The sequence below is a fragment of the Pipra filicauda genome, unplaced genomic scaffold, assembly GCF_003945595.2.
Source record: "Pipra filicauda isolate LSUMZ 115617 unplaced genomic scaffold, ASM394559v2 scaffold171_size1565689_pilon, whole genome shotgun sequence".
Taxonomy (NCBI): domain Eukaryota; kingdom Metazoa; phylum Chordata; class Aves; order Passeriformes; family Pipridae; genus Pipra; species Pipra filicauda.
The window spans coordinates 1,090,505-1,204,798 of NW_024104229.1; the positions used below are offsets into that span (position 1 = coordinate 1,090,505).

Below are 114,294 nucleotides of genomic sequence, written 5' to 3' on the forward strand. Positions count from 1 at the left end.
GGGGTATGACATAACTCACAAACCACCCATCAATAAAGCAGTAATTTTAATTACAGTATGTTTCCAATGTTTAGGCATTTGAATTCTACACTCTCAAAGAACAACAGTGTACTGGTAAATTAGACAGTAAAGGAACTCTAAACACTGTTTATCAAAATGCTACTACAACCATCAGATACATTTAGTCATTACAGATTTATTTGCTAGAGAATACTGGAACTTTTCCTTCCTTTTTTTTTTTTCTTTTTTTGTTTTTTTGGTCCTGTATCCTCTTGATAAGTTTGCCCAAATTGATACTGAGTACCCTCACCTAAATATCTCTTTCAGGGGAAAGATATCCATTCATTAGCTGCATGTTAATTATTACATTAATCAATTTAATTGCAACATGACACCAGAAAGAAGCTCTGACCTTAATAAACCTTATGGACACTAAGAGAGATGACTCAGCAATTGCAATGCAGAACAATGGGCCATAGAAATCATCCATTAAATCATTCCATTCAATCCTTTGTGCCTTGCAAAAGACTTGTGAGCATCATGTTATTTCCAGCCTTTCCAAGAGTTAGTAACCTAGTTCTCCATTAATGGAACTAATGGAACCATTGCCACCAAAAACAGTGTATGTACCGTGGGTAGTTTTACTAATGGTTAATACCCTTGCTGTTCCTTCAATCACTGAATTATTGTCACTAGGTAAAAGAGAGTTTGTATCCTCTTCAAAACCTGTTCAGGTGTTCTACCGTAGCTCATAACTTCCTCCAGTTTCATCCTGATGTATTTCTGCCTCTACTCTTGACATTTCCTGTGCAAGATCTCTCGAGTACACACACACACACACATACCCACAAAGCAATTCTCCCCAGATACACCTGTTTTTCCCTTGTAATTTGTTCCCTAAGCATCCCCTCACCCACACAGGGTGACATCTTCCATGGGGAGGCTGGTTTCAGCCCCCAGGGACATCAGACTTACCAAATCTGCAAAGCCTGACTTTTCTATAGGGGACTGTGGGGAACTGCCAGACATTACTGAGCAGCAACCAAAGGCAGAGGAAGAGGATGCTGGGGTTTAGAAGAAGGGCCCAGCATCCTGAATCAGGAGACTTTATGAGGTAGCTCTTGAAGACAGACTTCCACTCGCAGGAAATAATACTTTTAAAGACACTGATTTAATGGAATCATAGAGTATCCTGAGCTGGAAGGGATCCACAAGGATTATTGAGACCAACCCCTGGCCCTTCACAGGACAGGCCAAAGGATTCCACCATGTGCCTGAGAGCATTTGTACAAACACTTCTTGAACGCTGGCAGGCTTGGTGCCATGACCACTTCTGTGGTGGAGAAACTTTGCCTTACCAAACGTTTTAGGAAACATTTCCACTATGTAACAGTGCCCCACGCTCTATGAGAAGGCTAACAAAATAATTTTCTGAAATGAATATTCAGCAGAAATCGTAGCACCTCGTTTTTGCATAATACTTTCCCTAAGCAAAATTCAGCCCAGTTTAGCTTTTCTCATTTTTCTAAGTGTCTGGACAACACCAAATGCTTGTACTTAGGCTAATTCTGATTCATTTTGACACCATGATAAACTTGGCATTGGTTTTGGATACACACCAGTGGGGACAGGTGGAATTTCAATAATAATTCTTGTTTCCCTGGCTGTGTTACAAAACTAACCAGCAGAATCCAAGCAGATGAAGCAAAAGCGTGCTGAGGTAAATTGTATTTATAGAGCTTGAACTTTTTAATTATTGAATATATATCTTAAATCCTACAGACAACACGAGTTTTACCACTTTTCATTTCATTAGTCCAGCAGAATAGTGATCTGTTTTTACAACACTTATTTTCTTTATCTACTTCTAAAATCACGTTGCAAGAGCCTGGATATAACAAGAATTTTACAGAATATTTGTGATATAAAAAAATCTGAGGAATTCCTGCAGTTTGTTTATTTTTTTTTAAATTAACTGCAGTATAAAACCAGTCACACTTCACTTCAAATTTTTCCCCATATGCTCTTATTAAGAAATGCTGCTGCACTACAGTGGTATGAAATGGATAAGAGTGATCATTTGGGGCCATTTCCCACACTGAGGGAAATGGCTGAATAATTTCACTATTTAACATGACTGTCATAACTAGCCAAGATGTAACACAGTCATATAATTGCTTCAAATATAGACTTTCCGAGATTTCTAAGAGTTTGGCTGGGTGTTCTTAAAAATAGTTTCACTCCCTGCTCCCATGAGCAGCTTAGCAATACCAGCTAGTGACAGCTCTGCTCAGTCTATTTTTGCCCTCGTGTGTTTGGGCGTTCTGTGTTGACAACTGTAGCATGCTTGTACTACAAACCCTGCTTTGAACGAGGGCTTAAATCTGTTCAAGTTTTCTCATGTGAAAGGAATGTTGGCATGGCTAGAGAGAAAAAAAGAAACCCTTTAAAAAAATCTTCCTGCATGAAGAAAGGAACTTTTTCTGCCCAGTAAATGTGATGTGAATAGAACAGAAGGACTAATTGTTTTCCTCTTGTTCTGGCCCATATATTGTGAATTGGTGTGATTGTATTTAACTGTGATCTATTCAAATAGGCAGCAAATAATGAAGCACTAAATTATGGTTTTATTTGGGAAGGAATTTCTGTACAGTCTTTGCTGTAGATTTTAACATGTACTCCTCAAGTGGAATGTGTTTTTTTCGGAGATTATCCCTTAAGACATAATATACATACATGCACACACTCTGAGACAATTCAAAGGTAGGTGCCCTAAGTGACAGACATGATAACAATCTTTCACTACAGGATACACTACTCCCTCCACCTTCCATGGCTCCTGTGCACCCACATTTCCAGGCTGTGAACCAGAGGGAGTCCAAAGCTGTCCTTTCCTGTACAACAGCAGTGATGGACCCACTCTCCTACTATCAGGAAGGGAAGGCTGGGGTACTTGCCCTGGATGGAAGTTGCTCAGGCCTTTGACAGGTAATTTTGGGAGAGTGGCTGACCAGAAAATAAAATATTTTCTTTGATCCCTTATGTGAACTGAAAGACAGGGCAATAAAATGGGAATATTCTTACATATCTGCTGAGTTTTATGTTCTTGTCCAGGCATCTGCTCTTGTCCACATCTAGAGAGAGGGACTGAATTCGATCCAGGGAGTTAACAGTTCCTTCAAGCAAGGCCAGAGGCATCTTATTAGGTAGCAGTGCCATGCTACCTCCATCCAGATGGAGGTATGGTCTTATGTGTTACAGGGGTGGCAGTGAAGACCACAGGCTGCCTGCCCACATGCTGACATGCAGTGCCCACATGCCAATCCCACCACTGCAGTGGAGGAGGGAGAGTGGTCAGCATAGACCTCCAGGGGCAAAAATGACCCATCAGCCAAAGCAGCAACTCTCCCTGTCCCACTTGTTGGGAAGTTCCCCCTTGGTGGATCCTGTCTGTGGGGTGCCTGCTTAAAGTGGGAAAGGAAGCAATCCTGCAAAGCTCCTGTCCCTCAAAGCCAAGGGGCGAGCTCGGTGCCATGATGGTTCTCCATGGCAGAGGACATGGAGCAGCAGGCCCACACCCCAGCTGCATGTGGCATCAGAGGCAGGCTGGTGGGAATGATAAAGACGGGGAGAAGAAAGTTCCCACACTGGTTGCTCCTCCATTTACTTGAGTGCTTCAGCCCAAGCTTGTGACATGGAACAGGGATAGGATCTGCACCACACTCCTGCTGGCAGGGCACCTTTCCTGTGGCCATCACACACCATATTCAGCTGAGAAGATCTCCATGCAGCATCTGTGCAGAGATGTCTACGGGGGCTGCATGAGCTTAGTCCACCAGGAGGGAGCTGGGTGCCCACGCTGCATGGCATGTAGACTCACCAGATAGATCCCTTCCCTGGGGCTATGAGTTAAAGGTCCCAACTCCTCCATAATCCTCAAGCACTCCCTTCCCACTCCATCAGTTTTGCAGGTGAAGGGTACAAACACATAAAAAGCTGCACACTGGACAGGAGAGTGGTTGATGTGAGTGGCAGGGAGCAGAGATCTCCCAGAGGAATGCAACCCACGCCATGATCCACAGTATCCCCATCAAGACCTGGCACGCAGCTGATGAGGAGCTGCTGGTTTGGTTTCCTCTAAAGCAATGCCCATTCACACATACCACAACCACTCCATATGTTGGCTCAAGGCATGGTAAAACAGAGCCAAGCAGTTAATTTAAAAATCCCTCTACAGACCAAGGACAAATTGGTAGCATAGATGCAGCCCTAATGCACAAGATTCCTTTGAATTTTGTTTTCTATCATACTTTTGTTTTTCTTTCTGTGAATTCCTCAGAGCAAACACATAAAGCAAGATGTCAATAAGGATCATGCGAAACTTATCTGTTCTCTTTGGAGCAAACTGCCAGAAGCTGTTATATCATTAACAATGCAGAAAAATACTCACATCAAGAACTCCAGACAAACTGCTTTTATTGCAAAGATATCCATTAACTTTATGGCTGGTTTGGGGTTTTATTTAATTTTAGAGTACATTAATTTAGTCCTTCTTCTTCTTCCTTTACATGTACATTAGGCATTTTAACTAACACTAAAAATAAATTCTAGTCCTAGAGTGAGGAATTTAAAAGTTAAGGAATATAAAATTTAAATTCACCTAGGCAATTTTAATTCAATACCCTTGATAATCTATTAAAAAGACTGTTATTCTGTCTTCTGCATCTTCTTCCCTCAATGTGTTTTTTTTATGTAAACCATCAAATTTCTGCCATTAACAAATATTTATCCATAAAAATCCTTTAAGCAAGCATTTTCAGGTATTTCGGAAAATCTCAGCACTGAGATTTCTGTCAATACTGAATGCATGCACATCATATATATTAGTAACCTGAGCGCTTCATTAATATATTCCTTTTTTTGCCAGGAGGAAAAAGAGAAATCTCTGTTGAAATACCAAAAATGTATTTCATTGCCTGCTTGTCTAAATAGCTTTCCATTTCTAGAAGTCTTTTCAAGCCAGCTGTTGCTAATCAATAGCCAAATATTTGAGGATGTTTGTCTCAGGAATGAGAAGTAGAGACAGACCTGGAAAAGTGCTGAGTGATGAGCCATGCATAATTTTTTGCTTTTAGTTAAATCATTAATGTTTATTACCTGCATTACTGACATTTCCAAAAGTATCACTCATATTCCAACATCACTGTGACACTAGAACAAATATTTGAAAAAAGAACTTTTAGATTAATTCATTTTACTGAAATGTCAAAAGGTCAAAAGATATATGGAGAACCAAACATTTCAATTCATGTTGTGAATTGGCCAAAACAATCAAGTTCTGTTGTTTTCACATCTTCTTATTAAGTTCTTCCAATCTCTCTGAAAATAAGTAAAAATCTGCACTTTAGCTAGTAATCAAAGAGGTACATCAAGCTTCCTGGTATATTAAAATAGTGATGCAGGATATTTTGAGATGGAGAGTGCCTAATATTGCATTCAAAAGATGTGCAGATGTGCCACTTGGGGATATTGTTTAGTGGTGAACACAGTGGTGCTGTGATAACAGTTGTACTCAATGCTCTTAGGGGTCTTTTCCAACCTAAGTGATTCTATGACTCCATTCCTTCCTTGATTACTCATCCACTCTTCTTTTCTCAGCAGCCAGGCTGGCTGACCACTGGAAATCTTCAGCTTCTTGTCTCTTGTTATGGCTACCAACTGCCAGCCCCTGCCACTGTGACCAGAACAGAAGTCCTCAGCTGAATTCAGCTGTTTTGCTGAATACCTTGCTGAGAATTTCCATCTTTACCTCATCAAAACTTGGGGCTTCAAAAGATACACCCCCTGGTCATTTCTGAGCTGTTGCCTTCCTTCTTTGCCTGCACTGCACAATACTACGCTTGCACTAAAAACAGAGCTTTGACTAACTTCTGAACTTATAATTTTATCTCAGTGAAATCCTCTTAGAACTAGAGAAAAGTCAAATTGTTTGTACTTTTGTGTTGTGAAAATGTAGTAGGGAAACTGTCAATAAAATGTTCATTTTTTAAAGATTTCAGTGGATTTTTGGATGCAGTTTATGTTACATGGGAATAGTTTGAATGGAGGGTTTACAAATTATATAGTGTGTGAAGAAAGATGACTCTTCTTATTGTCATTAAAAAATGCTTTTGCCATCACAACAGTCCTTATAAAGTAACTGCATTTTGACGCTTTTTATTCTCTTGGGAAAACCACTCCCTCACTTGCTCCATCTGCATCTGCCCAGATCCAGAAATTGCACTGGAAATAAGACATTTAGTAGGTGTTTTATTTTTGTTGCTCAGGTATTTTGCTTCTCAGTCTGGCAGACCTGTGAATGCTGGGAAGACATTGTGATCAATTGTGTGTAGGGCAATAAATTCCTGACATCTTTCACTGGTTATCTGTGCAGTTGGTTAAAATGCTGCACTTCCACAGTTTCCATTCAGTGTCCCTTAGGCACAACACTGCTGGTAGGCAATGCAGTGCCTAGGTTGGTAAAAAACTGGAGCAAGAAAGTCACAAAAAATGGAAGGTCTGACAATGCCTTTAAAGCCAATAATTTGCAAGGAAAAGTGTCTTCGCTTAAATAAATTCTACGCACATTAACTGACACGTCTAAGGCATTCTAGGATGACCTTCTACTCAGATGCCTGGTTACTTGTTTGTTCATTTTTGGAGGGAAAAAGAAGTTTAGTTAGATCCAAATTTAACAGTAAGATCTTTGACACCGTGAAGTATTTATGTCTGATTTCAGCCATGTGTAGTTTCTTTTTTTTTTTTCCAGAAATACCAGTTCACACAGCTGTGGAAAGGAGTATCATATCATAGCACTTATTTTAATTCCTCTGTGTTTCTGTATCTGAAACTTCGATGAAGTTCTTAGTGATGGAAAGGTAACTGGTTTATACACCATAATCAGGTGTATAAAGATTGCATCCTTAGCACAGATAACGGAAAAGGGTCTTCAGATATGAACACTAACATTAATATTAACTAGAAAACTCACATCTTCTCATTGTAACTCCCTACATTGCTTTTTTCACGGTCTTAGGCAAATCCTGTCTCCTCTCATCATCTTTCTCCGTAAGCTGTCACTTAAGTGCAAGAGTTAACTATGTGCCTGGTGGGTAGTGAAAAAGAATTGATGAGCAAAACCTTCCCACTCATTTTCTAGCTTCATAAAAGGTTCTGATTTGCACCATTTCCAGTGAGAGGAGAGTGGATGGTACTTTAAAGAATTACATCGAGGCAAAATATTGTATTTGGCATTTAAATTCAAAGTTGATAGCAGTTTCAGAAATGCCTGAACTAGACAGTCGGTGCCAAGGGCTACATTTTTCGTATTCCGTAATGTTCTTCAGTAATTGCTCCAGGACTTATACAGAGAAAAGAGTGCACAGTGAAGGCTGTTACTAATTTTTTGATCAAAATCATCTGATTTGCCTTTCTGATTTTTTTAAGTTTCAAAGCTGTTCTTGCTTTGGTTTCTGTCTTAAGAGTTCTCGATGCGAAGCACCACTTACATGTTTGCCACAGCTTCTGAGGCTTGTACACATGCGAGCAATAACAATCACGGTGCAATAAATTTCCTGAGGATTAATGGCTGGCTGGGCGGAGACAAAGGTCAGCAACACAGCCAAGGATCATTAACCCAAGCTGGTCATTAATCTCAAGAATTTACTTCCTGCCAAGGTCAGTATTGTTATTTTAAGCCAGCAATGAAAAAAATCTGGCCATATGAATTTTTATTTGCTAGGTTTAATGGTAACATCTAGCATATTTTAGAAAAAAATTAATTTTACTTGGAAGAATTACATTAGCTAATCAGACCACCAGCCCATCTTCCAGTGACTGATTAGTTTTGCTTTCTTTAACATATGTACTGTCAGAAGGGATTTCTAGCATTTTTCTTCAATGTGCAATTGCTGTGGACCTATTAAATAGTGACCTTATTTGTGTATCTACTTACAAGTTTCTCTTTCCTTCCAAAATTTTAACTCCTAGAGCTTCTTACATCTCTTTCAAAATATTTGTATGACTGAACATCTGCTCAAGTTATTAGTTTTTAAAGTGATGTTTCAAAAGACTGCTGTTTGAAAGTGAGGATGTTATAGCTAGCTAGGGGGTGTCTACAATGTAGGGAGCATTTACTCTCTTTAGAAGCAGTACTCCCCTTTAGTACTCTCCCTTTCTCAAATGTCCCCCAACTCTTCTGGCTCTTCCAAAGTACACTTGATATAGGTGACAGTTGAAGAAAACAAAGACTCAGCCAACGTGTGTGTAGTAGATGATAGAAAGAAATGCAATTTATCTTACACAATACAAGAAATATTTAGATGTTTCTAAAGTAAACAGCATTTTTCATGTTTCAAAGTGGAGTTTGCCTCTTTTTCTATGTTTCTTCTTGCTAGGAAATTTGTCCCTGTGAGTTGCTCCTCATCCTTTGCAATTCAAATCCTCAGTTGACTATTTCCCTCTTTGCTCCCACGTGGGGAATTGCTGCTGAGACAAAATCTTTGAGTTTAGTCCTCCAAGTTTACATGAAACTGTGCAGTAGACACAGATCCACAGAGCTCTGACTACATTTGACTCAACTCACCACAGATCACAAAATATTTTTCATCATTTCTTACAAACTTTAGCTCCATGCTAAGAGACCAAAATGAGAGAGTCGTGTGCTACACAAAGACAGCAAGAATGACAAGAATCCATCACAGCAATTTTACTTGCTCAGCTGCATCCTGGTTCCAGCTGAGGTCAATCTGCAATGCTTTAGAGCATGGCTCACCAACCAGGCACCTTGAGGACTTTAATACCTTTCTAAATCACCCCCTCATTTATTCTTACTGACATATGTTATGTCTCTACTTGTAACATATTTTTATTATTTCCTTTAGAATATATTAACAGGTGTGTGTGTGAAAAGTGGACAACCTAAGGAGGTGGTTGTTGCTGGATAAAGACTCGATTTGAGTGTAGTCCAATGAAAACGTTACACTATGCACTCTTACAAGCCAAAAAAAAAAACCTTCCCAAATCTCACATTCTGATTGGAGATCAGGCTAACTCAGCCAGAAATATGTTATTATTCATGTTCCTTCCCACAATATATTCAGTTTCTTCTTTCAGTCATGCTTTTTTGTATCTTTTTATTTTACTTTTCCTTAAAAAAAAAACCAAGATAATTAAAGTCTTGATATAAAGTTATGGAAAGTCATAGCAAACGTGGCCTCCCATCCATAGTCCTTGGCATTTATGTTGGTGGCAGTCTGCTCCTCACCTCTTATACCGTCATAAGGTCCTTCATTATAGGCCAAATTTTGCTCTTCTATTTTTGGCTGAACAAAGTATGATTTCAGAACTTATTCTACAAAAATACCATTATGTGAATACTTGTGACTTGAACTTTTCAATGTACACTCATCAATCAGTACAATATACAAAGCTACAGACAATGTATGTTTTGTATAATATTAGTGCCTTTTTTCTAACACTGTCAAGAAGCTTTCTTTAGGCAACCCTCAAGAAAATTGTTCTTCTGAGGTGCTTAATGACATAAGTTTGCTACATCAACAGTTTGTGTTTTGGTAGACAATTGCCTATCCCCACACTCCTCCCCTTGGCTTTTGAAGCATGATGGTAACAGAACATCAAATGTCATTATGAAAGACATTAAGGTTGTTTTGAAGTGAAAACCATTTTTAATATCCCCTTATTAGATTTTCATACTAAAATTCATACAGGGAAATACATACAGAGAAAACCACCAGAATTTCATGCAGATTTTGTTTAGTTTCTTAATAGTCATGCTTTCCTTTATTATATGAACATATTAAAATGGTCCGGGAAATAACAGAAGGTGCTGAAAAAATGTGCCTAATTTATCCAAATAGAGAAAGAGAGAGAAAATTCACTAATGTGAAAAGCACAGCCTGCCTAATCTAGTATCAGTATCAGTATAATCAGTATGACCAGTGTCAGCCAGGAGAAGGTACAGGGAATCTTCCCCATGGCAGGTGTTTCCCCTCATATTTTTACAAGAAAACTATATTAGAATCATAGAACCATTAAGGCGAAAAAGACCTCCAACATCACCCAAATTCAACTTTTGTCCAAACACCATAGCACTGATTGCCATGTCCAATCATTCTTTTAATACTCCAAGGGATGGAGACACCACCATTTCCACGGGCAGCCAATTCCAATGATGAACCACCCTTTCACTGATGAAATTCCTCCTGATGCCCTACCTGAACCTCCCCTGATGCAGCTTGAGGGCATTTCCTCTTGTCCTGTTTCTAGTTAAATGGGAAAAGGGCCCAATCCCCACCTGGCTACAACCTCCTTTCAGGCAGCTGTAGAGGTCTGAGGTCCCCGCTGAGCCTCCTTTTCTCCAGGCTGAGCCACCCCCAGATCCCTCAGCCGCTCCTCACAGGACTTACACTCTAGACCCTCGCCCAGTCCATTATCCTACAATGGATGGACAAAGAATGGACTCCCAAGCAAGTTTTCAGACAGAAACCTAGGAGGAGCAGTTCTGTAGTGAAATGACAAGAAGCCACGAACACAAGTTGAAAAAAGCAAAGTTCAGGCTGGATGGGAAGGAAAACATTCTCACCCTGACTCTCACAGTCAAGGAGAGGAACAGTTGCTGGTTAGTTTGTGCAGGCTCCATCTTTGAAGGGTTTCAAAACCTGCCTGGAGAAAGCCCCAGGCAGCCTGGTCTAATCCCAGAGATGGCCCTGCTTTGGGCAGGAGGTTGGACCAGAGACCAGAACCCTTTTCCTGCCTGAGTGCCACTTTGATCTGACAATTATAGGCCTCTTACTAGAAATAGTAAAATTAAAAAAAATCTGCTCAAAGCTCCTCACTATGTTTGGTTGTTCTTAGGCCTCTTCCTTAGAGATGTTTCAGTTCAAACTGAATCACTTTTTGTAGTGAGTTTCTCTGGTATAACCTGCTTCAACAAGTCAACAGAAAATAACATTTTTTTTCTACTAAGAACTCGCAGAACTCACTTTTAATGTAGAGTAACCCCATCAGAATTAAAACTAAGTACATAATGTTTGAATAACCTGAGCATTTAATAAATCCTACTCTAAATGCTCATTCATGGACAGCTGTTTTTTATTTAAAGCAAAAGTGTTAGTGTATTTTATTGTCTATTCCTTAAACAAATTGCTTGAAACTTTTGGCTTCATTTACATATTTTGAAAATTAGTTCTATTACTTAATGATATACTGTGGAACAAAGTATATTTCTTGCCTTTAAGTTTCATGAGTTCCTGAAAACTCACTTATAGCTTCAATTTTTTCAGTTCATACAATGTAGTTGTCAACATTCACTGTTTTAAAAGCTTCAATCTCATTTTATTCTTACTCTTCCCTTGCCTCACATCCTAATATATTCTTCAGAAAGACAGTCTTTTCCTGGCTTCAGCAGCTTTCCATCACCCATTTATGAGCTTCTTTATAAAACAGCACACAAAAAATAGGATTATATAGATATATATATAAATGTATATATACATTGACACATAATATATATTATGTATATACAATACTATTTTTATAGAATGCCATTATAAATATATGTGTGCTTATATACCTTAACACCAATACATATAATAGGATAATAATATCGAGTTTTGTTTATCCTGTTCTAACCTAAGATATGCCTGTGGTATCTCTTGCCTTTGCTAAACAGATTTGCCCTGATTTTCCATGATAGTGATTTATTTTCTGATGAATGACAACAAATTTATTCTGAAATGTATAAGGACAATTATAATTGTTCTTTCTAGGTTTTCTGTCTTCTGTTTATGAACACTAGAGTAGCTACAGCTCTGATGAAGTCAATAAAGTTATAATTTAAAATAAGTAAAGAGTTGATCTGGTGCATTTATACCTACTCAGATGCTTATGATAAGACAAGACTGATGTTAATTATAGTTGTCTCTAACATTGACTAATTTAAATAACGAACTGACTGTGGTGTTCTTGCTTCTCTATAGAGTCCTGTATAGAACTTAATTTTTTGTAAGTTCTTGGGGAAATCAGACATCATTCCTGCCCCCTGAAGGAGGAAACATTGGTATCTCAATTATAAAAGAATTGAGACTATGACTCTGCTGCTTGAGGTGTTTTGGTTTAAGTTGTAAATGTAAACCAAAGAACTTGATCATTGGTGGCTGAAAAAAAACAATTCCATTTTTTTACATTAGCAGTAGGTTTTTCCTAGGTTTCTGGCCTCCATCCAGTTTAAAAAAGTATATATGACTACTCACTACACATTCTCTTTCTGCTCAGTTGATTATGGCATTATTCATTTTCTCTCCTGAAGTGTTGAAATACTTTTGTACACTATTAAAAAGTTCCTTGCCTTTTCCCTGAGGGAGCTGCATTTCAATGTTGAGTGATGTAATTCCTTCAATAGCTGGTAACTGGTTTTCAAAGTTTCACGTGCACTCTGAGATCTTTTCAGGAAGGGCTATAAACAAGTATTCATCATTCTTACTCTCTAATGTGTCGTCCCTGGACCACTCCTTAGCAGGTCTAAAAATTCCACAGTGTGACTAAACCTTACATGCCATGATGGATTGCTGCAATGTCATGAGGTAAGGGCAAGAATTTTCATCGGTCAGGAGGGAAGCAAGGGGGTAAAAAAAGATTTGAGCTATTCACCTTAGAAATACAAAAGAATAGTGTATAAAACCAAGCATTGACTCATCTGACAGGATCTACAGAAAATGGGGAATTTTATTGCAGTATAAGCTACAAGGTTTGGCTTTTGGTATGGTTTGGAAACTAAGGTATACAATTAGAATGGGTAAATGGAAAATGTGACACTTGGAAAAAGAAGTTAATTATCAAAAGACTAGAAATTAGTAACATCCAAGTGTTTTTCACATCAACAGCAGCAATAGTTCTTTGCTTAATAGTCAGGGAAACAGTAACAAGATTATAGTATTTTGGTCTTAGCTAATTAATGAGCAGGTTATTTGAGGATGTCAGGGTCAAAAGGGGATGACAATATTTGATTGTGGTTAAAGATGGAGGCAAGAGAATGAATGAGTGCAGGAATAGGCCTCAAACCTGACTGGTTAAATAACCATCTCAAGTACGATATTATGAACATGCAGTGTCAAAATGAAATAGAATAGAAGACTGATCAGTAAAAAAGCCATGTCTTGCAAGCTAGAATATACAATGTAACACAAAAAATGTTAAAATAAGTTTGAAATAGTCTTAATGAAGACTATTGCACCATCACTGGAAGTGTTCAAGGCCAGGTTGGATGGGGCTTGGACTAGTGAGAGGTGTCCCTGTCCACAGCAGAGGGGCTGGAACTAGATGAACTTTAACATCCCTTCTAACCCAAGCCATTTTATGATTCTAGAATTCTATCGAAGATATTAAATACTAGATCAAAATGGTTTGCACACGTGTTCAAAACGACAAGAAGGAAAGCAGCAGGACCTCTGTACTGTTGACCTGGAATAACAGTTAAAAACAACAGACAGATGATTTAGGTTGTGATGGCAGCGGCAGTATATTACTGCAGTGTCTGCCTCCATTTTTAAACACAAAAATAATCTACTTAGACTCCCATGCAGCTTTAGATGTGATGTTTTGTGGAAAAGTATGAACTAAGCTGGAAATGATGGAATTGGCAGCAGAAACATAAAACAAACAAGAAACTGAATAAAAGTTAGTCATATACCATACCGAAAATGAATAGTATGAGGTTCAAAGTCACTAATGGTTACTTCCTGAAATACCAGTCCTGGGGCTGATTTTACTAAAGTTTTTTTATCAGTATCCTTGGCATCACTATGACAACATGAAATCAGGAGACAACCTTTGGGGGGCTGAACAAAACGACCAGAATGTGAGCAATAGGCATGCAAAAAGGGAACTATTAAAAACAATAAAATGCTATGGAATTTTCACTTTATAGTCAGTTATTTGGAAACCAGTGAGGAAAAACCAAGGAAAACCAGCTGATCACAAAATGGAAAGAAACTATTTCTGCAAAGAAAGTGCAACCGTGATCCTGGGATGTACCAGGAAAATCCCACAAGAGATAATGAAGCTAGTAAATTCTTCAAAGCATCAATAAGGTATTACCTGCAGTCTTTGTACAAGTCACATTCAGTATGAAGTCTGACTTGAATCCATACATGGAAAGTCTAGAAGTGCAGTAAGAGAAATTAAAATAATGTCTTATGGCAGGAAATTTTAGGAGCATTTCTTATTTAATCAAGCAAAACAAAGGCTGATGAGAACCTTTCTTTGTCTACAAATTCATCAAGGAAAAACTATGAAAAGAATCACCTAAGCTTACATACTTGCCAGAAGAGTGAGTATAAAATCTATCACCTCTGCTTTTAGGCCAGGAATTACAAGGTTTCTAATGATTAGAGCACCAAAGTGTTATAACAGCTTTTCATTAGAAATATTGTTGGCAAGAAACCTATATACTTTCAAGAAGATACTTGCTCAGTTTGAGAAAGATATTATAAGATGAGGTTGCTTGTTGGACTACTTAGATAAAGAGATTTCTTCCAGACCTCAAATGCAGTGAAACAGGAGCATTCATAGGTCCAGCACAGGTCTACATTACTTCCAGGACACAGAGGGCCAGATGCAGCTGTGAAATGTTTGAGAATTTTATAATGGAGATCTCTGAGGGCTGACAGGCAGTTAGGAAATCATGGGTTAAGGATTCGCTGTGTGAGAAGTATGGCACTGAATTCCAAATGGGATGAAGCCATACATCTTAGCGTAAACAAATGGTTATGATTCCTGTCAAGAACAATTTTTCATCTCCATAAAGCCTACTTTAATAACATAGCACAGGCACCACTGAAAAACATATTCCCGTATTAGCCTTCCAACAACTTCCCAAAATTGAAATAGAATCTGTTTTGGCAAAACCAGTACAGTTACCTACCAAGAAAAACATTTTAGGTACGCAGTTATATAAGCAATAAAAATAAATGTTTTGTAAAATTCACCCAGAAGGACTTATAAGTATTAAAAAACCCCAATAATAATTAACTAGATTTCATGAAGTATGAAACAGCCAAAAATAATAGCCAGTACAGCTGAAGATGGTGAAGTAATTTCTTCTACAGCACTCCAAAGCTTGACCACCTGTAGAGACTAAAAAAATATATCCAAAGAATTAATTTTCCCAATATGGACACAATGCAAAATTCTGTCTCTTAACATGACTTCATTTTGCCAAAGTAATGGAATTTTATGCAAGCTTAATATGTTTTACAAGTATTTGTTTCTCTGGCACAGCAGCAAATCTTTGGGAAGACAGATGAAATGAAGGAGTATCTACTGGGTTTCCTTTTAAGCTAAAAAACCGGTTATTGTCTCCTGTCAAGCCCCTGGCCCACAGAAGCAGTCTGTTTTCCTCCACTGATGGTCCAGGTAAGAGCAGATTAACGTTAACCTCAGTCAGAACCCACCATTCTGACACAAATGTGATATTCCTGCTCTTTGTCAGCCAAGGCAGGCTGGAGAGGACAATTAGCAGCACAAAAGTTAAAGACCACAGGTTGAGATATGAACAATTTATTGGAAACAGCAATGAGACAAGAAAACAAACAGTAACAGCAACAATACTAATAACAGAATGTACAAGAAATGTTATTGTGGAAACCTTCAACCATAACTGACCGTGCCACACTACCCCGACCCGGAAGCAGGCGTTTTCCCTGTTCCCAGAAAACGAGGTGAAGTGGTATAGAATAACCTGCAGGTCCCAGCCATGTTCCCTCCTGGCTACTGCAAATATTAACCCTGTCCTGTCCGGAACCAGGCCACATGCATACTTGTATTTTAAGTACATTTATATACATAAGTCAACAAAGATTAATCCACTGGGTTAGTTGTTTAGGTGCATTTTTTTCCTTCTTTTGCCAAAACTCATGTTACTCAAAATTGCTATCAAAATAACATTTTAAGATTCTAACTTGTTTGTTAACATCACCTGTTTCCTTCATTGACCTAGACATTCATCTTACTGTCAGAATTTAAGTGTTCACTGCATTAATAATTGAACACAGACATTTAATGGGAATTAGAATTTGTCCACCTCTCTCTTCTGCTTTTGATCACAATTTGTTTGGGGTTTGTTGTGTAGAGAAAATTATTAGTCTGACCTGTGCCCTGAAATTTCCCCTCAATTCTTAGTTTTGCAGAGCCTCATTTTTGTTAGAGTACTGCATCCATCTCTGGGGTCCCCAGCACAGGAAGGACATCGACATGTGGGAGCAAGTCCAGAAGAGGACACCAGGATGACTGGAGTGAGCACCTCTCCTATGAAGAAAGGCTGAGAGAATCGGGATTGTTCAGCCTAGAAAAGAGAAGGTTTCAGGGTGACCTAATTGAGGTCTTCCAGTACCCGAAGAGCCTAGAAGAAAGATGGAGAGAGACTACTTACAGAAGCATGTAGTGAAAAGGGGTTAAGACTTCAAACTGAAAGAGAGTAGGTTTAGATTGGATATTAGGATGAAATTCTTTTAGTGTGAGTGTGGTGAGACAATGGAACAGGTTGCCCAGAGAGGCTGTGACTGTCCCATCCCTGGAAGTGTTTAAGGCCAGGTTGGATGGGGCTCTGAGCGACCCGGTCTAGTGGAAGGTGTCCCTGCCCATGGCAGGGGGGTTTGATCTAGACGATCTTTAAGGTGCCTTCCAACCCAAGCCATTCTGTGATTCTACGACTCTGAAGTTCACAGGGTTGGTACATAAGCATGCGGTGAGGTGTTGTTGACTAAAAATCACAGAAACATAGTGGTTTATAACTGGAAAATAGAGCTTCGTTTAAGTTGAGTATCAATGTAAGGGTTTCCCCTGTGTGCTTCGAGAACTTCCCTCAGCACCTCTTTCATTCGGTGTTCACGCTGACTCCCTGCGGCAGTTCTCACGGTGGAAACACAATCTGTGAAGCGGACACCAAAATTATGAGCAACACCAGCAGGGCTCTCTCACATCAGCACTCACGGACACCCACGGCGGGATGGCCGAGCACACTGAGGGTGTTTAACGCCGGCTCAGTGGGACCGCGGCGATGCCGCCCCGCCCGCCGCAGGCCCGGGCCGCGCAGTTCCCTCCCCCCGGCCCGCCCCTTCCCCCCCGCGCCGGAGGTGCCGCCATGGCGGGGCCGGCGCTGCCCACCCCGCGGTACGGACACCTGGGCCCGCGGGGGCCCTTCCGCGACGTGTACGAGCCGGCCGAGGACACCTTCCTGCTGCTGGATGCGCTGGAGCAGGACGCGGGCCGCCTACGGGAGGCTCGGTAGGGGCGGCGCGGAGGGGCGGGACCGGCACCGGCCGCCAGGCACCCGAGGAGGGGTTTATCTGCTGAGGGATTGCTGTCACAGAGGGACTGGGCGCCACAGTTTCAGGGGGGCCTTAAAGCTGTCAGTATCCAGAGGAGGGCTGCGAAGATGGTGAAGGGTTTAGAGGGGCCGTACGAGCAGTGGCTGAGGTCACTGGACTTGTTCAGCCTGGAGAAGAGCATACTGAGGGCAGACCCCATAGCTTCCCTCGTGAGGGGAAGTGGAGGGACAGACACTGATCTTTGCTCTCTGTTTACCAGTGACAAGACGCGAGGGAACGGCATGAAGCTGTGTCAGGGAAGATTGAAGTTGGATATCAGGAAAACATTGTTCACCCAGAGGGTGGTTGGGCACTGGAACAGGCTCCCCAGGGAAGTGGTCACAGCCCCAAGCCTGACAGAGTTCAGGGAGGGTTTGGATGATGCTCTCAGGCACATGGTGTTATTCTTGGGGTGTCCTGGACAGGGGCAGGAGTTGGACTTTGATGATCCTTGTGAGTCCCCTCCAGCTCAGAATATTCTGAGCCATGCATTTGAGCCCTGCTCTCTTCGAGCGGCTTCACAGTGAACTTTCATAATTTCTGTTGCAGTTCAGCCTTGCTGCAATAAATGTACAATAAATGCTGTAGAAATGTAGCTTGTACTATTGAGATTGCGTAGTTAACAGAAACTTTCATGTTAGGCATAGGAGAAACATATGTGTTTCCAGAAGTGGCTTGTGATCACCAGGAATCATCTGTATGGGCACCAGGAGGCCTGGAAGCCGCTATGGGAGAGGTGACATAATGTGAGCATTGAGGGCCATGTGACCAGCAAGTTCAGGAGCTGGAATTGGTGATCCTTGTGGGTCCCTTCCAACTCGGGATATTCTATGATATTCTATGACTTTAGCACGTTTGGGAGGAGAGCATGTTTCATAACACTGTCTTGACTAATTCTGTGTCTGTTGTGATGCTCTTATATGTTACAAATAAAAGTCATCCAGAGTTTTCTCTCTTTAGAGTTGAGATCTGCCTTGAAATAGGATCTGGATCTGGTGTGGTTTCAACATTTCTAGCTTCTTCCATTCTTGGATCCAGTGCACTGTACATGTAAGTATAACAGCATTTAAACTGTTGCATGCAATAATAAAGAATGCTTAGCCCTCAAATATATATTTTTCATTTTCCCATTTTAAAAACTGTTTACAAAGAAACATTAGCTCAGTTCTACAGCTAAGGAAATTAAAGCAAAAAGAAAGCCTGTTGAGCATTTCTGAGATGTGGACTGAGGGCAAAAGGGGATGCACCACAACAGGTGCTGAACTATTTACTTCAGGTTCTGTAATTAAATAGTGCTGTGACTACAATTCCATTTTTCCATGCCTACACTTGTGTTTGCTGGGTTGAATCTTAAATTTTACCCACTGACTAGTCTTCCTGTGGTCTCGTGAGGTTAGTTACCTGGGTGTTGGGAGTAACTGAATTTTATTAGAGACTTGTATGAATATATATATTTATGCAGAGCTAGCGTTGAAGTGGAAATCCTACACTTCAACTTTCAGACAGCCATTAAAACTTACAGTGTAGCATTGAGTGGTTTAGCTGCTAATACAATGTGTGTATTTTACTAGGTGTTTTTTGCTATTTACTTGCAAAGTAAAGGATGCTGAAATGGATATTGTCTTTGAGAGTACATAAATTAGCATGTGGTTCATAGGGTTAAACTTCCATGTACGGTAGCCTATAACTTACACTTAGTAATATTTTGCTTTTAGATGTACAGATATCAACCCCATGGCAGCTTACTGTACACAGGAGACAGCTCGGCTTAACAATGTTCACCTTCAGCCAGTCATTACTGACTTGGTAAGATAGATGTTTCAATAATATCTTCTTTATAGTTTTTGTAATTTTTTAATACTTATTAGAGATCACGGAGTCACACAATAGTTAAGAACATGTCCAGGTGGATTTTGAATGTCTCCAGAGAGGGAGAATCCATGACCTCCCTGGACAGCCTGTTCCAGTGCTCTGCCACCCTCAATGTAAAGTTCTTCCTCATGTTGAGGTGGAACTTGTTGTGTTTTAGTTTATGATCATTACTCCTTGTTTTGTTGTTGGGCACCACTGAAAAGAGTCTGGCACCATCCTCTTGGCACCCACCTTTGAGATATTTATATGCATTAATGAGATCCCCCCCCCTCAGTCTTTTCTGCAGACTAAGCAGGCCCAGCTCCTGCAGTCTCTTCTCGTAAGAGAGATGCTCCAGACCTGTAATCATCTTTGTGGCCCTGATTCTGAAAAGTAACTAAAAAGCCTAGAACAAAACTTCTTTTTAAAAGCATGGATGGGGAAAAACAAAACAAAAATGTTTCTGAAAGAAGAGAAAACCACACTACTCAAGCTCTAAAATTCATAATTAAGCTCTAAAAAGTCATTGAATTAATTTAAAAAATAAATTGTATAGATACAGTTTGGGAAAATGCTGGACAAGGAATTCTGTAGTCACTTGACATTATCATACCCCTTCCTCTAAAGCTGTACAGTTCTTAGTTCTCAGCCTTTTCTGATTTAATTAGGACCTGTGTATATTGTTACTTTTAGTTTCTTACAAAATTTGATATGGAGAAAACCTAATTTTCTCATCTTTTAACCCTGAATATATATGTTTACAGAAGACGATGTAGATAGGCAACAATAAATGGTATTTAAAATGGATGAACAACTGCTCATACCTGGGAACTGAACTGCAGTTGTCACAGATCGGTCATTTTGGCTAACAAATGTTAACCAATGAAAAATTCAACATTCTTTTATATCTAACTTAAATTCTGAACTGAGCAAGAATAAAGTACTACCCCTGTGCTTGCACATGTGTCTCTTGCTTTTCTACAACTTATGCATAACATAATCATAAGACTTATCAAAATTGTTCTGCTCTGCATGGGTACTTCTTCTTGATGCTTCTCTTGCACATAGAAAGTAAAGGTTAGTATTCCTAAGTCAGGATGAAATGCTTAGAATATCCAGCATTACGTAACTGTATTTTTACAAAATATTTGCATTCTTCATGTTTCAAAAAAAAACCCCACACAAAAGAATCATCAACTTCATCCACAGGTCAAAGGATTGTCTCCAAGACTAAATGGGAAGGTTGATTTGCTGCTGTTTAATCCACCATATGTGGTAACACCTTCTGAAGAGGTAAGAAAAATTTGAAATACACAATAAAAATAGTATTTCTACTGTCAGAGGAGAGACGGCAAATCAAAAAGACCCTGCTATGAAAACTGCAAGGGTTTTTTGAAATAGCAAAGGATGTTGTAGGACCAGCACTTATTTAGTGAAAATGCTGGAGTTCCCTATAAACTCTACATGGGAATAAGGATTGCTAGCTGCTGCTTCTCAATACCTGCTTCCTCCATCAAGTATAAACCATGTAGGACTTCTGTTAGGCATGCTAAGGAATTCTTATAGAAGACTTTCAACTGAAAATGCATTTGTTTCCTGCAGAATAAAAATCCTCTGCTTCTGCAGACTCCTACTCTCAGAATTTGACCCATAAACACTTCAGAAGTTTTCTGACCACCTTTGACTTGGTAAACAAGCTCATAAAACATTACAAGAAAATACATACAAAGTATGTGACAATCTAGCTCTTTTAATTCAGTTTAAGAATAGAACTTGAAACAAAATAGTATGTTCACCCTGTAGAAAGTAGTCTTGAAGTAATTTGCTGCATAAACTAACCTGCTGAATCAAAATTGTCAGACTTCTAATGGCAGACACCTAAAGCTAGAGATTATAGTGATGTTTCTCTTACAAGTACCAGTGACAATTCTATCATTCTATGTTATGACAGTCTTTGTTTTCATTCTTCCTAGGTGAAAAGCCATGGAATAGAGGTATCCTGGGCTGGTGGCAAACAGGGCAGAGAGGTAATGGATAGAGTTTTCCCGTTAGTACCAGACCTACTTTCACCAGGAGGATTATTCTACTTGGTCACAATTAAAGAAAATAATCCAGGTGATCACTGTCCTTGGACATTTAAATGTGCCAAACCAGTTTTAACACTATTAATCAAAATATTGATCACAGCTAGACCAAAAATACAAGCAAATTTATCAAAACTGAGACCTCCCCAAGCTAGTTTGGAAAATGGTAGTATGTAGGACCCCGGCAGCTCTGCAAGAGTTCAGTTCCAAGTCTGAGAGGTGACTGTAAATCTTCTGAACTAATTAACGAAGCCAGGCCAATCCTTCCTCATGGAAGAGAATGGTGGTGTTAACTTAAAAGGCAAAAGCCCTTAGCTGGAAATGTGATGTCTTTCATTTTAAAGGTGTAGGGAAAAGATTTGGGCTTGTTTCTTCTGGTCTAATGCTAATGGCTACAAGTTATCAAGTAATTTTAAGAAGAAAGATTATTCTTCACACCTGATTTATTAGGCAGCTTTTGGGAGATGATGCTGCAAAATCTCCTTTTTCCTTTCTCCTACAGTTTAGCTTCATACAGAATTTTTCTTTGTTATTAATAGCAAAATACTGAACTTTGGGTAGGAAATTGTAAGCTTTATTCTTGGTGGGAGATTATTTTGCATAAAATTACTGTCTGAAAGAATAAGAGGACATAGTTTATAATCTTTGCTTTACAATTTATGTTTGACAGATACTTTATAACCAGTTTGTAATTCAGTTGTAAACACTGAACTTTCAATTACAGATGAAATTCTGGAAACAATGAAGAAAAGTGGCTTAGAAGGCATACAAGTACTTTCCAGGCAAGCGGGACAAGAGAAGCTGACTATCCTCAAATTTAGGAAGTCTTGATAATTTCTCTTCACCTTCCAGGTAGTAGGCGTGCAGAAAGTTGAACATCTAATTGTCAGCTGAACACTGAAGTTGTCAAATAATTTTTAAACCAAGATTTTGACCTTCTTGAGGTGTACTCTCACTTCCTGATTACTGCAGTGAGACTGATCAAGACTCTATTTATATTTATTCTGGATGTGAACCAGCTGTTGTCTGCTGGCAGAGGTACAGTTATCCTCTGGCTATCTGCAGGGCAGTTGTGGAGGAACCATGAAGTAACCCACCCTGCTGTATTTGCACTTAAGCACCAAAGGCTTTTTCCTCTATAAATAAGTATTTGTATATTTGTCATTGTGTCTTGTTATAATAACCTACTTGATGTAATTCCTCCTGGTTTTATAGCCAGTTTGTAGCTATGCTGGGTTTAAAGGAATACTTTGAATCAGTGGTACTCCTTTTGATGTAGTATCAGGCACCTTTACAGGTCTAAGGCACAATGAGCAAGTTTGTTTCTGTCAGAAGGAAATGGTGTACTTCTGAACAGAAAGGAGAAGCAAGTGTCTTTCCTGTGCCAGGTCCTGCCCTTGGGTCACCACAACCCCCTGCAGCACTACAGGCTGGGGGCAGAGTGGCTGGAGAGCTGCCCAGCAGAAAAGAACCTGGGGGTGCAGGTTGACAGTGGCTGAACATGATCCAGTGTGTGCCCAGGTGGCCAAGAGGCCCAGTAGCATCCTGGCCTGTGTCAGCAATAGTGTGGCCAGCAGGACCAGGGCCCCTGTGCTGGGCACTGGTGAGGCCACACCTCAAATCCTGGATTCAGTTTTGGGCTCCTCAGTTCAGGAAGAATGTTGAGCTGAAGCATATCCAGAGAAGGGCAAGGGAGCTGGGGAAGGGTCTGGAGGGCAAGTCTGATGAGCAGCTGAGGGAGCTGGGGGTGTTTAGCCTGGAGAACAGGAGGCTCAGGGGACACTTTGTCACTCTGCAACTCGCTGAAAAGAGGTTGCACCCAGGTGTGGGTTGGCCTCTTCTCACAGGTAACAAGTGACAGGATGAGAGGAAAAAGCCTCAAGTTGTGCCAGCGGAGGTTTGGATTAGGTATTAAAAAAAAAATAAATTGACACAGAGAGTTGTCAAGCTTTGGAATAGGCTTCCAGGGAAATGTGGAGTCACCGTCCCTGGAAATGTTCAAAAAACATGTGGATATAGCACTTGAGGACATGGTTTAATAGTGAACATGGAAGTGGTGGTGGGTTGGTTGGACTTCATGATCTTAAAGGTCTTTTCAACCCTAACAATTCTAAGATTCAAGGCATGCTATTCCTTTCCTGAAGTCTTCTGGGCAGTAACATGGTGGTTGTGCTCCCTTTTATGCCATTTTACAAGGAGGATACTACTATGGAGTAATCTAGATGAAGAGTAGTCATCCATGAAAAGGTATTAAGGAGGAAAAAAGCATGCAGTTAAAAAAGCTAGTTCCTGGGTAACTGAAAACAATGACTGCAAGGAAGTAGAGAAGTGGAATAAAAGTCCTTTCTCAAAATCAGTATCCAAAATAGGAAGGTATTTCCTGATCAACAGACCCCAATGGAGAGCTTTCCTCTGCAGTGACCTAAAAAAACTTCTCCAGGAGACTGAAAAAGGAGGGTTTAGACAGGCAAAAGTGGAGGTGCTGTTAGCACAGACATGCCTTTCTATGCCACTTGAGGTATTTGACTGCAAAGAAGCTCATATAGGTCAAAAGTCAACTTAGGCCAGTCTGGCATAAAAATTATTCTTTAAACCATCCTGAAGAAGGTAGAAAAAAGGACTGACTGAATTGCAGGAAATGTGCAGTGGTGATTGTTTTACACTCTTGAGAGGTGCCGTTCCCCAGCTTAGCAGGCCACTGAAGAACAAGGCTGCAAGTCAATTCAACAATTCAAACACAGCTAACAGCTCCCTTCAGTAGCTTTTCTGTCCATTTGTTTTTATATGAATGAACATGAATGTGAACACAAACACACAACAAGAGGGTTTAGAAGGAGGATGCAGTCATGATAAAGGTGTTGCTTAACATTTATACAATATACTAGAAATTACAGTTCTTGAAACTACTGAGGCTAAAAAAAAAATTGCATTTCCTTGACCAAAGTGAGGCTTGACTCAGGACTTTGTTTTGCCTTCTGAATAACTTGTTAAGAGAAACTTTGTGCCGTACGTGATATGAAGTGTTTCCACACTGAAGATTTTAAGCAAAGTTTTGATTTCGTAGTGACCAGCTAGTCACTTCTGAGAAGCTATATTGCAATTTGCCTGCTTCCTACTTCTAGAACCTTTTTGACTTGATGACAGACCTTAGCAAAGCCACACTTTTTTTTTTGGCTTCAGTTTCCCCTTACAAAACTGTTAGAAGAGGTTTTATGCACAATTTTGTCTTTCTGTAGAATCATGGGATTTGATGTTATAGGCACAGGGCTGTTTGAATGAACCAAAATGCTGTCACAGCCATAGACCCCTCTAGAAGTTTTACGGTGTTGACCGCTTTGGCTAATCAGAAGATTTTAGTTATCACTAAAGAATTATTTTTAAAATAGGTAATCAAAGATAAAAAGAGAGCAGTCATCCGGCACATTAGATCACAACACTCAACAGTGTGTGCAGTTTTAAGTTATAAAGGACAGAATAATAAAAATCAGAACAGAAAGTGTAATAAAACAACATGCTTTGAACAAAAGAATGATTGCACTGAACTATCTAACAACTGGCTACCTGGAAAAGGAAATACATGCATCCACTTAAATAATTCATGAGGCAGTTCTCCTGGTGGAGAACCAACTCTCCAATTGGTCTGCTGCAGCTTTGGTGGAAGTACTTCTCGAAATGGTAGAATGAGTTCTGCCAGAGGTGATCCCTGTTATGCTCCCATCATCCTCGTGAGGACTGGGAACTAGTGACACAACAGGTAATTTTTTTTTAATTTTGAAATTTGCCATCTACAGATGTGTGTATGTACACTTAGCATTTGTTAAGGTCTGCTAGAAGAGTCTAACAAGGCTCTTTTCAAGCATTACCTGGTTAACCCCAACTGGCCTTCAAGTCAGTTACTGACCTTGTAAACAGAATAACCAAAGTGATGCAACTGAGACAATCCTGGAGTTTTAGCATCAGTAACTATGAAAGAATACAGCTCTACCTACTCTGTCTTTTCAGTTAGACCTTTTCAATACCAGTGTTAAATCTTTTCCATTCTCTCTTACTCAAAAAAATTGTCAAGGAATTTCTCCTCTGGAAGCCCAGTCTTACCTGTTAAAAATATAGACTTCAGTTATCAACAGCTAAAATCATTCCTAGAGCTGTCACTTCAAAAGTGACCAACTTTGAGAAAGCATACAGAACCTAAAATTTATACTATTAATGCCTGAAAGTTTATCACACAGAGGAAGAGACAGCAATCCAGAGACTACAGAGATTGACAAAATTTATTTATTCCCCCCTTTTATTGACTTTTCAAAGAAATCCACCACAAATATCATCCAGGTTGGAATATATTAGTATGCTACCACTGTTAAAAAAAAGAAGGCATGAAAAAATGTAGAGTTGAAAGCTATTAAATTCAGATACATCTGTATATTCACTTACGAGTCCTTATTATTATAGGACAGTGGAAGTACAGTGGACATTCAGCGATAGCTAATTTGCCAGCTAATGAAGATAAACAAAGACTGATAAGTGTGTATGCCTTTAGAAGCCAATCAGCAATAAATAGATGGTGTTATTCATTGTCATGCAGGAATGATTGTGCTCTCTGTACTTAGTTGGGCTTCTGAGTTTTCATGTTTTTAGGCTGCTGGATGGCTGAGGAGTTTTGGGAAAAAGAAACTGCTAAAGGGAAACTTCAGTTTATAAACGTGTTAATTTAGAACAGGCTATGTTTAAATTTTATGCTTTAACAGAAGATTATCACTGTAGTTTCATGCCTTAATGTCTAACAGCAACAACATTTTTTTTTCCTCCATGAGAGGGACTATTATGAATGCATCATAATCAAAAATCAAGTCCTTATACCACCTCTTTTATATTCACCTGTTATATTAAGAGGTATGATCTGGGTTAATTACATAACACCATGTTAGAATATGCCTAAAATAAGAGGTTTTAATCAACTATGCTGTGGCTTAAACACCACTTTTTCAGACATAACTCTGCATTATTTCTGAAATTTTTAACATATCTTAAAAATATACCAATTAAAATAAATTATTGTTATCTATTTCTTTATATCAAAGAAGAATCTTCAAACTTACAAAAACAACAGTCCAGAGGTAAATATGTGTCATATTCCACTGGTGAAGAATTTAAAGTAACTGACATTATTTCCAAGGAGTTAGCTTCTTTCAACATACAGTTTATCGCCTGCTCTTCATGTTATTCAGCTCGCAGAAAGAAGAAAGGCAGTTTTATTTCAGAAGAATGTCTCTCGACAGAGTGGACACGTGGATTTGTTGCTGGATGTGAACCATTTGTACTGAAAAAAGAAATACAGCTGTTTAATATACAAATGCAAGCTGAATATCAGGAACGCTGTACATCAATAATAATCATTATTTGCCAATGAATATAACTACCAAAACATTAACTATACTTTAAAAAAACCCCTTTCCATATATATATGCATGTGTATATATACATATGTATTTGTATATACACATATTACACACACACTCTGTAGGAGCCCCTCTCATTACATGTCCTTATGTCTTAGTACAAAATCCAGAGATAATTTATGAGTTCAGTTAATCCCAGATACTCCAATGACAAAGTGGAAAATTGGTGGTACTACACTAGAAGTTTAAACTAGATGGTTTAAATTATATGGATAGCCAGGTTGGATGGGGTTCTGGGCAACCTGGTCTAGTGGAAGTGTCCCTGCCTATGGCAGGGGGTTGGAACTAGATGAGCTATAAGGTCCCTTCCAACCCAAACTGCTTTATGATTCCAGGATATTTTGCCTATTTAAAAAGATTTAGTCAAGGTACTTACCAAGCAAGCTGAATGAAACTTTTTCTTGCATGTTCTGCAAGCTTTTTTGGGAAGAGAATAGTTGGAACCATGAATGACTGAAAAGCAGATCATGCAATCTTCAACGCCTTCAAAACGTTTATCAACGTTATTTTTCCACAAAGATAAGCCTTCCATAATACTTCCATTCTAACAGAGGAAAAAGAGCTGTTAATACTGTAGAATTCCTTCGGACTATTCCTACTATTATTCATCAACACATGAAGAAAACAAAGCCTGAAGGCTTTATAATCTGAAATTACGTGCAATACACGCAGTGAGTAATTTATGATAGTCTAATCTACAGAAATGCAAGTATTCATCACAGAGGTAGAATGCATTTAGGAGCACTTAAAAGGGGATTTTAAATTTCAATAACTGCTTTGTTAAACCACAGACGATGCAACTTCAGCAACCACCAGTCTTTTAGAGAATTTCATGGACTGGGTTTTCGGGTTTGATTTTTTTGGTTTGTTTTTTTTCAAATTATAGTTGAGATGGCATTGCCACATGGGGCAAACACTGGCCCGTGTCTTAAGAGTGAACTTTCAACTCAGGCTATGGATTTAACAGGACTTAGCAGGCTGATCATTTTACCTCTGTTTAAGCATCTGGAAGAAAGCAGATGGTAAGAGTGACCCGAATCTTATGAAGTCCTTTGCAATGTACTGATGAGATCCATTATCCAGATCTATACAATATTGCATTACCAGGAATATTTTTCTATTAGATGGACTTCTAAGTTTTCAAACCTAGGAGCTTTCTTTAAACCCACCTGATGTGTAAGGTATGTGCTTAACTGTAGCATCCAATTACGCCACTGCTGAACAGCCACACCAACCCTCTTTCCACTCTCAACTGTTATGGATCCCAGTGGGTAATTTGGTGGAAGCTGTATTATTAGTTCAATAAAGATATCATCAACTGAATAGGTAGCAATGACTTCTCGTGCTGCAGACCGAGCTTTTACCTATGAAAAAAATGCATATATTAAAAAAACTCCAGAGAGATACTCACCATCTCTAGTCTTTATACACAGATCATGTCAACTATAAATACATTACTGTACGTATTAAATAATTTTCTTAGACCGGGTAAACATTTTTCTCAAAGAAAACAAAAATCTACTTATATCTTGGCAAACTAAAAGGAAATTACCAGCCATTTTCCAATCTACTGATGGGTTACATTTTTTTTAAAAAGCAAAAAGTAGTATATTGATAACAGTATCTTCCACTTCCTCAACTTCTCCAACATCCTGAAACCCATTCTTTCATTTTTTTTCTAAACAGAATATTAATAAACATCAATTTAATATATTGATACCAAGCAAAACTGTGTTTCATCAGTCATTTAGAACAACAAAAATGCAATCATATAAAACACTCAGAACCACAGTCTGGTTATGAGAAGTCAGATTTCTTAAAATGTTTGCGAAAAACTGAATAAAAAGAAAGGACAAAAAGCCTTACTAACCGTCATGCCATTAAACAACTGTGTGCTGGTCTGAACAGAAGATATTTCCTGGGAAGAAAGGACGCTGCTGACGTATTTGCTTGTAAATTTATCTACAACATTGAAGACACGTTTTTCACAGCTATTCCACCAAAGCCTGACCATGGCCGGCAAGTCTTTCAGCGTTATGTGGTACACAGAGCACGCCAAGTGCGGAATCTGGGATGACAGCACTCCTGTCCCGGGGAGGGAAAGAAAGGATGCTGAAATACTCTTAACACATTAGTCATGGATGTTGGTGCCTCCACACCACACACAAAAATTGTGATCTCAAAAGAACTGTGGTAACCAGAATTTCAAATACATGTTCCTGTTATTGCTGCTCTGAGGGCTTGTTTGACTCAGCTGTTCCTCCCTAGGCTGGTTTCTTTGTTTCTTAGCTTAATACTTCACACCTCAAAATTCACATGTGGACTATCATAAGTCAAGAATAATTTTATATTATAGAAATTACAAAATGCTTCACTTTAGAGCAAACAAGCAATAAGATGTTTGGAGAACAGCTGAGGTTTGCAGTGTTCATGCATAGAAATGGCTTCAAGGTGCACCAACAGAGGTTCAGATTGATATTGGGAAAAAATTCTTCACTGAAAGAGTGTTTGAGCATTGGAACAGGCAGCCCAGGGAAGTGGTGGAGTCACCATCCCTGGACATGTTCAAAAAACAAGTAGACAGGGCACTTAGTGATACGGTTTAGTGGGCACGGTAGTGTTTGATCAAAGGTTGAACCTGGATGATCTTGGAGGTCTTTTCCACCTTACTGACTCTATAATGAGATATGGGAAATCTTTCCCTTGGGTTGTCATGGTAGTAATTCTTTCTTAACTGTCATCCAGATAAATTGTTCTGCAACATAGTGATGTTCAAGCAAAAAATTAAGAAATGAAACTCAGTTTCTTTGCTTATACCTACACAGGTACATAAAATAAAAACTTCAATGAAGTAACTTTAAAAACTAATACTCTTTTTCATGTTTCTCAGCTAAAAAAAAGCAGTGTATCTTCTTTCATCATCATCGATTAACTGGGTCTTCAGAACAGCATGAAAAAAACAACACAGCGTCTCAAACATTTAAAATATATATATTAAAATACTTTTTATATTTATATATTGAAACACAAGAAAAAATGGAAATTCTATTTAGCATTAAAAAGATATATCTAGAAGCAATGGTCCCAGAATAGATCACATATTTTTAGTGTTTTGGAATCTTTACATTCAGATTTCAATAGTAGCAACATATTATTCCTGTTTTTTGTTGTCCTTGATTTTTCTGATAAACATTTCAACTTTGATAAAGTTTCAAATGGGGAGTGTTAGCCAAAGATTTCTAAACATATGTATATATTTGTCTCTCTGTATCTGTTTTATAGGTAAGATTTTCTAAATAAGTATTTTTAAGCAAAAAAAAACATATTTAAACTTCTGCAATATAACAGCTCTCTCAAATACACAAATACAATGTTTACTAACCTTTAACATCTAAATGAAGCTCTTCAGTAAAGAAGGTTTTTGTGTCCTTATTTGAAACTTCTGAAGTTGGCCCAGAAAAGACAGGGTTTTCAGGCATAAGCCTGAACAAGTGATAAAGCAGTTTGTTCAAGCTTTTAGTTCTTCTAAGGTATTGTGAGTAGAGAACTCGCAGCTGGTACCATTAAAAAAAATACACAAAAAATACAAAACAGACTTTATAAATATAGCTTATTCTGTAAATGATACAAATATGTCCTTGCAGGGAGGAAAAGCAAGACTGTGATTCAGAACAAGTGTTCAGAAGAGCAATTTAGTTCTCTGCACCATTTTCAATGATTAGAAGATCGTAATATGTAGCAAGCTTGTTTGAAAATGCAAGAAAGAATCATCTATTAATGAATCTTAATTCTTCATTCCTCTTAATATTACCACCCTCAACTATAGCAGTGCAGAAATCTAAGTCCAGGGATGCTTTCAGAATTTCACTAATTCCACAAAAACAAGAGGTAGGATTACATAATTAATAACAAGGCTGGATGAAACTTCAAGATTCAAACTAAATAAGCAGTTTAAGAAATTCAGTTAAAATGAAAAGACTGAACACATACCTGAGAAGAAGCTGCTTTGAAGAAAGCTAATATTAACTTCCAAGTGAGAAGATATCCCAGAACAAGGCAGAACTCATCACTCAGGGGCTGAATAACTGCAAATTCTCCAACTGGAATGCATTCCAGGATGTTTTCTAGCAAGAGTTCTTGAGTGGCCAGGATAGACATAAGAGCTGCTGGAGGTGATCTACGGAAAAAATGTTATCTGGAATAGTAAACTCCAATCTTGAGCACAGCATTAACTCAGTTTATGTTCATAGCCTTCCTAGAAAGTCACGGTAGTAAAGCCACGCATGCAGAACATAAAAAGGGGCCTTTTATTACAGGAAAATTTACTTTCAAATTCACACACCAGTACTATATAGGGATTTTTTAACTGGTGTTTTTACCTTCTTACAAGACAAATTTAAACTGAATGCTGATTGCTTAATCTGGAAGGGGTCTATGGCTGAGATGGTTTAACCTACATCATGGATAGCTGCTTTGCTTGCTTTCTTATCACACCAACAAAGGAGCAACTGAACAATGGATCTCCTGATCACTGTTGGGTTTGGATTAAAAAGCCCTCTGCAGCTCCACAGTTAGGAAAGGTATTAATCATTGGGCTGAGGTTATAAAATGAATTTTAAGCAGTTACCCACTTCAAACCATAGATTTTATTGGATTCAAGCTGTATAAAACACTCAGGTTGATTTTGGAGTTTCAAATACCTGAAGTTACCTGTGCAGATGGACACATTCTGAATAAAACTAAAAATCTGTCAAGATTTTCCAATATAAAGCATATATATGGCACTTAGTCTAGTAACTTTACCTAAAAAAAATTGTAAATACTGTCTCCAGTTTTAGCAAAGGCGGATTTAACCAATTATATTGAATATTTTAAATATTTATGACCCTATTGTCATAGCCATGTAATTTTTTTCTTTTAACTTCTTCTGACAGATGACTACTCTACTGCATATTTCAATCTTAGAACTCATTTTAAAAATATGGAAAACAGTCTTAAAAAAATGAAGGAAAAAATACCCACAATGCCAGTTCCTCCTCTTCATCACCATAGGATTTGAGATTTTCGTCATCAAATTTAGGCAATTCAGGCATTAATCTATAGAAATATGGAAAGAAAGTCATATTTAATTTTTAAATAATTTTTAATAAATTATTTTAATATATGTGATGTGTAGTTCTTTGCTTATCAATGTCAATATTACTGACAGGCAATAAAATAATGGCAATTATTCCTTAACAACAACACAGAATCTTTAAGAGACATGTCACCATTGCAAAGAGGGTTCATGAGTGACATGAATGAGCACGTAGCCTTGCTCAGTTCTTTTCCAGATCTCTTACATTTCCTGAGACATACTAAAATAAAATAAAATTCTCTATCAGAATAAAGCTATTGCACATCCTATTTTTCAAATTCTGTATTCTCTCTTTAGGTATTAGAGATATCCAAGAAGTTCACAGGAATACTACCTATTTTTATTCACTTTCTTAATGCCTTATCTAAATTAGTGAAAATAAAAAGGTCATACTATTTAATGATCATGTCAGATGCCAATCAAACCTGGAACACTTCAGTTTACATTTTAGGATTCATTTTGGGGTAAAAATAGCTTTACAATTATGATACTGATATCTATCTAACTATGATACAGAAAATAAAATTGTATCTTCATGTACTGCAGTAAAATTTCTCAGTATATACTAAGTCTGCTTTTACAATTAAATTTAGCATTCATAGCTTTATATAATGTTCTCCAATATAGAACACAAATTGCCCAGTTAAGAATTTTCACCCATAATGGAACATGGTTTTCTAAACATGCAGCTATAAGTGCACGTTCTACAGCACATTTAAAAAATAAAGGGTGGGGGTGGGGTGAGAGGTGAAGGAAGTGCAAAATTTGTTGATTCTTACTTATACAGCATGTGGTAGACAGAAATCTGTACAGGTCGAGCCCGAAAAAGCAACAATGGAGACAATGTATTCAGTAGAGTCTGGAGTTTATCTGGAAGATTTGTTTTCTGGCCTGCAACAAACTTCGGTGGCAGTTTATGGTTTAACAACTGGTCCTTCGATATGTAAGTTAGAGCTTCACCCAAAGATATTAACACAGAGTTCTGAAAAGAACCTTCTGATGCATTTTTGGTTTCTCCTATATAAAACAAGACAAGCCGTGATGCAAAACGTGTGGATGATATCACAAACAAGCATTGCTAGAAATAACTCAAGACTGCACTTAGCAGCACCCATCTAATCTTAAGAATCAGTAGGTTAAGTGCAATTACTTTCCTAATTAGCATGTAAGTGTTACAAAATCTGAGTTTTTATAAACTATACTGACATAATATTCCTATAAATTCAAAAATACAGCCCATTCAGTTCTATTTCAGAACAGCCTGGCTATTGCCCTCTTTGCCATATACTTGCCTGTGATTTTCACCAACAAAGGTAACAGCAAATTGTGAATTCCCTCAGAAAAGAATTCTTTCCATTCACCGATCAAGTTCTTAGGGAGATTTTCAGTAGTTTCAGGAGCTGCAGCTTCAAAGTAAGCACTAAGGGCAGATGCCAAGTCACAACTAACACAAGCAAAAATCTGCACAAGCGGGACATGATAAAGGGAACGGTTTTCACTTGTTGTCTAGGAGGAAATAGACAAAGAGAAAGATTTCTTAACCATAAATTTGCTTCAAAGTATGTTTCACATTCCCTGTTTACACCAGAAAGCATAAGTTCAAAGAAGATTCAATTGCAAGGACCATTTGAAAATTATTTGGGGTGGCGGGCTGTGTTTAAAAATGTAAATTATACTCTAGTAAGACTTCCTGAAATTAATTTCAAAGTCTCACCAACATTTAGAATCCTGTATTGCTTCCATTATATAACTTTCTTTATAATGACAGAAAGAAAATTCAAACAGGAATGTACCACACCTGGAGCACTTGTGCAGTCCAATGAGACAAAACTGATCTGTGAAGTGCTTTCACTATTCTCTCTCAAACATAAAAGCTTTACCAATATCATATTTGCATTTCCAAATTGCAAAAGGGAATTGACAACATGCTATTAAAAACTAGAAATTATTGAAGTGGCTGTTAGAAGAATATTTCTTTTCCCCCAACATTTCTTCCTTTTTTTATTTTTCTTCTTACTAGTTCCCCCAAAAAGGAATATCATTATAAATTAAAAATATTCCCAAGCACTTAGTCTACACAAGATTTTCACACAAGTTTATTATTTGTTTTTTAAATTTAAAAAAAAAAAAAAAAAAAAAAGATAGTTTTGAGGTGCATGCAAGAATGGTCACATGGAAGTTTCCAGCCTGCCCTTCCAAGTGCATAATAACAGAGTGAGAGATTCTGTATCTTTATTTGCTTAATCAGGAAGTAGTCAGCTGACTACTGACCTGTTTCCTAGCAGCGCTAGAATATAATTTTGATATTTCATGTGATTAGTTAGACATTGAAATGCAGATACTGCTTTTTATTCAGTTAATTTTTAGGTATCATGTTAGACTTTGGTCTTAAAGGAATATTATTTTTCAACACAGAGATCTACAACATCTGTTGTAGCCAGGTGGGGGTTGGTCTCTTCTCCCAGGCAGCTATCAGTAAGACAAGAGGGCACGTTCTTAAGCTGTGCCAGGGGAGGTTTAGGTTGGATATTAGGAAAAAATTTTTTACAGAGAGAGTAATCAGACATTGGAATGGGCTGCCCAGGGAGGTGGTGGATTCACCAGTCCTGGAGGTTTTTAAGATGAGACTGGATGTGGTACTTAGTGCCATGGTCTAGTAACCACGGCGGTGTTGGATCAAGGGTTGGACTTGATGATCTCGGAGGTCGCTTCCAACAAGATCGATTCTATGATTCTATGAACAGACATATTTCAAAATTATTCTCCAATTACCAATGACATTATTAAATATCATATTACTTGAAGAGTGAGCTGATTTCATCTCAATATACAATAAGAAACAGGAGAGTATAGCTTTTAAACTACACGTGACCTTTGTCAAAGCCCAACACACACAGGACTTTATGCAATTCTTTTTAATGTTGTGTCAAATTTTTGTCAAACTGAGATTACAAGTGTCCCTGCCATATGCAGGGAATGATCAAAAAAGGTAACCACATCAAAAGTGAGGATGCTTTCACATTACCTCTAACCAAGCCAGCATGGAGCACATGATGAAGTCCCACTCACTATCGGCCAAAGGAGCTGTGGAATACTTCAGCAACAAGGGGAAGTAACGGATCATCTCAATGTTCAAACCAAGCAACTGAGCACTTGTTTCTTTCAGATTGCTGTAATAAAAATACAGCCAAAGCTTATGTACCTTCATGTTGCAGACATGAGTATCTATATCCTTGCCTTCACTCCTCTCATGACAAATTAGTCTGGCACCACCACACTCTGCCCTATGTGCTTTTGATACTCTGTCTATCAAAGGCCGAGTGCTACATTAGCTGCCAAGACTACATAAGATTCCTAAATTACAGATTCATAAATTTCTAAAATTTACACATTTGCTCGAGTAATATATTTACATACCCTATGAAATTTAGCAATTTCAATTAAATCAATGCAAGGAAAATAATAATTTTAAGTTAATAATTTAAGAAAAAAATATAAGCCCTCAAGTCTTCAAATACTGTACATTATAAGTGTCCAAATATTGTACATTATAAGTTTAGATTAGATATTGGTGAGGCCTTGGCACAGGTTGCCCAGAGAGGCTGTGGCTGCCCCATCCCTGGAAGTGTTCAAAGCCAGTTTGGATGGAGCTCTGAGCAACCTGGTGCAGTGGAAGGTGTCCCTGCCTCTGGCAGCGGCGTGGAATGAGATGAACCTTACAGTGCCCTCCAACCCAGGTCACTCTATGGTTCTATGATTATTCTGAGACTTCGTTGCCAGGATTTTTCTCACTATAATCAAGACAAATGACTGTTAGTATATCTTCACTCCTTGCTGGAAGCTTTTCAAGTTACATTTTTGGGTCCAGAATTTTAAAAGACAGACATCTAATTCTGGTATCCAGGTTTTCTTCCTGCTACTGAAATAAGCAATCAGAATTTGGAACTGATATCCAGCAACACTTACAAAAGTTGGTCAGTTCTAAATGCTTTTGAAAACAGTTGACACCTAGGTGCATTTAAATAACTCCTTAGTTTCCCAGTCTTCAACCATCCAGGTAATTTTCTGCGGTATGAGTTATTAAATACCTAAAGACAGGTATATGAAACCACGGAATACAGTTCTACAAAAGTTTAAATATGTAATAATAGAACAGTGGATGGCAGTTGTAATGTACAGATTGATTTTGTCTGAGTTAATAACCAGTCCGTATTTTTAAATGCTTGTCTTAGAAATGAAAAAAAGTGAAATTATCTCCAAGTTGCACCCACCAGCTAAAGAGAAAGCTGTCCTCATTATCATTTTTCCAAGATATTATTATTTTCAGTATTCCAGGTAGTAGATGATCACAATCAACACTTCTATCATTCAGGCAGGAGTTCAAAATGGAAAGACACCCAAATGCTCCTATAATACAGTAAAAATACATATTCAATAGTCTTAATTATCAAGACAAAACAAATGTTAAAATGTGTGTCAAATGACTGAATCATTTTATTTGAATGTAACATTAACATCATAAGACAGTTTGGATAATACCTAAGCTTTCTTCTTTGAACATGTAATCCACAGATGCCATTGTTAAATCAGAAATACTATATCCAACGCAAACTTTAAAAAAAAAAAAACACAAACCACCTTCTAGAAGATTAATTGATAGTTTATACAATTAAAGAAAAGGAAAAATGCCTGCTAAGATTGAAATCTCTTTGCGCTACTGAAAATGTAGTATGCTAAGCAATAATTTGGACAGATAGTGATGGAAATGCAACTGCGAGTTGTGAATTCTAGTATTAATGGCATGTTAATTAGAGTTCTCGTTGGAATGTTAATTTTTACTTTCAGAGTGAAGTACTACCGTTGCAATAGTACTGTTTTCCATTCTTGAGAAAAACTGCATTTATCTCGATTTCTTGGAGAAAATGAACATTTCCTACAAGCACGATGACAAAGAAATAAGGCAACGTACCACAAAGGCATAGCAAAACCAACCAAACAAACCCCTGCTTCACTTAAACAGCTGAGCAACAATTTACAACAACTTTACCAGCACTTTTCTGACCTGAAAAGAAAAAGACCATTGGAATGGTAAGCCAACAGCCTATGTCTCATTTAATGTGAATTTGGATATATGTAGTCTGCTCAAGAATCCCTAGAAAACTGTGAAGCAGCAGAAAGGAAATGCAGATTACAAATAGGAGCACTCCACAGCACATGAGGAGTGAGGATTCTTTTTCCCATTTTATTCTGTTTAGAGTTTCACAGACACAATTTTTGCCTCACTGGTTCACTTAGAAAGCCAAGAAGGCTTAACTAAGTTCAAAGAGTAAGAGTTAGGGAAACTACCATAGCAGAAGGATTTTTAAGATTCTTCTCAATTGCTGCATGACACTAACACTGCTAATTTTCACACTTTAAGGACATCCATTTGAAGAATTCATCTGAAATCCTGAGGACACTGCCAAGGGACAGATATCCACAGTTTAAAGTCACCAAAGATAGGGTGTTTTTTCAATTTAAGGAAGCACAGTCCTGTTAAAAAAGACAAAACCTATATTTCAGTTTTTATACAGACTGATCAATAACAGTATGTGCAAAAACATACAAAAGCAGTACTGGAAAAAAATAGAAGGTACTTTTAAATTACATCTAATTCATAAATGTGTGTGACCATTTCTAAATAATTTTCTTGAAAAGCAACAAGTTTGTGAAAATATAGACCCAAATTAAGTGGGTATATTCAAAGCAATAGTATAACACATCTCAATCACCTCTTAAGTAATTTTTCCACAGTTGCTGTAGGTGTATGTAGAGCAGTTCTGACTGAGCACACTGTATGCCATGCACTGGAGGAACTACTCAAAAATTGTATGTAAACCGTGAAAGAGTTCTTGCCAAAGCATCTGAAGACAATGATGACACTGCCAGTTGACAATAGTAATATTTTTGCATACTGTGTAAAGCCTAAATGGTTAACTGAAAACTTTGATATTTACAGATGTGTTTAAATAAGATAGACCACACAAGAAGTACAACAATATCAAAATGTTCTTAACAATTCAGCCTAAGTCCTTTAGTTCCAATTTTGTACCAGGCAGTATAGCTTATACTTTCTGAATAAGGCAGAAAACTGTCTGAAAGAAATATGCAATAGAGAAAACATTTCTTTCTAGAAAAAATAATATTATTATAGTTAAAACATTTTACCTAAAAGCAAACATTATTACAAAATAGCATTCTTAAATTCTAATGAACTAGACTGAGGGAGGTAAGAACATACTCACCATCAGTGCTGGAAAGATCTGTCTGTGTGCATGTCATAAGTTTAGCCACACAGTGGAAGACAAGTTCTCTCTTTTCCTCCTCAATTAAGAAAGGTGATAAACACTGAAGTGTATGCAATCTGCCCTCTGTTAATGGCAGAAACCTATTAATACAAGCAAAACATCAAGAATGAAATGAACCCAAAAATTTAACTAGGAAACAAAATGTAAATTGTTTCATAATGATCTAATATCCTCTGATGTAACTAATCCCACACACTAAAACGCAGTCTCACTTTCATACATATATCGCTTACATACACACACATATAGCACTTAATTTTCAGTCCTCAGTAGTCATTTGTCAGAATAAGGATTATTTAACATTATCAACATTCACAACAAACTGGAAGTTTAGAGGCAGCAGTATTAAGATACCCTTCTGTTGTCTTAAAAAGTTCTCTCCTCTCCCAGGATACAGTGTTTTCCGCACGGATCACTTTAGCCACGGTTAAGGACCACAGTCTTCCATGTTCCTCTGATCTTCAAAGAAGAGGAAAGACCCTGGTTAATATATACAGATGCTCAGAGCACCACAAAAGCATTTGGATGAAGTTTGAATCAACACAGAGAAGGAAATATAGTGGCACTTAATACTCTATACAACACAAAATGTGAAGACAGAGTTAAGAGTTGTTTTACTTGTACTCACCTATCAAATATAGTTTGCTGAAGACTAGCTGTATTACTTAGTGTACTGAACTTCTTGTATGTGATGTGCATCTCTTCTAACATATGAAGATATTCTAGAAGCAGGGAAGGAGGATTCTCTAGTTCTTCAATCCATTGTAAGGAGTACAACAGTTCTGCAACTAATTAAACAACAGAAACTGTTGTTTACAAATGACTGCTGAATATATTCAGTGCATAAGTAAGATGTTTCAAGTCAAGTTTTTGTTGGGTTTTTTTAATGTTTTTAATGCATTAAAAGTATTATATTTACACACAATCTCAGGTGCTTCAGAGCATGAACTGGATATTTACCATTGTACCATAAAATATAAGAAAACAAAAAGCTACAGTAATCTGTTCTAGATATTCAAGAAATTTTAAAGCAAATCAAGCAAGCATGACACAAATTACAACTCCTCTCTATTCTCCTCTTTTTTTTTGACATATACTTCTTGCAGACAAGACAATCAAGATCTAAGTCCAGAAGAAAACCAAACAAATTTGATGACAAGAGCTAGCATGTGGTTCCTTCATTAGCTTACAAAGACCCACACTAAGCAATTACACTTCTCATCATGGTGAGATTTTTGGAGATAGAATTATTAATTTCATTTGAGCACCCTAAAAATAAAAAGAAACTACATTCCACCTGGTGGAATTAAGAAAAATTGCTGCCTCAAGCTATATTTACATTATGGCTAAACCCTCAGGGCAGGGATACAGTTCCTATTGACCACTCATGCCAATGCACTGTGTGTTTTGGCAATGAACAAATCTGAAGCTCATTAAAAATTCAAACATCTCCCAGTTGAAAGTTCTGTTGAGGTAGGATTTATATAATCAAAAAAGGTCCCAAGGATATAAGCACTACACTTGTACATACTTACACTTTTAAAGGAGACTTGAAGAAAAGAAAAAAAACCAAAACGAAACAAAACAATAACAAAAGGTAAAAGAATAATTTCTCATACCTGTAAGCCAGTCTTTAACTATGCATTTCTAATTATCAATCCAGGTTACAACTACTATAAGATAAAATTCCTTTAAGTTTTACCATTGTAACTTACTTATATTGTCAATTTTCTTTCTTTCAGCATCATCATTTCCATGGACTGCAGCATTTTCCAGTACAAGAAGAACCATTTTACTTAATAAGGCTGAAGTACACAAATGGCCTGGAAGTTTAGTTGTGTCACACAGCTTGACACTTGATCCCAGAGGTTCACAATTCATACTAAGCCTTCCTTCCAAAAGAGGTTTGTGTATCCACTGTAATATGTGCACAAAAAGAGTGTGAACAAATAACTGGTATTTTAATAACGCACAGAAGAGCTATGATCTCTTTAATCTTGAAAATTCAGAATTACTAAAAAATAACCACGAAACATATAAATTGACAATAAAAGCACAATGACCCACTCCAGTGTATTAAAAAACCTAAATGCACAGCAGTAATTTGAAACTGCCTTGCTGCTTCAGAAACAAGTATGTTTCTTTAGAATTCTACATATTTTACAAGAAATACTAGGTTTACTGAAGCTGGGTGGTTGGATAGGAAATTTATGTCCTTCTCCACTCTCTACTATACGTATGTCAGCATTTTGTTGATAGTCAGCACACCATGTTCCTCTGCAGATATTGGCGTCTTTCACAAAATTAATCTTTTTGAAGAATTAAAGTACATCTTCACAATGTACATTTTGTCAGAAAAAATTCCAGAATTTTTAAGCAAGTTGCTGGTGTTTCATGCAGAAAAGGGTAATTCTGATTTTCTCCAGTCGTACTGGATGCATCCATAAACATAGAGATTTTGTCTTTTTCACGGATAGAGGCTGAAAAGAACCTCTGCACAGGCATATGGGTATTCATAACTGCAGTGCCATGTCAGAAGAAAGAATGCTTACCACCCTAAGGGAGAGAGGCTTGAGGAAAGATTGACTACCCCAGGCAAGCCCATTATCATTTCCATACCTCAGTAGATAGAGACTCATGCAACTTCCCCCACTCCGTTTTGTTCGGTGTGACATGCTCAACAAAAGCTCTCACAAGGTATCCAGATTGTCCATCAGCTTCCATGAGCTTCGACAACAAATCACTAACTGCAGAGATCAACATCTGAAGACTGAGAAAAGGAGAAAACACTGCAAACAAGTTTGGCACTCTCCAGTAGAAGCAAGCTGTGTATTCTACATTGATACAGTGCTCTATATGTCGTACCAATGCTCTATACCTGTTGTACCAGTGGTGGTTTTCTGCTCTGCCCACTGCCTTCAACAGGCTGAAAAGTCTCTCAGCAATACAAATGACCATTAAATAAAAAATAGTATAGCACTGATCTTTGTTTTAGAGAACAACATATTATGAAGCAGACATGTGCATCCCAATTACCTTTTCACGTCCAAAGAGGAAGACTGAATTTGATTCTTGACCCACAGTGCAGCTTTAATCAAAAAGGTACTCTGTTTGTGTGTGCTCTGAAGCTGATGCACAAGTGAATTTACACCAGACATCCAAGTGTGTTTTAATTTGCATACAAGTAAATCTATTGTAGGGAAAAGAAAAAACAAAACAAAACAATAACAAATGGACAAGAAGACCACCACAAACAGGTAAACTCTAATTACAATCTACATGGACAGCATGTCTAAAGGTCCTTGAGTAGGAAAACAATTCTCTTTTCTATGTGGTTACATGGAAAAACTATCAAGGGCAAATATACAGCTCTCTTGTTGCAGAGCAATTTTAAATTAACTATGACACACAGGTAAAATTTAATTTAATGGAGAATAAGTGATGTTCCTGTTGTCTACTACAATATATCCACATGGTCTTCAAAACCACAGATCTTTTTACTGAAATACTGAACATTCATGGCATCAATAGTCATTTGCAAAGCAGCAGTGGTTCTCAAGCTAGTATTGTCCTACTTCATTTCTATGGCAACTCTGAAACATTGTATTTATTTGTGTTGATGTCAGTAAATGCATGTACAAATTTATCACTCTCAAATTCTGCCTTCAAAGAATATAAACGAGGATCTCAGTCTGAACATGAGATGCTGCTAAAGAGGTATGGATCACAGTTTGTCTGGGCAACTTAACCAATACAAATGGTTTCAGAATAAATACATGTGTCTGAAGTGATTGCACACATTTTTTCATAGAATCCCTACACTACAAAATTAACCAAAAAAATGCTCGTTTCTTGTATTTCATAGACTTTAAATAACTTACATAACACTCCGAAAAGTGTGCAATATCACAGCCTCAAAGTTAACATCAAAGAAGTTTAAAAATCCTTGTAAAGAGATGTACAGGACTTGATGTTTAGTAATAACTATGGGCACTGTAAATTAAAGCATAAATTTTTGTATCAGTTACAGCTGCAAGTGCTCAATGTATGTGAATTCAGTATTCTATTACATACTTGAATCCATTTCATGAAAAAGAAGAATTCAGATGTAATCATCACCTGTGAGAAAGTTTGGTTGAAGTTCTTTTTCTAGATTACCTGTTAAGTGTGTTGCATCCTGCCTCTGAGCACACAGCTGGAAGATGGTAAGCAGCAGGTCTTCTGAGGATGGCATCAGTAAACACCCTTTAACGGAGCTGAAAAAGCTTGAGGCTACATCACAGATGAAAGATACTGATGGCTCAGTATTTCCAGCTTCAGAAAGATCCTTTGCTTTAGATAGAGCTGCTTGAAGTTTATCAATAATCCTTTCAATAAAAGTTTCATCAATCAATGATTCTATGGGGGAGAGGAAAACAACAGCATGCTTTGATTTCTTGATAAACATGGTCATTCAAAGACGTCATATTAATATGGACCAATTTGGTTAATATTTACTGATTCTGAAACCAAAATAAAGTGCAAAGCAGTTTCACTCTAATGTATACATAAACTCTATTATTTCACAGACATCAAGGATCACCCAGCCAAAGTTTCACACTGCCAATTATCTCCTCTCTAAACCAGCTGAAGCAACTTCAAAAAAGGTATATAAAATAGAGCAAGTGCAGACTGATCTCTCCCCCTTTTATGCCTTCCTAGCTTCTGACAATCCACTGTGAGCCCAAGATTACACTTGGACTGCATATAATTACCCCAAGCAGACCAGTCTTCTGTGAACATGCTTGGCTCCTTTTTTGTGGGATCCAAGCAGGCCAATCCCATTTATCCTCAAACTCCACAACACCCTGTGGCAATGAGTTCCATTATTTAAATCTAAACTGGATGAAGAAGTGTACTTTTCCCTCAAGACTGTTATCTAAACATCTGTTAGCAACTCAGGTTCTTCCACTGAAAAAAACAATGAAAAGTTTCTTCCTATTTGCATTTTCCATACAAATTATGATTTTATAGCTCTTTAGCACAACCTCATCCCTAATCACTTTCACTGCAATATGGACCAAAAAAAACGGCTCAGGTATAAAAAAAGAAAGCCCAAAAGAAATAAACAAAAACTTCAAACCAACAAATGAACCACAAGAAGAAAGCCTAAATGTTCCAAATTAAGTATTCTGGAAGATTTCAAATTCTTTTCAACCTTATGCAAAGCATAAGTGCACTTCACTTACGCTTTACACTTCACAAACTCCAAGGACTGGAGTATTTACAGTTCACAAACTCCAAGGATTATACATGCTTACCGCTTTTAATGTGCTGTGACAACACCAAGCTCAGGAGGGTCCACCTTTCTGAAGAGGCTGAGTCTGATGAGGCTGTGCTAGGTTTTAAACACAGGTGGCACAGATCATCTGCCAGCATCACCAGTCTTTCTCCAAGTGTATCTCCCTTCAGCCAGTCAGAGACTAAGGAAAGTTTTGTTGTGCTTGAGCATGCCTGAATCATGAGAAAATAATTCTAAGAATCTTTTAAGAGTATAGAATCATAGAATAGTTTGGATATGAACAGACCTTAAAGATCATCTTCCATGTTCCCATTCAAGCACCAACCCCCCCTGCCACAGACAGGGATACCTTCCTCTAGACCAAATTGCTCCATGCCCCATCCAACCAGGCCTTGAACACTTCCAGGGATGTGGCATCTACAGCTTTCTGGGCAACTTGTTTTTAACTATTATTACTAAGTAAGCATAAGATTACTATGTCAAACCCACACATAGAGTGGGAATCATATCATCTGTCACAAACAATAAGTCTTTAGGTGTTTACATCTGCAAGAATCCCCCCAGCTTTCTTTTTGGTCAGAGACAGCAGCTTATGGCTAGGTCAGACCTCTGCTGTAGAGCAAAAAAAGTCACCTTCTGAAAATGCTTCGTTTTCCTTTTCTTCAACTATAGAGCCCAGGGAATTCCTACATTGGAATTACAAAAATAACTTTCGGATGACCAAGTTGGCTGAAATAAAACCTACTTACAACATAAAATCCATTTACAGCACCTGAATTTCTTTAAAAAGAAATGGAGGGTCACAAATCAAAAACATTATTTTGGTGATGAGGCACTCTAAGTTACAAAATCATAAAAATTGAGTATTCCTAAAATACACAGCATGTGTGAGGGAAGATACTGTGGTCTACGCACTGGATTATAAACCCAGTGCAATGAGCTTTTGTCCAAACGTTTGTCATACACTTCCTATTGCATCCCATGCAATTACTTAAATGTCAGTCTCAATATTGGGTGGGAAAAAATGGAATACTACCTTTTCCTTGTAAGCATCATGTAAGGGTGATGATATAAATGATCATTTAAGTTATTGGTCTAATCCCCAGCTCCATTCTCTCTAGCTTAGCACGGATAACCAACAAATCAGGAATCCCTCTGGCTCAAAAAGCAAACTGACCAAAAATAGAAGGGACAAAGATTCTTTTGTTTTGGTATCATCATTTCATTTTTAAAACTGTCTCCAGATTTAAATGCATTTAAAACAAACACTACTCTGAAACTATTAATGTAAGATTTTCAAACTATGGAAATTATCACTACGTAGGTAAAAAAAAAAAAAGTCATTCAAACACATGTGAGTCTCAAAGCTAACACCAGAGAAATATTCAAAATTACGCATAACCAGAACAAAAAAATTTAAATATTAAGGGGTACCTTTTGAATTATCTGGAGGAAAATAATCCATTTCAGATCCATCTGAAAAGAAAATCAAAATTCCACAATATTTAACAAATTTTTTTGCTGAATAGGAAGCATTAATACCATTTTAACTGTTCTGCAGGGATTAAGAGGAAGTTGCTAAATTTCAGTAACAAAATCAATAAGGGACTTCATTTAAAAGAAGGGCCACCAATGACTAGTATAAAACCACACTGTATAGAGAAGTAAAAGCAGAGAAATTCTGATGTTCCTTTTTTTTAATGATTTTTACCATACAGAAAGGAACAGATGTCGTAACCTTTCACTGTCATGTCAAGCTTTCCTAAATCTACCTTCCTTAAATTGATCTTACTCAAGTTCATGTAGAATTTTTTCTATATGGCAGTGCCAATATAAGATTATTAATGAACAACAGCCCACAAAAACAGTCATGACTTTGATAAAAATTAATGACATAATGTACAAGTCATACCTTTGCTAAATCATCAAGAATGATTTTCCTTTCTTCATTACTGTTGCAACAACGAAGCACACTGTATAAAATATCAACTAGGAAATGGGTGTCTTTTCTCCAGTCTTCTTTCAGCCAAGTTATTAAATTCATATACAGAAATTGTACAGATGGACTTCTGTTATGAGCTTTCATTTCGTTTTGGGATTCAGCTTGAGCATGGCTTGCATCATTACCCTGCTCTAAAAGTACTTGGAAAACTCTGTTTGAGGAAAAAGAGTTGAGCAGGGCAGAGAGAAATTTCAAATGCTGTTCTGACTTCTGTTCATTGACATACACAATGCTCAGCTCAGCAAGGTTGCAGACTAAGTTCTCTAAAGGTTCTTTCCTTAGATGTGAACTATGCTGCAAGTCAGCCTGTATTTCAGAGTCACCTTTTCTCACTTCTGTGAGCTTTCCATTCTCTGTGTTTCTTTCAGATTCATCCTCGTCTGTAAATCTGATTTTCAGAAATTTTTTGTTGTTTGGTTTGGTAGCACTCTTTGGATTCTGAAGAATTTCTAGCATACCAGATATGGCAAACAATGATTTCTCATCAGCATCCAACCTATCAACATGAAGTACACACATTTTTAAAAGATGGTCCCAAAAATTTGACAACAGTTTCTGGAAAACTTCATCTGTGCCATCATCACTGGAGAGTTCTGCTTTAGCTTCCCAGGAGCTCAGCATTTCTGCTATTTGATAAAATAATGGTCCACTTTGTAACATGGGCTCCTTAAGAACAGCACTGGTGAAAGGAATTAGCTATAAAGAAAAAAAATTTATTAAAGAACAGTGATCCAGTTAAAAAATCATTTTATTCTTTGTCATGCCACAAAATTATATAATTTTGAAAAACATTGCAGAAGCAATTCTAAAAATACCGGAATTACTCAAGCTCGAACACTTGAACACTCATGCTTGAAAATATACAGGATGTTTTTTTTTTCCTTAAATATAATTTAAACTGCACAGTTAAAAGGATGATTTTATAGGAAGAAAAAAAATTACTAAATTCAGTAGCATTATTTTTGTTACTCATGGCTCTCTGCAACTGCCTAAAAGGAGGTTGTAGCAAGGTGAGGGTCAGTCTCTTCTGCCACGTCTCAAATAAAAGGATGAGAGGAAACAGTCTTTAATGGCACCGGAGGAGGGTCAGACCAGACATAAGAAAAAAAAATTCACTGAAAGAGTGGTCAGGCATTGGAATACATTGCCCAGGAAGGTGGTGAAGTCACCATCTCTAGAAGTGTTCAAGAGGTGTCTGGACGTGGCACTTGGGGATGTGGTTATGGGGTAGTTATGGTGGTACTGGGTTGAGGGTGGAACTAGATGATCTTGAAGGTCTCTTCCAACCTGGGTGATTTTGTGTGATTTTTATTTTTTTTTTAAATCTAGGGAAACTTTCAACAGAGAAGTAAATCCTCACCTAAATTTCACATTTTTCTTTAATGTTATTAAAATATTAATAACGCTAATTAATAATAATGGTAATTATTAAATGTGCACACAAAAATATTCCATATTTCTAATAAATACCTGGTCAGATATAAGCATTTGATGAATTTGGGTTTGGTCATCCTCTTCTATTTTCTGTAGTACAGCAAAGCACAGACACTCCATAAATGCAGTTATAATTGCTGAACTTTCTGAAGGGCTGGCTATTGCCCGCTCACTTGACAACCTGTGAGAGGCAACATCAGAGGGAGGGCACACTCAGGCAACTGTGCTTCCAAGAAACCCCATATGAATGCCATGAATATACCCTCTGTTATGTTGTTCTGATCCAGACAACACCAATATGAGAATATAGGATCATAGAATCATTTACAGGAGTCAGATGAAAATAAATTCAAAATAAAGAGTTAATAAACCGAGGCAATTAATATAACTTATATTAAAATAACTTCTTCATCCAGTCTTAGCATTCACAAAGAAATATCTATGTAAACAGAGGAACCAGATCCAGTCAAGCATACTTCACATGCTTCAGCTAGCTGTCAAAACTCCTTTGCAATTTTCTACGCACGCCACAAAGGTTCAGAAAGTGTCACTTTCTGTCATTACAGGTAAGAAAAAGAAAACAAAGCCACCTAAAGCCAGTTTCCCAGTAACCAGTTTGAGCTTGAAGAACTGGAATTCATTTGCTTTTTAACGAAAATTAGATCACAGAAATTACCAGAGAAATATTACAATCACAGAATATTCTGAGTTGGAAGGGACCCACGAGGATCACCAAGTCCAGCTCCTGAGTGAATGACCCATATGGGTATCAAACTCACAACCTTGGTGGCTCTAACCAACTCACAACCTGAGATTGGCTCTAACCAACTGAGCCAATCTCAGGGTCATCATTTTACTACCTGTAATAACATTTGATACACTTTTCAAAACCAACCCATACATAACTCTCTTCTCCAAGAGTTCTGATACAGGCCACACCAACATCAGTTGAGAACTGATTTTTGTTTAAATAAATGGCACTTTAGTCTTTCATAAAATAATTTCTCTATGCTTTTGAGTACACAATGCACATGTATCTATTTAAATGAGATTTGACAGAAGGTTGGTTTTGATGCATTTTAAAGGTAAAAAGTGATAGCAGTTTCAATCCTTTAAAAATCAGTATCATAAGAATTAAGGTTCCTGCATACAGGAAATTTCACTATCACAACGCTAATCCCCAATAACCTCTGTAAAAATTATACACTGGTGAGAAGAGCCTGATTCTTAAGAGTCACTCTTAATTTTAAATTAATTTCTCATTTTAAAATTTGTCACGGAATAAACATAAAGTTTTGACAAGGAAAGATAAGAATGCTTTATATAAGGAAGATGTAATAAAATCAAGAGGAAAGGTTTCTGATGACAGGAACAGGCACAAAGGACTGACTCTAGTTTTAGATATTTAAAAGAATTTTTAAAATATAATTTTAATTCATTTTTAAAAGCTTGAAGAAGATTAGTTCTCTTATTTCCAAATGTAAAAGAGATTGATTCCAAATAAATAAATTTGTGGTTCATACCCTTGAATTAAAGAGCCGAAAAAAGTTCTGAAATATTCCAGCTTCGGTTTCATAACAGCAGGAGGTACCTTGCTAATGAAGGGCAAGAGGTTGGGGTATATAACAGTAGCCAGCCCTCGTCCACCTTCTCGAAGCACTGTCCACAGCTTTGGCAGAACTCCCTTTTTGGCATTTACATGACTCCAACAGTCCTATAGAAAGAAATTCACTTTCTGTAAATCAAACAAGAATATGTTGCCTCAGAAGAACTCCCAAGCTAGACATTTAACCTACCTCCCCACATTGCAGCTGAAACAAGTTATCGTAAAATTTAAATTCTCTTAAGTTACTCTCTTTCCAGTATTTTTTAAAATCACTTTCTCCCTATTTCAGCTTGTGAATTTAAGAAGTTAACATGACAAAAAAATTTCTGCACTGTTTAAAATCAACTGACCTTCCTTATTAGCCAGCTGGAATCAAAGGCTTCTCTTTAATAATGCTTTCACGATGCTTCATAAAAGTCATCATTGTAATTAGCCCAGTATTTAATTTTAAGTTCTCATTATCAAGTGATACTGACTTTAGAAGCATCACTCACTTCGAAACTCTCTTCAAAAATTTCCTGATGGTTACAAAATACTTTGGCACTTTCTCCTCCCCAAAATTTTTTGCCATCAGATCTATCATATTTATTATAATACTCAGTATAGTTCCAGATACCTATATTTATAAAAGGTTGAGCAAATATTGTTTGGGGTTTTTTTTCCACACAAATTGTTACAGTTCATACTAGCAGTTACAAAAGAGATCTTCATTATTAAGGTCTCAAAACATCACAGTCTTTGGCAACACCTCATCCTGCTACTAAATTTAAATCTGGTATTTCAGTTAAAATTCAGTAAAAAAAAAAAAAAGAAAAGCTATAGAACCCTTAAACTTGAAGGGGAAACAAACAAACCAAAAATGCACTGCAGGTCATTTTTTTTAACTGTCTTTAACCAAGTAAAAGGTTTTAAACATTATTTGACTTACTAGTAACTACATTTAATGAAAGGGATTCAGGTTAATTCAATTAAACTCATAAAACAACTCTAATTTTCAAATACGCTGGACACAATAAAGTTACACTGAAACCCTAAGGGGAAGAAGGAGTATGTAGCCTTGAGGAGTCCATGTTATTAATCATAAAGAAAACCCAGTCAAGCCCTTCTTCCAAATTCTATACAGAGAACTTGGTGAAAAGTTAAGTTTGAGGAAAATATCTGCCTCTTAGTTTTCCCCATTACCTCAATAGTGGTGATAGTATAAAGTACAGCTTCCCAAAGAGCAGGACACACCACTGCATCGCTGTCATCAATGCTCAGAAGAACAGCAGGACAAACTCTTGGTGCTTCAGCTCTCACCAGCTCAGGCAAGTGCTGGCAAAAAGCAGAAATCAGCTCAAAGAAAGCTGAGCGAACCTGACAGAGACCACAGGGAAAAAACCAAAATTTGTCACTACATGTAGTTTATAACGTTCCTTTTAAAGTCAACATAACTTACAACGTCTGGTCCCCATATTTTATTATATCAGCAAAAGTTTAAATATTATTAAAGAAAAATAAAGCAATTATTAAACAGGCTTATCAAATGTTTTACAGCAATTCGTTCAGTTGTATTTTAATATACTTCTCAAAAGGCATTTTTTCCCAAAAGCAACTTGAAACTTGTTAAAAAATACTACCTCATCACTTCATCACTCTGTGCACTACTGGTCTTAGCAGATTAAAGACCAGTAAAATGGTTTAAAAACTGAAAATTCCAAAGCACTAAGAACACAATCAGTAAGCTGACAGAGTTTGTATCTTTTAGATGAATTTTAAATGATGGCAGATTGCCAAGAAGTAGATCATGATGATATAGAAATAACAGTTTGGTCTGCTGGGTAAATTTTAGAGCAATATTGTCTATTTAAGGCCTAGAAACCTGAAGGCTGTTTCAAACATAAGCAAAGTGCAAAGTTCATTCCTGTAGAATACAAGCAACTAATACTTCCTTAGGTTAAGTGTATCACCTTTAACTAAAACCAACCAAAATAAAGAAGAAATTAAAAAGTCACCTGTGGTATGTTGTGTTTGCTGTATTTCCAAAATTTGTTTTGGGATAGAAGCGACATTAACTTTTCCTCTAATGAATGCATCTCTTTTTTGGGCAACATGTTAAGCAACTTTTTTAAAGCTAACAAGGAACAGGTCAGAATCCGAAAAAATTTGGCTTCCCTTTCTTCTTCTGGAACAGTTCTCAGAAGGCAAAACAAACAAAAAAATTAAAGTGAACAACAAATAAATCAGTAGGCTTCCCAAGTTCTTCTAAACTAAACTGTCTTCAGTTTTTCTGTGTTCTTTTGATTTCAGGTGCTAGCAATATAAATACATAAACTTTCCATAGGTTCTAAATTACATTATGAAGTGTTCGAAAGAGTTTCAAGTCATCTCATATTCTGCCTAAGCACAAATGCTACTCCTAAAACAGCTGAAACAAGAATTAGATAACTGGTAACACTTTCAAAAGCATTTAAACTTAAGTCCCAAAGAAAGTCACTAGGAACTGGACTCAAATAAATACTCTGCCTCTTGAAACAAAACTAAATCCACTACCTCCAGGGACAGAGAACCCAATACAGACCAGTACTTAAACCATACACATTAAAGCAGGCAAACATACTGGGGGTCACTGAGTGTATCAGCTGTCTCTTTCAGAAGGTGATCCTGAAGTACCTAAGGGGAAAAAACCCAACAAACATAAACACAAAGAAATGCAATATTTATATGTGAACAATATAGTCCATACATTATTCAGAAACAGCTCTACAATAAAATTTCCCAACCTCTGAGCTGTCTATTTTAGACAAACTAGTGAAAAAGAAAATAACTTAATTGACTCATGATCAACATAGTAGCTGTTTGAATTAAAGCTCCGTAACACTTTGTAAGTTGCAGCCCTGTGCCAGTGTGCTTCTGCTACAAAGAAGCCAAACTGAGGAAAACAAAAATAGTTCTGTTTGCATACATGGGCCAGCAATGCAATCTTTTACTTTTTTAATCCAGTCAATTCAGTTTCATGTAAGACTGGCATAAGAGCATTAACCTTAGTCATTACTAAACTTGTAGAGGCTGAAACACTGCTCAGCATTCTTTATTCCTTTTTCACTGCAGCTGAAGTACTCCAGCATCTTTATTCCGTCTGCCAGTAACATTAAGTGTTGACTGAGCATCATTACATAGAAATGCACACAAGAAAATTCACTATTGATTCCTCTGTGTTCATCACAGTGTTCTTATTACCATATTCTTTTATATTTATTTATAGAAGTTCTTCCCTGCGAGGGTGGTGAGGCCCTGGCACAGGTTGCCCAGAGAAGCTGTGGCTGCCCCACCCCTGGAAGTGTTCAAGGCCAGGTTAGAGGGGGCTTGGAGCAGCCTGGGATAGTGAAAGGTAACCCTGCCCATGGCAGGGGAGTGAAACTGGATGATCATTAAGGTCCCTTCCAACCCACACTGTTCTATATTCTCAAAGTTTCAGGTGAGAAAGAAATTTAACAGTGAAGAATGGATGGGAGCACGATGAGTTTTAAATTTACAATAATAGTTGATATACACAAAGCCTTAAAGAAACATAAAAGTATAAACTCACATTAAGAATTTCATCTTTACAAAACACTAAGGCTTCCGGCTGTTTGCTTGAAGGAAAAGCTTTTTCAAAAGCTACTTTTGCAGCAGAAGCAGCAGGAGAGTAAGTGTCACACTGAGCAATCAGCCAGTATCCCATGATACTTTTTAAGTAAGGAGCTAAGTGTTTTTTTACTTTAAGAATCAGTTGCTCAAAAGATTGCTGAGTTGCTTCTCGAACACGGCGATCATGATCCTGTCAGAATAAAAAAGAAAGGAAAGTTAATGTTTGCTGGTTTAAAAAAGGCACCTTTGATGCCAGATACTTCAAAGCAGAGGTGATGATTAAAAAGCCATTTTTGTGATTAACTGGGCTACCTAGATTTGAAAATAGACACCAATGACAATAAAGTCTTGTTATCCCTAGATATGGGGAGAGCCACAACTTAGTAGCATCATATTCCCAAAAATGTTGGACACTCACAGTTGTAACCTTTTCCCAATATCCCTAAATACAGTATCTGTTTCCAATTTATAAAAACATTTAACAGAAAGACAAGAGGCAAGAGAAACAGGAAACCTCGAAGACATCTTTTGAATTAGAACTACCATAAGTCTACAGAAACACTGCATCATTATTGTTTATTTGCATATGAATTTACAACATCATGACTTGCTAGGCTCTTGGCTCTTGAAAGAAACACTAGGAATTGCTCTAATGGATAAGAATAGTGACCCATTCTGTCCCCTATCATGTTTTCAAGAGTAGCCAGTCCAGAGAGTTTAAAATGTATTAAATATATCAAAAAATTAGTTATTATCTGGCTACCCATGGTCCTCCATGTTTGGGTTTGGTTTTGGGCGTTTTTTTATTTTAAGTCTGGTCAGATATTAGTCCCAGGTCAAAAAGATTTATAATTATATTAACTAAACAGTCTCTTTAGCCATTCTAGAATGCACATAAAAGAACTTTTCCTGAGAAGAAATATCCTACCATCTTTTAAACATAAAGATCTAACAACAGATATCTCCATCTATGAAATAAAGGCCAGACACCCAAAAGTTCAAGACTCCATGCACTGCCAAAACTGAAATATCTCCACAATTAAGAACAATAATTTCCTTCAACTTCATGTTTTTCCTAGAACAAGTCAGTAATTCCAACAAAGGTAGATAACATCAATAAAGACCACCTTGGAGGTTGTTCCAGAGAGAGGAAGTATACAGAGAAGTTTCTTCAGTACTTACTAGTGAAATTTTACAATAAATTCTTGGCCAGTAAGGAAGAACACCTTTAACAACTTCTGCTTCTCTTTCCTTGCACATTGTCCCAAACTCTTGCATAGCCTAAAATCAAAATATCAAGAGAATGACTTAAGAAGTCAGACAGATATTTTCTGTAATTTACCAGCTTATATCTGAAACTGCAACTCTCTTTTTAAAAAAATCAATTCATCTCTTGCAATTGAGCATCTATAGAGATAACTGCACGATGGACCTTCCTATTATCCAAGATAACTTCTGGATTGCAATTCTAGCAAATCTACCAATATGAAATTAATATTAGTTATGTTCACATATTCCTCTCCCATCCTTAAGAAAAGTGTATTGTTTTCCAACAAAAAAAAGAATTATGGGAGACAAAGGACACACTTACTTTTAACTTTGTTGTGATGTCCCTTTTAGAAAGTTTTCGCAACACCATTCGGAAATCGGCATCCACAAGGCTGTCTATTTCCTCTGCTCCCTGAATTGCAGGAACATATCCTAGATCACTCTGAGATGTTCCAAAGCCAATAAACCCAGGCACTGTTCCACGTTCTTTGGCAAGGAGCTCTGCAGCTCGGCCGCTGCTAGAAGGCTGACAAAAAACAGGGACAGCGGTCAATTATGTATTTAATTTTATTTTGCATGCATCATGCATTTGACATGATGATCCTACTTATATTGTACGATTAACCTTCTAATTAAAATAAAGTCTCACAAACAAAAGGCCACCTATGCTTTAAACATAGAAGTTTGACCTAGAAAATTATTCTTCGCTTTAGAATCAAGCTGAGAAAGTTGAGGTTGTTCATCTGGGAAAAGAGAAGGCTCTGGGGAGAGTTTCAGTATCTGAAGGGAGCCTACAAGGAAGCCAGAGAGGGACTCTTCGTCAGGAACTACAGTGACAGGACAAGGGGGAATGGCTTCAAACCGAGAGTAGGTTTAAATGACATATGAGGAAGAAATTCTTCCCTGTGAGAGTGGTGAGGCCCTGGTACAGGTTGCCCAGAGAAACTGTGGATGCTCCATCCCTGGAAGTGTTCAAGGCCAGGCTGGATGGAGCTCGGAGCAACCTTGCTCATGGCAAACAGTTGGAACTAGATGGCCTTAAGGTCCCTTCCAACCCAAGCCATTCTGTGATTCTATTCTCTGATTCTATCAATCAGCATTTCCTTTTCTCATAATCCATGATAACTTATGGAAAGTTTTATTGGATTTATACACACACAAAAAAGCGTAACAGGAAAGTCCTTCTGTAAGCAAACAATTTATTAAGAAACTATTTATCCTCCTTCAATACTTTCGTTTTTCCTAGTTCTTCTCATGGGCTAATAAGGGCTCCCAGGAAATGCTATTTGTATCACTGGGAAAAATAAAAGCAGATACACAAAACATTCTCCCAGTAACAAAGTGGCCAAAAAGGATATAGAAGAATGGAGTAAAGGGTATTATCCTGTAAAACAGGATAATACCAGTTAGTATTACGGCGTGTGTTTTCGAATTTAGCATCTCTTCCAGTTTGCCCCAGTTGCTCACTGTACCACTGGCTCACGTTTATTTCCACCATACTCCTTTGGAAAGACTGCCCCACAACCGACTGATGCTTTAGTGTTCTCTGCGATACCTCATATTCCAAACACCTTTTACTTCCTACCAGCAGTTGCAGTTTTGTGAGCTTGTGGGGTTTAAGTAATCTTTTCTGAATGTGATCCCTCAACTATTAAGGACATGCTGTGCTGTGTTCCCTAGTCTTCTCTAAATCCACGGAGGAATTACAGAACCTGAACACAAGGTTTCGCACACATCCTGAGAGTACCACATAGGACAGATTTCACACCACCACTGGCCTGGTGGCAAGACAGAGACACCAAAACAGGTGAATTCTAAGACTCTCCACAGAAAACCACGCTGAACTTTGCTGAACTTAGCCCCGCGGTGATTTTGTAGTTACGTGCCCCTACCGCCGCCCCTCTCCGTACAAACACCACGGCGACAGCAGTCACACACCCCTAAGCACGCCCCAGGCCCAGACGTGGCCCCGGCCCCGGCCCCGGCTACCGCCACCGGACCCGCCGACCGCGCCGCCTCCCCGCCAGAGCTGGGCCTCGGCGGCCCACGGCAGCCGGGGGGGCGGGCCCCGCGAGCCCCCGAGGCCCGGCCCGCACCGCCCTTCCCGGCCCCGCTGAGCGAGGACCCGGGGGGCGGCCGTTCCCCGTCCCACGGCCCGCGCTCACCCGCAGGTTGCCCTTGGTTCGCTGCTTGTTCTTCCCCCCCATGGCGGCGGCGGCGGCACCGGGACGGGCCGGCCCCGACAGGGACCGAGCGGCACTTCCGGGGCGGGGCCGGGGCTGACGGGGACACCCTGGAGCTCAAAAAATCCACTGGAGAATAAAAATCCATCGATCTTAAACGCGCGGAGACTTCGAGCCTCCCGTGGCGCTTTTACGGAGCTGCGGCCTCCTCGTACGCTTAAAGGGACGCGGGATTTGGGAATTTCATCCAGAGGCAAAACCGCACTTGCCGAATGACGTCACTCCGAAGTATCGCTACAAATTTTACTGGATCTGTACAGAAATATTTAATCAATATTTATTAAAAATATTTAATCCAAAGCGACCAATTTGTGCTTTTTCAGACGTGGGATTTAGATACAGTATCGATAAAATTAGGATTAATTAGTACAACTTTGTTGAAACTGGACTCAAAAACACACGCAGCATAATGCACTTTATATTACAGGAATGAAAACTTGTGAACTCAGAAGGCTGAGGATCATTTCACAGTTTTGGAGTGCGCTGTAAGGGAGCCCATCCTTGATTCTTCATCTTTGTTGCTTCTACACAAATAAAAATAAACTCTTCAGCTACAGATGTAGTGAAACCACCGTGGTATTTCTCTTACCTGCATACACACTTGTACCTACAAAAAACTCTTACACCTTAGAGTAGGCATCCTAGCTCAGCTTCTTAGCATATGCAAGACTCTTGTAAATTTGCTCCCTCCTTTTGTTTGTTTTTAAATAAAATATTGATCTCATGGCTTAATAAATTTTCATGTAGGAAGTAGAAGATTGTTACAAAAAAGTCTTTGTGTAGTGTATGTAAACAGTAGCAATTAATGTAAACATAACATTTCCCCTCCTGAGACATCCACACTGCATTTTTGTAACTTCTTATTCATATATTCATTCCCTATATTCCATCTATTCATTCATCTGTAATTCCATAACTGCCCAGTTGGTTATCAAATGCATTTTTTTTAATTGTAATTAGGTATGTACCCTAAATCTCCTTAAAATCAGAAAGTAAATGAAGTAATAAAGTATTCGTGTAGTCATTTTCATTATTCGGGATTTCACTGGATATTTGTTTTCATTGAAAACTGTATTCATGACATAAACCATGAATTATTAATTCCCTCTCTGATCAACTGTTGCAGAACAGCTAAGGAATCTGTTATGAGGATTAAATTCCAATCATAAGTGCTGGGGCCTGTGCTGATCTTCAAACCCTTCAATGCCCTTCAACCCCAAAGTACATTTGAAAAATGTCAGCACATCCTTTTTCTTCTAAAAAATGATAGAGTTGCCCCAAATCCATATGATTTCCCCTGGCACCATGTGCATCAAAACATTTTTCTTCCAAAGTGGAAAACTTCCGTTGGTTCTGAATCTCAGCATGTCCTCCACCTTCCAAAGAAACATCTTCTCTGTGCCGAATGAGAATTCTTTTCCACGTTAGTCTTCTTACTCTGAAAGCAATTGGAGAAATACTAATCTGTCTATAAAATAAAGACTGTTTTAGGAAATACTATGGAATAACTATTATCACAAGAGTCAAAAAATTCTGTTTTTTCTGTATACATATATATATTATATATATATATATACATACATAGACAGAGATAATGGTTCATGAGCTGGTCATAGAAATACTGCTCACATGCAAACACTCTCATAAGGAGGAGCTTGTTTTTTTATATCTCCTCAGGATTCCAAAACCTTAATGTCATTCCTCACAAAATAATTAATGAAGATGTGTTTTTCATTTCGGTGCTCACTTCTGCCTTCCCCATGCTAAGAATTCTCATACTCTCTTAGCTGTTATAATCAAATTACAGTGTTCATTTAGTCTGCATCGCCCAGAAGTATAAATGATGGAAGCAGAATAAAACACGAACATAAAGTGATATAAGAGCATACATATCTAACATAACTGTTGCCCATCCTTAGAAAAGTGACACACAGAGGAAAATAAAACAGAAATAAATGTGCACCATGGTTGCTTTGATTGCTGCAACCAACAGTACAGTGGATATTCAGAGTTGTAAATACATTATTATAAATGCAATAGAATCATAGAATCGATTGGGTTGGAAAAGACCTCCGAGATCATCGAGTCCAACCCTTGGTCCAAATCCAGTCCATTTACTAGATCATGGCACTCAGTGCAACGTCCAATCTGCGTTTAAAAATCTCCAGGGATGGTGAATCCACCACCTCTCTGGGCAGCCCATTCCAATGCCTGATTACTCTCTCTGTAAAGAATTTTCTCCTGATATCCAACTTAAATTTCCCCTGGCGGAGCTTAAGCCCGTGCCCCCTTGTCCTATTGCTGAGTGCCTGAGAGAAGAGACCACCCCCCACCTGGCTAGAACTTCCCTTCAGGTAGTTATAGACGGTGATGAGGTCACCTCTGAGCCTCCTCTTCTCCAGGCTAAACAACCCCAGCTCCCTCAGCCTCTCCCCATAGGACTTATGCTCCAGTCCCTTCACCAGCCTCGTTGCTCTTCTCTGGACCCGCTCCAGCACCTCAATATCCTTTCTGAACTGAGGGTCCCAGAACTGAACACAATACTCAAGGTGTGGCCTCACCAACGCAGAGTACAGGGGAAGGATCACTTCCCTGCTCCCGCTGGCCACGCTATTTTTGATACAGGACAAGATCCCATTGGCCTTCTTGGCCACCTGGGCACACTGTTGGCTCATGTTGAGCTTCCTGTCAATTAGTACCCCCCGGTCCCTTTCTGCCTGGCTGCTTTCCAGCCCCTCTGTGCCCAGCCTGTAGCGCTGCAGGGGGTTGTTGTGGCCAAAGTGCAGGACCCGGCACTTGGCTTTATTGAACTTCATCCCATTGGAATCAGCCCATCTCTCAAGTCTATCCAGATCCCTCTGCAGAGCCCTCCTGCCTTCCAGCAGGTCGACACTCCCTCTCAATTTAGTGTCATCAGCAAATTTGCTGATGATGGACTCAATCCCCTCATCTAAATCATCAATACTTGGCAGATCTTTAATCTTGGAAGGTGATTGGATTTCCCACCTTCTGGCCACAGGTACAACATGAAAAAATGTAATATTCTAACTGCTAATGGCATTTAAGTACAAAGAAAAACTAACCTTGACCAGAACTCTTCACAATTACTTTGTAAACCTTCTACACAAACAACACCTGGTTTCCCTGGCATGCAAAACCCTGAAAGAGAGAGCTCCTTAGCCCAGTCAATAATATTCTTTCTTTTTTGCTTGTTGTAAATGTGATGACTATAGATCCACAATCGAGTGAATGTAGTGACTTCTGCCTGAATGGCACTTGCAGTTGTCACTGAGGAAGATGAAAGCTCTTTGTCAATGTAAGCAGCTGCGTAGTCTTTAACCCATTGCCTTGCACTCAACATGCAGGGCTCACCACGGCAGTTTTGCATCAAATATGTTTTTAGATCAGAGTTCAGGTGAATCTGCTGAGAGCGGCTTAATAACGACGACCTAAAGGAAAGTACAAATGCAGTTACTATGTGCTTACAATTTAGCATGTTTTTAGAATCACAGAATCATAGAATTGTTAAGGTTGGAAAAGACTTCCAAGATCATTGAGCCCAACCTTTGACCAATCACCACCTTGTCAATTAGACCAGAGCACTGAGTGCCACATCCAGTCATTTCTTGGAGCACCTCCAGGAACGGTGACTCCACCACCTCTCTGGGAAGCCTGTTCCAATGCTTGACAACCCTTTCCATCAAGAAATTCTTCCTTGTGTCCAACCTGAACCTTCCCTGGTGCAGCTTAAAGCCATTTCCTCTCATCCTGTCACTGGTTGCCTGGGAGTAGAGGCCAACCCCCACCTTGCTGCAATGTCCTTTCAGATAGCTGTAGGGAGAGGTCTACCCTGAGCCTCCTTTACTCCAGACTAAACAACCTCAGCTCCCTCAGCCACTCTTTATACAACTTACTCTCTAGACCCCTCCCAAGCTTCATAACTTTTCAAAAGTTTTACTTCAAGCTGCCAAGAAAATCAGGCATATTTACATGATATGCACTTGCTACTGATATTTAAGTCACATTAGCTGTGAAAATGTCTCAATTAGTATTTAATTGGTGTGCTAACTCTTAAATTCACACACAGTACTACCAATCTGTAAATCAAAATCAAGAAAAAGGCACTTCAAAAGTAAGTATGGTGGCTGGACTAATTTCCCATAATATGCAAGGCTACTTCTTTAAACAGAAGTAAAAAATATCAGAAGGCTGGGAGCAACAGCATTGTGACAGGGGAAAAATAAGACCACTGGCTACTCATTCCTTTAGTTAGTGTTAAGCTTTATCAAAACAGGCAACGGTCTCTCTTCTTGAGCATGAGACCTATGAACAGTATCTACAGTAACCTTTCTGTACAGACGACAGCACTCCTATACACTTTTTCCCTTTGCTTATTTGCTGAGAAATCATAACCTTTTAAGATTTGATTTTCTTCAACACTTGTCCACCCAGCCTAATCTGGCAGTAAACCATCAAAAAAGAGGACTGCTTTCTCTTATAATAACTGTATTTTTGTAACACACAATAACTTTTAAATGCTTTTATGAGCTGCCATACCTCACAGTGATTTCCGGTAGAACAGTTGGATATTTAAATGGCAAAGCACAGGCCATAGAGAATTCCACCTGAAAACAAAGGAGCAAATGCTTAGTTCAAGTAAGCCCTAAAATCCCACAAAAAAATAAAATAAAATAAAGCAAAAAAAATATATGTTCACAGTACCACAGAGGCATTAGGGACCTCAGCCTTTACATTCAGTACAAACTGAACTTTCGAAGACGGCACCTCTGCAGACTCATTTTCAGCATAGTGTTTCAGTTCAGCTAGAGCCAGCTGGTCTGTCACAGCAAACTCCTCCTCATAAGGAAACATGCTAGACAGTAAATCTAACTCTGAAATCTGCATCTCTGCTTCTTCTTGGTTAGTCATTTCTGTTGTTCCCTGAGCAAAGAAAAATTTAGGGAAGAAAAATACAGCTTGAATGTGGGACAGATTTCATTAACTATCCCTATATAAATCATATTATAGAATGACAGAATATTTTAAGTTGGAAGGGACCCACCAGCGGTATTGAGTCCGACTCTTAGCCCTGCACAGGACACTCACAAGAGTCACACCATGTGCCTGAAAGCATTGTCCAAACACTTCTTGAACTTCCTCAGGCTTGGTGCCACAACCACCGCCCCCGGGGAGAGTGTTCCAGTGCCCAACCACCTTCTGGGTGAAACACCTTTTCCTAATATACAACCTAAATCTCCCCTGACACAGCTTCATGCCGTTCCCTCAGGTCCTGTCACTGTCTCTGCCCTGTCCCTACCCTGACCCTGCCTTGTCCCTGTCCCTGTCCCTGTCCCTGTCCCTGTCCCTGTCCCTGTCCCGGTCCCTGTCCCTGTCCCTGTCCCTGTCCCTGTCCCGGTCCCTGTCCCGGTCCCGGTCCTTGCCCTTACCCCTGTCCCTGTCCCTGTCCTCGCCCGGCGCTCACCAACATCACAACGGAGCTCGGAGCGGTGGCGCCCGCGCATGCGCGGACACGTCCCGCTCCCAGCCTCGTCACGGCCCCACAATGCAGCGCGCCGGAAGCGCCCATGGCAGCCGGTGACCGCTGCCCCGCCGCTGGGGGATGAGGTGAGGTTGCCGTCTGCCCCGAGACGGAGCCATGTACCACCGAGTTGTTCGCCCCTCGGCACCGGCAGGTGAGGGACGGGAGCCCCGCGCGGCTAACGCCGCGCTCCTACCGCCGCGCTCCTACCGCCGCGGCCTCTCTTCTCCTCCCAGCGCGGAGCTCTCTCCGAAGCCACCGCTCCGGCCGGGACACGCGGCGCTCCCGATTGGCTGCGGTGCCTGTCAGTGATGGCGCGGGAGGCGGGCGCGGGCCAATGGGAAGCGGGCGGGGCGGGGCAGCGGCGCGCGGCGTGGGGGCGGCGTGCACGTGGGGTGGGGGCGCGGGGCGGCCCCGGGGCTGCGGAACGGGACGGGCGGAGCGGCCGCCTGAGCGCTCACCTGAGTACGGAGCGCCCATCTGGGCGCCCTCCTGAGAGCCCACCTGAGTGCCGAGTGCTCACCTCAGCGCCCTCCTGAGCGCCCACCTCAGTACCAAGTACCCATCTGAGCGCCCACCTAAATACCGGGTGCTCACCTGAGCACCCATTTGAGTACCAAGTGCCCACCTGAGTGCCGAGTGCCCACCTGAGCACCCACCGAGTGCCCAGGTGAATGCCCAGCCGGGCTGTGCCCGCCCACAAGGCACACCTGCTCCCCGTCGTGGCGGGCTGCCCCTGCTCCCCTCAGGACCGGGCTGTCGGCTGGCGACAGGAGCCCGGCAGAGCCATTGGAGCCCAGCCTGCTCCCCACCACACCCCGGTGGCTCCCAGGTGAGCCTCTGAGGGCGTTTTGCCAGGGTGTCAGGTGCAGGTGCGCATTTGCAGAGTGCTCTATCTTATCTCAAAAAATACTAAATAAAATGTATTAGTCGTTTAGGCGGTGCAGCGCGTTTCGTGGTGAGGGCTGTGCCCTGAAAAGGCTAGTGCAGAACCTGTCAGAGAAGTCTGCCCAGGCACAGCGTGGGTTAAATTAATAGCTACACGTGTTCCTGCTGTCCTACCTTCCTGGCAGGAGCAAGGACAATTTGGAAAAGATTTTAACAATTAAAAGTTGTTCGTATAAGGTACGTATTGTAGTTTTTGCATAAAAATGCGGTCTAGGGAAGGGTTGTTGGATGAACTGTCATTTCTTTTTGTGAACTAATCGAATGCTAAGTTGCAAAAGTTGATAATTCTGCCCTTAATGAAATGTCTGTCAAGCTTCCATCAGCAACTGGGTCATCTGCCCTAAGAGCATGCTCACGTACACATGCTCGTGCAAACGTGTTTGTAAAAGGCTTTTCATAAAAAAAGTCGTCTGTGAGTATCATGCCTAAGCTCTTCCCCGCTTAGTTTTTCTCTGATTCTCTTGGTGTGGCTTCATTTTTTGGCTGCGACCACTGCGAGCAGGCAGCTGTGCTCTGTGGCTGGTGTGCTGCCGAGTATGAGCTAAGAAAGGGGTTTGAAAGGATGGGCTGATACAGGTCAGATTTAGTGCTGACTGTGTTTAAGTGAAGGGTGGACTGCAGGGTTAGGCTAGCCTGCAAAGACTGCAGAGACTTCATTTGGAACCCTTTTAGCTTCCTTGTTTTCGTTGTATAGAATATGTCGAGTTTTAAGTTTACCTGAGCTTTTTGGATGATCTTTACTACAGGGGCTACAGACTAGAAACTAAAAATGCCCTACCATATGTGCAGTAGCCACCTTTTTGAAGCCAAGCATTTGGTTTAGGTTTCTGTAGTGGTAGATCACTCTTGTCGAGAAGAGTCTACAGGCATAGCAAATAACAGACCCATCTGAATTATTTGCTTGATGTGTGGGGAAGGTGATGATAAATCTTTCCCAGTGAAGAAATTAAAAAATTGGAACTCCCGTCGTCTGTGTATTTTCAATTATATTAGAGTTTTTGCATGTGTCAGACTTCATCAAAGACACAAGGAATTTGGAATAAACAAAACAGAAAGATTGTAATTGCAAATAACTTCAATTGGGACAAAACTAATTCTTTTTCATAAAATCCCTCTGTTGTTATTAGTTAGAGTACAAATCCTAACGAGTCATAGTATTTTTGATACTAAAGTTTCCAATCTTCTCGGTTTGTGCAATGCTTTTGACTTAAGATTTTCAGTCATTTGGGTTTTGTAATTCACACTGTGATCTTGTCTGTACAACAGCTACAATTGTTTCATGTTAAAATATAATTACTATTTTTTTTCTTTTCAAAATGTCAAATCAAGGCAAGTTAGTTCACCTCAAGGGACAGCTTAGCCATAGAAATAACTTGTGTAGCAATGAACAAGTAAAGCCAAAATTACTTTCTAATTTTACTATTTTTTCTTTCCTAGGTCACTCTTCCTTTTAAGAACAATTAAAAACTACAAAAATGGGAAAGAAACGCATCAAAGGCAAAACTGCACAGTTTGATGAGTCTCCGGATATACTGAGTATGTTTCCCCAGAGAAGTCTGTGAACCTAATGTTTTTTTACCCTCAAAGAAGGCTTGAAAGCTGGTTAATATTAGAAGGCCCTTACACTAGTCACTGTCCTTGGAGTCTCATTTACAAAATGTGGATTTTTTAAATTGAAACTGAGGTCTAACAAGAAACGTGTTGCTACTTTTCTAAGTATGCTAGAAAATAATAATCTCATCTTGAAAACTAATATTGTTTTCTGGCTTTTAGGAAACTCAGACACACAGTTCTTTACTGATACACAGGTTGTATAAAATTTCTCAAAATATAAAGGGTCAGCTGTTAAGCTTAAGGCTTAAGTAGCATTCTCCTAATGAAAATTTTGTTACAGAAGATTCTTGCTTTAGCAATAAGGGCTGTGATTGAAGTATTTTCTGTGAAATAATTTGTCTTTATTGTAGCTGCTAATTTAGTACTGACCCTGGACAGCTCAGCTCTCTAGTCATAGAGAATTTTGGTTAAAATATCTTCCTTTCCTTCCGTTCCTAATAGTTCCTAATCCCAAATAGTAAATTTTATTCTAGCTCTACTTGATCTCACCCCATCTTGAAATTTAATTTATCTTGTTTACCCTGGTTATTGTAGGTTTTGTTTTTCCTTGTGCTGTGTAGCGTTCTCTTCTACCACCTTGTCTACCAGGTCACAGATTGCATCTTGCTCATCTGTTTCAGTGATCCCGACTGGGGCAGTGAATTGAGCCATGCTGATTTATCTGTGAGAGAGTGCACTTACAAGTTCAGCCAGGAGGCTTGGTGTGATGGCCTGTTTAAATTCAAGTCTACTGTACTTCGTGTTCCTCGGTGTCCTGGTCTTCTTTGGGTGGCTTCTGTCTCCGATGGGAGAGGCTTTTTTAGCTGCTTTTGTCTGGTTTGGTTGTTTGGGTTTCTGGGGGGTGTTGGTTTGGGGTTTTGGGGTTTTTTATTTGTTTCCTGGAGTCTAGGTCCATGTGTGCTGTAACGGTTCCTCTTCTTCTCCAGCAGAGAGATCAGTTATGGTGTCATTGCTGATGGCATTTCACCTCTTTGGCTATAAATAGCTTATTTTACCATGACAGAGTTCTATAAAGCCACAAAAGAAACTAAGACTTATTATGAATAATTCAACTGTAATAGTAGTTGGCAAAATACAAAAGGTTTGGATTTCTTTTTAAAAAATTTGAAGTTGTAGATGAAGCTTGTGTTTTTTTAAAAGGCTTAAAGAACGCATCTAAATATCTGTATTTGTCTTTTGTTGGCTAGCATTTGCACTGTGCTAAAATCCTGTAATCTTGGACAGGAACAGAACTGTAGGTCCAAAATTTGCACCAGTTTGCTATTTTGAGGCTGTAATCTTGCATGGGATCCTCAACAAAGATGGATTCAGAGCTGTTACACTATCTGAGCAATAAAAATACCTCAAAGAACAGGACTTAAGACAGCTTAATTATGCAAACAGTGGTATAATTCTTGTCAATAGCTGTTTTGCAGAAATGTAACCAACAACTTGAAAAATTAAACAGGAAGAAATAAGATAGTTAAACTCCTGAAAAGTGGCTCTTAGCAACAGATGCCTGTTCTTGGTGTAATCATTCTTAGCAAAGTTTGGTTAAATAGATGGAGTTCACACCAGGCCCAGAAGGTGCAGTTAGGTTGTAGTATCGCAGTGCAAAGTGATAACAGCACGAGAACTATGACTGCCATTCTTTTTTTACCATAATCTGCTGCATAATTTCACTGAGGCAGCTCAGCTGGAAGCAGAGACTCCATAATCTCCACTTCTGTAAGACAGGCAGGTGCGGCCTTGGTGATGGGAAACTGTGGTGGTGGGCTGTGGCTGCTCCATGGGAGGTTTGGGAATCATAACACCACAATAATAAAAGCCTGACATACTAGGTAAGTGTGTATCCAAAAGTTCTGTCAACTCCTCTAACTAGATGTAACTCTGTGGGATACTTTTAGCAATACAATAGTTTGGGATGCAGCAACGGTATCCCTAGATTCTGAATGAGGATAATAAAGGGTTTCTTTCTGATACATCTGATAAATTGTCAATGTTTCTTTGACTCTAGAAAGACTATCCCAACTTCTGGATTGCTGCCTGTGTCCTTAACATTTGCATTTGTTATGATACCTACATCCTTCTTGTGCTTTTTATCTTATAGAACCTACATGCAAACATATTCGTAAAGGATTGGACCAAGGTCATCTGAAAAAGGCACTGCTGAACGTGGAATGGCATGTTTGTCAGGACTGCAAGGCAGACAATAAGACCCAAGAGAAGTCTGAGGAGGAGGAGACTGATGAAGGCCCTTCGATATGGTTATGCCTAAAATGTGGACATAGGGTATCTTTTGTTGTTAATGTGTCTTAATATCTTTCAGGGTCTCATAACATAGTAGAACAAGAGAGCTTCTAATTAAACTCTAATATTCTTTCTTTTTTTATTTTAAAGGTGTTGCTACCTAAATGATTTTGTATGCTGTAGTGTAGTTAAAAAATGTCTGCTCTAAATGTCAAATGAAGTACTTGAAAGCTTGGCACAAAGGCATTTAGCAAGCTTTAGGCTAAAACACCATCTTGAGGACTTGTTTTCCTAGAAAGTTCAAATTATTTTGCTGAGAAAGTAAAAATGCTCCTAATTTGTGATTTTTTTTTACAGTAAGATCTTAATGCTCACATTAATTCATTAAACTTAGAACTCTGCATGCTGAAGAGGGTTTTGTTCTGTTTCGTTCTTTCAGGTGTTCAAACTGAAATTTGTAAATTAAATGTTCAGTCCCAGAGCAGCTTTATAGTTATTCTGCACCCAGTAAATTGCCTTTCTAGCTGCAGAAATAACTCATAGAGACCCATCTGTTGATCCTAATTAGTTTAACATAATTAAACAGTATTAATTTTGAACTTTGTTTATACTGTGACTTTATGTATGTTTCATTGATTGTCAGCTGGATTTTGTGACACTTCTGGTTGTCAACATTGTAGGGTTGTGACAGAAATTCTCCTGACCAGCATGCTTTAAAGCATTATGAAAAGCCAAGATCAGATCCTCACTGTTTGGTTCTCAGTTTGGACAACTGGAGTGTGTGGTGAGTTTGTCAGGTGACACTTAAAAGACATAGCTGAAGGACAACAGAGGCTGGGTTATAATTTGTCTTTTTTTTTTGTGAATTCTAGGACTTACCTCTAGGTGTATATTAAAGTATTTCCATACGCATAAGTCCCAGCAGTCTTTGCTGAGATTTGCAGAATAAATGTTATTTTCTTGTAAAATTTATAATTAGAAAATTTTCATAATCAAGGCTGAAATAGACCAATTAGTAAATGTGGTTGACTTCATATTTTACTGCTTTTACTTGGTCAGAATCCTGACAAATGGAAACAAATGTTGATATGTAGCTCTAAATCATAACTTTAGACCTTGGGAGAAGGTTCTTTCTGATATGCACTTACTGAGAAACTTTTATTTTCTCAGTAAATATGATTTTTTGGTATCACATGTAGTCAGGAAGCACAGCTGTAGAATTAGAAAATGCTACTGAATCAAGCAATACAAAATCCATCTCCCTGGCAGTATTTCCTTCTCTTAAAAGGAATTATACGTTACTATATGGAAGGAGGAACCCTAATTTTCTAAACTATGCTACAGAAGTACTGTACCTGATGTAAAGAGTTTTCATTTTGCTTAGTAACTTTGTTTGATGATTTCATATCTGTCATTATGTTCATTTTATATAACATTACCTGTTTTACTTGATCATATTTAGCACTTACGTGTATTGAACTTTGGAATGAAAATGGACATTATTAATAACATGTATTACTAATGAACTACTGAATTCTTTTTGCGAATTTAAATTAGTGTTAAAATTGTGGGGCTTTAAGTGCTTTTTTTCCCCTGTTTTTAATCAAAGTATTTGTGAATGAGAGGAAGTTGTCAAAGGAGGATGTTTTTGCTTCCTCCTAGAATTTCTTGGTTGTACAAAGTTGCCCAAGAAATGATTCAGAGATTGATATATTGGCTATAAGTTATTGTTATAAATCAAAACAGTCAAAAACTATATTACACACAGTGGGCCTAGTAAATAAATTCTGATCAAAACTGCTTTTGCTTTTATTAATGATATGAATATGTGAATAAATCTCTCTATGGTGTGCATGCATACGTGGTTCAAATTGGATATGCATAATACCTGTAAACAGTTAAAAGAAATGTTTTAAGCTTGGAGAGGAAGAGGAGTGTTCTGCTCTTTTGCATTTATAAGTGCTGTTGTACACATTTTCAGTGCTAGTATGGCACAGCAGTCGGATCTACTTGTGGTTTTGCCCCGTTGGTCAAGCAGCCATTGCTAACAAAACTTTTTCCAATCCCTCGATTCTTTCAAGGTTGCCTACAAATTTTTTGACAGATCAAGGCTTATGATGTTAAAACTGCCCATGGAAGTAACTATCATTTGTTATTCCAGGAGTGAGAATGCCTATTTTTATGGTTAACCAGACAATAGAGATACAATCGGGGATCCACAAGTTGAGCCACTTTTTTTTAATGAGATATGAAGAAATATGACAATTGCAGCTAATGCCAGGGATGCTAGAGATTGCAGCTAATGCTAGGGAAGCACTTTGCTGCAGACTTCTCCTGCTTTTTATATCAGAAAATTGAATCTAACTTAAGGTGATCCTGAAATCTGCTGAATGATTTGTACCTAAGAACTGTGAGTGGTGTGTTCCAAAGTGCAGAAGTATTTGTAGTCTCTTCAGTACTTTTTTTTACCTCCTCAAAGAGCTGAACTACAAAATTGATATATGTAAAACTCCTTCAGCTGTGTGTGTTCTGGCAGAATTTTACCCTTCTTGAGTCTTTATCACTGCAGCTTGTCTCACAATTTTTAGTTTAAAGCAGATTACTGACCTAACCATGCACTTCTTTGCTCACAAAGAGACAAATAGGGTTTGTATCAGCAACAGAAGAGCAAATAAAAGTCCACAGGTCTAGTGGTGGACACTGATTTATTTCTGATCCAATTTAAATATAACTAAGTACTTGCTTGGCTAGAATACTCAGAATATTTTTCCATGCCGTAACATTCGTAAGTCATTTCCTTTAGGGACCGATATCTTAGTTTCTTGATTTGGGGCAAAATTTTTTATTTTCCTTCAAGTTTTCTGGCAGTGAGGTTTCTAAGCACGTCTCTTCAGAGTCTAGTTTATATTTGTAAATTGCAACCACCAGTCACCGAAATAATTTACTACAGATAATTTTTAAACATTTTATTTTCATGATCAGAAGTAGATTGAACTCTTCTCTAAAACTTCTAAATCTGAAACTAAATCTTCTAATTTTATAACTTTGTATAATGAATCACATCAAACAAGCAAATAGTTCAGGATTTTTAAATAACAGAAAAAAATAGCATTAATTGTTTTTCTTTTGGGGGCGGCGGAGGCAGGTGCTACATATGTGATAATGAAGTTCCGTATAAAACTTCAACCCAATTGGGCCAGACTGTGGATTTTGTTAGAAAACAAGTTTGTATTGACTCATCACGTCCAGGTAAGTAATTGTAGTATAGATACAGTAAATCAGAAAGTATGCTAAATGTAGGAGACAGTACTGTAAATCCAGAATTTACATTAAATTAGATTTAGCACCTTAGGGTAAAGGAAAAAGTTTTTTCTCCCTTTTTTCCCCCTTTTTCGTCACAATTCTGATAGCGTAAGTAGTGTCCTAGCTCATGGACCTGATTGGATCAGGATTTTGCTCAGTGTCCCCTAAACTTCTACAGATAAGACATAGAAGAACAGGAGGAAAAAAAGACAGTTTTACTGTGACTTTTTAAAGAATGACATTCACTTTTTCTGTGAATATGGAATTGACTTCCAGTACTTAACCATGCTGTGTTTATTCATCAGTGTCACTCAGTCTCTCTTGAGATCTAAAGGAAAATTGTCGTTGCTTAAGGATAATTTGATTTGATTTTTCTTAAGTATTTTTCTAGGTACTTGTGAATGTATCAGCTAGAATGACTAAGTCTCCACCTGTTGCAGCACATTTCCCAATGGAAGGAGTACACAAGAGGTTTTTTCACGGGGTCTGTACATTTAGAATAGGCAACTGCAGTGCTTTCAGAACTATTAAATACTGTGTTTAGCCTGCAGTCTTTCTGTAAAACATGGTTGTTTAAAAGCAAACAAACCCAGCAAAACCTCACAGTTTCCACAATGGCAAAAAAAATTGGTTTTGTACAACTTCCCACTAGAAAACTTGGAAGAATTTGCATATAAAAATAAATGCTGTAAAAAATGGCTTTTAAAAATTCCAACACCATCCTACACTTGGGTGAAATCACAGGCCCCTTGGGAAATGGATCACAAACATCCAGCAATGCCAACGTGGCTGTCTCCAAATTCAATTTGTTCAGAAAGCAGCTGAGATTTTCCCACAGGAAGCAGAATCTTTTGAGTGGTCTTTTCCACACGCGTAGTTTCTCTACATCTAATATTTGAACTTCATATCAGTTGCCAAAATTTTCTTCTCAGGTTTGAACTGGAAAATGGATGAATACCAACAGGCAGTTGTTGTCCATTTCACATGTTCCATCTGTTGTTATCCAGCCATCTCTTCATTGTCCAGAGATTGTATTGTCAGTTTTCCTTGCTTTCTCTGAGCTGGCATTACTTGATTTTAAAGTTAATATTAACTCATAGCCCTGTTTATCAGAAGTCTAATCAATCACTGACTGCCAAGCTGGCAGAACAAGTGTGGGTGTTACTGTGGAAATTGCCTGAAATCCCCTTGTGTTTTTATTAAACAGGTCATTGAAACTTTGAGCAATACACTAAAGTAATTTGGGGGGTAATATTTGTAACGTGTCTTAAAAATACAAACCTTCTGTGTATATAAAATGAACATGAGAATGCTTTGACGGCAGGAGCCGGTTGGATGTTGTAGAAAGCCCTAACGTAGGTGATTTTGACACAGGAATGAAAATTGAGACAACACTTGCAGAGCTTCAGAGGTTGGCATGAATGGCTCTTGGGCCAAGAGGCATTTTCAATTTGCATGCTAACCTGAAATGGCATTTCAGGTGGATCTTGATTTGTATTTGTTGTCGTTGTTTTGTTCTGTTTATTTTTTAACTTCTGTTACCTAGACAGTTTAAGAACCTAAACCAGTATTGTTACACTTATACAATTACAGAATTAATTATCATATGTGTAAGTTTTAAACATTGTAGATTGCTGCTGCCTATAATAACCTTTTCCTAGCCTATTCCCTGTTAGTGAGTTAATATGTGGTATGTTTTTTTTAATTATTTCAGTAGAAAAACAGCAAGAGAACAAAGAACTTGAAAATAAAAAAGTAGAAAAAGACAGCAAAAATGAGCAAGAAAAAGAAGTCTCGCTTAAAGAAGAGAATTCCCATTCAACTACTAACTTGGAAGTCACTGTGAAAGGACTTAGTAACTTGGGGAATACATGTTTCTTTAATGCAGTGATGCAGGTACAGAAGTTATTGGTATTTAAAAAAAAAAAACCAACTTTGAATAGAAAAAAAAGCTCTAAACAAAACGAAAAAGCCACAACAACCCCCCCACCTCAGCATTTTACAGCGACACAGTTAGACTGTGATTTTTTTCAGCTGCCAAGAATGATGGGTTCTTTCTAAAAATAGTGTGTTGGCCCAGAGAAATTCATAGAAATGGAGCTGCATGTTCAGACTTGCTCTAAGGGGAAGTAAAAAAAACTGCCTTGTCTGTGAGGGGACAGCATTTTTCACTGACGTAATTAAGCATGCCACCTTCCTAGTTTAATAAAATTATGAAATAGTCTGACACATCACCCTTGCTGACCTCTTAGAATATGAGATTAGTACTCCAAGAGCATGGGTGTTTACTGAAACAAAAATGTCTCTCTCAGCAACGGGAGATCAAAAGTAAATGTTAACAGGATGAGCATGTTGCATGCATTGCCATCTTGTGTCTTGTTCAGCTAAGATGTGTATTAAAACTCACATGTGATCTTGTGCTCTTAGGCTCTTGATACTGAAGCTTTACTAAAACAAAATCCCCACTGTACTTGCAGATTTTAGTAAACTGTTCGCTTTTGATTTATTTTTAAACACTTTTTAAACCACCCACACCGCATTTTATCTTTTGATTTTTAGAAACAGGCACTAGTAAATACACTTGTCAAAAGATCAATCTGTAGAAAAACAACAGATTTACGGTTTCTGCAATTTAAAGTAGTATTTATAGAAGGCACTTGGAAGTCTCATTAGCTGTATGGAAATTCCAGAGTAGTAGTTAACAATTCTAGTTCTGTGTTTGGGAAAAATAAATTGCTGCTAATCTAGTTGCTACAAATTCCATGACTAGTGGAATTCCTGTTGTCCCCAGTTAACAACCTCTTTCTGTCTTTTATGTTCTACAGAATTTATCACAAACTCCAGTCCTGAGGGAGCTGCTTAAAGAAGCTAAAATGCCTGGTACAACAGTTAAAATTGAGTCACCTGAGTTATCCATGGTAATATGCTTTGACCTCCATAGCGTTTGTCCCCACCTTCCAGTCTGTTAAGGGAAAAAGCAATACTTACCTCTGGATTTTAAAGCTGTTTCAGCTAAATACTAACAAGATTAAGAGGTAAAATCAGCAGGAACTTCACCATTGACTTCTGTAAACCTGCTTCTGAATTCAGTGGAGGTTTTTTGTTCAGAGTGAAAGAGCATTGATTCAATAACTACTAGTTGTTGTAAAAGAAGTGCTTGCATTATGATTAAGTTATTTAAAGGATGACAATACGTGACTCTTACTGTAGTGTCATTTGTCTAAATGCAAAATAGGAAACTAGAGGATGTCTGTAGCACTAACTTAAATAATGCACCTGTCATTACAGTTAGGGATTTGGATGGGTCCAGGTAGGGATTTGGATGGGAAAGAAAGGTCACACTTTTTTTTTAAGAAATTGGGGATTTTTTTCCTAGTAAAAGCAAGAAATCTGGAGTTGGAACTAAGCAATACATAACTAATGACTTTTGGTATCATTTCATGATAAACCATGTGTTGTTTTTGTCAGGTTAACTTATTGCCATTTTGGAATTTTGTATATTCTATATTACAACGAAGTTTTCAAACACTGAAGGGTTTACATAAGGAAAAACTTACTATAGAAGAATCAGTCACTAAATTAAGGCAAAACAGCTCCTTTGCTTTTCTTTCAAACAGGAACCTCAGATGATAAAACTAGATCAGCCATGTCCTTTGACATTAGCCATGCATCAGTTTCTGACAGAAATGCAAGAGACAAAAAAAGGGGTAGTTACTCCTAAGGAACTTTTTGCTCAGGTTTGTAAAAAGTGAGTATCTGTACAATTGCATGTCATAGTGACCATGAAAAAGTTTGTTGTTTAAAAGACGGTCAGTTTTTTCCCTTTTTTTTAACACAAGCTCACATCACAGCATATAAAATTTGTAGAATACTTAAAAAGCTTTGACAGAAGAGAGTAAAGTGCAAAATATAAATGAACAGCAGTAAAATGAAAGATATTCAGTGACATATAGTGATTATTTGGCTTTGTATTTTTAGAAAATACCATATGTAGACACTTGTTTTTGTATACATACATTAGGAAGACTTTGTCCTTGTGTGCCTGGTGTGAGTTGGTTTTGCTTTGTTTATCTCTGGGTTCAGTTACACTTTACAAGTAATGTTTCATTTAACAGAGCAATACGATTTAAAGGTTATCAGCAGCAAGACAGTCATGAATTGCTTCGTTACTTACTTGATGGAATGAGAGCAGAAGAAATCCAGGTGAGTGCTAATTTCACAGTTGTGCATACGTTTCTTCTCCATACCCCAGACCCAGACTTTCCCCTCTGCTGAGGGGAGAAAGAACCGTCATACTGAGATACATCAGCCTCTGTAGAGTGGTTGTGCTGCCTATAGCACTTATTTGAAGCAGATTAGCAAAGAGAACCCCCACAAAAAGTGGGTTTGGAGTATGTGTAGTCACCGTAAAGAGTGTCTTTTTGTCTTAATTTCTGAAATGCACTTGTGGAAATTGCATAATTATTTTTTTTTTTTGCCAGTTTTAGTTTGGGCAAGTATTTCATCCTTAGACTGATTTTCTTATACATTAATTGGAACATTATGGTTGCAAGCCAGATTATTATTTTTTTTAATATCTGCAGGAACTATTTTGTGTCTCTGCAGATATTTGTGGGGTTTGTATTGATTCTCTTAATTGGTGAAGATTATTATTTTTCCTCCCTCTGAAACATTTCGTAAAGTGAAGTGGTTAACTGAATAAATTTAGGAAATTTTACAGTGTGTATTTTTTTTAAATTTCAGCAAATAAGTGTTGGAATACTGAAGGCATTGACTGAGTCTAACAAACAAAATGAAGAAGAACTTAAAAAGAAAATTAAAGGTAAAATAAATTAACATCAGTAACATATAAAATCTTCTGTTTTGCTGAAGTATATAAAGTAACATTAATAGTATCAACTAAAAGATACATGTTTAATTGTATAACTTTATGCCTCCTGAATATGTGTGTATCTAGAATATGAGGCTCAATATTTTCAGTCTATATTTAAGTCTCTTGCTGAAGTTGGTGGCATTTCCTTTGTAACAGGATAAGAGAGAGTTGATTCTGTAGACATCGTACATTATGTTTGGGTAGTGATTAATCCTTAAGTTAAAATATTAGCATGTGAATGTAATTTATGCAGCCCCTAATAACTGTTACTCAACAGTGGTATAAAAACCCCCGAACAGCAAACAGAAGAATTTTTAAACTTTTTTGACATGACTTAGGACGAAGAGAAAATTTAAATGCAGACTCTGTGCTACTCTGAAAATACAACTTGAGGAAATTGGTTTTGCTTGTCATGTGCCTATAGAGACAGAAGTTGGTGCTTGTTTTTTAAGTTCAGATAGTTGCTAACTCTTGAGAGAAAACGGGAATTCTTACTGGGATGCAGTACTTCTGAGAAAATAGGTAAATGCATCTAAAGTGGAGAAAGTGGTAAAGGTGTTGGTTTAACCAAGCTGTTTTCTGCAAATGTGTTCCCCCCCTTCCTTTGATATACAAAAGATGGTTAATTTAAGAATCTTGCTGTACTTGCTGTCCTGAGGAAACTAGAACAGGCCAACATGTTCCATTACACACATTGCATATTGTATTCTCTTTTTTTAATTTGGTATGCCATAATGAAATTGGCTGCCAATATATTGTATTAACTTTACTATATACTTTTTTAATTCTCAGAATATGAAAAGAAAAATGGAATACAAAGTTTTGTAGATCGAATCTTTGGTGGAGAATTAACCAGCACAATCATGTGTGAGGAATGCAGAACTGTAAGTAAACTGTCCACTTTGAAAAGCCTAGAGTATAATATTGTGTAATCTGCAGGAGAGCCTCAAAGTGACTGTCTGTAGAGATGAGAGCTGACTAGCTGCATGCTTTTCAAAAAGGGGCATGATTTGGCTGGAATCTTTCTTTCCTTCTGTTATAAAACTAATCTTTCAGTTCTTTTCAAAAGCCTTCCAGAACAAGAGGTCAGCAACAACAAGCTGCCTCTGCCAGAAAAATTCCGTCTTAGATTCCCAGTGAACACTTTCTGTCAGTACAAACTGTAGAGCAAATGAATTTTTCTGCTACCAGGAATATGCTGTCAGGAGCCCTTTCCTTTTTTTCATCATTTCCCACCCTGAAATGACCGTGGGATTGGTGAACAGTTAAGAAGGCTTTACTGGGAGGATATACCCTGATAATTAAGTAATTGAGGGTATTAGCAAGTGGGCTGGGTAGATATCATGATAGATTGCAGCTATCAGTCTCTTAGACCCTAAGGTGCATTCTCACATTCTAGACCACTAGATCACTGAAATTTGTAAAAATACTTCTTGCTTATTTCTGTGGCAATGGAACTGCTAGATTTTGGTCATTTGTGAAGGTAGATGAGCTGTGTTTTACATTTGTCTGCACAAGTGAAAGCAGGACGTGAATGTGAATATGCACATAAGCCTATTGACAGCAAGCCAGCTGCTTCCAAACAAAATTAAATTGGATTCTTGATTATTCATTTAAAGGTATCCTTGGTCCGTGAGTCTTTCCTTGATTTGTCACTTCCTGTACTAGATGCTCAGGTAAGAAATTGTACATGTTTGCTTTTTGGCTTAGTTTTTTTTTGCTTATATGAAATACTTTTATTATACAATCATTAGGGAGTCAATTCAAGCATCTTTCTAGAAGTCTCTTCCGCAAACTATCTTTTAAGTGCCGTGTAAATGCCTGTAAGTTGTGGCTCATAAACTGTGTCTGGAAAATCACACAGGTTGCTTGAATGCTTTGAGGTTTTTTCCCACTTTTTTCATCCATTTTTCTCCACTGAGTCCAAGAACACTTCTCCTAATATTCAGGTTATGGAATAAAGTTAAGAAACCTTGATAGGATAGTATGTGAATACTTATTTGATCAATATTATTTAATTTTATCAGTCTCCAGACACTCAAAAGACTTGATTTGCTTTGTGTTTTGTATTGATAATCTGTATATGTAATATTTCAGATTTGTTGTGTAGCACTTGCTCACACAGAAGTTAATGAGTAAATATTGAAATGAAACCCCCACAGCCAAAGGGATCACATGTCTTCTGCCACAAACAAATTTCATTTTAGCAGAAGCAAACAAATTCTGTGGCAGGCACTTCAACTGAAGATGTCTCCACTTGTGTAAAATGTTACTCTTCAGTTCTTTAACGACATCTGCCAGAGGCAAACATCATGTTGCCCCCGTACAGGTTCAGAATTTGGCCCTTGATAGCCTTAATTATACATACTGTTTCATTCTGCAAGTCCTTGTTTCACATGGACCCCCTCTGGAGTGAAACACTCCTTCATAAACATTAGGGGGTGAGTTAGTTGTATGTTATATCATGAAAATGTTGTATCTTGAGCTGAAAACTCAGATAACATCTCATCCCTACAGTTTTCTTTGGAATAGTAGTTTGTTATTTGGGACAGTAACATCGCTAATTCTGTGGTTGTTTTGTGGCTTTTTGGGTTTTGTAGAAAGTAAAAATTACAAAGAGAGAAAACATCAAAAAAACCAAAGAAAAGGAATCTGAAGATGAAGAGGATAAAATCAATGACCATTACCTTAAGCAGAAAGATGAGCCCTCTGGTACAAGTAAGCACCTTCAGAAAAAAGCAAAGAAACAGGCCAAAAAACAAGCCAAGGTTGGTTTTGATGAGTATTTCACTTTGTGCTTGCAATTTCTGTTAAAACCAATTATTTTTGCTCCCTTAGTTTAGATGAAGGAGGAGACAACTTAGAATTTCTCCTCACTCAAATGCACAACTGAAAAGACCAATTATATCTACATCTTTGCTGTTAAGAAGTTATATGTTCTATTAAGCGTTGCTGTGCTAGGAATAACCTAATATCCAGAGTAATGTTGAATTTGTTTGCCTGTATGAAGTAGCCTTAATTGGTAGCAGACAGCTGTTTTCCAGTCATTGATTGTAAGAATATTCACAAAACTTTAGAATACAGACATAAGAAAGGATCAGGAAGATAGCAGGTGGATCATTATTTGTATTTTGATGATATTGTGTAAAAAGGAGCAGTGGGAACTATATCTCAGTGAGGATAAATTCAGTATTGGTGGAACTGATCACCTCTGATCATTAAATCAGTTTATTCTCCCCTCCTCCTTCCTTGTGCATCTATGGCATGCCACTAAAAATTTGATAAAGAAGTGGTAAGAAAGGTTAAATATAATTTATACTTACTGTGGGTTTTGTACCCTTTTATATTATGTATTCAAATGTGCAGAGCCAGCGCCGCCAGCAAAAACTTCAAGGAAAGGTGCTTCACTTGACAGATCTGTGTGCAACTGGACAGTCAGAGATAGATGTCGAGTATAACCAAGAATCAGAGACAGAAATTAACTCTGAAACTCTTGATATGAAGAAAGAAGAGGAGTCATCAGATGAGTGCAAAGATCACAGCTTAACTCAAAAAGAGTTGACTCTACAGGGAAATAAAACGGAAGTTCAGAGCATGCATGAAAATACGGGAAAGCCAGAACAAGAGTGTGTAGAAAATGAATGTCTCGTGAATCTCCCTATGGAAGGCTTGGATTCTCCTATGAAGTTTGTCAATGGCCTTGACAACCTGTCTTTGAAAGATAAGGATGATGACAATGCAGATGAGGAAGAGCTTGCTACTGACTTGGCAAAACTACACTTGGGTGCCAATGAATCTGATATGAGTACCTCAGATGACCTTCAGACTGTTTCCAACAAGACATGCAAAGTATCGACAGAAGATCCCGAAATGGCATTTTGTACTCTGGCAAACAGGGAAGACCTGAACCCAGAAGAAGGTTCAATCCATCACTGTTTGTATCAATTTACCCGTAATGAAACACTTACTGAGACCAATAAACTACTGTGTGATGTATGTACACAAAGACATTGTGGACCAAAGAACAACATAAAAAGTATGACAAACTATTTTTTAAAAGAAAACTTTAAATATGTTCCTATCCGCTGTTTGGGTGGGTAAGGGTGGTGGGAATACCTCTAAAGTGGTGTCTTTATAACTTTGTCTACTTCCATTGTACAGTTCATCATGTTAAAGGGGAATGTTCAGCTTCTCAGTTGTTGTAGTAGATGACATAACAGTTTATATAGTGAAATTAAAGGAATTCTTGCTGTAACATTTGTTTTGATGTTAATCAATGGTGGTTTTTCTTTTCTGCAGGTGAAAAGAAATATGTTTATACTAATGCCAAAAAACAGATGCTAATCTCTCTTGCTCCTCCAATTTTAACTCTTCACTTAAAGAGGTTTCAACACGTAAGTACCAGGCTGATGTAGGTATATAGTATCAGTTTAATATGTATACATGCACGTAGTACTGGCTCAATTTGAAAATATGCTAACATCAGTTATATTTCCCTAAACTTTTGGTCTTTTTCCCAGTTTGGAAGGCATTGGTGTGCAGCATTGGGTTTTATGGTCTCTGAGGTGTTAGGGTGTGTTTTCCTGAAAGATATTCCCTTAATTAGCTGGAAAACACTGTTTTGTGAGCTTATTTACAACGTATTTCCTCATTTTTCTTATTGCTTACTGTATCAGGCAGCATCTTAGCACTAATGGTTTCCTACTATTACAGCAATTCCTGGACTCTTACATTTCAGTAGGTATAGGTAGAATATGATCCCTTACTAAATAAGTGCAACAAATAAGTTGGCAGAAGTGGAAAAGAGAGGATTCTAAGCCTTGTAAGGGGCAGAGGGGAGAAGGAAAGCAAAGCAAAGCAAAGCAACTTAAGTTTTATATACAGACACTGAAGTAAAGTGCCTTACCTCTTTATTCCCAAGTTGTAGAAAAAAATTTTAGAGTTTTAGCTTTTCAAGAGAGAAGGAGGAAAGGGAGACAGTACTGCCTCTTCTAAATTTAAAATTGTTTGGTGTTTAGGACAAGATAATTGAAAAATAGGGGAGCCAACTTTAATTAGATGAAAAACAATTTCATATAGAAAATGGAAATGTGTAGCCTATTCCAAGAGACTGTAATATGAAGAAAATAACATTTGTCATCATCTATTTTGTTTTTCCAGTTTGATACTGAACAATTATTTGATTAAGGTGGGAGCACAAGTTGCATCACTTTTGATGCTGTAAGATTAGATCCTCAGGCACGTTACAGTATCTGAGAATCAAGAGTTACTCATAGTTACTGAAGTACATTGGAGCTGATTCTTTTTCCACTTTTGCTACCATTAAGTTAATGTAAGAGTGAGCTGAAGAGCCGTCTTAACTTGTGCTCCAGTGCAGCATGTGGGGGCAAGGAGGTAATGCTGGAAAATTGGACGCTGGAGGAAAAAAAAAAAATAAAAATGTTGCTTTTTCCCAGTTTTGTGTAATGTAAAACTAATTTTGTATTGTTGAAACATTAACCTGAAACATATAGTAACTAAGCATGGTTTTAATATGCTCCATTTTAACATTATGGGGTTTTCCTCTACTTTGGCTGTTTAAGGCTGGATTTAATCTGCAGAAGGTTAACAGGCATATCAAGTTTCCAGAAGTGATAGACTTGGCTCCTTTCTGCACAGCTAAATGTAAAGTAAGTGGGAAAACAATCAGATTATCCTTTCACGTGTTCTAATGTGCTTCCACAATGAAGCTGATTAGCAGAATCTTTGTAGAATGCTTGTCAAGCTTGTTATTTTGTGTGATAATACCAGATAACTTGTACTCGAGTCGGTGTACTGCGCTGATCATGGCTGTCGTGCTTGCCTGAATCTGTAATGACCAGCTTCCATTTCATCAGCAAACAAATCAGTTTACATTCTTCAAAACCCACTACCTGACTGACATAGCTAAACTTCTGCTTTTCTAGAACGTGGCTGAAGGGAATACAAAGGTATTGTACTCTCTCTACGGAGTTGTTGAACACAGCGGAACAATGAGGTCTGGGCACTACACTGCCTATGTTAAAATGAGAACTATGAACAACCACCTCTCTGATCTCGTCCTTCGAGGACAATCTCCTCAAGGTAAATCATTAGAAATGTTTTACATATTCTTACTCATAGAATCACAGAAGGGTTGGAAGGAGCCCTAAAGATCATCTAGTTCCAATCCCCTGCCATGGCATGTACGTGCTCCAAGAAGGGCAACAAAGCTGATGGAGTTGTATGAGGAACAGCTGAGGGAGCTGGGGCTGTTTAGCCTGGAGTAAAGGAGGCTCAGGGGAGACCTCATCACTCTCTACAACTGCCTGACAGGAGGTTGTAGCCACGTGGGGGTCAGCCTCTACTCTCAGGCAACCAGCGACAGGACGAGAGGAAATGGCCTCAAGTTGCACCAGGGAAGGTTCAGATTCAATGAGGAAGAATTTCTTCACTGAATGGGTGGTTAATCGTTGGAGTGGGCTGCCCAGGGAGGTGGTGGAGTCACCATCCCTTGAAGTGATCCAAGAAATGACACTTTGTGCTGCAGTCTAGCTGACAAGGCAATAATCAGTCAAAGGCTGGACTTGATGATCACAGAGGTGTTTTCCAACCTTAAAGATTCTGTAATTCTACTCTACAATTCTTACTAAAGAACCATAGTAGAATTGTTTTGATTCTTTGTAATAACTTTTTACTCCTCAATTTTTCCTTTCTCAGCTTTAGAAACTGAACCAGTCAAAGGGCAGTGGTTCCACATCAGCGATACCCACGTACAAGCTGTCTCTGCATCCAAAGTGCTGAGCTCACAAGCCTATCTTCTGTTCTATGAGCGGCTGCTGTAACTCAGCAGAAGAGCCTTTTTGTGCGTGCAGTCACCTTCTTCAGGTGGTCTGAGCGAAGGCAGAGACTTGCAAATCATGTTTTTAATGTGTTGGAGCTACTGTATACAACAACAGGAATTCACTTTATGCTTCTTAAACACACTGACAAGTGGTTAACTTATACTTTTTCCAGTGTTTTCACTACTTTTCAATAAAAGTTTTTCTCAAAATTACAGCTTTGAGCTTCCATTCAGTAATTTGGGTGTTGACTTAGACAAGCAACTGCTCCTTTTTGTTTCCTGCAGATGCTATAAATCTTGGCCAGCAGCTTTTTCATTTTAAAGTGTCCAGCTATAATTTTGAACTATAGTTCTCTCGGCCATCATGTGTTCCCTGTGTTTTTCAGACCTGGGTTCCAAGCATAAGAAGCTGTTTCTTCCTACACATCTTAGAGAAAATTGTAGTGTCAGCTCCCTTTCCACTGTTGGTTTATGTCCATTGGAGGAGCCCTCAAGTTGCAAACTCTCTAAGAATTCTTGTGCTGGTGTTTTGGCAAGGCTCAGCACTTGCCTCTCTCTCCCGTTCAGTACAGTCCAGTGTAGCCCTTTCTGCACTGCAGGCTTAGGAAAACTAGTCCTGCAGTGACTTGTAACTTCCAAGTTCACTTCTCCACAAGCTAGGCTTCATGTTGACTTTCAAGTAAATAAAATCTTGGCTCCTGCATGTTAGAACAGCAGCTGCTTACATTCAATGCATTTTTCACAACGGCATTACTAGGAAAATGGGCAGTCTTATGTGTTCTTATAACCCTTACAGCCATCAGCACTAGCACTCATGCAGCAGTATGCCAATCCCTCAGAAAACTAGCTGAGTTTATTTTGCAGCCATACTACCAACTGCCTAAAGCAAGCATAAGAGCTGTTGTATGGAAGCCTTATTTAGGCATATGACAGTTCCAGACTTGATTTAGCCTTCCACTCCTTTCTGGTTGTGAGACAGAGTAGCACTGGCAAAAGTAATAAAAGGATTAATTAGTGAAGTGGCTTGAATTTCAAGTGCAGTTCTTCTTTCAAGCTACTTGGAGACACACAAGCTGTTTGTTTGCTTTCTAAGACAAATCTTAACAGGGGACTTCAGTTGAAAGATGCCAGCGCTCTGTATCATGCCAGCTAGTGCTGCTCAGCATTTATTTTTAAGGTCATTAGAATGTGATGCAGTTCACTGCTGTCAAGCTCCTGTTTTGAGAGCATGGCAACTCTAAAAGGGTGAGGATATAGATGCATGTAACAAAAATGAATCACAGAATCACAAAATGGTTTGTGTTGGAAAGCCCCATCCAACATGGCCTTGAACACTTCTAGGGATGGGGCATCCATTCCTCTGAACAACCTGTTCAAGGGCCTCATCACCTCCACAGTAAAGAATTTCTTCCATATATCTAACCTAAATTTCCCCTCTTTTAGTTTGTACCCATTCCCCCTTGTCCTGTCACTACAGTTTCTGATGAAGAGTTCCTCTCTGGCTTCCTATAGCGCCCTTCACAGACTGAAAGGTTGCTATGAGGTCTCCATGCAACCTTCTCCAGGCTGAACAGCCCCAGCTTTTTCAGCCTCTTCGTAAAGGAGGTTCTCTGGTCCCCTTATTGACGTGGTCACCCTCATCTGGACTTGCTTTAACAGTTCTATGCCCTTCTGATGTTGGGGGCACAAGAACTGTAAGCCATATGCCAGCGGGGGTCTCACGAGAGCAGAGTAGAGGGGCTACTGTGGCAGGGACCACAGACCTGCTGCCCCACTTTCAATATTCATTTGACTGTTTACACTCAAAGTATTGGCTAAGGAGCACAAATAAGAGCACAAACAGCTGCAACAAGTACAGATTATGAGCTCCCTGCAGCACGCTCATTTGGTGTCCCTGTATGTTGAGTCGGTTTTGCCTGTGACAGTCACTGGTATGTGATCTCCAATCTTTACCTCAGAGCCTGAGAAGTTGTCTCCTTCCTCATTGGGAGAGGGTGTCAGGCAGCCAGTCAAGGTCAGCTCACCACACCCACACACTGTCATCCTACACATTCATGGACTGGGAGCAACCAAGTCATGCTAGGTCCAAATAAAATGAGTGTTAGCATTTTAACAGTGAGTATGTTTATTGAAGTGTTTGAAGTTCTGCACTCCGTTGTACATTGTTCATAACTTAAAGGCAAAAGCAAAACATTGCAACAGGTTCCAACTGGGATATTAAAAACCTCACATAATCACGTCACTTAAGAAATACAGGTAAACTGTTCAGTCATTTTGGTCTTCGTCCCAGTCTTTCTTTCCTGATGGAGGTTTAGGGCCACCAGCTGGTTTTGCCATAATGATCTTGAAGAGAATAGAGAAGTAGAAAAAACTAACGTTAGAATCAAGCTCTTCCCCTACTCTTACAGCCACTGATGCTGTTAGCATTCACTAAATTCATGCAGTTTCCCTACTCTGAGCCTAAGCCAGTGATTACTATTATCCATCTAATCAATATACTCACAACTTAGTTATTTTTTCTTGAAAAAGGCAGAAGCTGAATCCTGATACAATAAAAAAGGTATTTTACCTCATTTCTGCATGCAAATTCAGACCAGTTAGTCCACAGAAAGTGAGTGCTTAAACAGACTGGCAACAGACTAGTTTACAGGATGCACGCTACAGAAAGCAGCAGTATCAGAGCTATTGTTCTGAATTATCACATCTAAATATCACACTTTAAAACTGTGAAGTCCATTAGTCCTCCCATGTTAAAGGCTCATTCTCTGCACTTGCTATAGTGACAAGTAAGGTAAAACTGAAACTGCATTTGTCATTCCTTCCATGAAAATTTGGGTTTAGGAGTAAAATTCATTTGCAAAGGCACAAACACGGGGTGTAGCCATCAGCACACAGCAGAAGGCAGCAGTGTTATGTGTCATCAACAAAGATACAACCTGCCACGTGCTGGTCAATGAACTCAGGCATGCACTCACACACAGACACCTCTCTGCTAGAGAAAACAGAGCTTACTGCACACTATTTTTCAGGCTCATCTTTCCAGTCATCTTTATCCCAATGTCCTTGTTGCTTAGGGACTTTTGGACCGCCTGCTGTTTTTGCCATAATAATCTACAGAAATTTTACATGCAAATACATTTTTGCTAAAGTTTCACAAAATAAATAAAGACTTTTATCATTAAGATTGTAACCTCTATTATTCCTAAAAATTGGATTTTCGTGTAAAAACAATACATGAGAGAAGGTTTCTTCTCTGACATCTTGTTCCTAAAGAAGTCAGGACAACTTTCTGAATACAAGTATCAACTGTCCAATCTTTAGAAAAAAAAACTCAAAATTAACAAACATTAATAGCACTGCCATAGAAGCAGCACCATTCCAGATTACAAGCTCTTGAACAAATTACTTCCTCACTATAAGAAATAAACAAACCACATTTTCAAGTACCATTAATTTTTACACCTTGCATTCCCAGAAGATTCACCTGCTTTGCATGAGGGTTCTGCAAGGTTTCAGTTCAGCACCCAAATTACTGTAAGCTTACCTGATCAACCCTTAGGACAGTTACTGCCGCATTTGTAGCTAGCTTGATACCCCAGAATTTTCCAAGATATGTGTCTAATACACCAGCTTCCAACATATCCTTCACTGCAGCAGCTTCAGCCTATCAGATGGGGGAAAAACATCATTCAAAACTTTCTCAGGCTTTTACCTAGCAAGATATTATCACTTCTCTGATCTCATCGTCTCCCTTCAGAAAACCTTCATTCCTAATCCATTGGCAGGAAGACAAAACCAATAATTACTGAAGACTTATTTGCAGTCCCATTAGTTCAGTATCCCACCTCACCTCCTACTGGCCTACAGGGCCACTACACTGTGCTGAATTTAACTGCTTGCTGATTAGAACACTAAAGTATTTCAATTCTAACAAGTTACTATTCCAGACTGTGCAATGCAGAGCTTCCAATGATTTAAAATAATCTATAAATACTTCATTCCAATAGAAGTACTTTTAAATATAATCCTGCGCTGCAGGGCACCAAGTAACATGAGAGACTATTTACCTCGATATCAAATCCAACATTTTTCTTCCCTTCCTGATGCACAGCATAAAGTTTGGAGATGACCTCATTAGCTTTTACTCCGGAGTTTTCTGCCAGTGCTCGAGGAATGGATTCAAATGCCTCAGCAAACTTCTTGATGGCATATTGGTCAAGCCCAGGACAGGACTAAAGTGAAGTTGAAAACCATGTCAGCATTTCAAAAACCTTAAGACAGGATGGCATTTTCCCCTACATTTTTTATTACTTCACACACACATATATATGTTTGTATGAAGTAATTTTTGTATTTTTTGTAAGAGATGTGAAAAAATGAGAAGTGAAGAAGCCCATTTGCTGTACCTCTCCGTAAGATGTGATCTGCTTGGCTAATTCGATCTCTGTCGCACCACCTCCAGGAACAAGACGTTTATCCTGTGAACAAGACCACACCAAAACAGTTTTTTTGCTTGAAGCATCTATTAATTTTTACTTTTCAGAACTTTTATACTCCATCAAGAGTGCAACAGAACTTCATTCCACACAGACTTATTAAGAAACGGCTTCCAAACAAACGTGCATTATAAGGGAAACCTAACAGAATTTACTCATTCGTTTTATAAAAAGCAAAATAATAATGCAGTGGGGTTTGTGTCTGGGATTGTTTGGCTTTTTTTAAACAATTTCAACTCTTGGCTAACTAATAATAGCATTCCTAGATTTTCTCATCTTTTCTATTATTTTGGTGGGAAATATCATGCAGAAAGCCAATCCACTGTACACCAAGTTTAACATGTCAACAGGTATCAAAAGGTGTTGGGAGTTTCTGTTTTCTTTCATTTTAAATTAGGCATTTACCTATTAACTCTGATCTTTTAAACCAAAAAGTAATCATCATAAATTGTAAGCCAGGAAAACTCCTGGAGACAATCATAAACGCACAGTGTTTCTGTGCTCTAAATTAATGTGCATGTCTTGGTATGTGCAGGAGATTAAGGATCCAACAGTTTTAACAATTTTTGCATGCCTTTTTCCAAGTAAATACAGAAACATCCTATGTACTAAAAAAAAAGAAAGAATAATAGCCAAGTCCACAAAAGCTGCTCAGAAAAAAAAAACCTGTACGACTGAGTTCTTTCCATAAAAGCATATCTGTATCATGTGGAGGAAGCATGTCTTCATACAAATGAATTAGAAATTTAGTCTGCAACCAAGCAGTTCCTCCTGATCCCGAATGACAAAGCTATCTAGATTTTCTTCTGTGCCTGGTCTCATTACAAAACATTACAAAACATTTAGAGAGTAAATCAAGAAAGAGCTGACTGTCATTAAAAAGTGACAAAACTAATCTACCTTCAAGCACTCACTCACTACTGGAAAAAATGAGTGCAGTACATGCTGAGCACCACCTTTTATGTATCCTATATTCACAACAGCGTTGGCAGCAATCTTCTCTAGAGAGCTCTCTACACCTCAGTACAACACAGCCTTCTCTACAACTCCAAAAGGCTCCTAAGCAGGTAACATATATACCTGCTACAGCCTTTGTAGCAAATGAGCACAAAGCAGGCACAAGTCTTGCCTCAAAGTGATCCACTGCTCACTTTTGACAACTTGCGTGTTCTCGCTACTTACCCTTGTGAGTACTTTGAAAGTATTGACACCATCGTCCACTGCTCTCTCTATGTCATCCATCAGATTGTCTGTAGATCCACGAATGAGGATAGTGGAAATGGCACCATCCTCCTTTTCTGTTCAGACATATGCATTACTGAATTAACTCTTACAGATAAAACACTTATGAACATCACACTTTCTAGAAGAGCAGTGCTAGCAGTTCTATAGAACATACATACCATGCTTAAACACAACAACTTGTGTATCCCCAACCTCTGATAAATACACACTGCTGCAGTGACCCATTTCTTCAAGAGTAGGGGGAGTCTGGAAAGAAAAACAAGAGTTAAGAGGTGAAACTGCTCATCACTTCTCACCCTCCTGCTCCTCATTTGAAAAGTCCATACCAGTCTGGGTAGGGCTGTTGCACCAACAGTTTTGCAGAGTCTCCTCAGATCCCACTTGGAGTTCAATCTTTAAAAACAAGTTTCCAGAACAACATTAATACATAAGAATATTCTCTTAACTCAACAGCATTTTGTAAACCAGTGACAACATCAAAATTTACTGCATCAAGTTATTAAATCCATTCAACTACTTTTTTGAGTTATAATTATCTACTTTCAGTGATGCTGTGCAAAGACTATTTTCTAAGAATTTAAAAACAAGTAAGAGGTTCAAACACATGGAAATTATCAAACTTCCTCCTCTAATGCAAAAAACTTGAATTGATCTTTACAATGCCTCTGTAATAATCCTTTGTTATACAAGACATTACAGAACCACATTCCATTTCCAGAAGTGCAAATGTTTTGGACACCGCCAATAAATTTACAGTTTTCAACAAAGCACCACCTATTTTTGTGAGACGTTGAGAGCTGCTGCTGGTAAATCTGACTTTATGTTATGCAGACTATATTTTGAGGATCTACAAATATGCTTTATTTATAAGTAAGAAGACAAACAGAATAGAAAAAAGACACACAGTTATTAAGAATTGCCATCTATAAACACATTAGTGATGCACGAAGACATTCTCATCATTGCTAAATCATCACAAGAAGACTGTGATGAGGAGAAAACATTATGGAATAGTCTCACATGCCTTTGAGGTCACATCCCTCTTTACTAGATCTAGAAATTTTGATGTTCTTGATTTCAGTGTGCTATAGAAACACTTAAAGCACATTAACTACCCTATACACAAATTACTCCTCCATTAGCTGTCATACGGAGATGAAATTCTACCAAGAAACTTAAGCTGTGAAACAACCAAATTGTAGGTCAGATTTTGACTCACTAGAAAAACAACTAATCCGCAGTATTTTTTTGGTAATTCGTATGAGAGCTAAGCGACAAGATGGTGAGTGCATTTCATAAATCTGGCAGACCAAACGTTTTTATGCTCTTCTAGTACTTACCTGACTAACATAAGGTTGTATTTATTGGCGTAATGAAGAGCCATGTCTGCCACTTTGCCACCCATTACTACTACGTTTGCACCACTGTCAGCAATAGCTTTGACTTGCAAATCCATAAGATTTTCTTCTCCTTTACTGAAGTTCATCAGTTCCTCGGCATTCTTTATGAGGACGGTGCCCTAGTGAAACACATACACCGTTATCATCTCAGCACTAAACCACAGGCCTACAAGTCTCTGACAAACCATTCTGTCTCCCAACCTATCCATAAACCTCAAGTCATCTTATTTTGTAATACTGATACCTTTCATAGGCAACAAAGTAAAACAAGTCAAAAAAAAAAGAACCAAAGGGGCAATTCTGGTATTTCTAGACAACCTTGAGGTTCAGACATTCAAGCATGCAGTTTGGCTCAAATAACCCAAAAAAACCAACATTACTTCCCCAGTCTCAAAAACCCTGTGAAGCAAAATTAGGTTCAAACATTTTCTGTGAACTTTTTTAAACTAATAAATCAATATTAACCAAAATATCTCAATCACCAAGTGTCAAGAATATAAATATTAAAGTCTATGTTTATGTGCTCTTATTTTTAGAGAGGTAACTTATTTTGAGCTTCAACATACCTTAGTTTCAGTTATCATCCCATCAAAAGGGCAGGAATACACAGCTATTTTTGCATCTTTGACAGAAGTAACATCTCCTTCAGTTTCTTTTTTAAAAACCATGCCATGCAGTACTGAGGAAGCAGAAATACCAGCACCCTGAAAGGAAATAAATGGAATTTGAGACTTTTTACAAGGGCATGTAGCGATAGGGCAAGGGAGAATGGCTTTTAACTGAAAGAGAGTAGGTTTAGATTAAATATTAGGAAGAAATACTTTAATGTGAAGGTGGTGAGGCACTAGAGCAGGTTGCCAGAGAAGCTGTGGCTGCCCCATCCCTGGAAGTGTTTTAGCCCAGGTTGGACAGGGCTTGGAGCAACCTGGGATACTGGAAGGTGTCCCTGCCCATGGCAGAGGCCTAGATGGATTTAAGGTCTCTCCCAACCCAAACCATTCTGTGATTCTATGATTCTGTAAATGAGGGAACATCATATTTTCAGAATGCTGCACTACACTGCATGAAAAGCAGATCTTACAATCATTTGCATGTAACACACTAAGTTATCATTGCAGCTTAAAGAAAAAAGACTTTAGCTTATTCAGCAACAACAAACACTGTCTTACGTTGTCCCCATTTGAGATTACTTTCAATACCAATGATTTTTGTTTCTGAAAGCTGCTACTGGGCACTAAACAAGGAAAATAAAGACCCATTTTCAAAATCTACTATGTATGCCACAGCACAACAGAAATTAGAAAAGGCTCTTTCAAAGTTCAGAGATTAACCTTCATTAAACTGTGTACAGTTAATAATACAGTAAAGCTAGCTACTTCAAACTTACCACAATTTTGCACACTCTGATATTATCAACGTTGAAATGACCAGAATCAGGAAGAATGGAAACTGTTTGGGAAAAAAAAAAAAAAATTAATTCGTGCTGTTTAATGAATAAAGTAGAGCAACGGCATCATAAAAAATCCCTGGAATTTTTCAGAAGTACTAAATTTCAATGGTTTAAGATGCCTACCTAAATTCAAGACAATTATCACCCGCTAACAACTGGCATCAAGAGAAACAGAAACTTTGGTTTTTTACAATGTAGTAATCAATAAACAACACTTATTCAAGCTGCTCAGTAACTGAGTTCAAATATTGATTCATACATGTACATTCAAGAGAAAAGTCTGACTCTAAATATTTGAGAAAACACTGGAACTAAACATGAAGGCTTCTTGGAAATCTAAAGGGAAAGAACAACTCAACAGAACTACAGTCTTGCTTCCATTGTTCTGTGGCTGAGACTACTAACAGCTTATCTGAAGACCAATACATCTTCCTAATTATAAAAAAAGAGGGAGAAAGAGGGGTTTCTGCATTAAAAAGACCACAAAGCTATTTCTATAAACGTTTAGTGGGAAACACAAACCTTTTCTGAGCCACAATGCCAATGAAGAGTTAAACAGGAGAAAGGTTAGCCCTATTTCAGAGGCTAAAGCATTCCACCCAATCCAATCTGTTAGACTAACCATACTTTCTGTCTTACGTGCAGCTGTAACGACCATAAGCAAACCTACCCAGATTTTTAGATGCATGCACACATCTATTCTTGTCCACTTACCACAGGCCTGAGCAATAAGCTTTGCCAAGAAACGTTCATTGCCATATTGTTTGCTCATCACTGAAGTGTGCAACAAAGATGCCACTTCTTCAACATCTCGAAGGTTCTTTGCAGAACAGCACACCAAGTCTGGAAGAATTTCTAGGGCTTTCTTGCAAGCCTTTTCATATCCTTCAATCACCTGTGCATCAAACAATAAATATTCACTACATGGCTTCATACAGCTTTTCTCTCCTTTTCAAACAGTCATAGAACATCAGTGAATGCAGAAGTTTTCAAGGGAAGCTAGCAATCACAAGCAGCAAAACAGTTCTCCTTCAAACATCTTTATCTAAAAAAATTAGTTCATAAGAAAACAGGTGACTCACAATATTACAACCTAGAAATACTGACCAGTGGTAATCTAGATTCAAGCTACGTGAATTGCAACAACAATACAACTTGCCTCTGAGACAGATAACCCCATCCTCAGAAGGTCTTCTGCTAACTCCAGAAGAACTCCAGCAAAAACAAGGACAAAATTTGTTCCATCTCCAACTTCTTGTTCTTGCATGTGGGAAGCCATAACAAGCATTTTTGCTGCAGGATGCTGGACCTTTAAAAGAAGGTATACATCTTGGTTACTAACATCCCACCTAAGAATGCAGCTCCAGGCTTTTCTGCACATCCAGTATAAGCTCCCTTATTTCAAATTGTATCTAGAGATATTAAGAACACACAAAATTGGAAAAGAAAGCAGCACAGATTACCTTAATTGGTTGACTTCCCTAATAAGAAAAAGTACAAACTTATATTAAAACAAAATCAGAGAACTGAACGTTGCCCCTACAACATGAATCATACATCTTTGATATTGGTTCTGTGCTATTTTTACAGGATGCAGTGGCTTCACAACTAAGCTCTGCAACAAGAAAGCACTCTAGAGTTTAGATCTTCAGGCTGAATTCATGTGTAACAAAGTAGACATCTAAATTACAACTTAATTTTAGTGGGGTTTTTTTCTGCTAAAAGATTGCGCTGCTTCCCCTTTCTTTCAAATAAATGCAACAAAACACTGTATTCTTGAATAAAATCAGAGCAGTTGGCATTTTATACCAGAAAGTAACATACAAAACTCATCAGATAAGGTCACTAGTATGCAGATTATTTTTTAAAAACAGAACTGAGACTTCCAGTTATTCTACTCATACTGAACACTAACACAACGCATTCAGTAAGGAAATACTTAATATTTACACAGTTTCTGTCAGTAAGTATAGAATTCAGTAAAATATTATTTGTGCTGTGTCACAAATATGAATTTGATAGTACAAGGAAAAGTTAGGACAGAACAGCCTTTTTATGCTTTCACAGTATTTACAGGAGGATGCTGCTATACCCACAGCTTCTTAAATTCTCCTGATGGATTCTAAGCAGACAGGAGAACATGGCAACCAACAACACTGGGAGACTAACAAACAACAACTATTTCCTTCAGACTTTTCCAGAACACTGTATTTCTAGACATACCCTCTTCTAAGTCTACACAGTGGTTTGGGGAAAAGTAGGGAATTATTAAGCTTCTCCTACAACTATTTAATGCTGCTTTACAGAGTTATATTCCTCACTGTGGATCTCAAATTCAGTGAAAAAGGTAAATTATTTACAAAGTGGCATATGTAAATAATCTGCCACAGTGACATGCATTTCCCTATTGACAGTCAGAATCATAGCAACTCATGAACAGAAACACCAGTTCACAGCTGACATCTTCTGAGGCAAGAAAACTTACTTCCAGCTCTCTCAGGATAGTAGCAGCATCATTTGTTACAAAAAGCTTCTCCAGATGATTGATAACCATTTTGTTCATTCCTAATGAGGGAAACAAAAAAAAAATTAAAAATAATTCGTTATGCAAATATTTTTTACGCAGACAGTTTTAAAACTTTCAGGTATATCCTGCATATTAAAATGTTGGCCCTCCCTATTTATAATTTAAGAACTTAAAATATTTTTCCAAATAACACTTGGAAATATGTTACATGAGGGAAAAACCAATAATTTCTGAATAAGCAGTTCTCTCTTCAGAAATACTAGCATGTTATTTAATTAACCAATCCAGGAGAATGCAGTTTGTTTTCGTATATCTGACTGGCCATGGTTATGGTTAAGTTCACTATCTGTCATGTTATCATCTTTCCTTTAGTTTTTGTGCTCTTTCATATGGCAGTAGGGCAGCAAAGAGAACACAGTAACTGCTACAAAAACACGGCAAAGGCAGATACACTGCACTTAACTCAAGAGCTAACAAAACAAAATCTGATTTGTATAGTCACAAGGATATATTTACAATTCTACAGCAATTCCAGTGTGTTTCCTCAAGAAACAAACAGCTGCTTCTTTGTCAAGGTATGTTTAGTCTCCAAACACAGTATTTGTCTCAAAAAAGTGGCAACAATTTTAGGAATTATTTACCATTTGGTCCATAAGCTGTACGGGTGGTCTGAGCAAGTTCTTTGCACGCCTGGATGTTCCTATAGACAGCTTCTTCTAGTCCTGAATAATGCTAAACAGAAAAATGATCTGATCAGAATTAGGCTCACAAAAAAAAAAGTCATGAGTTAGTAACTTCTCATCAAAGCAGCATCAATCTAGTGAGGCCCTGAAAATTTTTTATTCATTTAAATTGATGTCACTTACAGTTTAAATGGAAACCAAACCTTACCCAAAGACGGCGAGAAAAGAACTACTTTTCTCCTTCTCAACTAGGCAGCTCAGCAGGCACAAAAAGCTTCTGAACTAAAAATCTGAACAGTGACTCAACTTTCAATACAGTTTGCACCCCCTCAGTCTTCCAAAAAAGTTTGTGACATGACAAAGGAAAACAGAAAACAACCAAGACAAGACTGGAGAGGGGTAAGGGGGTTTTTGTTAGCAGAGATTTTTGTACGTGCTTCTTTATTCACAGCTCTGTATTCCACAAAAATCATTTAACTCAGTTCTATGTTCAAACATGTGCATTTTGAAAATTCAGAAGAATCATTAGTAAAATATTTGTGTTTAAGGCTGTGATCAGCCTGGCTTCAGTTTTGAAACCTTAAGAAAAGACAGGATCCCCAGAAAGGGCCTTAAGAAAGAAGAAAGAGTAGGACAAAACATACTGTGTGGCCTATAAGAGAGAAAGGTACTCTCTAATGTATACTCTCTAAATACAAAAACATCTTAGAATGCCAGCTGACTCCTTTGTTTTGCAGAAGAAGACAGCTCTTGCTGTTTAGGCCTTGAATTCTCCTTTAGTGAACCAGCAGTAAGGCCACTTTGTTTCCCTGTTCTGCCCCTGCCCTTGACATATGCCATTATTTGGCTCCAACGATTCTAAAAAGAAACACAAAGGGCTTTCAGAACTGCTAACTTCACTCTTCTTCCTATTAAGTACCAGCAAACAGAAATTTTCATATTTTTTCCCTGTAATAGAAGTCCCTTGCTTGGAAAGAGGGACTTTCCACAAGGGCCTCCCACAGGACAAGGGAGAATGGCTTCACACTGAAAGAAAGCAGGTTTAGATTAAACATCAGGAAGAAATTCCTCCCTGTGAGGATGGTGAGGTTGCCCAGAGAAGCTGTGGATGCCCCTTCCCTAGAAATGTTCCTGGCCAGGTTGGATGGGATTTGGAGCAACCTGCTCTAGTGGAAGGTATCCCTGCCAATGGCAGGGGGGTGGAAGCTAAATGATCTTTAAGGTCCCTTCCAATCCAAAGCCTTCGGTTGATTCTGTGAATAAGAAGAAAAAAACCTACACCTGCTGGCTTTCTGTTCTTTTCAAAGAAAGCTGTTGCTTCATTAAGGCACAGTCCTTCCATAACACCAAAATCTCCATTATGCTAACATGAAATACAATGAATATGGATTTATGGAAAAGAATTATATGGAAAATATTGCACTGATCTGCAGCGCTGACAAAGGTCCTTCTCTTAAAGACACAGGGAGAGTCAAGCAGTTTCTATAACAAGTCGGACACTTCTGAACAGCTTCAACGACAGGGCCCGGCCGAATGTTGCTGTAAAAGCTCTCCAAACCGCGCGGGCACGAGTGGGGCACACAGCTCGAAAGGGCCCGGCAGAGCTTTCTCGAAGGCTGCGTGCGCCAGGCGCCACCCTCCAGCAGCGCGGGCCCGGGCCGGAGCCCATCCCCACCGCGGAGGGGGCCCGGGCCGGGCGGGGGGCAGTGCGCGAACCGCCGGGCCCCCGCCCCGCGGGGCACGTGGTACCGCCGGGCCCCGCCGGCCTTCCAGCGCCTTCCCCGCGCCACCGCCCTGAGACTCCTCCTGCACCCACCCAACTTCCATTCACCCATCCATTCACCCATCCATCCATCCATAGATGATCTCACCTTCGCCCCCTCCTTGAGCATCTGGGCAAAGCCCGGGGCCTTGGGGACGTGCAGCGCCATCTCCGCTCCGCTGCGGGGCCGCGGCGCGCAGGGCACGGCGGGAGCGCGGGGCGGCGCAGGCGCGCGGCGGGGCCGGGCCGTCCTTCCGCCCCTCAGCGCGGGAGGGGCGCAGGGAGGGAGGGAGGGAGGTGGGCCTTGGGCCGCCCGGGGGCGGTGGGCGCCGCAGCGGGAAGAGCGTCGGGAAAGGCGCGCCCGCCAATACAGGGCTGGGGCCGGCTCCCTCAGAGCCTTCCTTTCCTTGTCGAGCTCAGCATACCATTCCCAAGGCGTTCCTCAGGACACTTTGTAATACAAGTCCCAGAAGCAGTGCAGAGTCTTCCTTGGGCACCAGTGGCAAGCACTGGTCATAAAACTGAGCAGATTCCAGTCAAGTGTTTTGCCTAGTTCTTATCTGACTTGTCCAAGTGGAAGCGCAATGCACAGATACGAAAAATAAGTATCCTAGAACCACAGGACCGTTTGAGTGGGAAGGGACCCTAAAGATCACCTGGTCCCAACCCCCCTGCCGTGGGCAGGGACACTTTCCACTAGACCAGGTTGCTCAGAGCTCCATCCATCCTCACCTTGGAACACTGCCAGGGATGGAGCAGCCACAGCTTCTCTAGACAACCTGTGCCAGTGCCTGACCACCCTCACAGTAAAGACTTTCTTCTTAATATCTGATATAAACCTACTTACTTTTCAGTTTGAAGCCATTCCCTCTTGCCCCATTGTTGTCCACAAAAATCGAATTCATTACCTGGTGTGCAACAAGCCAATAATTACACACTTGAGAGAGGCATTGATTATTTACTTCAGAGTTGTGAAAGCCTGGGTGCTCGGTGTTATTACACAAATCAAGGCAACAAATAGTATGTAGGATAATAAAGAAATGGGATTTTACTATTAAAAACACTTCTCAAGTTTACATTCATTACAATCTTTCCATAACATGAAAGGCTGAATATTTATCTTTCCATAACTTCTGACCTATATTCTCTGATTTTTCAGGGATGATCTCTCCAAAGCACTTGTTTCATCAGAACCTTAGTAAGTGTTAGCTCAGAAATTAAATCAAGGGTTGTTATTGTCTGACAATTGTGAGCATTCATCAGACTAGGAAGCTGACATTCCCTTACTGACTCTTTGATAATTAAAATGCTGTTATTTAATTAGTCTCTGAAGTGAGTTATATACAGAAAATTTAACTTGTGTAATGTTGGAACTACAGCAAAAAGCAAAGTCAGTTCACTCAGGCCAGTAGTAACTATCACAGCATTGCATGGTGCTTTTCAATAACTCAACTCCACTCGAGTAAAATAAGCAACTTGGGGGTGAAAGACTCAACTCTTCTCATTCAGCATTTTGGCTGTCCAGTTCTCACCAGTTTAGGATTATTCCTAAGAGTTGGTTTTGCTTGGAGAATTAAATTTACCCATGTGTGTTTCTGCTCATAATATTGCAGCCATGAATTTGGTGTTGCCCAGCAATTCTACACTCAAAGTCCATTATTTTAAGCAGGGACTGTGGCCATAAAGCCAGTCCCATCTAAGGCTGTTTGTCTCACCTCTGCATTCTCCTTCCTCTTCTCTCAAATCTTCTCTTGCCAAATATCTGTGCATCCATGTGATGAATCAGATTAGGGAACTGATCTGCATTAAGACTAACCCCAAAGCAGCCTGGCCAGCTTTCAGCTTTCCTGCTCACTACATAGCTGTGCAAAACTTTGCACTGGCACAAGGGGAGATGGAGACAGGGCAGCAGTGTTTCTGTGTCTTATGCTGTCTCCAGATATTTGTATGAAGGTTAACAAAGGCAAGCGCAGATTCTGCACCTGGGATGTCACAGCCCTGGATTTACAGACAGACTGGGGAATGAGATGCTGGAGAGCAGGCAGCATCATGGAAAGGGACCTGGGGGTCCCAGTCAAAGGCAAGTTGAGTATGAGTCAGCAGTGCCCTGGCAGCCAGGAGCACAAACCATGTCCTGGGGTGTATTACGTACATCATCACCAGCCAGTCAAAGGAGGTCATTGTCCTGCTCTACTCTGTGCTTGGTGGCCTCACCTCAAGTCTGTGTGCAGTTTTGGGCACCACAATATCGGAAGGATATAAAACTGTTAGAGAACATCCAAAGGACAGCTACAAAGACTGTGAAGGGTCTCGAGGGGGACTCATATGATGAGCGGCTGAGATCACTTGGCTTGTTCAAGCCTGGAGAGGATGAGACTGAGCGGTGTTCTGGTTTAGGAATAGTACTCCCTAGTTAAGTGCTCCCACTGAAACCATGCACTACTCACTACCTTCCACCCCCAGTCTGCCTGCAGCAGGCTGGAGAGGAGAACTGGAGGCACAAAAGGTAAAGATCACAGGTTGAGATAAGAACAATTTACTGAAAACGGCAATGAGATAAGAAAGGAAACAGTAATAGCAACAATACTAATGACAGAGGGTAAAAGAAATAATGATTCACACAGAAACCCCCTGACAGTAGACAATACCCAACTGCCCCCCTCCACCGCACTTACTTGACTAAAAGAGACCCCTTCTCTACTGAAGAGATTCCCTTAACCCTGCCTCTGGCAATGGTGCAAGGTAGTATAGAATAATTTCCAGGTCCTGGCCATGCCCCCTCCTGCAAAAACTAACCTTTCCCTGACCAGAACTAAGACAGGGGAGACCTCACAGCAGTCTACAGCTTCCTCACAAGGGGAAGCAGAGGGGCTGGCACTATGCTCTTTAGTGATTAGTGACAGGACCCAAGGGAACGGCATGAAGCTGTGTCAGGGGAGGTCTAGGTTGGATATTAGGAAAAGGCTCCTCACTCGGATGGTGGTTGGGCACTGGAACAGGCTCCCCATGGAAGTGGTCACAGCCCCAAGCCTTCCAGAATTCAAGAAGCATTTGGACAGCTCTCTCAGGCACCTGGTGGGATTCTTGTGTCTGTCCTGTGAAGCACTAGGAGTTGGACTTTGATGATCCTTGTGGGTCCCTTCCAAGCCAGAACGTTCTATAATGCTATTATTTCTGGAACTGCCCTCTTTGTCCAGTGCTTTTATTGAAGCTTATGCTAGCTACTTTTTTAAAGCCAGAATACCACTAAAGTCAAAATATACATGTATGTTTGTGACTATGAATATAGGCAATATACATATGTACTAATCTGTATTCAATTATCACTAGAACATTTCTTTGTGTTATAACCAGCAGTTATTTTGGACTCGCTGTCTAATCACAGCTTTAATTTGGCCTTGATCTTTTTTTAGCTATGCATCTACACCATTTATATTCTGCACAGACATTGCCATGTTAAAGGACCATCCAAAGGTCAGAGGGTTGGCTATTAGCAGTTGGCTGCACTTTCATCAGCTAAAATCTATTACTGTACACATGGAAATCCCCAGTTTATCTGTAGGCACTTGTTTGTTAAATTCTAGGGTGGTAAAATTTTAACAGGATCTCAGGAAGTTCATAAAAAGGACAGAGGGTTAATTTCTGTTTATTTAGTTTATTCAACTGTGGGAACCCAAGCAATGGAAAATGAGGGATAGAAAAGTATCTGCTGAAGTGTGAGTATAACAACTGTGTTTGTCCAATAACACTGACACCTGGCTAGTGAAAAATATGTGTATGGCATCTTGAGGGAAGGCTGAGGACCATACCTAGTTTACAGAGAATCATGACATACTTGTGTCATAATGAGAAGAAACAGTCTAATCAACTAGAGTAAGCCTAATCAACTAAGTACAGCTTAGGTCATTGCTCTACAAGTCCTGGGTTAAACACTACCCTCATCCTGGGCTTCTCTTGCTTGTGCAGAGGATTGCAAGCTGATCAGGAAAGAAAGATTTCCATACCATTTGGTATTCTTATCTCAGTGTATGCTCTCTCTGCTGTAGCTAATCCAGTTAGCTTGAGTCAATGGAAAGCACTTCTGGGGATTTTAGAGGAGTATTGCCTTTCCATGGAAGCAGTAAATTAAATTGTTTGACAATGTTGACATATTAAAGTAGTGAAGCCAGTCCCCAGCTGAGTTAAGGATCCAGGATGTTTGTGAAGCATCTGGAGCACAAGCCTGATGAGGAGCAGCTGAGGGAGCTGGAGGTGTTTAGTCTGGAGAAAAGGAGGCTCAGGAGGGACCTACTACAACTACCTGAAAGGAGGTAGCCAGGTATAAGTGAGTCTCTTCTCCCAGATAACAAGCAATAGGATGAGAGGAAATGGCCTCAAGTTGCACCAGGGGAGGTTTAGGTTAGATATTAGGAAAAATTTCTTCATAACAGGGGTTATCAAGCATTGGAACAGGCTGCCCAGGGAAGTGGTGGAGTCACCATCTCTGAAGGTATTTAAAAGATATGTAGATGAGCAGTGGGCTGGGTGGTGCCGGGAGAACAGTTGGACTCAGTCAGTTGGCCTTAGAGGTCTTTTGTAACCTAAACAATTCTGTGATTCTACCTGCACAAGTGACAAGAATTCAGAAGTTCCTCTAAACAAGCAAATTGGAAAGGATGATAGTCTCAGAAAGGTATCAGTGGAGTTTATGTTGATTTTGTGTTGCAGGTACAGTCAAGCTATAAAATCATGTTGTGACATTGGTACAGTACACACCAAAATACGATTCAACAGCCTCTACTCCGTGAGTGAAAGCAAAGTTGTTGAGATCCTTCTTGTTTTGATATCATAAGAAAAAAAAATATAATTGGGCAAAAATGACAAGTCTTCTAGATGGTGAGTTCTGTTTTCCATGAGGAGGCGAAATCCAGGATCAGATAGGGGCTAGAGAAACACCTCTTTTCAGTTTTCAGCTTGGTCATATGGGAACTTTTTTCCAGTGCAGTGCACAGGAGCCTGGAAATACCTGGAAATCCAAGCTGACTGCTATTGAAAGTTCAGCTGTTCTTGTAGGGTGGGAAGAACTTATCAGTACCTATGTGGTTGTGGAAACTTGGAGAACACTAATTTGGAGAGTGAGGGAAATAGGAATTTTAGTCTGTAATTAGAAAGCATAGGAAATAGTGGAAGAGAGTGGCAGGCTCAGCATTGAATAGACTTCTGCAGAAATAGTATCCAAATGAAGTAATGAAGAGTAGAATAAATAACAACTGTCTGCAGACTCCTGGAAACAAGCTACTACCACACCTGATTTGAATTTCTCTCAGCTCTGCAGACACTAAGCAGAAAGAAAAATATAGCTGAAAAGGTAGGATTCTGAGGTCAAGACCGCAATTTATGATGGCTGGTGCCTGGGTCACTGAGATCTGTAGTCTCCTCTCTTCACTGTGTCATGTCTTGACTTAGATTCCCAATTTGGAATTTTCTAAGGATGGTCTAAACCAGTACTAGATCTTCAGGAGAAAACACAGAGTCCAGTGGATTAGTGCTTTGTCTTATATAGTCCTGCTAATATTTTTCTCCCAACAAATTGTTCTTGATGGAAACACTAACAAATCACAAGAATTAATAAACTGATAATACAAGCAATTATAGGATGGTTAAAAGTTTTGTTGGTTCCACACAGCTCCATCTCCTCTGTTGTCAGGTTCCTATAAAAGAGAAGTGAAAATTTGGCCTAATACAGATTGATTATTAAAAGGAAGGCTGGTATAATGCTTGAGTTTGAAATGCTGCCATTCACAAATGTGACTGATCGAAACGAAAAGTGGTTATCAGATCTCAGCTGCTTTCTGTGAGCTTTCTCCTGTAAATCTGCTGGCAGTTCCCCCAGTCCAAACTGCTTCCTTTGACCTTCAGTGGGGGGGTGCTGGCATTCCTAGGAAAAGAGAATAACACAAACTTCTCTGACAAGTTACTTGTTAGTGGATTGAGTTGTTTAACTGCATGAACTTGGTATCTCTCAGGTGAAGTTTTAACTTCTATTTCATGAAGTGCTTGCTGCACTGCTATTGTTGCTTGCCCCATCTTTTCAGGGGAGTCTCCTCCAATTAATTTCATGTTTGGAGGGAGTGAGACTGCTTGTAAAAATTTGACAAGAACTGCCACTTGGTCTAGGTTTCTTTTAGGGTTTTTAGGAGGCTTCTGCTTCTCACTCTTATCAATTCGTGAGATAACACTTGCTCTGTTTACTCCAGTGGTTTTAACTTTTTGCCGTCTGGGAAGAGGATCCAGCTTCTTGGCATCCCACTGCATTAATATTGACTGGATTTCAATCTTGCCTGATTTATGGCCAGGCTTTGATATCTCTGTAGCCATACATGGCACCATTTTAGTAGCAGTTTGCTGACCCTGGTCAGTTTTAATGAAGGGTCAACATGCTACTTCCTCGTCATCAGATGTCAATGCAAACACTAGGTTTTTCTCCTTATCAGAAAAACAGACTGGCTTACTGTCTCTCAGTTCCTCCACTGGGCACAGTAAGTTTGAGTTACAAGACTTTGTTTCAGAGAATATTGTGAGTTCTGCGTCCTGCAAATCTTCCCATAAGATTCTCTGCCTCTCATGCACATTCCAGAGCTCCACCTGAAGTTTTTGGACATGATCATGCTTGGCAGCAAGCAATGCCCAAGCAATGCCTCCGCTTGCAGCCTTTTTTCCTTTTCGTCATTTATCTGAAAATACAATTCTTTAACTGAATCTAGTAAAGACAATATTATTTCAGATTTCTATGTAACCACTCCTTCATTATCCAAATTTTCTCCCGCCTTCTCCACTCCAGGGGCAGAAAGGTGATTAAGAAATTTTTCAGTGAAGGACAACAAAATGTTTTCTTTACACTGGCCACCCAGGACAGACATTTTCTCCAAAAGTTCCTACAGAAGGATCCTCACAACCTCCCTCAGAGGGAAGCTGAGGCAAAGTTTTCAAAAGTTCAGTTCTCTGCAGAAGAGACCTCAACCTCCTCAACTCTCTCAGAGGGAGCTGTGTCAGACTTACCAAGAGTTCCTACAGAAGGAAACCACACAAAACAACCACACAGCCCCCTCAGAGGAGACCATGCTACTGTCAAAGGCACTTCGGGCCAGAGGAGATTACCCTGCTTTCGCTGCACCAAAATAATGTTATGATCCAGTTATTAAAATTATTAGAAACGCCTCTGCCCAAATTAAGATGCAAACAAGACCAGATGCCAAAGTCAAGAGTATGGGTTTTATTTAATGGTTACTGTGAGGCAGACAAAGAGAGAGAGAAAGAAATAGGAAAAAGGAGGGGGGGAAGAAAGAAAGTGACAGAGATTAAAATAGAAAATGTATCACCACTGTGGAACCTGGTGGTGTCCCATCGGTCCAGTTCTTCTGGTCTTCTCAGTGGTGAGGGTCCCACAAAACACAGAGCCCAGTGGATTAATATATGTTCAGGAGATGCCAGACACTTCACCTGGAGGGGGAGGGAAGCTTTGCAGTCTTTTGTGACAGGCTCTGGATTTGTTGCCTCACTTGGATCACCGTGCAGTCCTCTGGTGGTAGAAGGCCTCAGGAATCAGTTGAGGGGGAGTTGCTTTGGGGGTCTTTGATGGTTTATGACCCCTTCTCAGCTGCCTCTCACGTGAATGTCCCGTGTGTGCATGATCTTCCCAGAGCAGGGTGGTGTGTAAAGATTTCACTATCACACACCTAAAACCCTTCTCCTCCACCACCCTCTGAGCCCAGCTAGGGCAGATTCTTAACACAGTTGCATTCTTCTTTCTGAGACTTGTTTACTTCTCCTCAGACTAGAGATGATTAGATAATAGTATCTTAAGTCCCCAGTCACAGTCCAAATTCCAGTCAGGAGGCACTGGGAGGGGAAGCTGCCTCAGTGGTCACACACAGGCAGTTGCTTCTTTGCAGTTTGACAAAAAGTCTTTCTACGATTTTGACAATCTTTGAGACATTACTGACATTTCAGTCCATCACACCACAGCAGAGGAAAAATAAAGTGACATATATATACAAATAAAATCATTACGGGCAGTTATCAAGGTATCATTTAAGCAGTGCAACACAGTTTACATACAAGGAATAAGCAAAGAACATTTTCAAATAAACAACTTCAAAAGAAATAATTGCAAATGTACCAGTGTTGTGGTATATACAATAAAAAAAAAAAAAAGAAAGTTAAAGTCCTGGCAATTTATTTAATAAGAAAATCACCCTGATGGACATCTAATCAAGAGAAACAAATGTTTGTACCATGCTGTAATGATATGCAAAGCTATTGAAACACTTGTTCACTCAGATTTCAGTGAATTTGTTATTTGATCTGCGAATGCTTTGCATACTACAAAAGGAATGGGTGAAATGAGAATGAGGCTAAGGGAAGCTACAGGATATTACCAGACACTGGAATTCCAAGATGAAGGTGGCACAGTGGTGTTCGCTCAAACTTGGGACTCAATGATCTTGGAGGTGTTTTCCAACCTTAATGATTCTATGAACACCACATCCGTGACTCAGTAGTAGTAGTAGTTTTCCCTGTTGGCTATCAGGCAGATTTAGTTTCAAACCCTGTAATGGGGCTAAAATTCTTGAAACTGTAATCAAGCTGTAAAGAAATCTCTGCCTTTTTTTGCTTTTGAAGGATAATTGTCCAAACTGCTTTTCATCATCCGTATTGCTTATCTTACTAACTTGCAGACTAGGTGTTCATTGCTTATCAAAAATAAATTTTATCTGTGATGCATTTGAACTTCTTAATTTCTTTTTTTTAACATAGTACAGTGAAATGAATGTCCAAATGTTCATTACGCATTTTTATGGTCCAGGTTCTGAGTTCTGTTGACTAAAATATGGACATCAAAGAGGAGACTGAGGGGAACCTCATCACATTCTACAACTTCCTCATGAGGGAAAGTGGAGGAGCAGGCACCAATCTCTTCTCTCTGACCAGGGAGAGGACCCGAGGGAACAGCATGAAGCTGTGTCAGAGAAGGTTTAGATTGGATATTAGGAAAAGATTCTTCACTCAGAGGATGGTTGGGGGCGATGGAACAGGCTCCCCATGGAAATGGTTATGGCACCAAGTCTGCCAGAGCTCAAGAAGCATTATCCAATAACTCAGAATATTCTATGATTCTACCTGTGAGATTCACAACAGATTCTCTGCTAATCATTCTCTTGCATGAAAATGGTCCAAAATATCTACTACAGCATTATGTCAGTTATTTTGATCCACTAACAGATATTCTTCTTGTCAGCGAAGTGGCAAGGAGATGGCAGAAGTCATTAAATCAGTTTTGAAATGGGACAGTATGTGGCAGCGAGCCATACCATCACTCTTACTTTGAACATCAGCATGCCGCAGCTTTAGGAAGCAGTCATGTGCGTTCCCCAACACTGCAGAAACTCTGCAAGAGTATTTGTCTTGTTTGATCACTCACAAACACTTTGGATAAGTTGCCCCAGAAGACACCACCTTTGCAGAAAGAAGTGGTGCAAGGCAGAGTAAGGTATAGAGTAAGGGGTAAATAATGTCTTGGTTCCAGACAGGACAGAGATATAATTTTTTGCAGTAGTTGTGAGGAGGCAGAGCCTGGGGCTGTGTGTGTCATTGCTGGGGAGGGGGAGTAAGGGACTCTCTGGCTTCCACACATCATGCCACTGATGCTATGTGGAGTAAGTGGGTCATGCTGATCACACAGCGAGCTCAAATAGGAAATCCCAATCACCCCGGCATCTTGGAAGTTCTCACAAACTGTCCCGAAGGTGAAAATTTCAGACTACCATCAGGGGAGGAGGAGGACAAGGTGAGACATGCTGAGGAGTCCCCATATAACCAGCTACCTGAAAATGAAAAGTGATATGTTCTCTTCACTGACAGTTCCTACCATATCATAAGGATACCTCAAAAGTACCATATGGAGTCCTATGGAGTGAATTGCAGAAGCTATTCAAGGACAAGGTGGATCAAGTCAGGTTGCAGATCTGAAAGCTGTCCAGCTGGCTTTAGATATTGCTGAACGAGAGAAATGGCCAGCACTCTACGTCTACGCTGACTCATGGATGGCAGCAAATGCTCTGTGGGAATGGACCACAGAACATGTGGGACCACAGAATAGACCAATGGAAAAAGATCGATTGGCAGACCCATCTGGGCTGCTGGATTGTGGCAAGACATCACTGCCCAGGTAGAGAAGCTGGCTGTAAAAGTACATTATGTAGGTGCCCACATACCCAAGAGTCGCGCCACTGAAGAACATTGCCACAACGGACAGGTGGATTGAGCTGTCAAGATTAAACTGACTCAGGTGGATATGGACTGGCATCATAAGGGTGAATTATTTCTGGTATAGTGGGCCCATAATGCCTCGGGTCATCAGGGAAGAGATGCAACACAGAGGTGGTCTTGTGATCGAGGAGTGGATGGACACCATCTCCCAGGTTGTCTGTGAAACATGCACTGCAGTCAAGCAGACCAAGTGGGTGAAGCCTCTGTGGTATGGTGGACAATGGTCAAATTATAAATATGGGGAGGCCTGGCATCACACTCTTGCAAACCCACCAAGGCAAGCGCTGTGTGCTTATAATGGTGGAAACAACCACCAGATGGCTGGAGACATACCCTGGAGACATTCCACCGCTGCAACACCATCTTGGGCCTTGAAAAGCAAGTCCTGTGGCAACATGGCACCCCAGAAAGAATTGAGTCGTACAATGGGACTCATTTAAAAAATAGTCTCTTGGACACATGGACCAGACAGCACAGTATGGAGGAGGGATATCATATGCCCTGTCATGCACCAGCCTCTGGGACAATTGAATGGACTGTTAAAAACTGCATTGAAAGCAATGGGTGGTGGGACCTACCAATGGAGTTGGCCCCACCCAATCCAAACCTCCACATACCACAGAAGGGGATAAAGTCCCTGTGGTGCATATGAGAAAAGTGTTAGGGAAGACAGTTTGGATTAGTCCTGCCTCAAGCAAAGGCAAACCCATCCGTGGGACTGTTTTTGCTGAACGACCCAGGTGCATTTGGCCGGTAATGCAGAGATGGGGAACACGATGTGTACCTTAAGGGGATTTGGTTTTTTGAGTGACAAGAGTCTGCAAGGTTGAATTGTGTAATATTCATTGCTGAATGACACTGCTTCTGTATGCCATAACTACCATAGACAACGAGTATGGACTGGAATACACCAGTTGTGAGCTCTTGATGCAGCTTGCAACCAGCCCAACAGCACACCAACCTTCCTGCCCTGGGAGATATCTAGGACAGATAGAACCCACAGTCACAGACTAAATGAACTCAAGAGACAACCTGGAGGAATGACCATTGACTATGGAAATGATACCTGTGCATGTGTGTGTATATATATTAAAAAAATATATGTATATTAAAATATATATATTTATAGTTGGAAGATGTAGGATCTGGGCATGATGTAGATGTTATAGAATAAGGGGTGGATAATAACCTGGATCCAGCCAGGACAGAGTTAATTTTTTGCAGTAGCTGTGAGGTGGTGGAGCCTGGAGCTATGTGGGCATGGCTAGGAGTTTATTCTATACCACCTTACATCATGGTCTTTCCCTTTTGTGCCTCCAATTCGCCTCTCCAATCCACTGCAACGGGGAGGGGAAAAGGTGGGGGGAGCAAGCAAGCAGGATGTGGTTTTGGAGTCTCAGTGGGGGCACTAAATTAGGGAGTACCATCCTAGGCACAAGAAAGGAGCAAGATTATACTGTTGTGATCCAGTTCTACTCAAGTTGTCTTCAGAGACTGTGTGACATGAGAAGGACAAATTCTGGTGAGACCCCCACCTGGAGTGCTGCATCCAGCTCTGTGGTTCACAGTACAGGAGGAACATCAGAGTGAGTCCAGAGGAGGCCACCAAGATGATCAGAGGGATGAAGCACCTCTCATATAAGGAAAGGCTGAGAGAACTGGATTTGTTCAGCCTGGAAAAGAGAAGGCTTTGGGGTGACCTAATTGTAGCTTTGTACTACTTGAAGGGAGCCTTCAAGGAAGATGGAGAGAGGCTATTTACAATGGCATGGTGTGACAGTACAAGGGGGAATGGCTTCAAACTGAAAGAAAGTAGGTTTACGTTAGATATTAGTAGAAAATTCTTTACTGTGAGGGTAGTCAGGCACCAGCACAGGTTGCCCTGAGAAGCTGTGGATGCCCCATCCCTGGAAGTGTTCCAAGGCCAGGTTGGATGGAGCTCTGAGCAACTTGGTCTAGAGAAAGATCTCCTTGTCCCTGACCAGGATTGGAACCAGAGGATCTGTAAGGTCCCTTCCAACCCAGGCCATTCTATGATTCTATGAATTTCTCAAATGTCCCCACTAAGGGGCAGCATTGAAGAGCAGGTCTCAGTAAACAGCTACTTATAGTCATACAAAGGAGTAGGTGTAAGGAAGGGACTAACAAATCAGTGTTTGTTCTCGGTTGTCTGGAGGAGAAAATTTAAAAAGGAAGAGAAAGAAAGAAAGATAGAAAGAAAGAAAGAAAGAAAAAGAAAGATAGAAAGAAAGAAAGAAAGAAAAAGAAAGAAAGAAAGAAAAGAAAGAAAAAGAAAGAAAGAAAGAAAGAAAGAAAGAAAGAAAGAAAGAAAGAAAGAAAGAAAGAAAGAAAGAAAGAAAGAAAGAAAGAAAGAAAAGAAAGAAAGAAAGAAAGAAAGAAGGAAAGAAAAAGAAAGAAAAGAAAGAAAAACAAAGAAAGAAAGAGAGAGAAAGAAAGAAGAGAAAGAAAGAATGAAAAGAAAGAAAAAGAAAGAAAGAAGGAGTGAAGGAGAGAAAGAAAGAGAAGGAAGGAAGGAAGGAAGGAAAAGAGATCACCAGCATTGATCCAGCTGATAAGTGGTGTGAGAGCACGTGGTGATCCAGCTGCCTCAGTCTGGGCCATGAGATGTCCAGGGTACTAGAGGTGTCGCCTAGGCTTGAGGGGTTTTTTTAGGTTTCTTACTTTCTATGTAAATTAGTTATCATGAGCCATCTGTTCTTTCAGGCCTTTCTGGAAATGGGTCAGAGGGCTTTGGGGGTCTTTGGTGGTCTTAATCCAACCTTATAATCCATGCCTACTTCTTGCCGCTCATTCTTGCACTTGTGCTGTACTGTATGTGGTTCTTTCTCACAGAAAAGTGCTGCCCTATCTCCACCTGCCCCCCCTTCTCCAGCCAAAACTTGTTCTTTGTCATAGCACGTTAATACCAATGGTCCTTATTACCAACAATTCTTGTCTGTTGCTGCTAACAGTCCTTGGGTGGCTCTACAGCCATCCGGTTATCGTTGTCTGAGACATACACATTAATCCCTTAACTTCTGGGAGTCGAGAGCACAATGGGTCTCACTTTGGACCACTGTTTATAGGGTCCTTAAAGAGTGGGATTCAGTATGCATTAGCTCCTTATAGTTGAGAGCTCAAAGGACCTCACTTTGCATTGCTGTTTATAGGGCCTTTAGTCGTATTAATTTTTCATTCTGGCTGCAATTCAGGCCAGTAACTTTCTTTGAAAGTTCAGTAACAAAAATACTATTCCACTTACGTTACTATTCAGGCAAGAAAAATAAGTTTCCAAGGCTGTTTGTTAAAAAACAGATGCTCACTAGACACCACGAGTTCCTGGGAACAGACAGTGTTTCTGATAATCTCAAGAGGTTCTTAGCCCGGGTGCAATTTGTCAAGTCCGAGGCCTAATGAGCGTTAGGTAGGGGGGATGCACCACCACAACCCATCCCATGACTAAAGTCAGCTTCTCAGGGCCTCTCTGGTAGGTGACTCAGTATGGGAGTATTCTGGAGTATTGATATCACTGGCTTAGTCCTCTACATTAGAACACAAGAGGAAGAGCATGGAACTAATAATGACATGTAGTGCTTAGTCTTTCACTTGCAGTCAGCTACAGTGGCATGGGTGATCATTTAGGCAGAACAAAGTTCAAGGGGTCTTTTCCTCCCCTTTGAAAAAGCAGCACTTTACTGCCCCTACCCTACTTTGTCTTGTGGGTGTCCTAGTAGAAAATTGGCAGTCTTTTTTTTCTGGGTGGGAGTTGTCCCTGGCTAAGATAGTCTTTGAAATTGTCTTGTCTAATTTATCTGCCAGAGCAAAGTATTTGCCTTTTTTTTTCCCCCCTAATGTGCCTTTATTAAAATATAATATCTTTAGGTTTATAAAAATATAATGCCTTTCATTGGAATAAGCAATTTTGGCTGAATTTGGGTTCATGGGGGAAATTGGTGTAAGCATGCATTGTTACAGACCATATCAGAGAAGTACAAGGGTTCCAAACTGACTGTAAATGGGGAGGCAGGTCATAAAACTCACAATTTTTGACTTTGTTACCATATGATTTCTTGTTTAATGTAGTTCATTCTACAGATCAAGATAAATTCACATACACACAATCTGTCATTGTATGATAGTCACATGCCTGATACATCCAGCACACCGCTCTTCTGTAATATCTGTAATATCATAAGTTTTCTCTTCAGAGAGGGAGAGAAGATCATAAAGACAAAGAATGGTTGGGGTTGGAAGAGACCTTTAAGATATCTAGTTCCAACACCCCTCCCATGGGCAGTGACACCTTCAGCTAGACCAGGTTGCTCCAAGCCCTGTCCAATCTGGACTTGGACACTTCCAGGAATGGGGCAGCCACAGCTTCCTGGGCAACCTGCAGCGGCACCTCACCACCCTCACAGGGAAGAATTTCTTCCTAATATCCAATCTAAACATACCTTTCTCACTGTGAAGCCATTCCCCCTTGTCCAATCATTCCATGCTCTTGTCCAAAATCCCTCTGCATCTCTCTTGGAGCCTCTTGAGGCACTGGAAGGGGCTCTAAGCTCTCTGCAGAGCCTTCTCTTGTCCAAGCTGAACAACCAGAGCTCTCTCAGCCTGTCTCCATAACAGAGGTGCTCCAGCTCTTGGAGCATTTTCATGGCCTCCCCTAGACTCACTCCAGCAGGTCCATGTCCTTCTAATGTTGGGGTTCCCAGAGCTGGACACAGGTGGGGTTTTACAAGAGCAGAGCAGGTGGGGAGAACTACCTCCATCAACCTGCTGGTCACATCCCTTTTGATGTAGCCCAGCATACAGTTGGCTCTCTGGGCTCCAAATGCAAATATATATCTAGAGGAGGTGAGAGGACTGGACTATTATGAGAGGCATTTACTAATGAATTTTTTTTTTGCTAATAAATATTCTAGCATTTATTGTTTCTAAACTTCTGCTCTATGTTTGTAGCTGTCAGTATTACCTAAGGCAGTTTCAGCGCTGAATCAGTGGTGAGGTTTCAAGTATTGCCAGAATACCAGCTGCTGCTTGGGATTTTGCCACATTCTTCTGCATGCTGACTTCTTCCTTAGAGCAGAAAAGCTTCATGAAAGACTCTTTTGATTTGAAAGTCTTACACATGTACCCATGAAAGCGTGATGACTCAACTGGCATCCAGTGGGAATGTCTTGTAGTATCTTCTTCAGGCAAGTTCTTGAGTAAGGAAAGCTTAAGGAATGGCAAGTCCAGCTGAAGCAGAGTGATTACTACACTTTTACATGGATATGAGAGAACTATCTTTCTTTTCTAGGACAATTGACTGTGGTGGTTTAGTGGCACAATCGGTAAGCAAAATTGATGAATTTTTTATTAAGTGATGGTGTTTCCAGTTAGCCAGTGCTAGCCAAAGCTGGCTTTGAACATTTAGCTGCTGATCTCCCAGAGAATTACTGCACACTATCCGTGTTGTCCTTCACCATTTCCCATTGACACGACCCACCATCATTCTTCCCATAATTAGTTTATAAAGGTTATTTCCATCTCTACGCTGATGTGAATGAAGTGTGTAGGTTTGCACATGTTGATTTCTGGCAATAGTGAAGATTTTCCAGTAATATTTCCCACTTCAGCTTTCATCTTGTTTTCCATGCAGAGTTACACAAGGATCTTTGGCAGGATAATATCTCAAAGACTTGAGGTTTCTTTTTCTCAGCAGATTTAGGATTTTACAATTTCTGGATGGAGTTTGCTGTGGAAGTGATGGAATTTTGCACCTGTCAGGTTTTCAGACAATTCAAGATGTAGTTATTTCCAGATGATCATAGGGCAGGTGTAAAAATTGTCAGGTCAGCTCTTGTAAATACACATTACTTTGACTGAGCCCATTCTTTAATTTCTCTGCAGCAATCTCCTTCATTAGGCTTGTATGATCCTATATAAGTGAATTCATCTATTGGATATCAGTTTGCTGTTAGTTATAAAGTTAGTTATGTGCTCTTTTGTAAGTCAGTGCTCAATGTGTGTTTCATGCTGGTGTTAATGATTTAGTTCAATCTGAGAGAGTTCAGCCATTTATGAGAGTAGAGCCTGGGGGAAAGTACGTTATTTTTCCTGTATTAAAATACTACCTAGTCAAGGAGACTGGAGGTAATACCAAAGAACACTAATGAAATGCTCTGTTGGTTGCTCCAGTTGTCAGGGATTTTGAATTGTGAGTGATTTTGTTCTATGTGCAGTTTCAGGCAATACTTTTTTTTTTTTTAATTTCTTCTTGGAACATCTTCCATATGCTAGAATATTTAAAGTGTATTTTAAAATAGTGGCTGGCAATCTGCGAAACACCATTTTAGCATGAATGAGGTCATATGCTACTGAAATACTACTTATACTAGGAAGCTGAGATGAATTGAAAGTAGCACAGCTAAAAAAGTGAAGGCAACAGGTGTTTTATTAGATTGCAGGTATTGGCTTTTTTTAACATCTGTAGAATAACTGATACTTCATCCTAAAACTTGCTGCAAATTTGTATGTTTCCACAACTGAATATCAGTAACTCCCAGTATTCCTAATTTAGGATATGTTCCCTTAAGGTGTTTTTGGCTAATAAAACATGATATCCTCTTCTAGCACATCACCAGTTTCATAATGTGATGCAGGATTAAAAGAATTTTGCTTGGAGACCAGGCAGCTGATGACTAAGAGTGTACTGAAAAGGAAACAGGGCAGGCTGTGCTCCTGCAAAAAAAAAAAACAACCACCAAACCCTGGAGATATCAGCATTCTGTAATTTTCACAGAGGTGACTATAAGGTGTATGTGCAGCCTGTCAGAAAGAAGTATTTTTTTGTGTTGCAAGAAATGGGAGGGTAATTTGGTGTAGATATTTTAATCACCTATTTAGTAAGTAAGAGAAGTGGGATTTATCTCTACGCAAAATTGACAATGCCTTTGACTATTATTTGAGCAAGTCAAGGAAGTGAAACAGCCTAGACTTCAATTTCCCCGTTGTTTAAAATTGAGATTTTCCCTAGTGTATAAAGTAATTTAAACAACCTTTTAAAATGTGCTGTTTAAATCCATGCTGTTGGGAGTTTTAGCACAATGACCCAAATAATAAATAGATGCTGGAGCAATTACAGTCAAATCATTCATCCTGATGCTTCAAATTTGATGTTCTCTACGCAGAATGCTATAATATTCTCACATTTTAAAAGTATTCCACCTCCCATAAAGTAGTAGTTTCAGGTGACTAATTGTTGCATAAACCATGGAACTGATATTTAAATGCAAATCAGGGGCCTTTTTTTGGTGCAGTTTTGGATCTTAGCCCATGAGTCACAGTTTTCAGAAGCAGCAAACTCCATAGAGGAGTGTAACTGTGTCAGTTCTGGGCTCCTCAGTACAAGAAAGACAAGGAGATACTGGAGAGGGTCTAGCAGAGATCACAAAGATGTTGAGGGGTCTGGAGATCTCTCTTATAAGGAGATACTGTTTAGTCTAGAGAAGACTGAGAGGGGATCTCATTAATGCGTATAAATATCTCAAAGGTGGGTGCCAAGAGAATAGTGCCAGACCCTTCAGTGGATCCCAGCAACAGGACAAGGAGCAATGACCATAAACACAATAAGTTCCACCTCAACATGAGGAAGAACTTTATGCAGAGCGCTGGAACTGGCTCCTCCGGGACGTCATGGATTCTTCCTCTTCGGAGACATTCAAAACCCACCTGGAAACATTTCTGTGTCACCTGCTCCAGGTGACACTGCCCGGGCAGGGGGGTTGGACTGGATGATTTCCAGAGATGCCTTCCAACACCAACAATTCTGTGATTCCTTGATTGTGTGAAAAATGCAGATTTAACTAGAAACAGTGAGATTTAAAAGTCGTGGATACAAAACATAAAACGACGTACACAATTAACAAATGCATATGCTATTTAAACTAAGTGCAACAGAAGTCTCAGTCTGGAAACTGGAGTGGCAGAACCATCTGGAAAAAACATCCCTGGGCTATTCAGGCATCGTTTCTGTTCACGACCCTTGCTGTCACGGCTGTTGAAAATTTTGCCTGTTTTAAGATTTTATGTAGAGAGCCTTTCTTAGGCTTTACTGTAATGGCATGTAATGAAGACACTTATACCATTCAAATACCATCTCTCCCATACAAAACAGAAGAGTATCTCATGATTTGGGGGAAACACTGGCTCTATGGAAACTGGGGCAGAATATTTTTCGTTCCTCCACTACCCAGGATTTTCTGTGTCTTCAAACAAATACTTTCACAGTAGTTGGACGTGGAGCTGGAGATCGATACCAATTGCTGATTATATTGAGCTGTAGAATGTTATTTGTAATAATGGTTGTGGTCAGAGACTAATCTGTCTTCCACCCCTTCCAAGGCACACATATAGGGAAGAACCCTCAATCTTTTCAAAAACACATCAAGAGAAGTGAAAATGGTCAGTGTTGTCAGAGGTGCGGTCCCATTTTCCACCAGCTCTTTGGGCCAGAGCTGTAGTCTGCTCTGAAATCACCCTGTGGATAAAGACAGCCTCAGGAGATACCTAACTAATGGTGTAGCTATCTGATACCCTCCCTGGTCATTGCTGGGGGAAAGGTAGTGGGGGTAGGATACTTTTGCAGTTTAGTAATTTTGAAGTATAAAAAAGGTCTTTTGAGGCCACAACAGCAACTGCTGGCTTCAAGAGTTTTGCCCTGATGAGATCAATCCTGGACTAGGGCCAGAAGGTGAGAGGGTGAGGAAGGACTTCAGACTGTCTTTATTTGTCCTGCAACCTCTCTGTGTCTCAGCTGAGCCAAGAGAATCTAGGAATGTGTCTACAGAGATTTGGGTTAGATAAACTCTTTCCATTTGGAATTTCAAGATATGAAATACATTTTGAACTATAAAAGAAGGAGAACCCTCTTTTCAAGCATAGAACAATAACGATATCTGTATAATCATTCTGTAATTGTTCTCCATTTTTCTCCATTTTGTTCTAATGACAGTGGTAGCAGTCAATTGAAGTCATGTAGGCAGTACAAGTGCATGACACAGTACATGTGCAAGACAGGGATTAAACCATTATTTTCTGGCAATAGCAAATAAAAGTTTAAGCTGAAGAAATTAATCTATTGTGATATTTCAAGGTTTATCCGTTAATTGCTTGCCAGTGGTTTCAAAATTGAAAAAAAGCTATCCAAAATCACACTAGGATATCCTCTGAGTTCAGTCAAATCTCTGATTGAGTCAGCTTCAGTTATCGCTGCCATCACCAGCTGATCTATAAATACATCTTCTTTTACAGCCTACGCATTCTGAGATTTGCCCATTGCCTCCTCAGA

At 39.2% G+C, this 114,294-nt stretch overlaps 5 protein-coding genes and 1 long non-coding RNA gene across 11 annotated transcripts; 2 read left to right on the plus strand and 4 right to left on the minus strand.

Annotated features, from left to right (window-relative positions):
- Window positions 1-15,599: 15,599 nt before the first annotated feature.
- Window positions 15,600-17,402, minus strand: LOC120322943. The gene is made up of 3 exons (XR_005562935.1): window positions 17,237-17,402; window positions 16,926-16,984; window positions 15,600-16,456 (listed from the first exon to the last, which is right to left on the minus strand). It is a non-coding gene; the product is annotated as an uncharacterized LOC120322943 (long non-coding RNA).
- N6AMT1 (N-6 adenine-specific DNA methyltransferase 1) lies at window positions 17,162-22,555 on the plus strand. Its single transcript, XM_027744218.2, has 6 exons — window positions 17,162-17,340; window positions 18,384-18,473; window positions 19,139-19,229; window positions 20,484-20,567; window positions 21,248-21,389; window positions 22,083-22,555. The coding sequence occupies exons 1-6, from the start codon at window positions 17,198-17,200 to the stop codon at window positions 22,187-22,189; spliced, it is 657 nt and encodes a 218-aa protein (XP_027600019.1). The 5' UTR covers window positions 17,162-17,197; the 3' UTR covers window positions 22,190-22,555.
- Window positions 22,556-25,611: 3,056 nt separating this feature from the next.
- Window positions 25,612-55,904, minus strand: LTN1 (listerin E3 ubiquitin protein ligase 1). Of its 2 annotated transcripts, XM_039379628.1 has the most exons (31): window positions 55,665-55,904; window positions 53,822-54,025; window positions 53,413-53,511; window positions 52,190-52,420; window positions 51,221-51,273; window positions 50,616-50,796; window positions 49,804-49,977; window positions 48,539-48,729; window positions 47,052-47,196; window positions 45,492-46,277; window positions 45,014-45,055; window positions 43,599-43,791; window positions 42,457-42,696; window positions 41,335-41,488; window positions 40,918-41,068; window positions 40,014-40,215; window positions 38,927-39,086; window positions 38,653-38,757; window positions 38,236-38,378; window positions 36,810-36,884; window positions 36,223-36,358; window positions 34,977-35,121; window positions 33,244-33,457; window positions 32,731-32,968; window positions 31,837-31,911; window positions 30,805-30,991; window positions 30,197-30,368; window positions 28,685-28,899; window positions 27,984-28,178; window positions 27,191-27,358; window positions 25,612-26,675 (listed from the first exon to the last, which is right to left on the minus strand). In XM_039379628.1, exons 1-31 carry the CDS (start codon window positions 55,704-55,706, stop codon window positions 26,613-26,615), a joined length of 5,379 nt encoding a protein of 1,792 aa, XP_039235562.1. In that variant the 5' UTR covers window positions 55,707-55,904; the 3' UTR covers window positions 25,612-26,612. The 2 variants fall into 2 exon arrangements, with proteins under 2 accessions (XP_039235562.1, XP_027600008.2); XM_027744207.2 differs by lacking the exon at window positions 36,810-36,884.
- A 101-nt stretch (window positions 55,905-56,005) lies between these two features.
- On the minus strand, window positions 56,006-61,552 carry RWDD2B (RWD domain containing 2B). Of its 3 annotated transcripts, none has more exons than XM_039379631.1 (5): window positions 61,478-61,552; window positions 60,465-60,683; window positions 60,300-60,367; window positions 58,826-59,191; window positions 56,006-57,180 (listed from the first exon to the last, which is right to left on the minus strand). In XM_039379631.1, the coding sequence occupies exons 2-5, from the start codon at window positions 60,669-60,671 to the stop codon at window positions 56,943-56,945; spliced, it is 879 nt and encodes a 292-aa protein (XP_039235565.1). In that variant the 5' UTR covers window positions 60,672-60,683; window positions 61,478-61,552; the 3' UTR covers window positions 56,006-56,942. The 3 variants fall into 3 exon arrangements, with proteins under 3 accessions (XP_039235565.1, XP_027600016.1, XP_027600017.1); XM_027744215.2 differs by having other exon boundaries at window positions 61,225-61,507; XM_027744216.2 differs by lacking the exon at window positions 61,478-61,552 and adding an exon at window positions 61,190-61,197.
- USP16 (ubiquitin specific peptidase 16) lies at window positions 61,331-81,304 on the plus strand. 2 transcript variants are annotated; one of them, XM_027744209.2, is made up of 18 exons: window positions 61,331-61,435; window positions 63,667-63,765; window positions 65,933-66,114; window positions 66,753-66,856; window positions 69,218-69,321; window positions 71,090-71,271; window positions 72,201-72,293; window positions 72,993-73,123; window positions 73,491-73,578; window positions 74,119-74,197; window positions 75,041-75,132; window positions 75,868-75,924; window positions 76,849-77,016; window positions 77,615-78,284; window positions 78,548-78,642; window positions 79,831-79,917; window positions 80,194-80,350; window positions 80,966-81,304. In XM_027744209.2, exons 2-18 carry the CDS (start codon window positions 63,705-63,707, stop codon window positions 81,088-81,090), a joined length of 2,475 nt encoding a protein of 824 aa, XP_027600010.2. In that variant the 5' UTR covers window positions 61,331-61,435; window positions 63,667-63,704; the 3' UTR covers window positions 81,091-81,304. The 2 variants fall into 2 exon arrangements, with proteins under 2 accessions (XP_027600010.2, XP_027600014.2); XM_027744213.2 differs by lacking the exon at window positions 79,831-79,917.
- A 1,886-nt stretch (window positions 81,305-83,190) lies between these two features.
- On the minus strand, window positions 83,191-94,868 carry CCT8 (chaperonin containing TCP1 subunit 8). Of its 2 annotated transcripts, XM_027744195.2 has the most exons (16): window positions 94,762-94,868; window positions 92,849-92,939; window positions 92,166-92,245; window positions 90,840-90,989; window positions 90,395-90,575; window positions 89,618-89,679; window positions 88,797-88,934; window positions 88,171-88,349; window positions 87,157-87,223; window positions 86,989-87,076; window positions 86,768-86,883; window positions 85,496-85,567; window positions 85,157-85,321; window positions 84,634-84,753; window positions 84,102-84,200; window positions 83,191-83,432 (listed from the first exon to the last, which is right to left on the minus strand). In XM_027744195.2, exons 1-15 carry the CDS (start codon window positions 94,819-94,821, stop codon window positions 84,108-84,110), a joined length of 1,662 nt encoding a protein of 553 aa, XP_027599996.2. In that variant the 5' UTR covers window positions 94,822-94,868; the 3' UTR covers window positions 83,191-83,432; window positions 84,102-84,107. The 2 variants fall into 2 exon arrangements, with proteins under 2 accessions (XP_027599996.2, XP_027599997.2); XM_027744196.2 differs by lacking the exon at window positions 84,102-84,200 and having other exon boundaries at window positions 83,197-83,432.
- Between the last annotated feature and the right edge of the window lie 19,426 nt (window positions 94,869-114,294).

Bases quoted from the DNA above. Each gene is read 5' to 3' on its own strand.
- N6AMT1 (XM_027744218.2), top strand. From the start codon at position 17,198: ATGGCGGGGCCGGCGCTGCCCACCCCGCGGTACGGACACCTGGGCCCG. The intron at 18,474-19,138 runs GTAAGTATAACA...TTTTGCTTTTAG, and splicing joins GGATCCAGTGCACTGTACAT to ATGTACAGATATCAACCCCA. The intron at 21,390-22,082 runs GTGATCACTGTC...TTTCAATTACAG, and splicing joins AATTAAAGAAAATAATCCAG to ATGAAATTCTGGAAACAATG.
- LTN1 (XM_039379628.1), bottom strand. From the start codon at position 55,706: ATGGGGGGGAAGAACAAGCAGCGAACCAAGGGCAACCTGCGG. The intron at 39,087-40,013 runs GTAAGTTACAAT...TTGTTTAATTAG, and splicing joins AAAGAAAATTGACAATATAA to TTGCAGAACTGTTGTACTCC. The intron at 36,885-38,235 runs GTGAGTATGTTC...TCGTGCTTGTAG, and splicing joins AGATCTTTCCAGCACTGATG to GAAATGTTCATTTTCTCCAA.
- RWDD2B (XM_027744215.2), bottom strand. From the start codon at position 61,329: ATGGGCGCTTCCGGCGCGCTGCATTGTGGGGCCGTGACGAGGCTGGGA. The intron at 60,368-60,464 runs GTACTGTGAACA...CTTTGTTTTCAG, and splicing joins AGGTCCCTAATGCCTCTGTG to GTGGAATTCTCTATGGCCTG. The intron at 59,192-60,299 runs GTATGGCAGCTC...ACTTTCCTTTAG, and splicing joins CTACCGGAAATCACTGTGAG to GTCGTCGTTATTAAGCCGCT.
- USP16 (XM_027744209.2), top strand. From the start codon at position 63,705: ATGGGAAAGAAACGCATCAAAGGCAAAACTGCACAGTTTGATGAGTCT. The intron at 74,198-75,040 runs GTAAAATAAATT...TTTAATTCTCAG, and splicing joins ACTTAAAAAGAAAATTAAAG to AATATGAAAAGAAAAATGGA. The intron at 77,017-77,614 runs GTTGGTTTTGAT...TCAAATGTGCAG, and splicing joins AGGCCAAAAAACAAGCCAAG to AGCCAGCGCCGCCAGCAAAA.
- CCT8 (XM_027744195.2), bottom strand. From the start codon at position 94,821: ATGGCGCTGCACGTCCCCAAGGCCCCGGGCTTTGCCCAGATGCTCAAG. The intron at 85,568-86,767 runs GTAAGTAGCGAG...TCTTGTTCACAG, and splicing joins CTTTCAAAGTACTCACAAGG to GATAAACGTCTTGTTCCTGG. The intron at 84,754-85,156 runs GTAAATAGTCTC...CCCATCTGATAG, and splicing joins ATGTTGGATTTGATATCGAG to GCTGAAGCTGCTGCAGTGAA.